At 37.1% G+C, this 144179-nt stretch overlaps 6 protein-coding genes, 3 long non-coding RNA genes and 1 pseudogene across 14 annotated transcripts; 6 read left to right on the plus strand and 4 right to left on the minus strand.

Moving 5' to 3' along the window:
- The first annotated feature begins 13542 nt into the window (after nucleotides 1-13542).
- On the plus strand, nucleotides 13543-43734 carry LOC114316254 (pentatricopeptide repeat-containing protein At4g35850, mitochondrial). Of its 4 annotated transcripts, none has more exons than XM_082922807.1 (14): nucleotides 13548-13725; nucleotides 13817-13952; nucleotides 15286-15448; nucleotides 16018-16170; nucleotides 29043-29108; nucleotides 29215-29312; nucleotides 29839-29956; nucleotides 30058-30267; nucleotides 30869-30945; nucleotides 34517-34610; nucleotides 41898-41963; nucleotides 42061-42138; nucleotides 42252-42353; nucleotides 43301-43734. In XM_082922807.1, exons 1-14 carry the CDS (start codon nucleotides 13617-13619, stop codon nucleotides 43403-43405), a joined length of 1575 nt encoding a protein of 524 aa, XP_082778933.1. In that variant the 5' UTR covers nucleotides 13548-13616; the 3' UTR covers nucleotides 43406-43734. The 4 variants fall into 4 exon arrangements, with proteins under 4 accessions (XP_082778935.1, XP_028118715.1, XP_082778933.1 ...); XM_082922808.1 differs by having other exon boundaries at nucleotides 13587-13725; nucleotides 13817-13972; XM_082922809.1 differs by lacking the exon at nucleotides 16018-16170 and having other exon boundaries at nucleotides 13543-13725; nucleotides 13817-13972.
- Nucleotides 31051-31275, plus strand: LOC145823221 (uncharacterized). Its single transcript, XR_014365506.1, has 2 exons — nucleotides 31051-31176; nucleotides 31219-31275. It is a non-coding gene; the product is annotated as an uncharacterized LOC145823221 (long non-coding RNA).
- Nucleotides 34097-34321, plus strand: LOC145823222 (uncharacterized). Its single transcript, XR_014365507.1, has 2 exons — nucleotides 34097-34222; nucleotides 34265-34321. It is a non-coding gene; the product is annotated as an uncharacterized LOC145823222 (long non-coding RNA).
- Nucleotides 35882-38062, minus strand: LOC114288589 (uncharacterized). Its single transcript, XM_028232107.2, has one exon. It carries the CDS (start codon nucleotides 37628-37630, stop codon nucleotides 36848-36850), a length of 783 nt encoding a protein of 260 aa, XP_028087908.2. The 5' UTR covers nucleotides 37631-38062; the 3' UTR covers nucleotides 35882-36847.
- Nucleotides 43735-47032: 3298 nt separating the features above from the next.
- Nucleotides 47033-54845, plus strand: LOC114316250 (RNA-binding (RRM/RBD/RNP motifs) family protein). Its single transcript, XM_082922811.1, has 8 exons — nucleotides 47033-47455; nucleotides 51496-51743; nucleotides 51938-52001; nucleotides 52258-52325; nucleotides 52647-52736; nucleotides 52830-52960; nucleotides 54272-54418; nucleotides 54509-54845. Exons 2-8 carry the CDS (start codon nucleotides 51497-51499, stop codon nucleotides 54524-54526), a joined length of 765 nt encoding a protein of 254 aa, XP_082778937.1. The 5' UTR covers nucleotides 47033-47455; nucleotide 51496; the 3' UTR covers nucleotides 54527-54845.
- Nucleotides 48113-49629, plus strand: LOC114273937 (uncharacterized). Its single transcript, XM_082924129.1, has 2 exons — nucleotides 48113-48236; nucleotides 49148-49629. Exons 1-2 carry the CDS (start codon nucleotides 48113-48115, stop codon nucleotides 49627-49629), a joined length of 606 nt encoding a protein of 201 aa, XP_082780255.1.
- An 87-nt stretch (nucleotides 54846-54932) lies between the features above and the next one.
- Nucleotides 54933-68158, minus strand: LOC114316251 (ras-related protein RABB1b). Its single transcript, XM_028262912.2, has 6 exons — nucleotides 67860-68158; nucleotides 67617-67756; nucleotides 63841-63923; nucleotides 56117-56321; nucleotides 55958-56026; nucleotides 54933-55340 (listed from the first exon to the last, which is right to left on the minus strand). Exons 1-6 carry the CDS (start codon nucleotides 67903-67905, stop codon nucleotides 55248-55250), a joined length of 636 nt encoding a protein of 211 aa, XP_028118713.2. The 5' UTR covers nucleotides 67906-68158; the 3' UTR covers nucleotides 54933-55247.
- Nucleotides 68159-70002: 1844 nt separating this feature from the next.
- On the minus strand, nucleotides 70003-73909 carry CYP724A1 (cytochrome P450, family 724, subfamily A, polypeptide 1). The gene is made up of 9 exons (XM_028262896.2): nucleotides 73281-73909; nucleotides 72866-73190; nucleotides 72566-72718; nucleotides 71902-72141; nucleotides 71450-71536; nucleotides 71266-71344; nucleotides 71042-71148; nucleotides 70580-70704; nucleotides 70003-70367 (listed from the first exon to the last, which is right to left on the minus strand). The coding sequence occupies exons 1-9, from the start codon at nucleotides 73499-73501 to the stop codon at nucleotides 70268-70270; spliced, it is 1437 nt and encodes a 478-aa protein (XP_028118697.2). The 5' UTR covers nucleotides 73502-73909; the 3' UTR covers nucleotides 70003-70267.
- Nucleotides 73910-83056: 9147 nt separating this feature from the next.
- Nucleotides 83057-85150, plus strand: LOC114316304 (putative protein phosphatase 2C 23 pseudogene; annotated as a pseudogene).
- A 1006-nt stretch (nucleotides 85151-86156) lies between these two features.
- On the minus strand, nucleotides 86157-89477 carry LOC145823223 (uncharacterized). Of its 3 annotated transcripts, none has more exons than XR_014365509.1 (4): nucleotides 89394-89477; nucleotides 87162-87513; nucleotides 86930-87080; nucleotides 86157-86833 (listed from the first exon to the last, which is right to left on the minus strand). It is a non-coding gene; the product is annotated as an uncharacterized LOC145823223 (long non-coding RNA). The 3 variants fall into 3 exon arrangements; XR_014365510.1 differs by lacking the exon at nucleotides 89394-89477 and adding an exon at nucleotides 89056-89163; XR_014365508.1 differs by lacking the exon at nucleotides 89394-89477 and having other exon boundaries at nucleotides 87162-88036.
- Between the last annotated feature and the right edge of the window lie 54702 nt (nucleotides 89478-144179).

Genomic DNA, 144179 nt, shown 5'->3' on the forward strand with positions numbered 1-144179 from the left:
TTCGAGTCCCATCTTCTTCCACAAGTCTCTCGTGCCTAGGCGGTTATGTGTGCCACGTTTTGTGCTAATCCGACGTCGTTTGGTGATTTTGGGGCGTTAACACCTCGAATTCTAAGTTTCTTAAGGAATTGATTTGCTTATAGTGAAGTTTGGCTCTAACTCCCAAACCAGGAACCTGATTCGAGTCTTGTCTTCTCTCACAAGTTTCTCATGCCTAGGTAGTCGTGTGTGCCAAGTTTCATGCTAATCTGACGTCGTTTGGTGATTTTGGGACGTTAACAACTCAAATTTTTAGTTTCTTAAGGAACTAGTTTGCCTAGAGTGAAATCCGACTCTAACTCCCAAACCGGGAACCCAATTCGAGTCCCATCTTCTCCCACAAGTCTCTCGTGCCTAGGCGGTCGTGTGCCCAAGTTTTGTGCTAATCCGATGTTGTTTAGTGATTTTGGGGCGTCAACACGTCGAATTCCAAGTTTCTTAAGGAATTAGTTTGCCTAGAGTGAAATCCGGCTGTAACTCCCAAATCAGGAACCCAATTCTAGTCTGTCTTCTCCCACAAGTCTTTCGTGCCTAAGCGGTCATGTGTTCCAAGTTTTGTGCTAATCCGACTCCGTTTGGTGATTTTAGGTGTTAACACCTCAAATTCTAAGTTTCTTAAGGAAATAGTTTGCCTAGAGTGAAATCCGGCTCTAACTTCCAATTTGGGAACCTGATTTGAGTCCCGTCTTCTCCCATAAGTCTATCATACATAGGCGGTCGTGCGTGCCAAATTTTGTACTAATACGATGTCGTTTGATGATTTTAGGGCGTCAACACCTCGAATTCTAAGTTTCTTAAGGAACTAATTTGCCTAAAGTGAAATTCGGCTTTAACTCCCAAACTGGGACCCGATTCAAGTCCCATCTTCTCCCACAAGTCTCTCGTGCCTAGACGGCTGTGTGTGCCAAGTTTCGTGCTAATCCGATGTCGTTTGGTGATTTTGGGGCGTCAATACCTCGAATTCTAAGTTTTTTATGGAACTAGTTTGCCTAGAGTGAAATATGGCTCTAACTCCCAAACCAGGAACCCGATTCGAGTCCTGTCCTCTTCCACAAGTCTCTCGTGCCTAGACGGTTGTGTGTGCCAAGTTCCATGCTAATCCGACGTCGTTTGGTGATTTTGGGACGTTAACACCTCGAATTTTAAGTTTCTTCAAGAACTAATTTGTCTAGAGTGAAATTCGGCTCTAACTCCCAAATCGGGAACCCGATTCGAATCCCGTCTTCTCCCACAAGTCTCTAGTGCTTAGGCGGTCGTGTGTGTCAAGTTTCGTGTTAATCCGACGTTGTTTGGTGTTTTTTGGAGCATCAACACCTTGAACTCTAAGTTTGTTAAGGAACTAGTTTGCTTAGAGTGAAATCCGATTCTAACTCCCAAATCAGGAACCCAATTCGAGTCCTGTCTTCTCTCATAAGTCTCTCCTGCCTAAGCGGTCGTGTGTGCCAAGTTTCCTGCTAATCTGACGCCGTTTGGTGATTTTGGGACGTCAACACCTCGAATTCTAAGTTTCTTAAGGAACTTATTGCCTAAAGTGAAATTCAGCTCTAACTCCCAAACTGGGAACCCGATTAAAGTCTCGTCTTCTCCCACAAGTCTCTTTGTGCATAGACGGTTGTGTGTGTCAAGTTTCGTGCTAATTCAACGCCGTTTAATGATTTTGGGGTGTCAACACCTCGAATTCTAAGTTTCTTAAGGAACTAGTTTGCCTAAAGTGAAATTCGGCTATAACTCCCAAACCGGGAACCGATTCGAGTCCCGTCTTCTCCCACAAGTCTCTCGTGTATAGGCGGTCGTGTGTGCCAAGTTTCATGTTAATCCGATGCCGTTTGGTGATTTTGAGGCGTCAACACCTCGAATTCTAAGTTTCTTAAGGAAATAGTTTACCTAGAGTGAAATCCGGCTCTAACTCCTAAACTGGGAACTCGATTCAAGTCCCGTCTTCTCTCAGAAGTCTCTCGTGCATAGGCGATCGTGTGTGCCAAGTTTCGTGCTAATCCGACGCCGTTTGGTGATTTTGGTGTATCAACACCTCGAATTTTAAATTTCTTAAGGAACTAGTTTGCCTAGAGTGAAATTCGGCTCTAACTTCCAAACTGGGAACCCAATTCGAGTCTCGTCTTCTCCCACAAGTCTCTCGTGCCTAGGCGATCGTGTGTGCCAAGTTTTGTGCTAATCTGACACCGTTTGGTTATTTTGGGAGCGTCAACACCTCGAATTCTAAGTTTCTTAAGGAACTAGTTTGCCTAAAGTGAAATCCGGTTCTAACTCCCAAACTGGGAACCCGATTTGAATCTTGTCTTCTCCCACAAGTCTCTCATGCCTAGGCGGACGTGTGTGCCAAGTTTCGTGCTAATCCGATGCCGTTTGGTGATTTTGGGGCATCAATACCTTGAATTCTAAGTTTCTTAAGGAACTAATTTGCCTAGAGTGAAATCCAGCTCTAACTCCCAAACCAGGAACCCGATTCGAATCTCGTCTTCTCGATTTTTACCTATGTTTGGATCTTTGATATTAGTCTCTAACCAACCCTTGCAAATGTCATTTATAAAAGATTGAGATTGTGTTTTTGGATCTTTGACTTGATGAAGGATTTGTGAAGGGAAAAGAAAAGGTAGGGAAAAGTGGAAAAAAAATAATCTTATATTTCTTTTTCTTTTTGTTTTATAAATTCCTTCGCAAATCCAATATCCAAACATACCCTAAAAGACAAAGAAGTTTATATGGGCCACATTCCCTTAATGGTCGTTCATACAGTTATTTTACTTGACAAAAAAAAGAGTAAAAAAATAGTGCAACTTGGATACAGCAAAATTTTGTAGTAGTATATATAGCAGTTTTGTTCTAATGTTCTAGGGAAAATGGAAAATAGAAACATAAGGTCTTCACATATTTGACATTCGTTGAACAACAAACTTTATCCTTGTTAATCACCAACCATGTCCAAAGTTAAAACAAAAATTATAAGTAGTTACTCACACTGTTGCCACATATATCTCTATACCTCTACATATGTACATATATATATAATAAATCACACAGATAGAGGTAAGGAACATGTATATAACTGCAAAAATGAACTGAGAAATAATTTGTTCCAAAAACATCACACTAGCATGCTCAAATAACCACAGAACCACATCCAAATATTTAGTTCAAGTAATGATATCACCAAATTCAACACCTATTTTTAACAAATAATATACAAATGGGCAGCAAAACAATTTGCTTACCAAAGATGTTCAACTTTAGAAACATGGTCATAATAATAGACAAACAATGTATTACAAAAGGAAAGATTCATTAGTTTTAATTAAGAGGTTTGAGAAGGTACTACAAAACATCAAAAAGTGATCTGAAGAATGAGTACAAGTGGCGGCAGATCCAACTAAATTTAAAAAAAAAAAAAAAAAAAATCAACTTTTATTGACTTTCATTATTGGTTCTCCTTTACCGCCTTAAAAAGCAAACTTGTCAAGCAATCAAAATAGAAAATTCAATCATTGATATTTGGTATAAAATAAATCTACAAAACAGAGGCTCAGAAAGAGTAGATGATTTGTGGCATGTCAATCATCCATCACTAGATTTCGCAGAAAGAAAAGAATATAGATAAGACAAAAAAATAGAACTAATCAGTCACTTTTGGAACCAAAAACAAAGATTCTTCCTTGTATGATGTATACAATAAGTAATGAAGAGGTAAACAAGATGTCCTTAAAGACTTCCTCAAAAACAAGACCTTAATTATCATACAATTGGTTAAAAAGTTGGAAACCAAAATGAAAAGCCAGTGACACAGTAGTAATGGCAATTGGGACTGCTCATGGGTGACTTAGTTGAACAAATAAATTAGATCATTTAACAATTACATAGTAGTGTGTGACGGCCCCGACCTCCGAACTAGTATATTATATCATTTTAATAAGTTTAATTGCATGATTGTGTGTTTAATTGTGTGATTACACATTTAATTTGTGATTATCTGTTGTTACATGGATTATCTATTCAAATTGACAACTTAGAGTCAAAAATTGAAAGCCTAGACAGCCTCAGAAACTGAAATTGACCAAGCCAATAGGCTAATTAGAATATTTAGAATTTTATGGTAACTTTAATTAAAAATTGATTTGGATCAAAATAATTAGAATAAACTGATTGAATTAATTAAAATTAAGCCTAGTTGACTAACCTTAATCATATGTGATTAGGCTAACTTAATCACACCATACAAATAGCTTTAAATAGCTTATGAGCTCATTTTGTACACACACTTAGCTGAGAATTGAGAGAGAGGAGAGAAGAGTTCAACATTTAGAGAGAGAAAGAGGAGATTTATAGAGAATTGGTGGAAGATTCAAAGATTGGAGCCATAATACACTTGAATTCACACATTAGGTATGTAATTCATTCTAAATTCTTGGAATCAAGTCATGTAAAAGTTGTATTCACCAAGGTTTCGAGTTCATTTGCATGGAATTGTTAAATAGAAGCTTCAATCACCTTGAATTTGGAAGTTAAGAGTTAAACATGTACATGCATGCATAATTTGAGTTACAATTCATGAAATTCATATATGCATGGCACAATTATACCTCAATTTGGAGAATCCTTCATGTTTTCATGCTCCTCATGTCACTTGATTATGTTTTGAAGAAATATACGCTCAATTTGAATTGAACTTATTTTATAATTTGAAATTAAAGTTTTTGATTAAGAATTTGCCATGGTTTCCAATAAATGGTTTCAAATTGGAAGTATTTTCATGTTATACAATGATTCTCCATGTTTTTGTACCAAAAACACAAGATTTGAAGCTTTGAATACCATGTTTGCACTTCAAACACAGTTCTGGAAATTCCAGAATTCGTGTTATCTGCGCGAGCGAGGGAATCCTCGCTTGAGCATAAAAATCGAGCTCTTAGAAGTTTTCTGAAATTTTGTAAGCTTGAGCGAGGACCCCATTTTTCTCAGTCTTCCACTCGAGCGTCCGTCGAGTGGAAATTTCATGTAACCAGTACTTTTGCAGACCGCTCGAGCGATAGAAGTTATGCTCGAGCAACCACCTTTGTTTTGAGCCCCTGCTCGAGTGTAGGAAGTGGCGCTTCAGCGGAGACTCTATTTTCAGCAAATTTTGAGAAACTGTTTTTAAGTACATTTTTGCATCCTCATGCCACTCCAAGTATTCTTAGGCACCATTTGGACTCATATAATCATAGAGTGAGTTAGAAACACATGAGTAGAATTGAATTAAAATGAATTAGTGTATCAACTATGCTTCTGTTATGTGTTTTGTTTAGGTGGACGTCCGAAGCTTAGTGACAACTCAAACCACTGTGAGTAGTAACTTTATAAAGATATGTTCAAGTAATATTATTTTCGAAATGTATTCGTGGCATCCATAGGACATAGGCCCATGCCTAGGGGTAACAATACCATGGCTATTGGTTGTAGGCCCTTGCCTAAGGGTAACAATACCACGACCATTAGGTGTAGGCCCTTGCCTGGGGGTAACAATACCAAGGCTATTGGATTACATAGAGATCTCTAGTGTTTAACCCTTCGTGGTCCATTGGTTCGACTCTTCGTGGTCCATAGGTTTGACCCTTCGTGGTCCATTGGCTTGACCCTTTGTGATCCATTGGTTTTACTCCACTATGATTGGAATGCTACTGTTCATGGGTGTACCACATATTTGATATTGAATGACGTCAATTATGAAATTTATTGGATATAAAGATTTGAAACAAGAATCTTGTCTAGCATGTTATCGAACTTCATTCACATAACATTTTTATTCTATTATTACTCACTGGGCTCTAGTTCACTATTTATTTATATATATATATAGGTGGGCAAGCTGAAACATCAAAGTTAGAAAGCCTCGAGTCTACCCGGGTCAACCCCTTTAAGGAGCTTCTAGGTGAAGTGATCATGCTCAGGAGGAGTCGTGCTAGTCGAACCCCCATTTTGTGTATTTTAATGGTTTTGTATTTGTGTATAATTGGGGTTGTATATTTGCAAGGCATGAATTTTGAACAATTGTGATAAATGTACTTTTGAATCAAAACTTTGCTTATTATAATAGTTCTCCTCATATACGCACAGCTCAATGGATAATTTCTACATTGTTTCAAATTTTCGCTAAGCCCCCATACTTTATATTAAGAGGTTTATTTGTACAAGAGGCCGTAGGTAATCTATGATTACTGGCCAGTCATGACGCTAAACCTATAGGGACGGGTTTGGGTCCTGACACAGTGTTTGGGTGGCCTAGTGCACTCTAATAAATAACCAAAGCTGTTCTCCCACCAAATACAGTGCATACACTTCACAGATTTGTCATTCATTGAACAACAAAACTACATCCTTTCTAATCACCAATCATGTCCAAAGTTAAAACAAAAATTATAAGTAGTTACTCACATAGCTGCCACATACATCTCTATACCTCTACATATGCACATAAATCACACAGATAAAGGTAGAGAACATGTATATAACTGCAAAAATGAACCCAGAAATAATTTGTTCAAAAAACATATATAATTATAAGATTGTGATTAAGCTCATAACTTAACCTTGAAGCAAAGCAAAATTTAAACATTCAGATAAGAGTCAAAATCAAATCATATAAAATCCATTCCATTTAAAAAAAATCAAGAGCTAGGGTTTTACCAAACAAAGATGAAAGATTCAGAGAATAGCAGAAATCAGTGAGCTGAAAATGGTGAGAAGGAGAGGCAAATAGAAGGAAAGGCTATATATGCTAAACTAAATTAAATAGGTTTAATTTTTTTTTTTTAAAACTTCAGCATCCCAATAAGCAATTCAACCAATCCAAACAAATTCAAAGCAGCTAATAATACCCAGATAGGAAGCATTATTATAATTAAAATTCTTCTTCTTGGTAACTCCACAACTACGCACAAAACAAAAATTAAAGCGAAAAAGAGAAATAAAAATGTGAAAATGGAAGGAAAATAGATGGTACCCAGGAAGCAGATTTTGAGAGAGAAGCGAAGGCGAAGTGGTGGTCGGGGTTGATGGAGAGCTTGGCATTGATGAAGAGGATGATGGATTGCTTGATGGAGTCGAGTCTGGTGATGGGTCGGCCATTAGGGCCTGTAACTTTCATACCAACCAGTGATTCGGAGTCTGAATCGATGCAGAAAAGTATATCTTCGCTTGAGTATCAACATGGTTGTAGTGTGTAGTGACCTTGTGGTGTATAACTCTGTCACTTTATTCGCCGTCGTACACGCTGCTTGATGCCGTCTCACGCTGTCGCTGCCATCACTCGACGCCGTCGTCTACTGCTGCTCATAGTCTTGAGAGAGAGAGGTAAGAAGAGATGGAGATTTTTGGTTCAAAAGATTAGGAATTTGAGATTGGGGATTTTTGGTTAAGTTTCATCGTCACAAATGAAAATTTAAACAATCAAACGGTGACGTTTAACTAATTTTTTTATTCGTGACAGGGGTTACCGTCGTTGAATACCTTTATTTGCGACGAGGGAGGTTGCCGTCGCAAAAAAAAAAAAAAAAAACTCATTTTTTTGCCAAAAACCTCTATGTCCATTTTGCTGCGAAATGAGAGCTAGGAAGAGAGAGAAACAGAAAAAGATAGAGAAATAAGAGATAATCAATAAGAGAGAGAGAGAGAGAGAGAGAGAGAACGAAAAGAGATAAACGAGAGATATAGAGAGAGACATAAAAAAAAGATGAGAGATGCGTAAAAGAGACAGAGAGAGATAGAGAAAAGAGATGAGTGAAAGAGATAGAGAAGAGAGATGCGTGAAAGAGAGAGAGAAAATAAATGATAGCAAGAGACATAGAGAGAAAGAGACAGAGAGAGAGAAACAAGATGAGCGAGAGATAGACAAAGAGAGAGAGAGAAAGAAAAAGAGAGCAAAAAGAGATGACACATGAGATATAGAGAGAGACATATATATATAGAGAGAGAGAGAAGAAAGATGAACAAGAGAGATAGGGAGCAAAGAGAGATGAGAAAGCTAGATAGAAGAGTGATGAGTGAGAGAGAGAGAGATGAGAGATAAAGAAAGAGAGAGAGAAAGAGAGAGAAGAGAGATGAGTGAGAGACACAGAGAGAGAGAGAGAAAGAGAGGCCCATTTCATTTTTTGACTTTTTCCTTTTTTGACAAGTGATTAAGAGAAATGAGAGATAAGCGATTGACAGAGAAGAAAGAGAGAGAGAGAGAGAGAGAGAGAGAGAGAGAGAGAGAGAGAGAAAGAGATCGATAAATCGAGAGGGAGAATGGTAAATCGAGAAGAGGGGAATGAGAGAATGGGTAACGCGAACACAATGTGGGAGAGAAAGAGAGAGAGAGAGAGAGAGAGATATAGAGAGAAAAGAGATGAACGAGAGATATAGAGAAAGGCACAAAAAGAGAGAGAAAAGTGATGAGCAAGAGAGACAGAGAGAGATGATAGAGATAGAGAAAATGGATGAGTGAGAGAGATAGAGAAGAGAGATTAGTGAGAGACATAAAGAGAAAGAGAGAAAGAGAGAGAGAGAGTGAGAGAGAGAGAGAAAGAGAGACAGAGAAACAAGATGAGCGAGAGAGAGAGAAAGAGAGCAAAAAGAGATGACACAAGAGATATAGAGAGAGACATATATAGAAATAGAGAGAGAGAGAGAGAGAGAGATGGAAGAAAGATGAGCACGAGAGATAGAGTGTGAAGAGAGATGAGAGAGCTAAATAGAATAGTGATGAGTGAGAGAGAGAGAGAGATGCAAGATGAACGAGAGACATAGAGAGAGAGAGAGAGAGAAAGAGGCCCATTTCATTTTTTGACTTTTTCCTTTTTTGACAAGTCATTAAGAGAAATGAGAGATGAGTGATTGAAAGAGAAGAGAAAGAGAAAGAAAAAGAAGAGATCGATAAATCAAGAGGGAGATCGGTAAATCGAGAAGAAGGGAATAAGAGAGTGAGCAACGCAAACACAGTGTGGGAGAGAGAGAGAGAAAGAGACAAACACAGACAGACAAACAAAGAGTAATGAATGAGAGAGAGAGAAAGAGAAAGAGAAATAGAAATAGAAGAGAGATGAGCGAGACAGAGAGACCGGAAGATGAAAAAATGTGTGAAAATAGAATGTTATATCAAAATAGTATCGTTTTTTCTTTTTTTTTTTGTGCGACGACATTTATTACCATCGTAAAAAACTCTTTTATCTGCGACTGCAGTTCATGCCGCCGCAAAAAAGAACTTTATTTGTGACAGCAGGGGTTACCATCGCAAAAAATGTGCATTATTTGCGATTGCAGTTGTTGCCGTCGCAAAAAGTTGTTTTTTTGTGACAGGAAGTGGTGCCATCGCTAAAAACCCATTTATTGGTGATGACAAGTGATACCGTCACAAAGAATCACTTTTTGCGACGATAAGTGGTGTCGTCACAAATGTTTCCGTGTTATATAGCCCCTTTTCTTGTAGTGATGTCAAGCTTTGTTCCCTGAAGGTACTGTGAGGACCCTTCCAAGAACCTATTCGGATCATTCTCCACTGGTGATTTACACACAAGGTATGCACCCCTCCAACTCTCACAATAGACCCTTTAGATTTGAAACTGCTTGGCTATGTCACCCCACTTTCTTTGATGTTGTTCATAAATTTTGGCATAATATGGAGTTTAAACTGCTTGAAGCCATTGATAACTTCACTATTAATGCTAAAACCTGGAACAAAGAAGTTTTTGGCAACATTTAAAAAAAAAAAGAGAAATCTTCTGGCTCGCATTAAAGGCATACAAAAAACCCAAGCCATCAATTTTTCGCATAATCTTCATCTTCTTGAGAAAGACCTTATTAAACATTTTAACATGACATTGTTTCAGATAGAAATTTTGTGGTAACAAAAATCTCATAATAAATGGCTTACCATGGGTGATAGCAATTCAAAAATTTTCCATATCTCCACTCTTACCAAGAGAAGAAAGTCTAAAATCTAGGCCTTAAAAGATGATAATGGTAATTAGATTTCCAGTAGTAATGAACTCAAAGCCCACATTTTGGATCACTTCACTAAACTCTTTAAACATGAAGAAACTCATCTTTTGGATAATTGGGTTAATATTGCTAGAACCAGAATCACTAGAGAAGATAATGCTAGTCTCTAAGCCCTTGTGACTAACACTGAAATCTGGAATGCCATTCGTAGCATTAAAGCCTTTAAAGCCCTTGGAAAGGATGGTCTTCAATCTGTTTTCTACCATAACAATTGAAACACTATTGGCAACTTTGTCTGTCATTTTATTAAGGATTGTTTCCACAATAAGACTATCCCCACTGAGATCAATGAAACCCAAATTGTTCTCATCCCTAAACTTCAGAACCCCGAGTCTTTAAAACAATTTCGCCCCATAAGCCTTTGTAATGTTACCTATAAAACCATTACTAAAATTATTGTCAACAGATTTAGACCTCTTCTTTTTGATCTCATCAGCCCTAACCAAAGTAGTTTTATCCCTGGGCGAACTACCACTGATAACATTATCATAACCCAAGAGATTCTCCACACCTTTAGAGGTAAAAAAGGTAAGACTGGGGGTATGGTCCTTAAAATTGATTTGGAAAAGGCCTATGATCGTATTTCCTAGGATTTTATCCACCACTCCCTTAAAGAACTTAATCTCAACCCTGAATGGATCACTCTCATCATGAATTGTGTGTCTAATGTCAATTATGCCATCACTTTGAATAGTGAGGCCTTACCCAGCATTAGTATGGGAAGAGGTCTCAAATAGGGAGATCCTTTATCGCCTTATTTATTTGTTCTTTACATGGAAAATCTGTCCAACATGATCAGAATTAAAACTGAAAATGGAGAATGGAAGGGCCTTCAAGCTTCTAAAGACAGCCTTCTCATTTCCCATTTGTTTTTTTGTTGACGACCTTATCTTATTTACTAGAGCTACTAGAAGAAACTGTGCTTGTATTTTGGATGTGCTATCTAAATTTTGTGATATGTTTGGACAAAAAATCAATTTTCAAAAATCCAAAATGTTATTTTCTTCTAATATTCCTAGAAGGGAAGCCACCTCTCTTAGCTTCCAATGTGGCATATTTTTCACCACTGACTTGGGTAAATACCTGGGCACCCCTCTCCTCCATAGCAAAATGTCCAAATCCCAGTTTCAAGAAATTCTTGACAAAATCGCACAAAGACTCTCTGGATGGAAAGCCAAAAACCTGTCCCTTGTAGGTAGAACAACCCTGATTAAGGCTATTACATTTGCTATGCCTAACCATCTTATGGACCAAATTGACAAACTGAATAGAAATTTCTTTTGGGGTAGTACTGAAGTCCATCTTGTGAACTGGCAGAAGGTTTGTAAAAGTAAGAAGCATGGGGGCTTAGGCATTAAACAAGCTAGAAAACAGAATTTTGCACTTGTCTCTAAGCTGGGATGGAAAACTGCCACTAATTCTAATAAGCTAAGGTGTGACGTTCTCAGAACTAAGCACCTCAAAACTCATTCTCTCTCCAACTGGCCCACTAAAAGAAAAGCCTTTCACACTTGGAAAGGCATTATTAGAAACAGAGATGTTTTGGATAAGAACATTAAATGGGATATTGGGACAGCGGAGCATATTTCACTATGGATTGACTGGTGGTATGGAGAACAACCCTTATGAATGACAACCCAAGGAGAACATACTGAAGCTCTAACCAAAGTCAGCTCCATTCTTGATGCTGAAGGAAACTGGGATTTAACCTCAATCCACAACCTTATATCCTAACAGAACAATGAGGCCATTCTTAGAGTCCATAGACCCAGGTGTGTGATTTATAATGACACATCTCATTGGAAAGGTTCCTCTAGTGGCAAGTACTCTACAACAGCAGCCTATCAAGCCATATCAAACCAAGCTACTGATGGAGTTAACTGGCAATGGATATGGAAGTTACAGGTACCTCACAAACTGAGGAGCTTTCTCTGGCTTGTCAGGCATGAAAGACTACTAACCAATCATATGAGGCTCATAAGGAATATTTCAAAAACAGATATCTGCCCTAGATGCCAAATATCTAGAGAAGATATGCACCATTTATTCAGAAGTTGTCCTAAAGCTAAAGTAATATGGTTGAACCTGAAGAACTCTACTTGGTAGCAGCACAACAGCAATATGACTTTACAGGATTGGATTAAAACCAATATCATCAGTAATGACCAAATTAATAATATTCAATGGTCTACAGTCTTCTTGATAGCTCTTTGGCTCATTTGGAAAGAGAGAAACAAAAAAGTGTCTGAAAATCTAACACATATTCCTAGCACCAGTGTTAACTTCATCCTACAAAAGGCAAAGGAAACTCATGAAGCCTTTCAAGCTATCCTGCATCCAAATTTTAAAGATCCTAAACTAATGTTCTAGTCTTGTCCTATTGTAGGTAAACTTAAGCTAAACACTAATGGATGTTCCAAGGGTGATCCTGACCAATTTGGATTTGGAGGACTGCTCAGAGATGAAGTAGGCACCTGGGTATGGGAATTCTATAGATACTTAGCCTCCGTTTGGGAAGTGAGTTGGCTTTTTGGCTTTTTTGACTATTTCGGCCCGAGCTAAAAAGCTTGGTTTGAGAAGGGCTTTTTGGCTTTTTTTATGAGAGAATAGTGTAATGATTATGGGTTGAATGCGATGCTTTGTTTTTTGTGGTTAAAACAGCCTATTTTGTCTTTTGCGACTAAAATAGCCACTTTAACCCTTCCCAAACAATGCCTTACTGCACCAGCTTCGAGGCTGAGATATGGGGCATATACAGAGGACTAACCATAAATCATGCAAAAAGGACTGGCCAACATCCAAATTGAAACTGATTCTCAGATAGTTATGGAACTCATTCAAGATGGCGCTGGCGAAAACTCACCATACAGGGCACTCATTGAAGATGCCAACTTCCTTCTAAGAAGATGTCAACTTCCTTCTAAGAATATGTCAATGCACTATTGAAACTATTCCCAAGGAAGCCAATCAAAGTGTAGATGCTATGGCTAACTTAGGAGCAAGCCAACAGGAGCACCTTATATTTTTGGAAGACCCACCTAGTTCTATCTTCTCTATGTTAACAGCTGAAATGATAAATGTTGGCTCAAGAAGGGATTCTGATATCCCATGATACTAGCTGTGTATTCTATTTTTAACTCTTCACTTGAATAAAAAAAAAAGTAAACAACTTATACCTTACATTCAAACAATCATATTCTATTGTCCTATATATGGCTTGGTATGAGGAGTAGTTATTTTAATAGTATTTTTTTTTTTATCTTTTTATTAAAATATGAGATAAAAAAATTAGTATGTTTAGAATAAATTTTTAATTTTTTATAAAAAAATGTGAAAAAAATAAAAAGAAAAAAAATATTTAACTTTTTAATATATATAGTTGGTTTTTTAATTTTTTTAATAATTTATTAACTTTTAAATTAAAATAATGGATTCAAAGCAAGACCTAAATATATTTGTAATAAATAAAATCGGGGCGGGTGCACAGAGTTGTTAGACCTCAACACTGTACGAAACGACACGTACACATCTTCTGAAACCCCCAAGGGTTTATGGGCAGTCGCACCAAAACAGAAGCGAAGACAATCAGGTGCTCTGCAAAAACCCTTTTTCAAACTCACGAATCCGCCATGTCCATGAAGCTCCTTCAAACCATCTCTGGCATGTTCTCAGTCTCACCTTTCAATCTAGAGAGAGAGAGAGAGAAAGTGAAAGTTTTTCTGATAATCTCTTTTCTCTTCTTCTTCTTCAGGGCATCACCGTTCACTGGTTCGAGCACTCGGAGTCCGCCATTTTGCAGCTTCGACTGAAGAGTACGCAAAGAGAAATTACGCTAACAATGATTCAGAGTACAACACCGTCATTGCCTCTCTCACTTCTCAACGAAGGTCTCTCTCTCCGATTTTAGGTCTATTACTCATATTTTTACTTAGATTTTGCTTCATTTGATATAGACTACTCCAAGGCGCCCCGTTTGTTTTGGGCTATAGAGAGGGTATACCAAGGTATTACCAAAGCCCCTGTTTGTTTGCAGAGAAAGGGTTGGGACTATTAGTCCCTTGGTATTGCTAATACCCTTGGAAGGGGGATTGGTAAGGAGGAGGTAGAGATGGTATTAGAAAATAGTGAGGGGATTAGAAATTTTTTTATTTTTTATATATTGGGAATTTTTTTTTAATATAAAGTTTAATTTTTTATATTTTTTTATTTGTTTTATTATTTTATATAAAAATAATTTAACAATTCCTCATTATTAATCCCCTCACTATTAATCCCCTCACTATCAATCCCCTCACTAATAATCCTCTCACTATTAATCCCCTCATTATCAATCCCCTCCATTCTATCTCCCAAAACAAACGGGCCCCAATGGCCTAACTCAAATTTGAGTAATTATTAGTAAAAATTTGGTAATTGGTAGGTACAATTGTAAATTTAGAAATTTGAGTTAAACTAAGAGAGTGGAGAAAGATTTTGAGCATTTCCTTCTCCCTTTCTCTCTTTGATTTAAGGTCTATAGATATATGTTTGTGTTGTATGCCATCTCTAGCCCTTAACTCATTTTTTACTCAGATTTAGCTTCATTTGATATAGAGTACTTCAATGGCCAACCTAAAATTTGAGTATAAATTAGTAAAAATTTGGAAAGTGGCACCATTTTATATTTAGAAATTTGAGTAAAGAAAAGGGCCTTTTTGATTTGGGTCAAAATTTGAGTACAACTCATTTTGGTATGAGTTTGAGTTTTGTTTGGATGGGGTGATTCAGTGAGAAATGATAAGAAATGACAAGAAATAAATTTTCTCATGTTTGATTTGTAAGTTAGTGAAAAATGGTGAGAATTGATGAGAAATGGTGAGAAAGAGATATCTCTTACTAAGCCTATTTCATTTTTTACTAAGTGGTGAGATTTGGTGAGAAACAAGTTGATTGGTTATAAAATATTTATAATGGCAAAATGAGTGACCCTTAAAATACAAAGGAAGAATAGGAAATCTCGCTCATATTTCTCTCTCACTTGCTTTGCTTTCTTACTCATTCAAACATGACGGTGGAAAAACACAATCATTTCTTTTCTTTTTCTCACCTTACAATCCAATGGATAGGGAGTGGAGAAAGATTTTGATCATTTTTACTCAAATTTGAATTTGATATGGATTAATGGTAAGGATTGGAGATGCCATATGACAGTTAGTTACTTCGCATTTATTTGTTATGTAGGCATTATTTGTTGAGAGATGTGTATGATGATATGATGCTGGATGGGGTTAAACCAGAGCGAGATACATTCCATTCACTGATTGCTGGGGCGATGAAAGGCGCTCGCTTGCAGGACGCTTTCTTCTTCCGAGATGAAATGAAAGCCATGGGTCTGGTTCCTGACGTATGTATAATTGTTTTTTTCCATTTCTATGATCACTTTGTTATTAATTAACATGTTCATTGAAATTTATATTTCTGTTTTTTACATATATGATATATCTATCGAGTGGAGCACAAAATTCTTTGTGTATTCTTGAGGTCTGAATAGTAACACCTTGCTGACTGCTGATTGAATTGCACTTGGTTTCAACCAGTTTTTAGTATTTGTTTCTTGTATATGACTTAGAAGATGAGTTTGGGTTTTTAAGCATAATAGATACTACAAATCCAAGGTTCTTTTTCTCTCTTCGGTTGAACCCTTTTTCTATTCTTGGTGCCCTTGGGTCAATTAATTTTGTTAAATGTGGAATAATGTTATTTGGAGATAGTGCAAGAGAATGCAAATCTAGAATAATTTTAGCATATAAAAAGAATTGGCTAATTAGAGCAACTCCAAGGAAAGAGGCATATTGATCCTGTTAACTATTTTAACTAATATCATCCAAATATTCTCCTCCAATGGGCTGGCTAAATGGCTTCCTATTTTCCCTCGTGTCTTCTCCGCTGGCTTCAATTGGAGAGTGATTGAAGGCTCTCCAAACTCGTCTCTCCCGCGAAATCGATCTGCTCTCCCGCGAAATCGATCTACTTCTTCAGCACGAAATCGATCTGCTCCTTCAACGCGAAATCGATCTTCTCCTTCAGCGTTGTCTGCAACTCCCTCCATCTGACCTCTTCCTCAAGGTATGGATCCTTCTATCTCTCTGTCTTCCCCTTCAATGCAACTCATTGACCCTCTCTCTCCAAGAAAAGCAATTTGCAACCCTAGAGGCTCCAATCTGACTAAAAATTCCGTATTTAATCTCATATTTATGCCGTATGGAGTATAGACAACTTGAATGCAATGCACATCTTCCTCTATATAATGTAAAGCATCAAAGTCCAGACCAAAATTATGCATCTGAATTTGAAACAATGTCAATATACTATTTACAACCGTCTGAAAGACCAACTTATCAAAGGCATCTGATTTAATGAAAGTAAAAAAACACCTCACAATGGGGACTGAATGCCTTTCCTTGAATATAGATGATATTTAGTTTATGAATTTTACTTTCAATGATCAGCAATCGGGACATGGAGATAAAATTAGTTTATGAATAAGGACCTACAAATCATTGGTCAGCGATTTCAATGTTTGTAGTTTATAAAATATAATCCCGTCAGTTTGTAATGGAATTGAAAGAAAAAAAAGGGAAAAAGAGAAACGTATTTGTTCGTTTAAAGGTGACAAATTAACAAAAGAGCTAGATGTTAGTGGATTTTTGTCTCTGTTTTGTTGCCACCTAGTTGGACACTTGTAATTAGTTCCATGTTTGCAAAAAGAATCATGTAAGGAAAAAAAATGAAGAGTTGTATCTTACCATTATATTCGGCGAAATAAAACTATGATAAAATCTAATGCTAATAGCACTCCTCAAATCAATTTGATTGTTCTGTGAAAAAGTTATTGTTAGTAGTTGAACTCCTCCATGACCCTGTTTCCCTAATACATAATCTTAATTTGTAGTAAATGAAGATATTCGTTTTATTGTTGAATCAGTGGTCCTGAAGATTTAAGTAGCTGAATACTAATGTTGAAAATTTAATGATGAGTTTGTCCATAGAGATTAAAATATAAATTGCTACTTAGTAACCATGTTTAGCATTCAATGATAAGTCAAGCATCTTTGACGGTGAATTTCAAATTCAAGTGGTAACTGGTTGTGCGTTATTAAAACACACATAATAAAACATTCATTTGAAAAACTGCTAACTCGAGCACTTAATTTAGTTGTCAAACATTTTCTTAGTGCCATACAATAGCTCTATAAGACTTGCAACAATATCACCCATAAATAGGTTTATGCGGGGGCTTGCTTGTGGTAAGACCATAGATTAAGGGTCTAGAGGGTGTGCGAAATTTATGGCATTTGCAGATAAATAGGTCTGAATTGGCTTGATTAGTGGGTGACAGGTTGCTGGACTGGATGTTAAGAAAATTGGTTGCAAGATTATTTAGTTGCTAAATTAATGGTCAAAGAGTAAGAAAAAAGGTTAGGTTTGCCAAACTAGGACATTGGGATGAAAAACTAAAGAAATTAATTGTTGGTTGAGATGGTGTAAAGATTAATTGTTAATCTCAGTGTGAAGAATTGGCTTTGCAAATTTGTCAAGGTACTAAACTTTGCTTGTGAATGATGATACGTTTTTATCATTGCATGACTTGTTAAACCAATGAAAATCAATTGAAGATGATGTCTTTATATATTCTGGCAATTTGACGTATGTGACATGTATATTGTGAAAATCTTGAAGGTTATATACCTTCTCTTTTGTTAACTTACAACCGACACATACTAGAGAAAATGTACATTATTTTAACATCTGATAGACAGAAGGATCTGATAACCTTCTTTTGAATAAGTCATTTGTTTGTGAAGAAGGGTTGATTGTCATAATTTTCTTCACCTTGAATAATATATATGACCCATGATAGGAACTGTATAAAACAAATGTCATATACAGTTGGTTGAGAGAAATTTGAGCACACATATCATCATTTCTGTTTAAACTTGAAGCATAGAAACTCATCATGGATGACTATAGACCGCCCGAACTCGCTCCGCGCGTCCCCCTTTCGGAGAGGGCGTGAATTGGGTTCTAGCTACTACAGTTCGGACTCCTGTCATGGTTCTGAATCGAATCTCACAAAGTGCAATGTAAGACTGATAAATCACCAAAGAGTCCACATCCGGCAAATCGTTTTGGAAAATCGATTTTAATCAAAAAGCGCCAAACATGGATTGCTTTGCCAGATTTCAGAGTTGCTACCTAAATATTTTTTTTTGGGGGGGTTGTTTGGGATGTCCTAAATAAGTGCACTTTTTGTCTTTTTGGACTAAAAGTTGAGGGAAAAAATATGGATGCTTGGGTTAACTTTTTGACTTTTTATGAAAAAATGTGTATTAAAAAATTATATAAATTAGTGTGTAGGAAAAAATTAGGATTGAGAGTTGTGCAGCTGTACTTTTTTGACTTTTGGTGAATAGTGATAACTTTTTAACTTTTTGAGTAACTTTTTGATTTTTTGACTTTTTTTTAACTTGCCAAACTTGGCCTTAGGAAACCCTGACTCGTGTCTAAGGCCACGTGTCCGTCATCACCAAAGTTGCCTCGGCTCGGGAACTTGGGTACGAGAGGAGAAGGTCCTGAAATGAGCACCTCTGCACGCCCAATCAAAGATCGGCCTCTACTAACGTGATTTGTTGTTCTTGAAAACACGTGTTCTTATTCCGGTTATTAATGTAGAATTACTATGTGATGCGCGCACCATACAAATATAGACTAAATCGTAAGAATTGGAACAAAACATCTCATGTTTGTTTTTCGAAAATGGTTTGAAAGTGCTACTTGCAAGTAGACTAAGACACGGATTTGCCACCCTCAAGTGGGCTTAGAAAACAATATGATTTTGCCACTCCGCAAAGTGGGCTTAAAACGCACATTTTGATGAATTGTTCCAATTCAAGCAATGAAGCCTTCATCCACAGACATTCATGCAGTTAATCAATTAAGCAATTAGGCTCATAGCAAGTATGCTATCATGACAGTCACTTACACACATGCAAGGATGCTAAAGCATAAACATTTACAATGTACTTCGAGCCAAAACAGAAGGTAGTTAGAAATCATGCATGATCCTAGTTATGTCAACAATGCCTAATGCAACATATGTAAAAATGAAACTAAAATAGGCTCGGCTATCTAAGATGACATATGAATGCTACACCTGATACATGTATTCAAATAGGAATTGAAATACAATGCAGTTTGAATGATGTGTCAAGCCCGGTGCATGCAATACGAATGAATGATGCACGCATGCAAACATAAGTATGCTAATTGAAATATGCCCTAAAACTAACCATCAAAAGCTGGTATATAAAAAGGAGAAAGACGTGGGGTTTGAAGACATTCACACACCCACGCATACTTATTACAACATTTGCCCTCTCAACGGAGGGTCCGAATAATAAGCTAACTAGTTACGCTAATTAAACTAATTATTACAAACCAAAGCTAATTAACTATTCTTAGTTAATTAATTATTACAAAACAAATCGATTAATTAAGCACATTAACTAATTAAGTACAAAACCGACGAATTAGCTAACTAAGTAAAGCAGCTAAAGCAGTTAAAAGAGATCCTCGGGGCGAGGGGTGCATGCATGCTCGATCGCCTCTCTCGGAAATCCATTGCTATGTCCAGAATTGCCTCTGTTTGCATTTGATTTGATCTTTGAAAAGTGCACTAACTTCCAGATTGCTTCTGCTCCAACATGGGGACCTCCTGGTGGGCTGTCAACCAGAAAAAGGGGCTGTCGACCAGAAAAACTGGTCGTAGACCAGAAAAACTGGTCGGTTGACCACCCATACTGGTCGGCTGACCAGTTGATTTGCCAAACTCTAGTTTTGCTGCAACAGAGAACAACAAGGGGCATAACAGTGTATTTGCAAGATATGTGTGCACAACCACTCTCCCTATCATTTCTCAAACTCAAGGGAGTGTGGTACTCGACTCTCGGGCCACCAACCGAGCATCGCAATGCACAATGGCCGAGAAGCCAAGTTTGCACAAGTCAATGTCAATGAATGCACAAATAACACATAAGGGCCTCCACCTCTATCATGCTTGATCAAGAGGGTCGGCGACCAAAAAAATGCTAAACGTTTCATCACTTTAAGTATGAAACGTGCGACATTCCTCATGTTTGGATTAACGTCCAATCCAAACACATGCAACGCAAACAAGATGATCAACCTTCAATGCTAAAGTGACATGCGCAAGACTCCATCATGTAAGCAATGCATGCGTGGCATGTTTAAAAGCTAAGGCATCAAAGCTAATGAAACATATTACACATGAGGCATGCACTATCAATCTCAAATGGTCAAACCAACCCCGGATAGAGGTCAAACATGCCAAAACAGTGGCTGAAATATGTTGAAAATGAAGCACCAAAAACTACAACAACATGCTCATGTATTGGCTCGCAAGCTAGGCATTAAACACAACTCTCAAACACAATAAAGGCATGAATTATATGAGAGTATGGCAAGGCTATATGCTCTGAAATAACATGTTAAATAGTGCCACACCATGCAAACATCACATGCACAACATGTTAAAAGCCCCGAAACTCAAAGCTAGTTAAGGCCCTTTACACTACAACCATATTAAGCAATGCTCAAATGACCCTAAACATTCAAAACAGATCTAAGGCAGGTCAAAATAGTGGCAAAAACATGCTAGACTTGTAGCATATATGGCAAGAACAATAAGCTCATGTATTGGCTCACGAACAAGGCATAAGGCTCAACTTTTCAAAAGCATTGAAAGGGTGATTTAAGTGGAGGCATGGCAAAGATATAGGGTGTGTTTGGTTTGTGTTTGTAAAGTAGTTTTTGAGATAAAAAGTACGAAAACTTGTTTGGTTTGCCTTTTTTCAGCAATAATTTTGGAAAATTGTTTTAGAGAAAGTTTTAAAAAAAGTGATTGATTTGATGTGTATGAGAGAGAGAGTGATTTTGGAAAGTAGGTAACCAAACAAAATTTTGAGATTTTTTTTGGAAAAATTTGTTTGGTTTGATTACTCTTGAAAATTTGTTTGTAGAGAATTTTTCTCAAATTTTTTTTTTGTGAAACAAACCAAATAAGGCCATAAGCTCTGAAATCACCTACCAAATGATGCCATATCATGCACACATCACAAATATAGCATGCTACGAGCCTCAAAACTCAAGCCTAGTGAGCGAGATTGCACTATGGCTATATAAAGCAAGCCTCTCATGACTTAAACCACTCAAAACAGAGTTCAAGTATGCTAAAATATGAGCAAAAACATACTGGAGTGTAATCAAAATAGGCTGGAATGATGAGCCAAAGTGGCAAGCATGTAAGGATAAATGGCAAGATTACACTACAAGTGCAAAAAGCATGCATAAGGTGACATAACCAGGCCAAAACAGAGTTATGCCATGCTGAAATAATGCCAAAAATAAGCTGAGAACAAGCCATCACATGCTAGAAAAACATGTTCAAACATGAGGCCATCAACACAAGCAACTAAGACACAAGGAGAGGGGATGACCCCCTCCTATTTTGGACCTCAAAACACACTTTCTACCACTGAAATTCCTTTGGAATTCAGTGGTTAAAAGGCCAAGAGAAGGTGATCGTAAAGGCCTTAAGAGATGGCATAAAGCAAAGCAAAATAAGTCACCAAAGGGGGTAGACCACCCCTAACTCAAACAAGGCCTTGAACAACCATTTTAAGCACTTGAAAATAGAACTTTTTACAGTTGAAATCTAAGCCAAAAGAAGCATGCAAAGATGGCTAAGTATGCAATCAAAACAAAACTTTAAAAGGGGGAATAGGACTCACCCTTGAAGAACAACAAGAACAGCCACTTCTGAGGCAAAACCAAGCCAAAATCACTCAAATGCAACCTCCAAGAACCTCAGCTCAAGAGTGAAGGTGTTTCACTAGGTGTTTAGTGTAAAAGTGTGAACAAAACTCACTTTAAGGCACAAAATAGCACAAATATGGAGAGAGAGGGAGAAATCAAGAGAGAGAGAGATATGTTTAGACCTAATCCAAATTTTTGAACCTTGAACAAGAGGGAGGAAGCTCCCTTATATAGAATTTCATGCCTCAAGCTTGTTAGACAAGCTAGAGGCTTGGTGCAATCCTTTTATACACGTGTATGAAGGATGCCTTCTGTGCCCAACAACTGGCAAGGAAAATATCTGCAGAAAGTGCAGAAAGGCCGCCGACTAGTTAAAGTGGTCGACCGACCACCTCCCCTAGTTGACCGACCACCAAAAGTGGTCCGACCACCAAAAGTGGTCTACAGGGAATAAAACTAGTCAGCAAGGGGGAAAGAGGGTCTACAGAGAGAGTAGAAGGTGGTGGCAGGCTGCCGACCACCTTAGGTGGTCTGTGGACCACCCACCCTAGTTGACCGAGCACCAAAAGTGGCTGGCAAGGAAGAAAAGTGGTCTACAGGGGGGGAAACTGGTCTACACCCCTGTTCCACCCTCCAGGCAAAGGGTAACAAGGTTTGGTTAAAAAACAAACCAAAAGGGAAGAAAGACAAGAGTCCGTAGGACAAGGCACTCAGTCGGAAGCTCCGAAAACTAGTCTACGGGCCACTACAAGTGGCCTATGAGAGGGAAAGGTAGCCTATGGCTACAAAAAGGGGCCTACAGGTCTTTGTTTCCCTTTAGGCAAAGACAGCAAGAGAAGAAAGTTAAGAGGTCCCGAGACAAGGCGCTCAGCCAAAGGCTCCGGAAACTCAAAACGAGCACAAACATGCACAATCACCGAGTGCACAGACGATGACGTCTGAGTCTTAAAGTCTGTTAAAAATGGGGTGTCTACAATGACGCACAATAGCATATTTTTATTTTTCCTTCCTTTACTTCTTTTTTTTTTTTTTTTTGAATTACTTATTTTTTGTTGGAAAACTTCCAGTAAAAAGATATGAAGTGTTATATTTATTGTTAAATATTGCTATTTCACTTTCTAAACGAACCTTTATCATGCAATCCAAAGATGTAGTATTAGTTTTATATTAGTTTGGAAATTTACTTAAATTGTAAAAGGCATGATTGTGTGCTTTGTAGAGCCTCTCTGATCATATGAGATTGATGAATTACCTTTGCTTTATGTCAGAGAGGGAAAGATTTTCAGTTCTAAAATGTTTCACCAATTCCATGTAGGAGAGTTTCTTTTGATAGAGAACCTCCCTTTCAGGTCTAGTTGATGGCATTTTAGACCCCTGTTGGGGGCAAGACACTTCTCACTTCAGGCATGCAGTTTGTTGTGAAACAGTATTTGCCTAAAAAGTCTGAATGCTTTATTTTCCAACTTGTTCTATTGATTTTTTTGTGAGATCTTATATTTGTGGCTTTGCCTTAATAATTAGGGGCACCATGTGTCACTTCAGGCATGCAGTTTGTTGTGAAACAGTATTTGCCTAAAAAGTCTGAATGCTTTATTTTCCAACTTGTTCTATTAATTTTTTTGTGAGATCTTATATTTGTGGCTTTGCCTTAATAATTAGGGGCACCATGTGTTTATAGGTAGTTTGGTTTTTAGCATTTCAATGTACCTCTAGCCTCTTTGTTTGGGTTAGTGCAAGAAATTTTGTTCATTCTACAGGTGTCTAGTCCCCACTAGTTCAATGGTTTGAGTATGTGATGCCAATATATTTTTTATTGTATTCGGTGACTGACACTGAAACATTATGGTTAAGAGTGCAAGAAAGATATCTGCATATGTAGCTTCGTTGGTATTGACTCCCATTATTGTGAGTGATCATGATTTCGTCTCTTATATGTGGTTGTAGACTAGAGCTATGCTTAATTGAGATGCCCCATATGTTGCTGTGTAGTATCGAGTCCCATCAGTTTATGTTTTTAATAGAATTTTGATTTTTACACATTGAAATATTTATAGTGAAAATTAGCATTATAAGATGTTATGTCTGCACACTTGTGCATACTTAAATATGGCATGGTTATATTACATTTTTGAAGATGTAGGTGATTTTGTTGATTCATATTCTTATATATATCCACTATTGTCATTCAATTAGTGAGGTAATTCCCATTAGCAAGGAAAAAATGCCTGAATTCATTTTTGCTGTCAGGTTTTCCTATTTTTTGATAGAATGTTATGAAAGTAACATGGAGTGTATATAGTTTTATAATATATAGGCTTGATAGAATAAGCTTGGAGTGTATATTAGTTTTATAATATATAGGCTTGATAGAATGTTAGCAGAATTAGAGCTCTTGTTATATATCATTAGAGAGTTGGTTGCAACTATCATTGAATCCTTTTTCATTGAATTTACATGATCTCCATTTATTTATTTAAAATTATCATTGAATCATTTTCAACAAAACAACTAGTGTTTTAATTTACATGATCTCCATTTATTAATTAATTTGCTTCCAACTGGGATTCTATTTCTCCAACCCAATATATGTTGCCATAATTTTCTTTACTTTGTCTATAGATGAATCAACAACAAAATGGTGCATATTTCACCAACTTGATGAATGATGGGACTGACTATGAAATAGATGAACCTTTTGACCAAGGGGATCAGTCTTCCCCAATCTCTCCTCAAATAGAAACCACCAAGAAATCATAACGAGGTGGCAACTTCACTACAGAAGAAGACAGTATGCTTATATCGGCATGGCTTAACATTAGTTTAGATCTAGTGCAAGGGAATGAACAAAAATCAAAGGCATATTGGCTAAGAGTGTGAGAGTGTTAGAAATAGTTTATTTATTTTGAAGTTTATTCCTAACTTTGCTATTTATGATTTTTTTTCTTATTTATTCATTGACCATCGTAAGGTTTTTGATTAGTTAATTTGTGTTCTTTCGGTTCTTAATTTGATAAATTACAATTATTGAAAAACTTCCTTTGTATTGTTTTTTTTTTTTTAAATTCTTTATTGTTTTCTTTTATTCTTCCCCTCCCTTCCCTTTCAAGATGGTTCCACCAAATTCATATGTTGAAATATATTCACATACTATAAATTTTATAATAAAAAAAAAATTAAATATTACTTAAAATTATTTTTTATAATATTTTTAAAACTAAAATTAAAAAATATTATTTTTAAAAATATTATCGCAAGTGTCACATTGGCAACCATATTAGAGAGTAGATGCATATGTGGCATTCTATGAAAAAGAGTAATATATATATGGCATTTTTTGTTTTGAAAATTGGTTAAATTAGTTTTAATGACTAGCTAAAATAAAGAGTATGGTTGAAACACACAATAGCTAAACTAATTAGGTAAAATAAAGAGTGTCATTTTTTTATACTTTGGCTAGTGAAAAATAAAGAGTGTGGTTGGAGATGCTCTTATAAGTTGAATATATTACTGAATTCTAGGTGTAACTTGAGGATTTTTTCTTTCTTCTTATTTTTTATTTAACTTTAAAATGGAAAGGAGAAAGAATAACCTCTTGGATGGGGAACAAATGCAACATGATGCAAACTTCAAGTCTGGTGTGGCATGAACCTTCCATTTGTTTATTTTCCTTATTATGCAATTTCGATGTGTAAGAAATAGATGTATTATTGATAGATATTTGTTATGTTTACAATGATTCCTATATATAGGAGAGGGTGAGTGTGTAGTAGGTGAGGAGTAGGTGAGGAGTAGGTGGAGAGTAGGTGAAGTGGGTGGAGTAGGTGTAGTGGTAGGTTTTGGTACATTTTAACAGCCCCCCGCAAACTCAAGGGGGATAGGAACTAACCAACTTGAGTTTGGAGAGACTAACAAAACAAGAAAATAGACGAATACATAAAATAAAAAAAGGATAGGAGACACTGTATGGTCGTGTCAGACCGTTGTAGAAGACTGTATGGGTATGGCAGACCGATGTAGAAGACAGTTTATGGGGTCATGTCGGACCGTTGTAGCAGATAATGTTGTGACAGTGACAGTTTATGGAGTCTTGCTGGACCCTTGTAGAAACTAATCGGAATCAATGTCGGGACAGTTTACAGAGTCTTGTCGGACCCATAAAGGAGCTAACCGGAATTAATGTCGGGACAGTTTATAGAGTCTTGTCGGACCCATGAAGGAGTTAACCGGAATTAATGTCGGGACAGTTTACAGAGTCTTGTCGGACCCTTAAAAAGTCGCACCCTCAAAAGGTGTGCCCAATCTATCAAAAGGCGTGCCATCAAAAGGCGTGCCCAATCCATAAAAAAGCATGCCAGATATGATGGCGAGGCACGTGAGTGCCTTGGCTGGCGCGCCCGTTTGTCGTCTGGCGTCAAGTGGCGCGCGATACGCGTGGCTGCCTCGGCTATTTAACCAAGACGGAGGCTGAGGCTAAGGTAGAAGCTGAGACAGAAAAACTGAGAGAAACCTCTGAAAAATTCTTCGTTTTGCTGAGAAAGATACTCTGTAACACTCTGTTGCCCAGAAAAATGGCTTCGTCTTCCCGCGGTCTGCTCACTCTCTTTCCCGACCTCAACGAGTCAACAAGAGAGATAACTGGTGCGGTGGCACTGGAACCTCAACCAAGCGCCCCGGAGTTTGCTCCGTTGAACTTTCCTATGCGGTCTGTGGAGCAAAGAATGGCAGTGCAGTCGGATGTGGAGGCCAATCAGTATACATTGAAGTCATGTGTGGAAACCATGACTGCGGTTACAAATTTGTCGAACCGGCTGCAGAGTAGGACAAATGAGGTGCAGCAGTTAAACGCCCAACTGGCTCTGCTCCAACGCATGTATAAGGACGCGCGAGCAGAGATAAGTGTGCTAAAGGCGGAAAATAAGGAGCTGAAGCGGAAGGCCACCGTGATGTTCCGATTTGGAGGTCCGCCATATGCTGCAGTGGAGGAGTATGGGGGAGTGAACGTGCTCGGTGGCGTGGGAAACACGGAGGCAACACCGTCAAGGGCCGCCCAGGACGGAGGCAAGAAGAAGAGAACGGCTGCAGAGTAGAGAAGAAAAATCCCGCCGGTGGAAATGGTTGTTTTTTTTTTTTTTTGTGTGTAAAAGTGTGATCGGGGTTGTTTCCTGAGATGAATAAAATATGGTTGGTTGTGCAAATTTGTAAATTGTTTGCAATGGTGTTTGGTATTTATTTTATTTTATTATTATTTTTTTATTTTTAAGAAGAATAATAGTAATAGTAATAAGAATAATAAAAAATGGATATCATGGAGTGGGCGGTGGTACAAAAATATGGTTTAGAAAAAAAAAAAAGAGAGAGGTGGTGGAATGATGGGTCAAAAAGTAGAATAAAAGAAAAAAAAGTGCACATGAATTGTGGATTCTGAGTGTGTGCATAATAATAATAAAATGAATGAGTGGAGAGAAGGTTTTATGTGTAAATACTGATGATGAAAAGTGAGAACCAACCCATGTGGGTGGAGGTGGTGTGTAGGGTATTTAAACACTTAATTAATATATAATGGAGAGATATGATATAGATATGGATAGATATATGTTAGTGGTGTCCAAACCCAATTCTGTGAGAGCTCCTCTTCCGATTCTGGCGGTGGCCACCGAAGAGAGAGAGCCCAAGGGCTTCGACAACAACTTGGTGGACCGTCTCCGCCTTGGGAGCTTGACCGACGACGGCCTCTCCATGAGAAAATTGCATCTTATATGGGTGCTGTGCGACGGCGGTGGTGATGCCGATCGAGGGAAAACGAGAGGCGGTGGAAGAGGATCAGTTTTCCGGCGATCTTCTTGTTCGAGATGGAATTGTTGAGCTCGAATTTGAGATTGGACTTGTGCTTGAGCTGCGATTAGGGCAAAGAGTCGTTCCGGGAGACAAGAACCGCAGACACCGATACTGCTACTGAGATCGATCATGGTGAATTTCTTGGCTCAGTTCCAGAGTATAAAGAATTCTTGTGATCACCTCGTAATTGCTGTTGAAGATGTGAGCGACTTGTGGCCGATTGTCAAAAATGGATTTGAAGAGCGTTTGCCATTCAAAAGAGCTTGTTTAAATAACAAGACACGAAATCCGGTGTTTCTGGAGAAACTGCCCGCGGAGTTTATATTGACAACGGATGCAAGACTTCGTAGAAGGTTTCTCTCAGGAGCAATCATTATTTTGGTTCCGAGAACCATATCCAGGTTCTGTTGTTCCTTCCATATTCGCCCTTCCTGTGACTATCCCTCAGCCTCAAGGCTATAACTGTAGCTTCGAGCGTCTGTCTCATCTCCCATGAACCGCAGAAACGCCATATAAACAGGAGCCATCCCAAGCTGAAAAGCTTCAAAAAATGGAGACAGAAATACTGACCAAAACAATTGAAGACCTGGTGTATAGGAGGGTTCATTGAATTGGTACAAACAGGGCATGCGAGAAGCTCCTTGACGCTCGTGGTGGGATGAAACGCAGAAGATACAACATTGTTGTGAGGCTTCGAAGAAGGAAACTGAGAGTGATGAAGATGAGGAAACAAAGAAAGAAGAGTTTCTGGTATGTATTTGTGGTATGTGTTGAAAAACTCCAGCGGGCAGCGAAGGCAAGGTTGCCGGCCGGCTGCCCGCCGAAAAGAAAGGAGTATAGGCCTAAATCTTATTGCTCTGATACCATGTAAGAAATAGATGTATTATTGATAGATATTTGTTATGTTTACAATGATTCCTATATATAGGAGAGGGTGAGTGTGTAGTAGGTGAGGAGTAGGTGGAGAGTAGGTGAAGTGGGTGGAGTAGGTGTAGTGGTAGGTTTTGGTACATTTTAACACGATGAGACAATTTAGCCTTCGGAAGAGAACAAAAAAGGACAATCATCTAGTGTTTCTCTAAAGTGAGCCAGCAGGGCAATTTTGTGAAGTTTGGCCAAAGTCCATTAGGTGTGCCAAAAAAATTATCCAAAGGTTCTCATATAGTTATTTTTAACTTTTTATGTTTCTGTTCAGTTTCAGTCGCATTTACCTATTTGAGTAACCCCTCTAAGTTTTAATGATCATACGGTGTTTATTTTTGTCATAGGCTGCTTTATACAACTTCTTAATTTCGACTTGTGGGAAATGCAAGAATTCTCAGCAGGCAATTCAGGTTTGGTTCTCCCTTAATTAGTTAAACCTTATTATATTTCTCTTTTATAATAAAATTAGCACTATGCATTTAATTGATATTTCTTTTGTTTTACTTTGAGTTGAAGATTTTTGAAGAAATGAGGAGATATGAAGTCAAACCTACTGGACAAACCTATATCTGTCTACTGAATTCATGTGCAGCTGCTGGACGATTAGATCGAGTGTATGCTATCAATTCCATGGTCTAAATATGTCCCTTTTGTTTTATTTTACCATGCTGGTATTTGTCGGATGAAGACCACATAGTCGAAGACAATTGTTAATTGGATCTCATGCATCATAACATGGGTGGATCTCTGACATGTTTACCATATGACGAAAACTGTGGTCGTTTTGATTGCTAGCTAATAATCTTGTGTGATAAATTTTTTTAATTATTTTTATCTGATTTGGATCTATATATCTTATTTTGGAGTTACTTATAGGCCTACCTCCATTATCATTTTAGATTTTTGTTTTTATAAACAAACTACTTTCAAATTCTCTACTCTATACAGGTTTATATTCTTAAGAGAGGTTCAAAGGTTTTTTTTTTTTGGTATGAGCTTATGATTGGCCTTCGTGAATGAAGCCTGATAATCCCTCCTTCAAGTTGTGTCCTACATATAATTTGGCTTGTGGACAGTGGATTTTCCCTACGTTTATCCCGTCTTAAATAGTAGCTAGATTGACCTATCTTGATATTACAGGTATGCAATTGTTCGTGATATGACTGCAGCTGGTCTTGGTTTAAACAAGTTTTGCTATGCTGGACTTATTGCTGCACATAAGAATAAGACTCCAATAACTGATGATACAGCCACCAAAGTAATTACCAATTTTATTTTTGTATATATATATTTTGTGTCCGTTAGATAATTATTTCTTTAGTTCCTAAATCATTTATTATTTTCCCCTTTCTGGAAAAGATTATCGAGCTTGTTGAGCAGTCCAAGGGGTGGTCTTCAGTTGAAGGATCAAGAGACAATGCTGAAAACTTTATGATGGGTATTTCTGAAGAAGAGTTATATAATACCCCCACTGCGGAATACGTTCATAGGCGTTCTGGATTCCTGCATAGGGAGTTAACTGTTTATCATGTTGCATTTCATGCCTGCGCAGACCTCAGAAATGTAGAGGTACCACCTCAAATTTTATGCTCTTGAATTGAGACTTTATTACATCATCACCAAATGATTTTTAGCCCAAACTAAGAAACCCCAAATGTGGGGACAAATGTAGGGCTAGAGTCCCAGATATAGTTTCCCTGTGCTTTCAATCTGTTCAGAAATATGTGGTGGCATGGCTCAACTAGATGCAGGAGATATGGGTAGACTGTGAAGCACCATGGTTCACTACCTTACTTAGAACCCCTTCCATGTTTGACTCTAGGATGACCCCTTTTATGCCGTTAGGTTGGGTTAACTTCATGCTTTGAAAGATAGCTGACCACTCCCCAACGTCACTGATACCATTTTGAAGTCTAGCACAGCATGTTCAAAGAATCAGATGAAATGGAAGAATCACATCTAGAAAATTGGCTGAGGATGCTGAATGTTTAATTTTTTGAACATTTGATTATCGAAATGGGACTTATTTTAAACTATCTATTGTAGCATTTGTTGTCTCCCTTTCTGATTTTAGATTTATAATTTGACGAAACAATCAAATCATCATTTTTGTTTTAATTTTTTCTCCATTAATTATGTGCTAACTTTTGATATTTGTTCATCATAATAGGTAATGGAAACACTTTTGGAATTGCTCAGAAGGGACAATAAAACTCCTGATGTCTTTATTCTGATCCAAGTTATGAGGTACATATTGTTAACCATTATTTTCAGCATTTTGATTATTATGTATCTGAAAGAAATAGATGTATTATTGATTGATTTTTATTGATATATTATATTACAATGATTCATGATTCCTATATATAGAAGAGGGTGAGTGTGTAGTAGGTAAGGAGTAGGTGAAGTGGAGGTGGTAGTGGTGTAGTGGGTTAGGTTTAGTGGAGTAGGTGAGGTGGTAGTGGTGTAGTGGGTTAGGTTTAGTGGAGTAGGTGAGGTGGTAGTAGTGTAGTGGGTTAGGTTTAGTGGAGTAGGTTTAAGTGGGTGAAGTAGGTAGAGAGTAGGTGGATTTTAACAGCCCCCGCAAACTCAAGGGGGATAGGAACTAACCAACTTGAGTTTGGAGAGAGTAACAAAACAAGAAAATACATAAAAATAAAAGAGGATAAGAGACACTGTATGGTCGTGTCAGACCATTGGTGAAGACACTGGATGGTGGTGTCATAACGTTGTAGAGGACACTGTATGGGGGTGTCATAACCATGTAGAGGACACTGTATGGTGGTGTCATAACGGTGTAGAGGACACTGGATGGCGGTGTCAGACCGATGTAGAAGACAGTTTATGGGGTCATGTCGGACCGTTGTAGCAGACACTGTGTGGTCGTGTCAGACCGATGTAGAAGACAGTTTATGGGGTCATGTCGGACCGATGTAGAAGACAGTTTACGGGGTCATGTCGGACCGTTGTAACAGACACTGTTGTGACAGTTGTTGTGACAGTTTACGGAGTCTTGCTGGACCCTTGTAGAAACTAACCGGAATCAATGTCGGGACAGTTTACAGAGTCTTGTCGGACCTTTGAAGAAGCTAACCGGAATCAATGTCGGGACAGTTTACAGAGTCTTGTCGGACCCTTAAAGGAGCTAACCGGAATCAATGTCGGGACAGTTTACAGAGTCTTGTCGGACCCTTAAAAAGTCGCACCCTCAAAAGGTGTGTCCAATCTTTCAAAAGGCGTGCCATCAAAAGGCTTGCCCAATCCATAAAAAGGCGTGCCATCAAAAGGCGCGCCCACTTCATCAAAAGACGTGCCCGACAGAAAGCGTCGAGCCATCAAAAGGGGCGCCTGACACGCGGCGATGCACGTGATTGACAGAGCGCGTGTCGGCCTCGTCGTCTCTGTCTTTATAAACCAAAGCGAAGTCTGAGGCTTTGAAGCATAACAAACCAGTTGAAACCTCTTCGTTCTCTGTAACATTCTGTAACCAACCCTTCTCTGAAACACTCAACAACCCAAAAACATGGCTTCTTCTTCCCGTTCAGCTACCCAGAACATAGTCTCTTCTTCCCGTGGTCTGCTCACTCTCTTTCCCGACCTCAACGAGTCAACAAAAGAGATAACTGGTGCGGTGGCCTGTGAACCTCAACCAAACACCTCTGGTTTTGCTCCGTTGAACTTTCCGATGCGGTCGGTGGAGCAAAAAATGGCAGTGCAAACGGATATTGAAGCTAATCAGTATACATTGAAGTCCTGTGTTGAAACTATGACTGCGGTCACAAACTTGTCGCACCGGCTGCAGAGTAGGACAAATGAGGTGCAGCAGTTAAACGCCCAACTGGCTCTGCTCCAACGCATGTATAAGGATGCGCGAGCAGAGATAAGTGTGCTAAAGGCGGAAAATAAGGAGCTGAAGCGGAAGGCCACCGTGATGTTCCGATTTGGAGGGCCGCCATATGCTGCAGTCGAGGAGCAGGGTGTAGTGATCGTGCCCAGTGGAGTGGGAAACACGGAGGCAGCACCGTCAAGGGCCGCTCAGGACGGAGGCAAGAAGAAGAGACCGGCGGCAGAGTAGAGAAGAAAATCCTGCCTGTGGATGTGGTTGTTTTGTTGTTTGTTTGTTTGTTTGTTTGTTCGTTTTTTTTTTTTTGATGTAAAATGGTGATCGGGGTGAGTCCCGATATGAATAAAATGAGTTTGGTGTGCATGATGAATGTTTTTTTTTTTTTTTTTTTTTTTTTTGAAAAAGTAAGGGAATCGAATAATAAAAAAAATATGGAGATAGTGATGAAATGATAAGCATGGTGATGATGAATATATAATAATGAATAAAAATAGAGCACCAATTAAGTTTTATAATAAAAAATAAGGCGGTGAATGGGTGTGATTAAAAAAGAAAAGTGAATTGGGTGTGCCCCTTTCTCTCTCTCTCTCTCTCCACGCGTAACTCACCGTTTTTGCCTCTCTTTCTGTATCAGCTTCACTTTGATCTTATTCTCTCTTACGGAAAAATGGTGAAGGAAACAGAGTACTAAAATTTGGGCGACGAAGAAGGCTCGGACCAAGCCAACATCAACCAGGAGTGGGTCCCAAGGACGAGCCGCAGAAGCCGACCAGAGCGGACCTCGCGGATATGGACGGTGAATCGGAGGAACTTGATAGGCCAGTAGATTAGAGCGGCAGTGACCATGAGACCCGGGTAGAGAGTGCCGCCGATGATGCGACCTAGAGGGTACCAGCTCTCGGAATCGAACCAGTTCCAGAACTCGTAAAAGCCCGTCTCGGTCAGGAACAGAGTGGTCCTGTAATTGAAGTAGGGATCGAACTCGTGGATCATGCTCTCGTAGCGGAGGACGCTGAAGAGACGACTGATGAAGGCGAGGACGTAGACGAGGCCGAGGATTGTGACTCGGATCAGGAGAGCCTGCTGAGAGTACGGCTTTGAGGTCAGGAGGGAATGTACCGTGGAGGTCTAGGCCTTCGAGAACGAGTCGCGAGACTCGGTTTTGGTGACACGAGACGCCATACCAAGAGCAAGGATCTGTGGATTGGTTCCATGTGTTGAGCTTGTTGAATGGGTCTGAAGCTCCTTTGAACTCTATTAATGGCTCTATGTCTGGGTTTGAAGCTTTGAGGAGAGAGAAATTGAGGAGTATGAGAGAGAAGAAAATATGGCTTCGTTATTGTTGGTCAGAAACCAGAGAGGGAGGATTTGGGCAATGATGGGAAGGTATGTGTAGAAAATAAGCGGAATAGGTTGAGGTCCGGCGGACGGCTAAGGTGAGGTTGCTGCCCGCCGGTGAAGCGAAAATATTAGGTTCTAAACCTGCTCTGATACCATGAAAGAAATAGATGTATTATTGATTGATTTTTATTGATATATTATATTACAATGATTCATGATTCCTATATATAGAAGAGGGTGAGTGTGTAGTAGGTAAGGAGTAGGTGAAGTGGAGGTGGTAGTGGTGTAGTGGGTTAGGTTTAGTGGAGTAGGTGAGGTGGTAGTGGTGTAGTGGGTTAGGTTTAGTGGAGTAGGTGAGGTGGTAGTAGTGTAGTGGGTTAGGTTTAGTGGAGTAGGTTTAAGTGGGTGAAGTAGGTAGAGAGTAGGTGGATTTTAACAGTATCTTTTATGCTTGCTTCTTTTCAAGAGTAGTTCGGTTGCTAATGTTTATTTGTGAACCTATGCTGTGTGCTCTATCTAGTGCTTTTGTTCTATGCTTCCTCTATGAAAGTTTTCTATATTTTCCTGTGAGTAATATGCTCATTCACTGGAAGAATACTGAACCTCATGAGTGTCAACGGCCATTTTCTGCAGGTGTTATCTACATTTTGGAGATATTGAACGTGGCCAGAAAATTTTTGAAGAATACATGAAATCAGGGAAGCAACCTATGGTGGAACTATATGTGGTGAGTTCTATATCCGATATGCCAACTTATAATTAATTGGCATTGCCCTGTGTTTGTGCAATTTGAGGATTATCAATGCACCTCTTTCACAGAGGCTGAATGTGCTATCGTATTGCTTTTGCATAGGAGCTGTAGAAATTTAATGTATAAAGAGAAATGATTGTATTATTGATTGATATAATGTTATATTGATATCTATTACAATGATTCATGATTCCTATATATAGAAGAGGGTGAGTGTGTAGTAGGTAAGGAGTAGGTGAAGTGGAGGTGGTAGTGGTGTAGTGGGTTAGGTTTAGTGGAGTAGGTGAGGTGGTAGTGGTGTAGTGGGTTAGGTTTAGTGGAGTAGGTTTAAGTGGGTGAAGTAGGTGGAGAGTAGGTGGATTTTAACAGCCCCCCGCAAACTCAAGGGGGATAGGAACTAACCAACTTGAGTTTGGAGAGAGTAACAAAACAAGAAAATACATAAAAATAAAAGAGGATAAGAGACACTGTGTGGTCGTGTTAGACCATTGGTGAAGACACTGGATGGTGGTGTCATAACGTTGTAGAGGACACTGTATGGGGGTGTCATAACGTTGTAGAGGACATTGTATGGTGGTGTCATAACGGTGTAGAGGACACTGGATGGCGGTGTCAGACCGATGTAGAAGACAGTTTATGGGGTCATGTCGGACCGTTGTAGCAGACAATGTTCTGACAGTTGTTGTGACAGTTTACGGAGTCTTGCTGGACCCTTGTAGAAACTAACCGGAATCAATGTCGGGACAGTTTACAGAGTCTTGTCGGACCCATGAAGGAGCTAACCGGAATCAATGTCGGGACAGTTTACAGAGTCTTGTCGGACCCTTGTAGAAACTAACCGGAATCAATGTCGGGACAGTTTACAGAGTCTTGTCGGACCCATGAAGGAGCTAACCGGAATCAATGTCGGGACAGTTTACAGAGTCTTGTCGGACCCCAAAAAAAGTCACACCCTCAAAAGGTGTGCCCAATCTTTCAAAAAGGCGTGCCATCAAAAGGCGTGCCCAATCCATAAAAAGGCGTGCCAGATATGATGGCGAGGCACGTGAGTGCCTTGGCTGGCGCGCCCGTTTGTCGTCTGGCGTCAAGTGGCGCGCGATACGCGTGGCTGCCTCGGCTATTTAACCAAGGTTGATGCTGAGGCTGAGGCAGACAAAAAAATTCTGAAAATCCTCTGAAAAAACTCTTCCTTTGCTGAGAGAAACTCTGTAATACTCTGTAACCAACCCGTCTCTGAAACACTCAGCAACATGGCCTCTTCTTCCCGTCCAGCGACCCAGAACATGGCCTCCTCTTCCCGGGGTCTGCTCACGCTCTTTCCAGAACTGAACGAGTCCACAAGAGAAATAACTGGTGCGGTGGCCAGTGAACCTCAACCAAACACCTCTGGTTTTGCTCCGTTGAACTTTCCGATGCGGTCGGTGGAGCAAAAAATGGCGGTGCAAACTGATATTGAGGCCAATCAGTATACTCTGAAGTCATGTGTGGAAACCATGACTGCGGTCACAAACTTGTCGCACCGGCTGCAGAGCAGGACAAATGAGGTGCAACAGTTAAACTCCCAGCTGGCTCTGCTCCAACGCATGTATAAGGATGCGCGAGAAGAGATAAGTGTGCTAAAGACAGAAAACAAGGAGCTGAAGCGGAAGGCCACCGTGATGTTCCGATTTGGAGGTCCACCATATGCTGTAGTGGAGGAGCAGGGAGGAGGAAACTTGCTTGGTGGTCTAGGAAGCACGGAGGCAACACCGTCAAGGGCCGTCCAGGACGGAGGCAAGAAGAAAAGACAGGCGGCAGAGTAGAGAAGAAAAATCCCGCCTGTGTATGTGGTTGTTTGGGTGTTTTTTTTTTTTTTTTTTTTTTATGTAAAATGGTGATCGGGGTGAGGCCCGACATGAATAAAATAAGGGAAGGTTTGGTGTGCAATTCTGCCTTTGTTTGTTTTTTTTTTTTTTTTGGTTGAAATAATAAGAATAATAATAATATATAAAATAAAGTGTTGTGCCACGTCTTGGGCAGATCAAATACTTTGGAAAAAAAAGTTGAAAGAAAAGTTGAAAAGATGAGAGGAGAATGGGACAAGCCCATGTGAGTGTGAGTGAAAGTGGGGTTTAAAGAAAGTGAGGTAGTGGGTTGATTAAAAAAAAGGATTGTGGGTTTGAAAGTGGAAAGATGAGAGAGAGAGAGAGAGAGAGAGAGTGAATTTGTTTGCTTTAACAAGATGACAAACTTGGGCACAAGTCTTCCACTGTGAGAATAAACCCATAAGTTCTCTTAAACATCTCCCGAAGACCACCATATTGTTTAACAGAAATGCCACATAGAACTAACACGTAGAATGCCCACATGGATGCCCACAAGAAGAAACACACAAGTGGTTTCCAAGAGAAACAAATTAGTTGCACTGGTTGATTTTTCAGTTCCTTCTGTTGACCTGTCAGTTCACAGGAATTCCTTTGCAGTAACAATTTCCTTGGGGGAGCATCTGGACCATAACCTAATAAAAGAATCACCAGTACAATCAGAATAGCAGGATAAAGGGACAAATGTGTTGCTATGACCCATCCAAAAGCTGCCAATGGAATTTGTCGTGTACAAGCTCCATAAAGTGACAGTATGATGACCAAATTTTCAATTGGAGAAGTAGACAAACCCACACAACTGACTATGGTAAAAGGATTCCATAAGTACACCAGAGCAGCCATATCCCCAGATGAAAGAATCTCTGAATTTTCCAACAGTCCAACAAGGCCTAGTGATTTCAATCTTTGAGAATATGCTTTTTGAAGATTCAGGCCAGTTGAACGAATAAGCATTGCAGTGACAAAATCTGCATAGGGAGACATCGAGGACTGTTTCAACCAGTAACCTTCAGCCAGGCGGCGGAGGGAGGTGAGAGGAGTGGAGACTTTGGGACGAGAGGACATGTCTTGTGTTCTTACATCTGAACACATACACGGCACCGAGACAGTTAGAACAGGTCGGCGGCAGCACATGTAGCTCGCATGAGCAGTGAATGAGAAGGATGATGGACGGACCAACGACGTATTGGGTAGGCGTCGTGGTCAGCAGTCAGACGCAGCAATATTGCAGGTGCTGGACACGAAGCATGCAAACCATGCGAGTTGGGATGGTCGGCGACGGTGCCTGGAGTTGCAGCAAGGCAATCTGTATCTGCAGTAGGCCGAAATGAAACACTGGTTGCGAGAAGAGTTGGCGTCAATTCGAGCTAGCAGTGGTTTGAGTTGCTGCAGTGGTTGGAGGTTTTGGTAGGTTTTAATTGGTTGAGGTCTGGCGGGCGGTTAAGGCAAAGTTGCCGCCCGCCAGAAGGCGAAGAGCACCAAGAGCTTAACCTTTCTCTGATACCATGTAGAAATTTAATGTATAAAGAGAAATGATTGTATTATTGATTGATATAATGTTATATTGATATCTATTACAATGATTCATGATTCCTATATGTAAGAATTTATGTATTATTGATTGATGTCTTGATTGATAGATTACAAGATTCATTAATTACAATTCCTATACAATCTATATATAGAAGAAAATGTGGTAGTAGGTGTAGTGGAGGTGATAGTGGGTTAGGTGAAGTGGAGTGTGTAGTGGAGTAGAGGTAGGTGAAGTGGAGTGTGTAGTGGAGTAGGTGAAGGTAATGTGGTAGTAGGTGTAGTGGAGGTGATAGTGGGTTAGGTGAAGTGGAGTGTGTAGTGGAGTAGAGGTAGGTGAAGTGGAGTGTGTAGTGGAGTAGGTGAAGGTAAAGATGGGAAATTCTAACAGCCCCCCGCAAACTCAAGGAGGAGAGAAACTAACCAACTTGAGTTTGGAGAGAGTAACAAAACAAGAAAATACATAAAAATAAAAAAGGATAGGAGACACTGTATGGTCGTGTCAGACCGTTGGTGAAGACACTGTATGGGGTGTCATAACGTTGTAGAGGACACTGTATGGTGGTGTCAGACCGATGTAGAAGACAGTTTATGGGGTCATGTCGGACCGTTGTAGAAGACAATGTTGTGACAGTTTACGGAGTCTTGCTGGACCCTTGTAGAAACTAACCGGAATCAATGTCGGGACAGTTTACAGAGTCTTGTCGGACCCATAAAGGAGCTAACCGGAATCAATGTCGGGACAGTTTACAGAGTCTTGTCGGACCCATAAAGGAGCTAACCGGAATCAATGTCGGGACAGTTTACAGAGTCTTGTCGGACACTTGTAAAAACTAACCGGAATCAATGTCGGGACAGTTTACAGAGTCTTGTCGGACACTTGTAAAAACTAACCGGAATCAATGTCGGGACAGTTTACAGAGTCTTGTCGGACTCTTAAAAAGTTGCACCATCAAAAGGCGTGCCCAATTCATCAAAAGGCGTGCCATCAAAAGGCGTGCCATCAAAAGGCGTGTCCACTTTGTCAAAAGATGTGCCATGAAAAGGCGTGCCAGTTTGTCGGGCGGCAAGAGGCGCGCGATACGCGTGGCTGCCTCGGCTATTTAACCAAGACGAAGGCTGAGGCTGAGGCATACCATTCTGAAACCTCTGAAACCAACCCTTCGCTGAAAAAACTCTGCCTCTGCGGAGAGAGAAACTGTGGAACACTTTGTTGCCATTCTGTCACCAACCCTTCCGAACATTACCAGTCTGAAATTGCTATTTCGCTGAAACACTTAGCAACCCAAAAACATGGCCTCTTCTTCCCGTCCAGCTACCCAGAACCTGCTCACGCTCTTTCCAGAACTGAACGAGCCCACAAGAGAAATAACTGGTGCGGTGGCCAGTGAACCTCAACCAAACACCTCTGGTTTTGCTCCATTGAACTTTCCGATGCGGTCGGTGGAGCAAAAAATGGCGGTGCAAACTGATATTGAGGCTAATCAGTATACTCTGAAGTCATGCGTGGAAACCATGACGGCGGTCACAAATTTGTCGAACCGGCTGCAGAGTAGGACAAATGAGGTGCAGCATTTAAATTCCCAGCTGGCTCTGCTCCAACGCATGTATAAGGATGCGCGAGCAGAGATAAGTGTGCTGAAAGCAGAAAATAAGGAGCTGAAGCGGAAGGCCACTGTGATGTTCCGATTTGGAGGTCCGCCGTATGCTGCAGTGGAGGAGTATGGAGGAGTGAACGTGCTCGGCGGCGTAGGAAACACGGAGGCAGCACCGTCAAGGGCCGCCCAGGACGGAGGAAAGAAGAAGAGATCTGCAGCAGAGTAGAGAAGAAAAATCCCACTGTGGGTGTTGGGTGTGTTATGGTGGTTTTTTTTTTTTTTTTTTTTTTTTTTTTTTTTTTTTCTCGTGTAAAATTATGATCGGGGTTGATCCTGACATGAATAAAATAAGTGTGTTTGGCAAACTCGAATGGTAGGTGTGGTAAGGCAGAAAAATCAACTGGAATGATTTTTTTTTTTTTTTTTTTTTTTTTTGTGAAAATAATAATAATAATAATAATAATAATAATAATAATATTAATATGGAAATCATGGAGTGGGCGGTGGTACAAAAATATTGTGTAGAAAAAAAGGGAGATGGTGGAAAAGAGAGGCCACTCATGTTATTAAAATAAATTAAGGAATTAAAAAAAGTGATATTGGTTTTGTTTTCAAAAAGATGGATTAAAATAAATATAAAAAAAGAAAAAGAAAGTGGAGACCATGATGAAAGGTGGGAACAAGTGTGCTGGTGCTGTGTTGTAATGGTCAGAAAGAGAGATAAGAAAATAAAATAAAATAAATTTCAAGGTGCTGTGTTGTAATGGCATTGAAATATCCACCATCATAAAGAGTATCAGTGGTGCTGCATATGTTTATGAGCATTATTTGAGGCCTTTCTTTCTTAACCCACAGCAGACTGTTAACGTCTAGTATGTCCCAAGGAAGAAGGACATCTTCAGTAAGCCAGATGACATTCTAACTGCTGCTGAGAAGTACATAGAAGAACATGGCCCGGAAGCATTTGAGAAGCTTGTTAGCAAGGATAGGGAAACCAAGTTCAGGAGTAGCAATTACACGTATTTTGATGAGGACCACAGCTATTGAGCCTTGTTTGGCTGAGGGAAACACCTTTTTTCCGCTGCTGTTAGGAGTATCTTTCCGGTGGAGAAGCTGCTATGGACTATTTGGGGAGAGTGATGTCGAAAGCCGGAGCCTTGGATCTCGCCACCGGCGTCGGCGGAAAGATCGAGAAAGACGATGTTCTCTCCGCTGTCCAGAAGTATGAGCAGTATCACGGCTACTATGATGCCGAGAGAGAATGAGATGTTATGAAGATATGATGAGGAGGTAGGTATGTAGTAGACAATTCTAGCGGACTAGGTTGAGGTCCGGCGGGCGGCCAAGGCGAGGTTGCCGCCCGCCGGTGAAGCGAAAAAATATTAAATTCTTAACCTTGCTCTGATACCATGTAAGAATTTATGTATTATTGATTGATGTCTTGATTGATAGATTACAAGATTCATTAATTACAATTCCTATACAATCTATATATAGAAGAAAATGTGGTAGTAGGTGTAGTGGAGGTGATAGTGGGTTAGGTGAAGTGGAGTGTGTAGTGGAGTAGAGGTAGGTGAAGTGGAGTGTGTAGTGGAGTAGGTGAAGGTAATGTGGTAGTAGGTGTAGTGGAGGTGATAGTGGGTTAGGTGAAGTGGAGTGTGTAGTGGAGTAGAGGTAGGTGAAGTGGAGTGTGTAGTGGAGTAGGTGAAGGTAAAGATGGGAAATTCTGGGTGAGTGTGTAGTAGGTAAGGAGTAGGTGAAGTGGAGGTGGTAGTGGTGTAGTGGGTTAGGTTTAGTGGAGTAGGTGAGGTGGTAGTGGTGTAGTGGGTTAGGTTTAGCGGAGTAGGTTTAAGTGGGTGAAGTAGGTGGAGAGTAGGTGGATTTTAACAGGAGCTATCATTGAAGCTTGTTTACAAATCAGATTTGGTTTTTAGAATTACAGAAAGCTCTCCCTAAACCTTTCCTGCCTTTAGAACGAACTTGCTTTTGTTGTTTAATAAGCTCAGTACATTGGCTGGATATGCATGTACCTGGAACCACTACCAATCTGCAAGTGCCTGTAAATAGAAATTATTAGTTACTCTTTAAAATGTCTTGCTGACTGCTCGTGTTGTGTTCCTTGACTTCATTTTTACTTATTTTATTATTTTGTAATGGATTGCACACTGTTTTCCCTTGAAAAAGCTATGTTTTTCTTTTATTGTTGTTATTTGGACTTCACACTTCATAAAAAACAAGATTTGGTGTATGGACTTTAACTTGCATGGCTGCAGACTCTCGCAGAGGGTGCAATGGTGGGGTATACTCCCAAGGGAATGCAACTTGCTCTTGAGACGCTGGTATGTTTGGGTTTGCTGTTGATTTGTTATGAACTACTCGATATTTTGATTATTTTTTTGATCTACACTCATGATATGATACCCCTGCCTTCTCCAGGAAAATATGACCTCGAGGGACTTTTTCTTGAGCCCAAAAATGGGAAATGATCTCCTGCTTGTAGCTGCCGGTGAAAAGGTAGTTTTTCAAAAGAAAACGCATTAATTTCTCGCGGTGCTATGTATTCAAACTTGTTTTTATTATCCCTAATAGGTTGGTCAGTTTATTTGAGATTTACATATTTATTGCAGACTGGTGGATATACCATGGCCAATTACGTATGGGACCTGATGCAAGCTCGTAAAATTATCCCTTCACTCCCTGCTGTTGAAGCATACTACAATGGCTTAAAAGTGAGTCTCCTTGCCTTATTAATAAACTTATTTTAATCTCGTCAATTTTCAATTTGTAATATACCGGAAAAGAAAACATCGTTCACAAGATTTTCAATTCAGCTAAATGCTTCTGTATCCACGGAGTGGGGATCTTTCTGGGAAATCAGTATCCTTAAGCATGTCTGAATAGGGATTTGGATAAGGTTGAGAACTTTATTTAGTATTTCATCATAGAATTAACATTTTTTCTAGTTGTGCATGAGGAGCACACAATAGGGCAAAGATGAGCATTAAGTTGGAACCCTTGTCAAGCCTGGGAAACTAAAGCTGGAGATGCTATTTGGGAAATGAGATATAATCACCAGAATTTTTTTAAGACAACTTAGAAATTAGGTGCTTAATTCTCGGTGGCAATCAAGGATGTATTTTTTATTTTGAAATCCATCATAGAGGGAGAAACTAAACCTATTCTTTTGCATGAAGGCCAGTCTTAGAACTAACATTCTATGAGGTGCACGCTTGTAGTCTCTGAAGGATGAGAATAACTATGTAGCATCTACATCGAGAATTCAAGTAATGTTTATGTTACGTCATTAGCCCAATCCTTTGTAGGAACTAACCGTAATATAACGAACTTGCAAACTGGATGTGTATATCATAAAGTGATTTATCGTTCCTGACCTTGCTTCACCGTAGTTATTTGAACAAGAATTTTGTGCCTTGGACGCACTCTCTGCACAAGCAACATGAATTGAACTCTAAATGGGAGGAACACATTTATTTGTCTTTGAAACTCTGAATGTGATTTAACAAAGTTTATGCTCTGCCTCCTAGGAATGTGGCGAAATTCTTAAATCAAATTGTACATTATGGAAAGTTTGTCCGTAAGTTGACATCTCGATTATTGACTGATTTGTCCATTTGTCTTTACATCACTGGTATTTTTTCTCTCTCTTTCTTTCCAGGAGCGTGATATACCTGAAGACGATCAACGACTGATCATAGTCACCCGAACTTACAACAATTTGCGCCAAAAAATAGGACCGGGACCTGGCCGTGGACAATCATAGTTGGAAAGAAAGTTGTCTGATGGCATGGCCCATCAATTCTTTTTCGGTTGTACCCTTCGTTTTGAACAGTTTATTACTCGAATAATTAATTGCTTGATAGATTTATGTATTAGTTTAATCTTGATTTTTTCAGAGATGATGTCTTATTATGAGTCAGGATTGTCAGTAGATCCAAGTTTATCCATCTTTGGTCCGGATATCGTATGCATCATGTTAGGAAAATGTTTTTGTATTACGTCAATTTATTCTAGGTGTAATTCTTATCACAAATAACTTTGAACTTACATTATACATTTTATTTTTAATAAATTTTCTAGATTTTTTTTTAAGTGTAAGTTTTCTCTTCAATTGATTGTTGTTAAGAGTTTCAAAAGCTGTCATTTAAGGTGCGGGGAATATATATATATATATATATATATATGTATTGTTTTTACACTTGTATTGAGATTATCAATTCCTTATTGAGTGGTCATTAATATTATCCTTAATTTTTTGAATCAAATTTGAAAAAAATATTAACGAGACAAATAGATGAATTTTTCTGACGTCTAAGCCCAACTAGCCTTAAATAATTTCTCGTAGTTGTACTTTTTATTTTTATTTTTGACTAACATATATATATGGGGATTTTTTTTTAAGGTTTTTTATATTAAGATTTTATAGTATAAAGGGCACTTAATATTTTCATAATGTCTAAGGTCTTTCAACATCAATTTAGAGAAATTTCGATCTAGAGAATTTTTCTAGACTTCTTAGAGAAATTCTCTCCAAACATTCAGAAAAAATTTAGACATTCAGAGAAAATTTAGATTGTCCAGAGGAAATTTAGACATCTAAAGAAAATTCAAATAGTGTAAAGAAAATTCACACAATCTAGGAAATTCTGCATTATTGTGGATTTTATAATTTTTCTTACAAATATCTTTTCATGGAAGGTTGCCATCAAAATTCTGTTTGCTAATTCCAATGCTCCTTGTAGGTTAAGTCAATAAGATGAGGTGGTTGACAGACAAGAAAGAGAATAAGTCATTGGGCGAGCTTGAACAAGAATTTCTTTAAGCACTGCAAGTAATAAAACAATTTTTTTTTTAGTTTGTTTTGTTTTTTTAAATACACAAATTTATTATGTCTTAGAATTATGCTCAGACTACGGTTCTACAGTGATTAAAATGCTTCTGATTGTCCTACTGATTATAGAATCAAAAGTATTATGCAGTGTTCTAGATTTTGGAAAAAAAGAGTAATGATCCAGAGAAAATTCACACATTCAGAGAAAATTCACAGTCTAGAGAAAATTTACAAGTCCAGAGAAAATTCACACATCTAGAGAAAATTTCCACAGTTCAGAGAAAAATCACATAGTCTAGAGAAAATTCAATCTGATTTCCTCACATACTCTACATGATTTGAACAACATAATTGATATTACTTTCATTTCTGTTCACCTTTCAATTAAAAAATCTGCAATATAAATTTAGGATCTTGGATGTCACATTTTTTGTAGATAATATGACATTCATCAAAGTAAATAAAGAAGTAGAAAGCTATTGGAATGAGAAAGCTTTGTACTTACATGCTATGTATATATTGAGAAAGTTGCCTTTTGTTTCTGCATGATTTGCAATCCTAGAACTCCAGCTGGACACATATGTCATCCGTACATTATGGAAAAAAAAGAGTAATGATCCAGAGAAAATTTACACAGTCCAGAGAAAATTTACACAGTCTAAAGAAAATCACACAGTCCAGAGAAAATTCAATATGATTTATTTGAATTAGCTAACTGCTCGTTTGAAGTACATTGTCTGCTGAGCCCAAATGTTTCATTAGCCAAAATCATATTACTTTGAACGTTTCCAAGTTGATGGGTGTTATGTAAGGTATCACTTTTACATATAGTATGATCAACATCATGAGGACTATCTTCTGTAACCCCATTATCACTGTTTATCAACCAAACTCGGCAGGAACTTGATTGTTCGGGTGAAGTACTTTCATCTCCATTTCTGGATGGATTTGATTTTTTGTTTTGTAGTAATGACAGTTGTACCACCAATTGGACTACCATTACTTTCTCCAACATTTGTAGCACCCCTTTGTGAAATATGATTCTTATCCTTTACGACATCTTCCATGTCCTCTGCCTCTTTAGGCCGAAAAGGAACCTTGAGCATCAGTTCCAAGAAGGTTTTCCAAATCTTCACGACTTTATTCAACTGTTCAGTCGTACAAACTTCACCACATGAATATTTGACTAGCTGGTACAGGTCTTCACGGATGTCCGAATCAGGATATTCAAATTCTATATGTGGAATGATAGTTCTTCTATTTATACCAAGTGTACCCAGCACAACATTAGCCTATATCTAGACTCCATTAAAGAGCTGGAACAGGAGGATTATGCTTGTTACGAAGGCATCCTCATCCGACTCAGATCATGGTGGTTCGCGGCTTAGATCGCGGTGGTGCGGCTTAGATCGCGACATTTCGACGACGGTGTAGCAGAGACAGAGGCGAAGGTGAAGTCGGCGGTATCGGAGATGAAGACCCAGAGAGGAAAAAGGAGTACAGAGAGAGGATCGGAGAGAAGAGAGAGTCAAATTTCTTTGATTTGATATACGGGTGTAAGTTTAGGGACCTTAGACATCAAAATATAATATTGTGGATCTCTTTCGTTACTAAAAATAAAAAAAGACCTTAGACTAATTTTCCCTATATATATATATATTTGAAAAATGAAAATGTTAAAATTCACTATATCAAAACTGCAAATTTAAGATTTTTAATCTTTAATGTTAATAACCCCTCAAAAGGTCCAAAATGAAATATTAGTCTTTTATTAATTGATGATTAATATTACTCGAATCTTTTTTTAGAATATGTAAAAAACAAGGATAAGATTATTAGAAAAAAGAAATTATCTAAAAAATGTAAAGAAAAAATAAATATCGTATGTAATGAAGTCAACATGTCACTTGTTTCTTATTTATGTTTTTTGCTTTTGAAAATGTTTATCATTTATGCTGAAACATGCTTTTATTAATCATTTACGTTGATAATAAAGAAAAATTAGGATTTTCCTTTTTTAAGAAGAAAATACAACAAGTGTCATATTTTATTTTGTAAAATATCACCAAGTCCTCAATAGAATTCAACAGTAATTAAGTTGGAAAACTAAGCTAAATTAAATCTATTAATTTGGGATAAATTACATTTACATCTCTAAAGATTTGGAAAAAAATATAATAAGTTTCACATTTTTTTAAATAATTACATTGAACTCCCATAAAGTTTAAATTTACATAATATTGAGGTGTTTTTCATTAGTACTTTATTAGTCAAATAGATTAAAAAAAAGAAGATATTGTTATCTTTTACTTTATTTACTTTTATGTCTTCACACTATTTGTATTAATTTTGGCTTCTTAAACCTTAGGTAAATTATAAATATACCTCTTAAAATTTATTTAAAATACAAAATTTCTCTTGTGATTTTAGAAATTATAAATTTTTTATTTAACAGAATTAAAAAAAAAATATTAACTAACCTTTTACACAATAATAAAATTACCTAAATTGTTAATTAAAATATATTTCTAACATTATTAAAAACTGTTAATTGAATTAGTGATTTATTAATAAAATAGGTCATTGGATATACGATTAGAAATATGAAGGGCGATGTGTCATTTTAAAACTACATGGAATAATATGTATTTTAAACAAATTTCATAAAGTGTATTTATAATAAATCTTCACCCAAAAAAAAAAAAAAAATTATCAATACAATTATATTAAATTTGTGAATTTCTTAATATTTTTTCAAAACCTCAGGGAGGTTAGTGTAATTTACTTATTTTTATGATAGAGTCAAAACACTTCCCCATTTCGCATCGCACGCCTCTTGTTCTTCTCTCCTTCTCAGATCGTCTTCGCTCCGCTCCACCGCTGCTGTGGACGCCGCGTAAAACTCCTTCTAGCGTCGGCCATCGACATCGCCACCGACTTCCCTCTACCAGGTCGTCTTCCTCGGTTGATCTACACAATCATGTAAGCCTCTTCCCTCCGCCGGTGGTCTGCTACCCGTGATTTGCAACCCATTGTTTGGAAACTATTAAATTGCAAATAGATCTGTTAATTTTCAGTTCCGTTTATGACATTACAAGTTTTATTTGGCTTTCTGACTACCATCTGCTACTCCTTTTGTTTTTTTGGGTAAACAGTTGTCCGATTGCCATGTTCTTACCCGCTGTGTGCTCTGTTTATTTATTTATTTATTTTTTACTACTTCTGCTGGCCTTATTTTGCTATGAAAAAAATTTACTAGAACTTTGTTACGGGTGCTCTTAATCTTGCGACATATGGAAACCCCTTTCAGATTTGCTTATTCTGCTTCTGAACAACAAAAACAATGAGTCATGAACTTGACAATGAGTCATTATGCTTGTGTACATGGTTGCATCTATGGACTACACCAAAAAAAAAAAAAAAATATGGCCTATTGGGTATTTATAGCCACCGAACTGCATTCCCAACCACAGGAAAAACATAGTTGCCTATTGTAGTTTTTCTTTTTTTGTAGATGGTGCAAATCAAATTTTATATACTTCTTTATTAATTTCACATTGATTAGATTCACAAATCTGTCTGTGTCTCCACCATTGAATGCTCTCCAAAGCTTTTCAATTTCCAGAGAGAGACAGAGAGATGGATACTCATATGAGGTTAATGTCATTGGGATGTCTTGTTCTTCTGTTGGGTTTTGTGAATGGATCATATGATTTAATTTCTCATAATGTGCTGAAAAAGATCAATGTAATAAACAAGGAAGGTCCATACGTAGGCATTGTACTGCCAAACAGCTTTGAGATGAGTCATCTTCTCCAATCTCTTGCCTTTGTCGTTGATCACAAGCTTACCTACTTGGATTGCCTGGAATTATATTTGATTATGTTGACCTCATAAAACTTTTACTTTGTGTGTTTTTGTTCTTGTTCTTGTTTTTGTTTTGTGGTTTATCACAAGCTTCAATACTTGGATTTTTTCCCCAGATGTTATATGATTATTTGGCCTCATGAAACTTTTACTTGGTGGTTTTTTTTTTTTTTCCAAAGGTTTAAGTTAGTTATCTTACATCCTGAAATTCTCCTCCTTATGTTATATCTCTTATTGAAGCTACCATGCCAAATGATATTGCAGTAATTTGATGAAGTTTGAAAAGTTTGGTTGACAAAGAGTGTGCTTTTTGTCTGCTTCCATTCTTTCTCCTTGTTATTCTACTTCTCTTTATTGCTGTCGGAAAACCCTCAAGAAGATATTTTTCCAGAAAAATAGCAGTTTATAATCCACCAAGTGTCATCCATTCTAAAAAAAAAAAAAATCATTGAAAGCCCATTATATGTCCTTTTGTCTTCACAAACTTTAAAACCATAAAAGACTATAAGGTCTAAACCATTTAAGAGATCAAAGACTACATCACTCATGTAATCTTAGTGTCTTCCTACATTATTGCAAGATTTAGTGCAGTTTGTAAATTTTGGGTATTCTTCTAATTTATGGGCCCTCTATCCTTCACATCCAACAGCGATTAGAATCAATTCTTAACTTCAAATTCCTTTCCAAAATTATATCTACAGCCCATGTTACTCCGGGTTCAACCAAAACATAGAATGTAACCCAACCAGTGCGTGGAAAAAAAGAAAAAACAAAGGTTACTAATTAAAATTGTTTAGACACACACAGGAAAGTATTACCTTGTTGATGTGGGGTACAAGAATCAGAAAGACTTTCTTGCACCGTTTAAGGGATGTCGGTATCACCAAGAACAGTTCCGTGTGACTGGACGAGCAAGCAACGCGAACGAAGTTTTTAACACGGTGCACTCCTCGTTAAGGAGTGCAATTGCACGTACATTCGGAGTGTGGAAAGCGTGCTGGGGTTTTCTACATAACATGCCTCGGTATGATTTCGGGAAAGTGCAAGTGCAATTGGTTGGGGCTTCAATGGCACTACATAATTTCATATGCCACAACTCAGACGAAGATGAAGCATTCAACATGGTTGCTAATGCGGAACATTTTATTTTTAGCGACATGCCCAACGCAGCGGGTGTTGGTGATGATGATGAGCTTGACCCGGCGGGTGATGATGATATAGAAATGAACGAATTTAGAAAATCCATTAGAAATGTGTTGTTGCAAAATCGCCATAAGCTACGGCTGTAATCAATCTTTATGAATAATATATACGGTTACATATGAGGGGTTGTTTTGGCCTAGTGAATTTTTATTTTTATTTTTATTTTTATGATGATTTATATATACAATTTTTTTTTTTTTATTTACATATGAGGAGTTACTTTTGTTCTAAAACCCATTTGGGAAGCTGGAAGCTGAATATCATAAGACAATGGCTTTTTTTTTTTTGTTTGAACGAATTTTTATACAATTTGTATTTTTATTTTTATGGAAGACATTTAAAGGTAAAAATGAAATATTTTGAATTTTTATTTTATTTTATTTTATTTAAAAAAAAAACAAAAAAACGTTGCATATCTGTGATATGTATGTCACAGTGTACAAGTTTCCCAGATGCACAAGCCATTTTATTCAATTAAGGAGCTAGACAATGAGAGTAAGTGAAATTCTGTAAATTGCAAATGGGAAGGGGGTATTTTAGTCATTTTACAGCATGCCATGATGATATGACAATATTAAAAATTATTAACTAAAAAAGTCAAAAAGTCATTTTTTACCATTTCCCAAATGACTTTGAAAAAGCAAAAAAGCTTGGTTAAAAGTCAAAAAGTTACTTTTAACCAACTTCCCAAAATAAGCTATATCGCTCTCTCCACGGCCGCGCAACCGCCACGTCTCCGCTGTCAACGACCACCAAAGATTACAGGTAATCATTACATACACAAACACACTGATGTATCTAAATATACACATATATAAATATATGCATGCGCGATTAAGCTTCAACACATATTCCTTTTTCTTTTCTTTTTTTAATTTTAATTTTAGGCCTTGTTTGGGGACTTACCTTTTTAGCCAAAAAGTCAAAAAGTTACCATTTTAGCCAAAAAGCCAAAAACTCATACCAAAAAGTCAAAGATTCTCTTTTCTCTCTACTTTTTGCACATCTTTTCGTAATTAGCCAAAAAGTCATCCCAAACATATAAGTTTTTTTTACCTACCTTTTTAGCCAAAAAGCTAAAAAGTTACTAAATTAGCCTGTTCCCAAACGAGGCCTTAATATATATATATATATATTTTTTTTTTTTGGGGTTTGTACGATCTTGGTGTTTTGTAGTTCGTAATTGACTATAAAAGCAATTATTTTCCTTTATTTTCTTTCTTTGTTTGCTATTTTTTACAAGAATTAATTTTATTTTATCAAATCATATGTTTTGAAAGTGTTTGATAAAAGGCCTGGCTGAACTGCAATTATTGCAATTGAAAGTCTAGGTTATAAATTGAATGAAAAAAAAATTTATTGTCAAATTATTGTAGTTTGAACAGCACAAATTGATTAACTCAGTGTTTGGGAGGCAACTCATTGAGGGTTAGATAGATCAATCTTTCACTTAGTATCACTGTCAAATTGATATGTTAAACTAGTGGACATTTGCAAGTAAACCCATCTCAACTGCCCAGGATGTAACAACTATGTGGGGTTGGCCAGATCAATCCACTTTCTTGATTTGGCTTTTGGAAGGAAACATGTAATTTAAATGGGTTCATGTGTCTTTGAATTTTATTTTCATATGTACTTGGCTTGATACTGGCTTTATGAGATTATATTGGTTTTGTTTCTCAGTTTTTATTTAGCTTTTGAGCCATATGCTTCAAAAGAAATCTTCTTTTTTTTTCTTTGGGTGCTGTGAATGCTTGCTTGGCCTACGTAAAATTCTAGATTTTTCTGTAATTGGCATCTCTTTTATGTTAATATATGAATTTGTACTTTTACAGTGTAGTTATTTGATACTTTTAAAGGTTAGTATCCTTATTGTTAGGCATCATTTTGTGGTTTTTTCAAAGGGCTTAGTGCAGTTGTTTGTTTTACTCATGTTGTTTGTATCAAATTAGAATGGTTGAGGTAGAGCTAGAGGCAAATAAAACCACTCTGCTAGAGGAAGCAAACCCGAAATCCAGCGATGAAAGGACAGAAAATAGGAAGAAGAAAAGGAAGAGACAGTTATTAAAGGAAGCTGCAATGGCCGACAAACGTGGGGTTTGCTACTTAAGTCGGATTCCTCCACACATGGATCCTTTGAAGCTACGACAGATTCTCTCTCAGTATGGAGAAATTCAAAGAATTTACCTTACACCTGAAGGTTCACACAAGTACCTTTTTTTTTTAAAAACCAAATGATGCAAACTTTGCAAGCGATCATCAATCATTTAATTGTTCATGTGTCTTTGTTGTACAACTTTTATTTTACATTTGAAGTCATACAGTATCATGTAGCTATCTTGTTTGTACTTTACCAATTGAAGTACTCAACTCCTCACATTAGTTTATGTACAGATCCTGTGGCTCAGGTGCATCGTAAACGAGCTGGTGGATTTCGAGGAGTAGAATTTTCGGAAGGGTTTGTGATTAACTTTCTTACTGGCTTAATGCTATATGCCGAACAGATCCAGTTTATTTAGTTTCATAGAGCATATAGTATGTTCGAACATACAATCAATACATTGACCTCCCCAAAAGATTATTTGTGAAGTGTTTTTTTACCAAGAGGAGAAATATTTTGACATTGTCTTTGCTTTTTTTGTTCTAGTTTTATATCAATGTGGCACATAGTTATTACGAATGTACAATCATATAATAGCCTTTGGTGTGTACAGGTGGGTTGAATTTTCTAAAAGAAGTATCGCCAAGAGGGTTGCAAAGATGTTAAATGGTGAACAAATAGGTATATTGTAGATTATTTTTTCATCTGAGCTTTATTAGCTTATTTTTTTCCTGAATTTTATACTTATGATGAATTTCTAGCTATTTTATTAAGTGAAACAGGCAAAGTGGGCTATGCTTGGGGTCTAAAATTGATTCTGTGTTGGCTCCTGTTTTTTGGTGCCTTGTGTCCTTTATTTTGTGAGCTTGATAACATTTTTTTGGGTTAAACATGCGAAGTGGTTGTAGGCTTGTAGCAAGTACATTATGCATTATGGAATGAAGTTCTTTTTTTTTTTCTTTTATTTTTTGGTTTCAATTTTTTTTTTTTGTTCATGTTTAGGTGGGAGGAAGAGGTCAGCGTTCTTTTATGATCTTTGGAATATCAAGTACTTGAGTAAATTCAAATGGGATGATCTTACTGAGGAGATTGGTATGGAGGTTTTTTACTCTTTTGGTGTTTTGTGGTGTGGTGTGGCACTTGAGCAGGTCATCATCTAAAGTTGAGATGTTTCTAACATTGCAGCTTACAAGAATGCTATTCGGGAGCAGAAAATGGCATTAGAAATTTCTGCTGCCAAGAGGGAGAGGGATTTCTATCTCTCTAAAGTTGATCAGTCTCGTGCTTTGATTTCTATAGAAGAAAGAATGAAGAAGGTAAAGACTAAATATATGGTTACCTATTTATCTGACAGTTACTTAACTAAGAAATCGCTCTGGTGCTTGATTCATGCATCCAAAGCAGTTGAGCAGACTGTGTGTGTAGTTTGGTTCATGTGGTTAGTTGGGTTAAGTGGCTTAATTCCAGCCAACTTAAATGCTTTCAGATAAGATCTCCTTATTTATGAAGTAAAAGTAAAACTTCTGGCAGCTAGTTGAAAATTCATAGTTATAGATTTCATCATTAGAACTTGATGCCCAGAGGACAGACAAAAGCTGGGGCTCAGCTTGATTAAAGTTATGAACCATAGTGTCTTTAGAGCATCTCTAGTTGAGCATAAATACGGACATGGTATTTGAATGAAAAGAGGGAGCAATTATTTTGTAGACATGAAATTAGAACTGGAAACAAACACACAAGATGTGTTCCAGTTACATAGAAAGGTATGCATAAGTGCTTTCGCATGCAAGAGATAAGCTAATGAAGTATCTTCCTTGATTGCCTACAAAGTATCTAGTTATATATAAAATTATCTTTTTTATTGTTATATTTTTATGTAATAAAAAATTTACCTTTTCTAAGCCACAAGTTTATACATGTTCCCTTCAGTTTGTCTTGTTGCAAACTTCTAATTGTTCATTGCTATTTGAAGTCTTCTTATTACTGGATGCATTTATTTCTATTTTATTTTTGTAAAATAAAGTTTAATGGAGAAATTTAGTATGATCTGGGATATTTAGACATGACAATGGTTATATCCTCTGGAAAAATCTGAAAAAGAAATAAGGGAGTTAGCTAACCATTTTCTTTGTAAACCTGTATACAGTTTTTGTGTCTTTACCTGGTTATTATTACAACCCTGTTGAATAATTGTGTTGTTTTGAACATCATAGCATCTTTTGTTGTCAAGTCACAACTTCACCACAGCTCACTGCATAAGAAATTCTGTTCAAAATTATCATTCATCTACAAATCACTGCCTAGGCATATGGTGAGAAAATGAGATCTGTCATTAAAATTTGTTATCAAAACCCGTGTTGAGTATGAGAATGGGGGTTTATAATTTTTCATTCATAATTTCAATATCTAGGTATACTTCGAGTCTACAAGGTAAAACAAGCCACCAAATTCACGGCAAATATGCCTTGGGCCTTGGTTTTGCAATTTGGTTGATTCTCATGATCTATTGAACAAAAATCTACTGTCCTGTGGCTTGCAGTTCTATATATATATATATATATATATTATTTTATTTTTCCTGGAATTTTTTTTGAATTCCATATGTTCTGTTTCATCTGATTCTGCAGAAGCGAAAGCTCCAACAAGAGTCAGGGATGACTTCTGAGCTACCACAAGAAAAACAGGCACCAAAGGTCATTCGGCAATTCCCACAAACAAAGCCAGTTAGTGCTGGACAAAGCAAGCCTAGGCTCTCAAGAGACATTCTGGCTGGAGTGAGTGTCTTTTTCTTTATAGCATTGTACTCTGTTTCTTTTACCCCTAAACAAAAATTTTAATTGAAGTTCTACCATATAACCCTGCAGGTGTTTGGTGGTTCTTGAAGTTTGATATTGAGGTCAAATTACCTCATGGTTTGATTTCTTTGCTTATTGGTTGCTTCTGTGAGAAAGATAATTGTTTATTTTATCTCTAGAACTTATATGTAGCTTGATTAGTCAATTGATAATTTACTTGTACCATCTGAATTATGAAACAACAATTTCTGAAAGGACAATGCAGTGCTTCAACTAGTTGTACTGTACAATTGATTAATGCACTGGAATCAATGATCATATATCACTGCAAAGGTCCATCCATATTTCGAAGTTGTTGCCAATATTTGGTAAAGCCAATTTTATGAGATAGAGGGTTCAAGATAAAGAAGCCGAAGTTTGTTTGTGTATTTGTGGATATTTTTCTGTCGGTTTACTATGAATCATTTCTCAATACCAAAACAAACAATACCAATGAGAGCATTTCTTTTTCATTTCTCAATACTAAAACATACACACATCAATAAAATTGATCAACTAGATACAGTATTACACAGCCATTACTGGACAATCTTCAAACACACGCAAGACAAATTCACCCCACTGAGTACAATTAATTCTGCGAACTGTGATGGTAAAATTGAATCAGTTGCAGGATGATCTGTACATTTCATCATATTCACCAGAAGTTGCAAGATAGTTGAAAGGCTCAATTCATTGAGGTGATGGACCAAGCAGACATAAAATGCACAAAGGGTAGGATACATAACAAATGTTGTTCTATTTCAGTTCAGCCGCAACATGCACCACTTTGAGCAACTGTTCCATCTCTTGAACCTGATGGACCTTGAGGGCGCCCATATCCAACCTTGATGCCAGACGACTGCAACAATTACCAATAAATAAATGAAAAACAAATAAATTTAGTAATGCAACATCAAAAATATATTTTTCGAACAATTATTAAGAAATCAGTTCAATTATTCAATTGATCCCAAAACCAGAATATATGGAGAATTGATCCGAAAGGGAAATCAAAGGTTTCACAAAGAATAAGAGAGAAGAAGAAAAGGGCTACAACTTTAACCCAAATGGTCATACCTTGTTCACTCAATAATATTCTCAAAGCTGACTACACATATTCATATAATGATCTATTTATAAGCGCTCAAGAAACCCTAACTAAAAGGTTACCAAAAACAAAATAAATACCAATTGAAAAATATTATCAAAACTAATTACTTATGCCCAAATGCTTCAACCAATTCCTTTCAATTCCCCATCAATAGGCCTAGGACATTTTACCTGATTACAGACTTCCAAATCATTGGACACCTCTACACCCAGAAGATGGGAGAAAAGTTGTTTTATTATGCACTTTGTAGATGTCGAAGGATAGACGTGTTTTCAAATAACAATTCTGGGCTCATAATGTGCAGTTATAGAACAGACCCGATGCTCAAATTTAACGTGCTGATAAGCGTATGATGCCTACTTTACCTCATTGGAGACGTCAAACACGCCTTCCTGGATCTTCTGAAGTATCTTTGCAGCAGTCCTTATAAAGGCCTGTAAGACATTCAGCTCAGCAGGAGCTTCCTTATAAACATAAGCATTATGAAGTGAGAGCCTAGTTTAAATTTAGGCAAGTAATTTTACCTCCTCAACATTTTGGGCAGTTCTTGCAGATGCCTCCAAGAATAAAAGCCCATTTTCCTTTGCAAATTGTTCCCCTTCCTCTTTGCTGATAGCCCTTCGGTGCGCAAGATCACATTTGTTCCCTATAAGCATGATTGTCATGTTGGGGTTTGCATGCTGCCGAGCATCTTCAAGCCAGCTTGCCAGATGATTAAATGTCTCTCTCCTGGGCAACAGATTAGAAATCATAATGGATTACATTAAAAATCTAGAAGTTTTAGGTCTATCGAAGGACACATACACAGAACAACCCTCGATATGCAGGCACAGAAGTATAATTCCTATTTTGGACAGATTATAGGAATGTACCCATACGTACACATAATAGCATACAGAGCTTTTCCTCAGATTGACAAGAAGTAAGTTGAATTCAACAAGAACCCGAAACATGTGGACAATCAATACTGCCCAGGTCCTCCATTAACCAAATATAGAAGCATAACTATGTATCTTTTACTTTATCTATTCTTGATACTTATTCAGTTGTGCAATTCGCAGATACAACAAATCAATGCTTATTCTAGGCTGGATGCACATTGCCTGGTGAGTAAATACCTTTTAAGGTCTTAGTTCCCATGTACCAAAACGTAACTTAAATTGTGTATGCGCAAGTAAATAAGGATAATTTATGGCAATTTACCCCTACTCATCTGTAATTTACTCAACAACACTAAATTCTTTTTTGGGAAACAAGTACTCCGACATATGAATGCTTGTTCCATCCTATTTCTGCATTGCCTGGTCTGGGACTACCTCCTTACGTCTAGATTCTTTAAGACCAAAAGAACCATCCATGCACTTGTATATGTTTCTGGGGGTCCTTCTGTGTGTGTGTGTGTGTGTGTGTGAGAGAGAGAGAGAGAGAGAGCAAGCATGGAGTGAGCAAGCAGAAAGATAATAGAAAACCAAAATCGAGAGAGAGAGAGAGAGAGAGAGAGAGAGAGAGAGAGAGAGAGAGAGATTGAGATTGAGATTCTATAGCGGGGGAGCTTCAGAGTTACGAATCGAACAGAAGCTTATTATCATTCAGGTGGATGATGAAACCAAAGAAGGTTTAGTGGAGATCATTGAGAGGAATCGACTCAGAAGTTACACTATGAAGATAGATTTGGGGAGTGTCTCTTGGGCAATACAAGCTTTGCAACAGGTTTGGGGTCAGCGCAGTGATCAATCTTTTTTCACCAAGTACACAAGTAGTTCAACAGTTTTTTGTCTTAAGAAATTCAGCAAGAAGGGCGTCTTTGTTGAGATGTCGAAATGGGAGGCTGGGGTAAAAAGAAGTAACATTATCATTCCGACAGGGGTTAATGGTCAGGGGTGGTTGGCAATGGCCAAGATGCTTGAACGAGTTATCCATGTAGACTCCAGGGTTAAGGATGATGAAAGAGAGATGAGGACTAAAGACAAGGGAGGACAACATTGAAGTAACCAAATTTTATTAAGGACTCGCAGAGGAAACACAGATGTGAACATGATTCTTCATCAGAAAACACGGGCAAACAGAGGAGCTTCATATGTAGATGTGCCTAAGTCTAAATTAGGTAGTTTGAGAGGCAGCAACTCTGTTTTGGAGATGCGCAAGGTGGTGGTATGCACCAGAACTGACTTCTTCAATGAGCGGGCACAGATTGAGAAGAAATTAAATCGATCGTTTAAAGCTTCAATTGTTCCAAGGCCTTCTCAATTAAACAAGGCTCTGCTTTTTGCAAAAAGCATTGAGGAGGCTGATTACTATGGTGCTCAAGGAGTGTGTTTCTTTGATAAGAGTATTGGAGTGAGGCTGGAAAATTGGTCAGAGGAGATGCACAGTTGTGTCAATGTCATCGCTTCAAATGGAGGCCGGGTCTCTGTCTGTGATTTGCCTTTTAATCTCTAGAATGACAGGGTTTTTGAATGGATTGGGTCGAAGTGTGGTGGTTTGATAGAGGTGGATCATAGAACCAGAACTTTCGAAAATCTCTTTGAGGCAAGATTGAAAGCCAGAGGCTATAGTAATGGGTTCTTACCTACAACTATTTGTGTTCAATTCGATGATATTTCTATTGTTCAATTGAAGGCTCTATCAGCCTGTCGGAAGACGGGAGGTTCATCGGCAATGGAGGTTTTCAGGCGACTTCAGTGTCGGGGAAAAGGAAGGTGAGGAGTCTCGGGGGACAGCCCCGATACGTAGCAAAATGGAGATGAGAAGGCAGTTGGGTGATTTGATCGAGGTGGGTGACGGTAATGGAGGAAGAGTAAGAGACGAAAGGAAGGGGCAGTCAGTATGGGGGCCTACATATTAATGGGCCTGGCCAAGGAGTGGGCTCAGCCCAAGATTTGTTTGTTTCAAGTAAGAATAACTCTGTTGGTGGACTGAAACTGTTAGGCCCAAATGTTATTCAAATTTACAAGGATAAGGGTCCAACTCGTAATGGGTTTCCAATTGATGCTATTATTCATGCCCAAGGGTTTCTCTTCCCAACCCAATGGAGGTTTCAGGGTTGGGTTCGGGTAGACAAGCAAATTAGGGTCTTTTGGCCAAACGGGTTACAGATTCTGAGTTAGTCGGAGATGAGGAACTTTGAAGATGCTCAGCGACTGAGGAGAGGAGTCGATTCCCACCCTGCGATGTATCACAACCAGACGATCGTGCTCTACAATTATTGTCGCTCATTCGTAGAGATTTGAATATAGAGGAAGCACAATTACGGTTGGCAGACATGGTTGACTGGTCAGAAGGGGATTTTTAGAGATCAAATGGGATGCCAGAAGAAGGGGCTGAGGATTTGATGGAGGTGGTCAGAAAAGCAGATTCGCAAGGTGGACGAGGGTCATTTTGAAATACATGAGGTATTGCAAAAATCTGGAGGTGTATGGATCATCTGAGAGTTCAGAGTCAAAATCTGAAGTGGAAATCAGTGAGGATGAGCAAGCCAATAATGAGTGGGACCTCAATAGTTTTTTTAATGCAGATTGTACTACTGAGGGAGAAGATATTGAAAAGGTTTTTGAATCTTTGAATTAGGTCAGTCCCTTCTTTAACCAAGATTTAACATTTTCATCTTCTCATAAGGAGGTACAAGCTATTCTAGACTCTTCTTTTCCTGGGGAAGGAGCTAGGGGTGGGGTTTCTTTGCTTCATCTGTCCAATTCTTTTTGACCTATTCGTGAAGTCTCATTAGTTGATATTGTTGTACAAGGGATTACTTCTGAAATCCCGAGGGCCACTGTGAATGAGTCTCTCATAGTGTTTGCATCCTTACATGTTATTATCTCTTAAGGTCAAGTGAATGACAATCAGGGTGGGGTCTTAGGTAATCATTTTGACAAGAGGGACCAGGTTTTTAGTGAAGGGAAGGAGGAAACGGAGCGATGGCTGAAGGAGTTGAGCAAGTATGAGCCTTGCCCAATTGAGAAGAATGAGGTACCTCATTTCATGCAATTACTTCAGGTCATGGGATTGTCACTAGTTAAAATTAAGGGCACATTTGGGCCATTTAGGATGCATAACAGGTCCACGAGGGAGAAAGTTGTTAGAAAGGAAGGTGAAAGTAGTAAAAAAGGGGTAAGGGAATTAAGAAATTTAAAAAGTTCAGTTAATTATGAGAGGAGACGAGAGGAGGTTAGGGGAGAAAATTTTTCCCTATGAAGATTATTAGTTGTAATGTGAGGGGTTTGGGTTCTCGAAAAAAGAGGAGTGTTATTAAGGATTTTCTAAGGAGTCATCAACCGGACATAGTTGTTTTTCAGGAATCTAAAGTAGAAGTGTGGGATAGGAGGTTCATGCAAAGTCTTTGTGGTGTTAGACATAGGAGATGGGCTTGTTTGCCTTCAGTTGGTAGATCGGGGAGAGTTTTGTTATTGTGGGATGAGAGAGTCGTTTCTGAGTGTGAAACTATAGTGGGGGGGTTTTCACTATCAGTTAGGTTTAGGAACCTTGACAATACAGAGTGGTGATTGACTGGGGTTTATGGACCTAACAGGCCTTCTAGGAGAAAGGATTTTTGGGAGGAGCTATATAGATTATTTGGATTGTGTTCACCAAATTGGTGTTTAGGGGGGGGGGGGGGGGGGGGATTTTAATTTAATTAGGAAGGTCTTAGAAAAACTTAATGGGATTGGAATGACTAGGGGGGTGAGGGACTTTGACTTGTTTATAAGAGAGTGTGAGCTGGTGGATCCTCCTTTGTGTGATACAAGATTTACATGGTCTAATCTTCAACAAAATTTGGTGTGCTGCAGACTGGATAGATTTTTATATTCCATGGAGTGGGAAGGGTTTTTTCCCAATTTAAAACAGAAATCGCTACCTAGATTAGTTTCAAACCACTGTCCTATTGCGATAGAAAGTTGTCCATAAAAAAGGGGACCGATGCCTTTTAGATTTGAGAACATGTGGTCGGAGCAAACATCTTTTAAACGAAATTTTGAGGAATGGTGGACCAATACTAGTTGTCATGGATGGGAAGGTTTTAAATATATGAGAAAGTTGAAGATGGTCAAGGAGAAGTTGAAATGCTAGAATAGGGAGGTTTTAGGGATTTTGGAGTCTTCAAAAAAGGAGGTGATGCGCATAATAGAAGAGTTAGATGCCTTGGAGTCGCAAGAGAGTTGAGTCATTTAGGAAGGAAAGATCTGAGTTGAGATTGAAATTGGAAGAGTTGACTTTTAAGGAGCAAATTTCTTGGGCTCAAAAAGCAAAGATCAAATGGTTGAAAGAAGGGGATGCTAATTCAAAAAAAATTCACAAGGTTATAGACGGGAAAATGAAGAAGAAGTTCATCAAAAGATTAGAAGTAAGCCCAGGGGTAGTGGAGGAAAGGAAAAATTAGTTTGTCAGTGGCATTTATGATTTTTATTCTAAGCTTTATTCGAAGGAAGAGGTGAATAGAATGGGGATTGAAGGACTTGAGTGAGGAACCATTGATCAGGCACTTGCAACATGACTTGAAAGTCCTTTTGATGAAACAGAAATTCCAGAGGCAGTCTTTGATTGTGAGAGGGACAAAGCTCCAGGTTCGGATGGTTTTTCCATGGCTATTTTTCAGGACTATTGGGAGGTGGTGAAAGAGGATTTGATTAAGAGTGTTTTTGGAATTTCATGAGTCAGTGGTTGTTAATTTGAGCTCAAATGCCACATTCATTTGTTTAATTCCTAAGAAAGTGAATGTTGTAAGAATTGGAGATTTTAGGCCTAACAGTTTGGTAACATCACTCTATAAGATTTTGGGGAAGGTTTTATCAAAACGACTAATGATGTCTTTAGGGGATACTGTGTCTAGGGCGCAAGGGACTTTTGTGAAAGGAAAACAATCTTAGATATCACCTTAGTGGCAAATGGAGTAATATAGAAGTTTAGGAAGGAAGAGACTTATTTTTAAGATAGATTTTGAGAAGGCATATGACCATGTAGATTGGCAGTTTTTAAATTTTGTAATGGACAAGAAGGGATATGGTGGGCGGAGGAGATCTTGGATTAGGGGATGTTTATCGACTTGCAATATGTCAGTTGTAATTAATGGTAAACCAGGGGATTGCTTTAGGGCTTCCCGGGGCTACGACAAGGGGACCCACCATCTCATTTTCTTTTTATTTTGGTGGCTGATGTATTGGTAAGGATGGTCGATAGAGCTAAAGAAACAGGTGATTTTGTGGCGTTGGAGGTGGGGAGGGATAAAGTTAGCAAGACACATTTACAATATGCAAATGATACCATATTTTTCTCTTTAGGGGATGAAAGTTGGATAGTTAATCTTTATTTGATTTTGAGATTTTTTGGGGTTATCTCAGGGCTTAAGAAGGTTAATTTGGGAAAAAGTAGTGTGGTGGGAATTAATATGCAAAAAGATCAGCTTCAGAACAGTAGGGCGACACTTTTAGGATGTGGTATAGAGTCACTTCCGTTTAAGTATTTGGGTCTTCCATTGGGGGGTAATCCTAGGAGTGAAGCTTTTTGAAATCCAGTGGTGGAAAGGATTGGCAAGAGATTGGAAGGGTGGAGTAAGGCTTTATTATCACATGGGGGTAGATACACTTTGGTTAAGGCTGTTTTGAGTGATATTTTTATTTATTATTTATCTTTGTTCAAGGTTTCAGTTAAGGTGGCAAGGTCACTAGAAATGTTGATGAGAGATTTTCTTTGGGAAGGCAAGGATGAGGGGAAAAAGGATCACTTGGTGAATTGGAATTTAGTGTTGCCACCTAAGGAGAAGGGGGGTTTGGCTATCGGTAATATTTTGGCTAGGAACATGGCCTTTCTTGGCAAGTGATTATGGAGATTTTCACTTGAGACTGATTCAATATGGCATTCGGTTATAAGAAGCAAATATGGGACTCATGACAATGGTAGGGATTCACAGGTGGTTTTGAGGGGTAACTGTTGTGCTCCTTGGAAGTCAATTTTTCAAATTTTCACATGTTGGTCTCGTCATCTTTTTGTAAAGATGGGCAATGGGGAACTTGTTCGATTTTGGAAGAATGTTTGAATGGGTCAATCATCTTTTGATGTTGATTTCCCACGTCTATATAGAGTAGCTCGATCTCATAATTCTTCAATTGCTTCTATGGCTTGTTCACTTTTGGCTCTAATTTCCTGAAATTTTGATTTTTCTAAGAATCTTAATGATAGGAAGGCTTCACAATTGACTTCTTTATTGTCCAGAATTGATTATTTTTCTTTATCCCCTCTTTTGGAGGATAAGAGGATTTGGGCTCTTCATTCGTCCGGAATATTTTCTTGTAAGTCTTTTTTTGATTACATCATTGACAATCCTCATGTTCCTTAGTTTCATTTTTGCAAAAAAGTTTGGAAGGCTTGTGCTTGCCTAAACGATAAAGGTGTTCATGTGGGCCTTGGTTCATGGAGGCATTTTGACAAATGATACATTACAAAAATGGAGACCTAATTGTTTTCTAAATCCTAAGTGGTGCATTCTGTGTTGTAAGAATGAGGAGTCCGTGGATCATTTATTCTTGCATTGCCCAATCGCTTTGAATTTATGGCATAGATTGTTTTCTTTGAGGAATGTTACGTAGGTAGCCCCAAAAGGGAGTACGCATATGCTCCTAGTTGATTTTTGCACATTTGGAGGGTCAAAGAGAGCCAAAATGCTATGGTTTTGTACCGTCTTCGCAACTTTTTGGGTTTTATGGATAGAGAGAAATGTGAGGTTGTTTGAAGATAAGTTCCAAGGAAGTGGGCTGTTTGTGGGATAATGTTTGTCACTTAACTTCTTTTTGGATGTCGGGGAGCTCTTTATTTGAGGGGGTCTCACTTTTTTTGTTAGCTAGAGATTGGTTGGCGGTGTGTCATCCTCGCTTGTTAGGAGTTTCATTTTTTATGTTCTCATTGTCCTTTTGTAAGAGGATGTCTCATCCTCGCTTACTTTTTTTGATTTATCAATAAAGTTTTTTTTGTTGTTGATCAAAAGAGAGAGAGAGAGAGAGAGAGAGAGGGAGAGAGAGGGAGGGAGAGGGCTGAAGATCAGTTATGCAAATGGAAACACTGTCCCAACTGCATGGGAGCAGGTTCATACTTGAATAAATCCTAATTTTATGACTTGGAATCATATGGGGATCAATACATTAATCAGAAGTTGGGAACACAATGTTCAGTCACACACATATAATTGTGTGTGCACGTGCACACAGGACCACAGGTGCACGCACAAACAGAGAGATGTTTGATCACAAACAAATGTGCATACCTGGTTATGTCATAAACCAGAAGGGCCCCAGCTGCTCCCCTGTAATACGATCTGGTGATGGATCTGAAAGACTCTTGCCCAGCCTGAAATAGAGGAAGGCTCTTAGCTTAGAACACAACGATACACAACACTACTATAAGAGCAGAGTAAACGGTGAATTGAAAGGTCAGAGCTACAATTTACTATCAAACAATAAAGAATCAAAATACTAACAAGAAGAATCTAGCAGGCAATATGAACAAAATGGACTCACAAATTAATAATCTCCACATCAATAGCAAAGAACAAATCAGGAGTCGGATGGTAAACTTAAAAAAAAAAAGAGAAGAGATACGTCTAGACTAGAATCAAATGCAAGATGCAAAATATACATGTAGAGCAGCCACCATTTTATGGTCTTGAGCTCACTGATATAATTACAGATTACTGGTTGTTTGATCATCAAAACAAGTCAGACAAGTAAGAGTGAAGGGCCAGTAAATCATTGCGCATGAAGATAGAGTAGAGCAAACGATATCTTTCAGAATTTACACATTTGGCAGGAAAAAATTCTTCCTCAAGTGTTCCTTTCTTTGAAGACTGAAACATTAGCCTGAAGATATCATGATTTTCATCAGAGAATCATATTATTATGTTATGCTTCAATTATCATTGTCTCAAAGACAACAAAACCAGAGACCAAGGTTGTTAAAATCGGGATCCTACGTTGGATCATTGGAGGTGTTTATAGGATCGGATCATAGAATCGGATCGAGGATCGTAAGATCCTACCGAAAAAGACAAAGTACATAATAATTTAATTTAAATAAATATTTCTTATAAAGTATACACAAAATGAACCTATATTCTATTAAAAAGAAGTGAATATATTGTGAAAAATATAATACTCCATGAAAAATGTACATATAATATTATGCAATAGAAAACCCGATGGTGAAAGTTATGTATTTTATCAAAAAAGAAGGTGAAGAAGAAGAAGAATTCTATAACAAAATACTTTACAATGTACAATAATGTATAAAAAGTGAAGAAAAAATATTTAACAAAATTGGAAATGAAAATAGATTAAGAATTCAAAAGAGTGGCTTAGTCGAATGATAAGGTTTGTCGTTAGCATCCCTAGTGGAACGGATTCGAGTCACAAAAATAATTTCTCCAGAAATTGGGATAAAGTTGCAATCATCTTACCCTTCTTAGACTTCGCTAAAGCTAAGTTTGTTTTTCCGACTATTTAATTTTCTTAAATTACCGCAATATTTGAATGTTTGTTTCCTAGTTTGTTTTTCTTAGTCTATTTGATTCAATACTACTTAATTTTTATTATTTATTTTGACGACATAAATTGGTATTTAGACAACAAACATAAAATTTATAACAAAATATGTCATACAATACAAAACAATGCTTATAAATTGGATCGGATTCGGATCGGGATTCCACGATCCTATAAGATCCCACTACTAGGATTGAAAGATCCTACCTATAAGGAGTTTTTTACATGATCCGGATCGATTGTACTCAAATGGATCGTAAGATCGTAGGATCGTAAGATTCGGATCGGGATTCTGATAACCATGCCAGAGACTTGAAGACTTAGAAGAGCGAACAAGAAAGTTAGGACCCTCTGATGTTGCTGTGAGAAATATATTGTGTATAGAATTAGGGAAGATTGTATTGTATATAGAATTAGGAAAGATTGAGGTGGTGTAACTATTTGGCTGTATTTCCTTTTTCGTATTTTCCTTTTTCCATCATAGGTTTAAGGTTATATAAACTGATGACCTCCTTGTAAAGATACACAATTGAATATACAGAAAACCATTCAGAAAACTCACATGGTATTAGAGCCAAAATCCTAGAAACTGTTGCTCTCTCTCAGTCGTGTGTTGTGGGTGATCTTCTCCTCCAATCGCGACATTGAAACAGGTTCTTGACTGATCTCTCTCTGGTTCACATCACGACATTAGTTCAGTTGCTGCTTCAATCCCTTAGTCGACGCCGTGCCTCGTCTTCGTTGATTGGAGTCGAGTCATCTGATCTTCTTGGTCGATCGACTTTGGTTCATGATCATCAGAAGCTTCTCTCTCTATCAACACGATCGTGTTCGCCTGAACTCTCTCGTTCGAACCTTGGTTCATGCGATCAAAGTGGTGCTGATTTGCCTCACTCGGTCAATCTCTGCTTTGCCTTACTTTGTTTGTATCTCTCTCTCTCTCTCTCTGAGTTCGTGGCTTTGACTCTCTCAGTATTGTTATTTGGGTCAAAACTCTTATTTACAGTTTGGCCTAATTGTTAGTCATTATTATATTTCCACATGTGAATCTTTGATTTATTATAATGACAGACACCAAAATCCAAGCAATTAGATGTAAACTCACCGGTGCCAATTATGCTTACTGGGCTAGTGTCATGAAGAATTTCCTTCTTGGTCAGAAAAAATGGGGCTATGTTTCTGATTTTGTTCCTCTGTCTGGCTTTTTGATTCTGGTGCCTCTCATCATATGACTCCTCACCTTTCCTTACTCCAAAACTGTATCTCCCCTCCCTTCCCTATTACTATTAATACTGCTAATGGGTTTGGTATGTCTGTCTTATCTGTTGGGTCTGTTTTACCTTCTGCCATGTCCGTTGTTACTATTCCCTCTGTTCTTTATGTTCCTCAACTGTCTATTAGCTTGCTTTCTATCAGTTAGCTTGATCATTTTGGTTTTGATATTATATTTTCTTCTTCTGTCTGTTGTATGCAGGATCTAGCTTCCAAAAAGCAGATTGGGATCAGCCGTAGAGTTGGAGATCTCTATGTGATGGAAAGTCTGCATCTTCCTCTGTCTTCCTCCCCCGTTGCACTTTTATCTTTTCAGTTAGATTCTCAGTCGAGTCAGTTTTATTTATGGCATTCTCGCTTAGGTCATTTGTCTGTTGACCACTTGCGGTCTTTAACTCAATCAGAATTGTTAGGTAAAATTTCTCCTAGTCAAATTAATGAGTGCCAAGCATGTAAACTTGCTAAAATGACAGCTTTACCTTTTAATAACAGTACTTCTATTTCTGCTTCCCTTTTTTTTCTTGTCCATACTGATGTCTAGGGACCTCCTCTTGTTCACACTAAAGGAATATATTTCTCACAGTTGCAACATCAGAACAAGGTATATACAACACAACAATGCTTATTTCTCCCTCACAATATTTTGGGCACGTCTTAACTAACCTAGGATACAATCCAATGCTGTTGAGAAAGAGTCCCTGAATACAATGGAGAGCAAGATTGACACCAGCAAGGGCCCAAGTTAGTCACGCCTGCAACTCAAGGATTGGATATGGCCGACTTGAGTATATCAAATGACCCAGAAGCATTGAGTCATTGTCCTCACTTTGGGTTTGGGAACTTGAAGAGGCCCTTGTTCTTTCTTTTCAAAAAAATTTAAGTGCAAAAAGATTAAAGCCTTGTTTGGAAACCTTAATTTTTATCCAAAAACCAAAACCACTACAAATTGTCAAATCATTCTCTAGTTTTTTTCTGTACAAGCAAAAAATCACTAAACAAGCCAATTTCCAGATAGATACACTTGCTAGTATCACTCTTTTTAACTTTACCAATCTTGAAGCTTTATCTCAAAAATGTAATACCAACATGGAAAACAGTAAATTCAACATCCAGAATTGCCAAATAACAACCAGATTAAGTAATAAATTAAGGAACAGTAACATGAATTGAAGGGTAAACAAGTTCAATTGAAAGCAGAGAAGGTATGTATACTAGCTAGTAGAGAAATTACAGTGTCCCAAATCTGAAGCTTAATTGGTCTGCCATCAATGGTGACCATGCGAGCACCAAACTCGACTCCAATAGTGAGATCGTGAACTGGTTGGAACCTCTTGTCGGTGAATTGCAACAACAAACATGATTTTCCCACACCTGCACACAAATACCACAATTTTCAAGACCGAACAAATACCCAAGTGAAATTAGGGAAATGGGTTTCGATCGAAAGACGAGAAAATCGAGAAACTGTTCGAACCTGTGTCTCCGATGATTATGTACTTGAATAGATAGTCGTATGACATTTCAGCTACAATGGCGATGAAGAACAAGATACACACTGTTTCTAGAGAGAGACAGAGACACGCTTATTTAAGATTGTTTTGAGAGGAAAAATTATTAGCTGGTTCAGGGACAGAGCTACGATGTGGAGCTGGACCATTACAATTGGTTATGCCTGTCCTGGTCAAGGTATTATAGTCATTTCGTTAGACTAGTGATTTTACTAAAATTGGTACATTTCTATGGGCTCCTCTAGTTTTTGAGCCGATTAGAGCCGATTGTTTGTTTGTTGGTTATGCCTGTCCTATTAGAGAACCGATTGGTCTTGCACTTAGGATTCGTTTGGGAAGAATTAAAATGAGTTTTTTTAACTATTTTAGTTATAAAAGACAAAATAAGTTATTTTAATCACAAAAAATAAAATATCACATCTAATCCATAATCATTACACTCTTCTCTCATAAAAAAAGTCAAAAAAGTCAAAAAGTCCTTCCCAAATCAAACTTTTTAGCCCAAATTAAAATAGTTAAAAAAGTCAAAAAGCTAAAAAGTCAACCCACTTCCCAAACGGAGGCTTAGACTACTGAATAACTTCTCCTTGGAGACATTTAGAAGAAACATTAGATAATGGCCCGTTTTGTCTAACTGTTAAAACAATTTATAGATTATACCTTAACAGATTATAAATTATGACTTTAATAAGAAGTTATTAATTTGTTTGGTGTAACTGTTGGATTATAGATTTAAGTTGCTGAGTAGTGTTTGTTAAATAAGCTGTGAAATAGCTCTTTCAATTAATTTTTATTTTTTGTTTGTCTACATTTCTCATAAAAAATAATAATAATAATCTATAGTCCATTTGAGTCTTTTTCTATTTTTAAAAAAATAAAAAATAAAAAATAAAAAAAATTAAGAGTATAACCATAAATTAACATATTCACAGCAGAAGCTGATAATCAGAAGTAAGGGGTGAGCAGCTTTTCAGAATCAGTTTTTTTGAGTTAAAATAAGCTGTTAGAATCAGAAGTTGTTTGAAATAAGTTTAACCAAACAGTCCAAAATAACTTTTTTAAAGCTAAAAGTCATAAATTGACTCTAAAAAACTGAAACAAGACATAATTGTAAACCAATTTTAAATAATAATGTAATTAATCGGATGGAATGAACAAAATATAATTATATTGTACATGAGAAGTTGCAAATGGTTGTAAATAAATGGGAACTTTTCATAAAATTACAAAATTACACTCTTCTATTACCTTCATTCTCTGCAAGGTTGTATTGTTGTCGACATTCCTCTCTAACAACAGTGTCAAGATATCTTTCCCTACCCCTCTCCTATCTTGTTGCAATCACTCCAACCTCTCATTCCCTTTTTTTCGATCACTTCACTCCAACACCTCTTTTGACCTTCCAACCTAACCTTGTTGCCCTCTCTCTCTCTCTCTCTCTCTCTCTCTCTCTCTCTCTCTCTCTCTCTCTCTCTCTCTCTATATATATATATATATATATAACTCATTCGTTTTCCCTTTTGCCTCACGAGTAATGTTAGGGATTATGAAAAAAATATCAAGAAAATGATTATGAAAGATTCTCCACTTTTAGATTACACATATAATAAAACACCACACACTAATCAAATGATGAAAAATCTTCATGATACATTTCACGATATTTATTTCATGATCCCTAATATTACTCTTGCCTCACCTCACCAACCCGATCCCTCGTCCACAAACCCTTTCCCCTGACTTCCAGTGCTATAATTTTTTTCTTTGTTCTCTGTCTTAATCTTTTTTTGCCTTTATTCGTTCACTCATTTACATATTTTAGAAAATCAATTGAATTTTTTTCAACCACAAATAGAACAATCTAAAAAGGGTGTACAATCTAAAAATTCTCCCAATTGATAGTTAAATATGGGATTGTCTTAGAGAAAAAATAAATTTAGATTATCTCAAATATTCCTGGAACCAATGCACTTGTTCCCTACATTATTAAAGGAATATTGCCAATCCATTGTCGTTAAAAATATATAAAATACTTAAATTCCCATCTTTTTTTGTTCATCTTCTCTCTTTTTCCAACAATTATGCATTTAATAGTCTAAGAAATTAATATTTTAATTTTTAAGACAAAGGGTAATATTATTAAATAAGAAGAGGTACAAAATATTAACTCTAAGGCAGGCAGAGTAAGAAGCCACCAAGTGATCACATCCCTCCATACCTATACTATCCATTTATTTCTAACTTTCTACTCTACAGAACATAACTAAAGCTACATATATTGTAAGAAACCGGAGGGAAACCGGAGGGCAAGTTTCTAGACATCCCAATTGACCACTTCCCAACGTGTTGCTGATATACTTTCTCTCAATTTGCTTCACGTTCTGTTCTCTATTGGCTCTATCTTCAGCAGCAGATCTCTATTAAAATCCAGATACGGGCAAGAAATTGGAGATTCATCGACTTTTGTTTTCCACCTAAGACAAGAAATGCATAACCCAACAAAAATTAGATGCTAGTGTTAATCATATGAGATCGACTAGGTCTTTCTTTTATTTTCTTGTCTTATATTGTATTTTATATATATATATATATATATATATAATAGAGTCGCTTATTTACACACAAAAAACAATTAAGAAGATGTATTATTATTATTATTATTATTATTATTATTTATTTTTCTTACCTATAATTAAGGACAAGATGATGGAGGAATAATGCAGTCTCCACCTTAGCAAGATCAGTCCCTGGACAGAGCCGCAATCCACCACCAAAAGGCGACACTTTTTTGGAAATTGCTTGATCTGAATCCTATCAAGATTTAAATGTAGAAGAATTAAAACAAAAGAATATAAAGTAATTTATAAAGTAATTGAGTTATCTCAAGCTTAGTTAATTATCTTACTTGTATTAAGTATGAAGTGATCAAATTTATAGAAAATCATTAAAAGAGATGGTGCTATTCACTACAATATCTCAAATCCATACTACTAAAAGTTATATGCATAATTATAATGATTAAAAAGCATCTGGTGGTTTTTTTATTTTTTTTATTTTTTTAAAATTTTTAATTTTAAAAAATGAAAAGTTCCCAATTCAGTCTAATCATCTTGTATAAATTTTTTGATTTGTGCAGAAAAGTACATACAGCCCATCTTGAAGGATCAAACTGTGAAGGATTATTATGAAGGGATGGATCAAGATGTGGTGAACTCAGGATCGGAAGCACCTTCCATCCTGCAGGAATGAGAAATTCTGCCACAAAAAAACCAGCTCAACATTAGAGGGATGTTATTATAATTTATATATATATATATATAAGCAATTCCAAAAAAAAAAAAAAAAAAAACAAACTAGCTCGATGTTAAAAACCTTTGAATTCGACATCTTGAAGGGCTTTTCTATGCACAAATTTAACTAAATTCCCACATCGTAGAGATTCAGATATGACCTACGTGATTTTGTTATGTTAGTTGCATTTATAAAAAATGAAGAAGTACAAAAGAGGAAAAAAAGAAAAAGAAGAAACGGTAAAATGAGACTAATGAGATGTTACATTGGAGGTGAACTCCATTTCCTTGTAATCTTCCAAACTCAGTGGTTCTCCATCCTTTTTTCTTCTCCTTAGAGCTTGGTGTTCTTCCTGAATAGTAGTTATCAAAATACCTTTTAATTCGCATGTTTATTTTGTATAATAAATACTTTTCAGAAAATATTATTCTTATAGAATTCTCTACTAGAATGATATGGCAGTGACATCTTTGAATGAGACACAGATGTGAAACAAAAGTGTGAGGGCCATACGTGGAATCTACATTTGCCTCACATTTGTGTCTCACATGGAAATATTTTATGTATTTAGATTTTCTCTACCAAATGTGTCGATACAATCTTAAGTAAGAGAGTTATGTATGATTTTATAATTGAATTATGTACACGTAAATAATTATATGGTGGGGGAGGGAGTTGGGGACAAGGATCCAGTGGTGATGATGGTCGGAAGATTACCTTCAACTGTTGAAGAACAGAAGGTGACTGGGCAATAAAGTAGACTACTAGGCCCAAAAGCCCTGAGGTTGTTTCATAACCTGCTAGCAAAATGTCCAATGCAACACTCACTCTCTCCTCATCACTCAAGTTTCCTTTCTGCATAATCTCATCCAAGAAATCTCCTTTCACATGCCCCACCTCCCTCTTTTCCCTCTCTTTTATTATCTCTTTCAAAGTGGATGATAGCCTTGCTCTTGCCTGAGAACATGTAGCCAGTCAGTTTAACAATTTGCATTCCCATAAATGTTATAAAATGCACAATAAGTCTAAGAAACCAGTTACAGAATTGAAGCAAAAAATGTATATGATCAAATATATATTTTTTTAGAAGGGGATTTCACTAATAAATCCTGTAAAATGTTGTACATTCATAACAAAATTGTGTAAATACATCCACAGTTTAACGCAATGATGCTACGTGTACAAAAAAATGTCCATTTCTATGATTTTTTTTTCCTGTACTAGCATTACTAGTTTTCACATGTCAGACTCTGTTGAGTTGCTTGAAACGGCTGTGACAGTAAACAAACAAGTCTGTGTTTGATCTTGTAATCAATTTATGTGTTCATAGCAGAATTTTATAAATGCATCCACAGTTTTTCCTTCTAAATATATATCATACCTTGACAGCCTTAGCATAAGGAGTCCCTGGGACATATACTGGGATGGATACAAACCCTTTCATGAAAGTAAGGAAGTCTTCAAGTATTTTTGGGGCTAAGGGGTCTTCTGGCTCAATATCCAACACATACTTCAACATCACATACAATGTAAACTGTATTCGTTCATAAAAAATTTAAAAAAAAAGAAAAAAAAAAAAGAAAAGAAAAAAAAAAAGCAGGAATTAGAGACATTGCACGTTAACAGAAAAATGAAAATTAATTACAGAATCAGACACAAAACTTTAATACGAAGTCTTCACCTTTTTAGCTTCTTTGTAGAAGGTAACTTCTTGATGAGCCTTCCATGACTCCATTACTGAGGTAGACAACTTCTCTACATAATGCAGGAAGTCGGGTTTCGTTCGTGACACACTGATGAAGCTGACAGCAATGCTTCTCAGCTTTCTGTGGAGATCGCCGGAGACGAGCATTATTGATAGCTTCCCAAGGATGTCAAGGACAGGCTTGGGATAGCTGCTCTGGAATAGCTTCCCTTCATTCTGAAGAATGAAGGTATTGAGCTCATGATCGCAAGAAACTATTGTTGGTGATCCAAAAAGATGAGATTTGAAAACTTTCCCATATCTGAAAATAAAAAATTGATAATCCTAAGCTGTCATATAAAAATATAAATTCAAATGCAAAAAAAAAAAAAAAAAGGGTTTGCTGAATCACCTAGAGCAATGTTTTTCTAAAAAGGTACCCATAGAGGTGGATTTATGAGGCCTTAGATAGCCTAAAGTCTCTCCAAGAAAGGGCCATCCCATGCTTCCATTAGGTATATTTGAGGGTTGTACATGTTGTTTGGCAAAAAGGTACCAAAAAATAGGAAAAACCAGAGCTAGTACTCCTCCTAACAAGAGGGTTAGTGCTACTACTGAAAAAACTCCAATCATGTTGCCAAACAAAAACTTTGCTATAAGAAGGGATATATAGGTTTGGTTTGTCACAACCTAGAGAAGAAAAAAGACTAGTTTTGGTTGCTTTAGCAATTGTGTCAATTTGCTTTGCCCTTATGGTTGTTATATATATATATATGGAAGCAATTATTGCATACCCAGAAAGTTATTGCTATGGTAGTATCCTTAGATAGTGTCGTTTATATATTTATATTGGTGTTTGAGAGTGAATATGAGATATTGATTGGTTAAAGGTAGAAACTTAGCACCTAATAGCTCTTTGTCATAGAATAATGATTCATCTTTTAATTTTACTCCCCCAATTTCATTAATTTTACTCTCCCAATTTCATTCCTAATGATGAGAGGAAGAAGAGTGTGAAACCACTTTATATATGGGTGGGTCACGTCATTAGAAAAGTGTGAAATCACTTTATATAAGGGTGGGTCACGTCATTAAAAGTAGAATTAGGGAGACAATTAAAGAGATGTAGTATTATAAGAAAAATTTCAAATTACAGAAAACTTAGGGGACGACTTGTGTCCTGGTCCTTAAGAGGTTTGCAGAGTTCATTATACGTCCAACTCTAATAATTTAAATAGTTTATTTTATAAGATTAATTATTCATAAAAAAATTTATATTGATTTGATAATTTGTTTTAAAAAAATAAATAAAAACTGTGATTTTCAGAATAGACTGCCTATTTTTTTTAGAATAAAAGACAATTTCAGTATTTAAAATATATTTTTCCTTGTTATTTTAATCTCTTAAGTTTTAATTTTGACCCTAAAAGTTGTCAATTTGAGTAAAATTGGTCTAATTCTAAATAGCTGTTTAAATTGTTAATGGAATAATTATAAATTTCAATTATGGTCCCCAAAGTATATGTTTTGTGTTATTTTGGTCCCTAAAGTATCAATTTGATCAATTTTGTCCTTCAATATTGCAAGGTTATGTTTTATTTTCTTCATAAATATTTCAGGACCAAATTGACAAAATTAAAAACTTTAGGGATCAACGTAACACCAACACATACTTTAGGATCACGTGTATTATTACCATTCTGTTTACTATTTAGAAGCCCCGTTTAGAATTGGACCAAATTGACTCAAACTACAAAATTTTAGGACGAAATTAAGGATTAAAAATAACAAGAAACACATACTTTAAGTATTATAAATTTATTTTATTCTCTCTCTTTTTTTATTTATAATAACTATGTTAAAATCATGTTACTATAATTATTAGATTAATATAATTTTTTTAATGAATAATTTGCACACAACTTTACAAAATGACTAATTTAAATAATTAAAGGCTAATACTTACGAGTGTCTTGATGCACTTATTAAAGTATATTAATAATTGTATTAATTGATCTTTATTTCATTAACTTTCTATTTTTAACTTGTGCATTTTAATTAGATGCATTTAATGTTTGGTTATTTTATGAAGAAGAATGCTAGAGATTTCAAAAGTTATGATAGAAATTTTATAGAATTTTTGGAATCTAACATTTTTGTTTTATTAACTTTTGAATATATATACAATATTTTGTAATTAATACTTTACATTTTATATACATAAAACTTATAATTGATTAACATTTAGGATAAATTACTAATAAGTTCTAATAGTTGGATTTAATTCTTATCAAGTCTTATCGAAAATAAGTCTAGTAGAAGCATCGCTAAAAATAATTTTTTTGACGATTTTTTGCATGTCACTAAAAATTAACAATTAGTAATTTTTTGTCACGATTTTTATAAATTATCGCTAAAACTTACGATTAGTGACTTTTCCTATGTTAAAATTTTCAAACTGTTACTGAAAATTAAAAATTAGTAACTTTTTTGTGACGATTTTTTTAAATTGTCGCTAAAATTTATAATTAGTGATTTTTTTGTGACAATTTTCAAACTGTTGTTAAAAATTTACAATTAGTAACATTTTTTCAATAGTGTTGGATAAAAAAACCTTGCTTGGTTAGGTTTTTCAAAAAACACTTTTCAGAAAATTCTACTTTCTTATTTTCTGTGTTTTTTTGTTTTTACTAATTTTTTTTAATATTTTAAGCAATTTTTTTTTTTACTTTTTAGACATACCTAACATAAATATACCTAAAAAGTAAAAAATTTGTGAAATTTTTTTTAAAAAATTCACTAAATATCAAAAATATAAAAAAAAATACGAGAATTCAGTACATTGTTTATATTTTTATGTATTTATTAATTTTTTTTACTTTTTAGATACATCTAAGTAAGGTGTATCTAAAAAAGTAAAAAAATGTTTAAAATTTAAAAAATATTCACTAAAAACAAAAAAATACGAAAATAAAAAAACTCAATTTTCAAAAAACTTAAACTAAACACAGTGATTAATTCTCACATGACCTATTGTACAATGGGATAAGCTCCATTCCATATCTCATCTCTCCATACCTCTTCATACTCTTCTTGTAGGTTTCAATCCAATCTCACATCGATAATCCGCACCATCTATCTCGTAAACCCCGCAATAAATATTATCTATGTAAAAAATAAACTTTTTAAAAAAATTATAAATACAAAAAAAATTATATTTTGTTAATAAAATGAATGGTAAATATAATTAAATTTAGACCATATACTTTACAAAATAAAATGTAATTTATTCTCACGTCTATAATTATTTGATGAAGTTAATTTTTTATATGAATAATTTTTATTATGAAATTTATAAAATAAATAATTTAAATTATCAATATGAGTCTAAATTAAAACTCATAAAAGAGGACAGTGTAAAAAGAATAAGGTTTAAAAGAGAATTTAGGCGTTGGACAAAAGTGTACACGTAAGCCAACATGACTCATAATTAAAATGATACTCACGGTAAACCTCACGATGAACTGGACCAATCCAATTTCATAAGGGATTGGAGACGATCCCAAAAATTATCATAAAAGTGGCATTTGTTTGATTTGACTTTGAGGGATAAATTTTTAAAAAATATTTTAAGAAAAGAGTTTAGAAATTTTTATAATTTGTTTAATTGTATATTTTGAAAATAGTTTTAGAGTTTAAAATTTTAAAATAATTTGATATTTTGTTGTAATTGAGTAGATGTATGTGAGAGAAAAAATGATTGAAAAGAAGAGGAAAAAAAAATAATTAATTGATATGTAAAAAAAAAAATGATTTTAAAAATTTTTTGAAAAAAAATTACAAATCAATCAAAATTTCCGAATTTTTTTTTATCAAAATCAAACCAAAGGCCGAACTTCCCTCTGATTGTACTGAAGCAAGTCCAATTCAAATTTTTTGACAAAAATTGTGTTGACCACGGTGTCCCGCTATTGTGGGGCCAAGCAATAATTACTTGGAGAAGGATTTTTTAAAATTAGCATTTTATTTGTTAGTTTGAAAATTAAAAAGTTATTAAAAAATTAAAATATTAATAATTTATATTAAAAAATTAAATATTTTATTTTTTCTCTATTTTTTATATATATTTTTTTGTAAAAAATTAAAAATTTATCTTAAACATACTAATTTTTTTAACATTATATTTTAGCTAAAAAATTAAAAAATTACTTAAAAAGTATGTTCTCAAACAAGGCCTAAAAGTCATCTTGATATGTGTTTGTTTTCTAAAGGGGCGTTTGGGAAGTAGCTTTTTTGGCTTTTTTTAGTTAAAATAGCACTAAAAGACAAAGTGGGTGCTTGGGAAGTGGATTTTTTTGTAGGCTTTTTTAGTTGTAGGATATTATTGGAGAAATTTTTTTTTGTATTCGAGAAGATAGTTGGATTATTTTATGGTTGGATGTGTTATTTGTGAGAGAAAAAATAAAATGATTATGGGGTTTGATGTGATATTTTGTTTGGATTTACTTTTTTTAGTTTTGTAAAACATTTGTTTTGTAGTGAAAAAAAATAAAAAAAAAAACTCAAAAATCAAATTCCCAAACACTCCCAAAGGGGTTTTTTGGGAAGTACCAAAAAAAGTCAACTTTTAACTTTTTACCTATTTTGGGTCATATCACCTCACATTTTTTACTCACAAAAAGACAAAATAGATTAAAAAAAATCAAAAAATCAATTTTTTACCAACTTTTCAAAACACTCCAAAATAGGATAAAATAGCCAATAAGACAAAATGTCACATCAAACTTCTAATCATTTCACTTTTTCTCTTATAAATATCACATCTAACTACAAAAAAATTCAACTATCTTTCCAAACACAAATTTTAGTCTCTTAAAATAGCTAAAAACTAAAATAGTCTACTAAAATAACAACTTCCCAAACACCCTTGTACAACATCATACACATTGGATTCTTTTGAAAAGTAGTCACTTTCTAATTTTTAACTTATTTTAGATTATATCATCTCTCACATTTTTTATATAATTTTTTTAAAAAAAATCAAAAAAATAATAATAAAAAAATCAACATTTAACCATATTTCAAAACAACCCATTATGTACATACTTGTAACCGAATCATTTATTGCTCCAATTCTTCTATAAGCCCAATTGTTCGGAGACTCTAGATTTTTTAATTATTGCTTTTTAATTATTCGGAGATTTTAAAATTTTTAATTATTGTCAATTATTTATTGTTTAGAGATTTCAAGGTAACGTTTGGTTTGATTTTCAAATCATAATTTGGATAAGAAAATTTTAATTTTTTTTTTTCAAAACTCATAACTAAACAAAATTTTCAAAACTCAATTCAAATATTTTTTTCAAAACCCATAGCCAAACTTTTTCAAAATTTTATTTAAAAAAAATTTCAATTTTTTTATTATTTTGTTCTTTAAAATTATTTTTTTTTAAATTTTTTTTATTATTTTTATTTTGAAGAAAAATATTTTTATTTATTTTTTCAAAAAAAAATATTTTGTTACTTTTTTTAAGTATTGGCTAAATAATTTGTTATGATTTAGATATATATGGGCGATTTAAAATTTTTTAAAATTTAAAAATATTAAATATTTAAAATAAAATCAAAAAATATTTAAAAAATAAAGTAAAATATTTAAAATAAATAATAAACCCAAAACCATTTCAAAATACAATTTTTTTTTTTCAAAACTCATAATTAAACAAATTTTCTCTTTTCAAATTTCATTTCAAAACTTATCTTTCAAAATAGAATTTAAAACTCAAATCTCATTTCAAAAACTAAATTAAACGGAGCCTAAAATTTTCAATTATTGTCTTCTTAATTGTTCGGAATTTTTTTGTTGTTGTTGTTAATAACTAAGTTTTTACAGCCCAAACAAATCTTTAAAATAAAACGTTGTCAAATCCCCACAGTTCATCCATTGGGTCAAATCCTTGGAGTTAGTGGACCTCCATTTTTGTAAAAATGATGGAATTTGGCAAAATTTTCACATTCAAATTATCCATTTTACAGAGGCTTCAAAATGTACCAATTAATCAATATGTAATATGAGCTTGTTTTTGTGTTTAGAACCCTACCCGACTGGCGCTTCAAGTCGCTGTACTTGCGCAACCTAAGGGTATACAACAGTTTTTTATTATCTAATATCTATAGGCAAAGATGAATTTTTTTTTTTCATATCAAAATTTAGGGTATGGAGCGACGGTTATAGTATAATATAACATGTAAAAAAGATGTGCAACTAGTTCTTCTGTTTTTCCATTCACCTCATACATTATTTTGATACCTACCCAACTGGTTCAACTTATCACAGGGAAAGTGTGGATGAAGAAAAGTTCATCAAAAACTCTTTTAAATAGGATAATGCTGTATAAACAGAATTTGTAAAGAAAAGCTTTATACATAATGATACATATCTTGTTTATATTTATGGGCATATTACACTCTTAAGCCTCGTTTGGGAACATGTTTTTTTAGTAACTTTTTGGCTTTTTGGTTAAAATATGATGTAAAAAAAACTAGTATGTTTGGGATGACTTTTTAATTTTTTACGAAAAGATGTGTAAAAAATAGAGAGAAAAAGAAATCTTTGACTTTTTGGTATAAATTGTTGACTTTTTAATTTTTTAGTGACTTTTTGACTTGCCAAACGAGGCCTAGTCCTTGTAGTTCTCTCTTGCATCAATTTGAGTTTTATAGTTCTAATTATATCAATTTCACTATTCTCAAAGTAATTAAGGGGTTGACATCTAATTTGAAATGATTTATTCCTTTTTTGAATGAGTTATTTTATCCTTGTTTTGTATTCAATTTCTTAACAAATATTATTAATTGGATAAAATCGACACAAAGTGAAGAATTAAAGGGGTAAAATTAATAAATTTGGAACTACAATCCCCGACTTCAAACAAGAAGCTTATTACAAGGATCACCGGTATAATTTGTTCTATATTTATTTATTATAAGTTAAAAAAAATCTATCACTATAGTCCATAACTACAAAAATGTTATTCATATGTAAGACTCACAATTGGGCTCGAAGGTTCGCCACTTGTACCCTAGACTGGTCGAGTTGAATAAAGCTTGGGTTGGATTTGGGAGTTTGAAGTCTGGCTTGTTTGTTGGCCCTGCCTACAAGCCTACGCGTCGGCTTGATTTGTGAATCTAACACAAAATATGAAGAGAAAAAAAATAAAAAATAAAAAATATAGAGCTTAATCTTGGCTCGGCTTGCTGGACACTCTCATTGGCCTACTTACAAACCCGTCTAGGCCAAGCCCATCGGATAAGGTTGCAGCCGGACCTAAACCATAAAAAAAACCCATTTTACTTACCCTGCGAGCAAGTTTGGGCATCATCTTCACGACTTGACCTAGTTTATATATATATATAAATATTTTGAACGCATGACTTGACCTAGTTTGACAGGTCTATTTAACTTTTTTTAGTAAAAATATTTTATATATTTAACAATTTTCTTTTAAAATGACCATCAATATTAGAACAACCTCAATATATTTTGTATGCTTGTTTTGAAAGCTCACCGACCTAGCCCTTATATTAACAAGTCAATCGATTTGAATTCTTTTATATAAATATTTTATAAATTTAACATTTGCTTTTTTAAAAATGGCCATGAATGTTGGAACAACCTCAATCTATTTTGTATGCTTGTTTTGAAAGCTCACCTACCCCCTCTCCACACAAAAAAGCCTCTCCCTCTAAGTTTGCCTCTCAAATGTTCCCACAAATTCTTCAACCTTACGTGCACAAGTTGATCAAACTAGTCATGAAAGACTTAAACTCAAATATATTAAAAAAAATGAATATTGGTTCCTTAAAGGAGAGCATTAAGGAAACAAACTTGGTTAAAATTCTACTATAGTATACAAAGCAATGGAGAACAAAAGTTTCAAAAGCTTTGATTAGATTCATTTGCTTTATGTGGTGTTGATGTAGATGTTTGAAATGAAATTCCGACCAATACTGTAACCATCATCCCAGCTTCCACCACTACTCATTTATATTTTTTTTTTTGACTTTTATCGTGAAGTCCACAAATTGGAATTCACACCCTTAATCAGAATTAGTGAGAGTCTAAACACAAATGAGAATAACAAATAAATAAACAAGAATATAAAGGTTCATGTGGTTAGGTTAATCGTCACTATGGTTTCACAATAAAACTATAATACAATACAAGGATGTGTCAAAATAAGACAAACTTATGAAATATCAAAAATACGTTTATTCCACCTGAAATTTCACAATAATTTTTTTTTGTTTTTTAAATATTTATTCCTCATCTCAAATGTATTTTTAATCACACAATATCAGTTATTGAGAGAGATTCTTATATTTTGAGAATTTTTACATGTGTATGATTAAATATTTATTTAAGACAAAAAGTAAATTTTGAAAATAAAAAATCTCTGAAACATAAATAGTAAAGGCATGGTGCACGTGCAGTGCAATGTAGTTGTGATCGACAATTACTCAATTAAAGAGATAAAATGGCTGGCCTCTAGAAGATTGATTTTAGCTAGCTGGATATCAATTTACAACAATGCAATCATTTCCTCCAAACCCATTTCAAAAATTCTCTGTTTTATTTATTTTTTGCTCTTTGTTTCCTTTGAATATGTGCATGTATTTGATGCCAATAATAGCAAGCTTATGTGATGCTAATGGAGTCAAATTTTAAGTAATTATTCTACACAGCTCAAAGAGAGGACTTGAGCAATTAATAGCTAGGGTTGATTTCATACATGGTTTAATCTCAAAATTTAGTTTAAGTTATTAATATTCTGATTATGTCGGCTGTCTTGATAGATTATTCATTCTCTTAAAAATAGTTGCATACATAAAATAAACATAAAGAGAGAGGTTAGGCAGAATTGATTGGTTCATGAGTTTGACTATATATGAGGTGTTATGAACAAAATGACTAGCATGAAGCAACAATTATTTTATATGATATTGAATACACTGTTTGATCAAAAACGCTAGCTCTATATATGTATAGGATAAATTAAACTTACTTTCTATAAGATATAAAAAATATATAGAGCAAATCCTATTACCATAACACGGTCATGTGATAAAAAATGATATTATCATCTTTCATATACTGAAATATATATTTTTGCACTCCGTATGCACACACCATTATCATTCCTTTCATTTGTTTTATCACTACAAAAAATCAGTTTAATCAAAATTGAGAAAATTATTGTAATTTTCAAATGAGTCTGGACCCTCTCTAATTGGAGGCTAGTGTTGGGCTTCATGGGTCAAACCATGTGCTGATGATCCAAGCTACTTATCTTATAGTGTCATTCAAGCCGATTATTTATGAAAAAAATTAAATTTATCGAGCAACTTTAGCCATGTGATTGATTCACATTTAACTCTAAAAAATAAACAATTCATCCTCAAAATCATACTTATGTCATATAATTATGATTGCCCAATCGACTTTATTTCTTACACCGGTCATCTGTTTAGAGGGCCTACAAAATGTTTGCACCATTAAGGTGAGGCCGGGGCTGGACTCATGAAACCAACAACACCCTCCAATTAGAATGCTCAATGGAAAAGACTCATGACTATTTTTTGTTCAAATTGCAATATATATATATATATATATATATATTCTTATTTAATTTTATATGCTAATATGTATAAATGAGGAGATAGATATAAAAAAAGGAGGTCCCCGCCATTGCCCGTGGGGGTTGGGTTGGGGTTCACATCACACGAGACAATATTCTTTTTGAAATCATTATTATTTCTTCTTTTCTTTAAAGGCGTATTGCACGTTTGGTGCATACAAAATCATGATCATTCTTGTCTCTTTTATGGGCCTGTTTTTTTTGGGGATGAACTTTTTTTTGGGGATGAGCTTGAGAGTTATCACTTATTACAACTCTATAGTTAGATTAGATAGGCCTTTTGGTTTTACAAAAGAAAAAAAAAAAAAAAAAAGCCACTGAATGCGGGTACTCATTTTCTTATGCATTTTTCCACTAATATATACCTTCCATTTATTTCAGCATTAAACAAATTTTCTTTTTGAAATAACTGTTTTTCATATTTAGTTGTGTATTTAGAACTAATTAATGTATTAGTGATTGTATTGTTAGTAGTAGAGTAGAGGTGGAGATGATAGGGGTGATGGTGGTAGAGTGGTGGGGGAGGTTTCTTGGTCATGGTAACGGCGTAGTAAAAGTGGCGATGGTGGTGTTGGCATAGTGTAGGTTGTGGGTTGGTGGGATGGCAGGGTGGTGGTGGTGGTGGTGGTGGTGGTGGTGGTGGTGGTGGTGGTAGTGGTGGTGTGTCGGTATTGGTTGCAGTGATAGTAGTGGAATTGTGAGGTGATGATAATAGTGATAGTGTGGTGATATTGGTAAGATTTTAAGTTTGCATATTATTTTCTACTTTCGCCCAAATAAATTTGTGACCATGAAAAACATTTTCCAAATGCGTCATAACACTTAAACAAAGCATCATTTATATTTTCAAAAGTAATATAGGTGTAGAATTAAAATGAATGAAACTTTTTTAGTTTAATTTATGTTTATCTCATTAAATATTTTGTGTCCGATACATTAAAATTTTAAACCCAATTAATCAGCCCGACTCACCTGTTTAGAAGCTTTTATATGCGCAAATAGGTATAATCTTTCAAAATTCAATTTAACTGAAAATTATAGTCAACATGTTTGGTTTCACTATTTTGAGTTATTTTTTTAAAAAAATGATTTGAAAATTATGTTTTAAAAATGGATGTGTTTGGTGTTTCAAAAAATGCATTATTGTAATTTCAAATTTCCCTCCACAATTGAAGAGGGAGGGATGCTTCTAGAATACATATAACAAAAAAATAAAAATAAAATTTTTCACATCAACACTAGTTTCATATTTGTATTAGGTATGTATGTATAAGGTAAGTCCGAAAAAAGAGTTTAGTAGAAGTAATAGGAGTAAAGTAATAGACTTTAATGGTACCTCGCATTTACTAAGATCACGTAAAGAATAAAATTGAAAAAATAATCCGAAACAGAGATTTTGAACAACCAAATAGCAACTCTAAAATTTTAAAAAAGTAGGTCTGCAAAAAGAGAAATCACATAGGTAGAGTGAGTCCCCTCAATTAGGGGAAATTACAAAAAAAAATCCAAGGTTTAGCGCCTTTTTCAAATTAAACCCCAGGTTTCAAATTGTAACAATTTGTATCCCACCATTCCACCCTTGTTTCAATCCGATCCACCCGTTCATCTCCATCTCTATTAGTTAATGAAAGAATGATTTGGGTACCAAAATTGCCCTAATCTTCACGATTTAGGGCAAAAGACACTACTTCATTTTCCAGTCTGTCTCTCTTCCTTCAAAGTCCACTTCGAAGACACCACCACCACCACTTTTCGATTGATCTCCGACACCTCCGTTAGTGCCAACACTTCCACCCCTCTCTCAACAGCCTTGGCCGATCTCTATAGCTACAACTCCATCGATCGAGCCTCCGCTTTCAAGAGCTCCACCTCTTTTGCTTCCATTTCTCTCCAACCCATTCCCCAAAATTCCATGAGCTCAGGTCTTTTGCTGTCCAATTCCTGGGAAATTCCAAGTTCGGGCCAGATGGAGAGGGGGTTCATGTCGGGACCTCTCGATCGTGGAATTTTCTCGAGGCCTCTTGAAAAGGGTAGCAACGATCATTTCTAGAGGAGCTACTCTCATGGGGGTTTTGCTTTTTGACCCAGATCGAGAAAATGGTCATTGATTCGAGTCCTGCAGAGAGCGATATCGAAGACGATTTCACGAGGACAAAATTTGATTGTTGTGCCGATTAAAGGGGTTGTTTATGTGAAAGAACAAGATTGGATTATTGGGTGTGAGAAGCAAAATGAGTTGACAATCAACAGTGTGAATCTGAGCACTGATGGTAGTTTAGATGATGATGATTCAATGGGAAGTCAGAATCTTCAATGGGCACAAGGAAAGGCCGGTGAGGATCCAGTTCATGTCGTCATTTCGGAGGAACATGGATGGGTTTTCGTTGGAATTTACGATGGGTTTAACGGTCTTGATGCACCTGATTATCTTCTCTCCAATCTCTACTCTGTTGTTCATAAGGAGCTCAAGGGTTTGTTGTGGGATGACAAGTTTGAGTCCTCCAATCCGAATTCATCTGTTCCATCCGAAAACTCAAATTCAGAAAATGGAGGGGTGTCTTTTGCCCTAAATCGTAAAAATTAGGACAATTTTGGCGCCCAAATCAGTCTTCCGTCAACTGATAGAGACGGAGATGGACAGGGGGATCGGATTAAAACATGGGTGAAATGATAGGGTACAAATTGTCACAATTGGAAACTTGGGGTTTAATTTGAAAAAGGCGCTAAACCTTGGAGAATTTTTTGTAATTTCCCCCCTCAATTATAACTCATTTTCGAGCTACCTAATGTTTAAAAAGCAAATCTATGGGTGACACAAAGTCTCTTCCACTAATAAGCAGATAGGATTTTGCATGGAAAATGTCATGTTAGCCACGCATGCATGGTAAATGAAAATTTGTGATTAAAATACTCTTCAATTTTTGCATCTTAAATGTAATAACCAAACATGGCCTTGTGTACAAACAAAACTGAGTAAAAACGAAAAAAAAAAAAAAATAACCTTTCTAGTTTCACTCACCAAAGGACCAGTTGTGTACAATAAAATTGACAATAACTCAAGGCAAACATAGGAAGTTGAGTGCCTCCTACTCCAAAATGGAGGTCTACCAAGTATATTCTGTAATGAATCTTATTCAAAGAAATTGAAAATATATATCTCACAAACCGAAGTAATAAAGAATGAATTTACCAGGTAACTCAACTGCTCTAGTCTGTGTATAAACAAGAACTCCCAAGTCAGACCATCACAATCTATACAATGAAGAAAGAGTGCACTTTGTCAATCTTCAAACCAAAAAAAACTCAAAAACAAACTAACTGGGCTTCTCTGTTCTCATCATGGATCAAGAAAACCCAATAGAATTGCAAAACCTAGCTACAACCTCATATTCGGTAATGAATCTTATTCAAAGAAAGTGAAAAAATATATCTCACAGGTCAAACTCATACCCTCCTATACAAGGGTATCGCGTAACAAAGGATAAAGAAACGCCATTAGGTTGCGGCCAACACCACACAATTTGTACAAGTATCCAATCTCATTAGAAATATAGATAAATTGCTCCTGGGCATTCACAGCATCAACTAGCTTGAATCAATCAGGTAAAGTGGGATTCAAGGAAAAACATTTACATGTCAAACAACAAATTTCAGAGATTCGTGTACATTAAATGATCTTTGCACAAAGTCTTCCTCATGCCATACATAGATCCAAAACTCATGGTTGCAACCTTGTTGGTTTCCATGTCACGACAACAAAAGTTATCCACCAGTTGAGGAGTTGATGACCCCCCCAACAAAATTCATGGTTGCAATCTTTACAAACTATACAGTCAGAACATCTATATACTAGAAGATATACAAATATATATATATATATATATATTTATATATATAAAATAAAAATCGAAAGGCAGTAATACCCACGTGGCACAGAACCTAACAAGACCCCGTAATCATATAAAAGAAAACTGTCATATTTCACCTTGAAGGGATTCTAATGTACTTCAAAAGAATGCTCCTTTAGCCTTGGTACTAAAATGTCATTGTTACTGGTCTGATCAGAAGCAAATTTGCTAATTTAGTAAAACTTTGTAGTTGACATTTATAGGCATTACCACCCTTCAGAAGAACCAATAAGTAAACAGTGATGCTGAAAAGGCTTAAAATTGGTTGAAGCTTTGTTAAGCTTCCGCTATCCTGGGAGCTTTCTTGTATTTTCAACTGCTTCAACGTAGTAATGCAATCTCCAAAGTGTTACATTATCCTACAATAGATCCATTAGAAATTACTAAGATTAGTTTAGTTGAAGGTAGACAACCTAATACTCATTCACAGTACAAAGAATGTGCTTTCCACTTGCCTCTTTTTCCAGATCAACATGTATCTCATCAGAAGAATATTTTCCTGATGGCTTATTATGTTGAATGATTTCCACAACATGATCAAGATTTCTTGGAGGCAGCTTCTGAATTGGTTTTTGAATCTGTTGCTTCTCGGAAAGAGTCATCAACCTGTAAATTAGAAATGAGATCCTTAGCCTCACAGTTTTTAAGGTAAGTTTAAACGAAAGGTACCAGAAGTACTCTACATACATTCATCACATCTAGTCATGCCAATGGCTCTTACAAACCCCGCATGAGAAGATGTTGTTTCCGTGTTTTGGATCCATGACCCCCGAGTTGCAATTGAAAATCATTACCCCTACCTAGCCCAACACACCAAAGTGGGGCTTGGGTTGGTTTGACTTGACCCAAGTTGCAGCCATACATCTAAAAACCATATTTTGCCATAAATTTTTTACTCCAACTTCTCTCAAATGTATTCAATCCCACTGCTGTCATTTTCTTTCCATTCATCCATCTCAATCTCCAAAATCAGTAATGTTAAAAAAATGCAAACATTCATTGAACCAAAAGCGTAAAGGAGCCAGGTGCAGATACTTCACTGCAAAATTATCATTCCAAATTAAGTAAACCTTCAACACAATACCCATTATCTAAAACTGTTCTTGCAAATGCAGGGTGCTGGGAGGGGAAGATGACTACATACAGACCTAAACTTTCAAATTATTCGCACAATGTGACTACACTCAAACTCAAAATCTGCATTCTTATGCTTGACAGCCCACACTTTTACAACTGCACCAACTGATGGCCCTTCTCTTGAATGTATAGCCTATGCTCAATAATGAACCTTGTACTATAAACAATGTATTGTTTTAACATTCGGCAAAAGAATTTATTTTCTTTGCTTGATAACTAAAAACATATCAGAAAAAGGTTCAATAAAAAAAGCTCTAATTATCAAAACTTTATATATCAAGTGCTGCCCAACTATATTTAATGATTAGTAAAGAAACTTCTTAATCCATCCTTTGAGGTTCAAGCATGTTTTTAACCAGTTTAAAGTATACATATTCCTTCTTGTGTTCACTAGGCTGCACTGCGCCCAAAAAAAAAAAAAAAAATATATATATATATATATTTTATTGCAGGCTAGAAACCATAAATTCATCAACCAATGATCTGCCCCAATTATCAAGAACCACTATATAGATTGTTTTTGTTATTCTATTCTTCCACTAGAGACTAGCATGTTCATATCAACTAATTACCCAACCCAACAAATTTTCAGGTCTAAAACCCAGACAAACTTCAAAGAACAGACAGAGAAACAACACCCAGCATTTACTCGAAAACTATTACAAGGCGGAAAAAGAAGTGAGAGCATTCAAGTAGCCTTCCCTAGCTCACTGATAACACTGACATGCTTCGGATCAAACAAGGAAAACCCCTATTTTTGGGAGTAATCTTGAGACCAAATAGTAAAGCTATGAAGCATGGATACATATAAACGGGATACAGATAAGGCGATATGACAAATCTTAAAAAATAGGATAAATTACAAATACAGCTCTGAAGTTCGCTTAAAATACAGATTGTCCCTTGATTTGAAAAATTATAAATATCCCATTGTCAAAAAAATTTTATTTAACAGAATTAACTAAAAAAATAAAATTCATAATTGTTCTCTCATACAATAATAAAATTACCTAAATTATTAATTAAAATACATTTCTAACATCATTAAAAATTATTAATTTACTTTATGATTTATTAATAAAAGAGATGATTTGTTATGAAATTAAAAATTTCGTGGGTGGAATGTAATTTTCAAAATCACAGAAGTGATTCGTATTTTAATCAAATTTTAGGAGTGTATTCGTATTTTATGTTAAAAAATAAGATACAGGTACGACTATGATGCATTGAAAAATAAAATCTGTACTAAGATATAAAACCTCTGTGAGCCCCCAAATGGCCAACATAATCAGTAATTACATTTCTTGAAGAATAGAAATGGAAACTTGAACAGTGAAACCAATCGAACTATCTCAAATCAACAGTTTCAAATACATTTCAAAAGATCAAACAATTGGTAAACGATTATAAACTAAGAAATTCAACAAAACATTCACGAACATACAATGAAGAAGAAGAATTAACGAACTTCTGAATATGGATTGTTTAGGGTTTCGATTCTTTGGGCGGACCTCACTTCAATATCCCCTTTGCTTGTCTAGGCGTAGTAATTTCAAACAAATTCACATAAAAGTAGGATAAATTGCATATAGCGTCCTTTATTTTACATAAAATTATTTTTTACTCTCTATTTTTTACAATTTTTTTTTTTTGATAATCAAATTGCAACTTTACCTATTCATAAATCTCCATTTAAATAAATTCCTACAATTAAAATGTGAGAAAACAAAAAGGAGAAAGAGAAGAAACAAAAGAGGGACATGAAAGAGCTTCTGCACATACCTAGAAGAGAAAAAGAGAGAAAAGAACCAAGAGAGGCCGAAAAGCTTAATGACTTGACACCCAAAAAAAAAAAAATTTTAACACTTTTATTGTTAACATACATTTTAACATCTTTATTATAACACCCGTACATATTAAATTAACAAATTTTAACCCTCAAAATTAAGAGCTGTGATTGAGGCCTCCAAATTGAGGCTCGAAATTGCCTCAAATGTAATTTTTTTTTTCCCTGGATTAATACATTACAAAAAAAATAAATAAAAATAATAATAATAATAACAAGCAAAGCATCAACTCAAAAAAAAAAAAAAAAAAAAAAAAGGGAAATTCGAGCCAAATTTGAGCCAAAAATTTGAGGCCTCAATCTTTTTCCCAAAATTAATTTTCCAAAAATGATTTAGAGCTCTAAAAAATGAGCTCTAAATCCATCACTAGTGTGTTGGCAGTAAGGTCCAGTGATAGACTGTGTCTTTTTTTTTTTTTTTTTTTTTTCCTCCATGCCAGCTCATTAAAGCTGGCATTAAAGCTGCTGGATTAGAGCTCTCCAGCAGTGCTCTTAATTTTCACCGTAATCTTGAATTCTAATGCTACAAAATCATGGTGAGCATTAAGGAAGTCATCGGTGTGTATAGTCTATAATATTATATTTAGTTGAGGTAGTTTGTTGAGAGATTTAATAAGAGATTTAATAAAAAAAAAAAAAAAAAAAAGTGAAATATAAATAAAATATACTTAAATTTTATTTAATTTTAAATTTTTTTTTCTCTTTCCAAATCTCTCACTAAATCTCTCAATCAAATACAACGTAAATAACTATTAAAATCATTTTTACGATGCACTTGAAAGTTTCATAACCATTGGGTATAATTATGGGGGTGTTTGTTTCAGCATTTCATAGTCAACTTATGACTTTTAACTTTGAAAAAATTATTTTGGACTGTTTGGTTAAACTTATTTCAAACAGCTTCTGATTCTAACAGCTTATTTTAACTCAAAAAAAAGTTGATTCTAAGAAGCTGCTCACCCCTTGCTTCTGATTATCAACTTCTGCTGTGGACATGTTAATTTATGGTTATACTCGTAAATTTTTTTATTTTTTTATTTTTTTAAAAATAAAAAAAAGACTCAAATGGACTATAGATTATTATTATTATTTTTTATGAGAAATGTAGACAAACAAAAAATAAAAATTAATTGAAAAAGCTATTTCACAGCTTATTTAACAAACACTACTCAGCAATTTAAATCTATAATCCAACAGTTACATCAAACAGATTAACAACTTCTGATTAAAGTCATAATCTATAATCTGTTAAGATATAATTTATAAGCTGTTTTAACAGCTACACCAAACGATGCCTATATGTGGGCATGAGTCAGGCCGAATCGGATTTAAGTTAAGCTTACATTATATATTATATGGATTAATTTTTCTTACATGGTCGCTATTCGCTAGCACAAACTTGATCTTTTTTGTTAGACTATGAACTTGGTTAGAAACTTCTGTCTTCAAATTGTAAATTGATATGAGAATTTTGAAACACGAGATAGAAGGGTGAACTCAGGATTTGTTGATTGGGTGAGCTAATATTAATGTAAAATTATATGATATATTTTAAGTACAACCACATAAAAAAAAAGAGAATTTAATAATATAATCTAGATTAATATATAAATTTATTGATTAGAAACAATCTAACTAAGTTGTGTTCGACGAGTTTTTAAATATTCGAATTCATCGATTACAGAATATAGATCAAATTTCAAAAAGCATGAAAAACAATATGTTTTATCCTTTGAAGAAGAATAATCTAACTAAGAAAATTGTTTAAATCAAATATGTTGAAATCAGCGATTCTATTTTCCAAATAAGGACCCAGGATACTCAAGTTTAGGTTGATAAGGCCCCAAGTTCACATTAGCTCGTCTAACCTCATTCTATTGATTAACCAGATATTCACAAATTTGCAAGCGTAAACCAAGATCCCTTTCAATAACAATTGAATCAAATTTGCTTGGTTTATTTGCTTGAGGTATGGAAGGCGGTTGCACATTAGAAAATGAGGTTTCAACAACATTGGATGTTATACTACTAGACTTCTGTTTTGATTGATAGAATGAGAAGGTGATTTTTCTTTTTTTGAGTGTGGAGGTTCAATTATTTATAACCTAAAAATTTTTTTAAAAAAATTTAACTCTATTTAATATTAAACCAGAGTATATTCGCAGTAATTTTAAATATTGGAGTTTTTATATGCATCCTCAATAATTTTTATTTAAGCTTTCATTATTTTTATATATGTCCAAAAAAATTCCTTCAAAGTTCAAAAACTAAGAGCAATATAGAACATTGAACAAGGCAGCATCATAAAAAAACTGAGAGCAATATAATATTTGTTGCATAAAAACAAAATTTCAAAACTATTGTTAATCAAATCTATTCTCAATCAACGAAATAAAATAATCGATTAATTATACTTACCAAAAATGTTAGGAAAGTGAAGCTGCTGTAGGCTGCTGGAGATGATGGAGAGGGCCGTTGCCTATCTATTGGAAGATGTGGAGATTGTTTTGGAAGATTTATTTTTTAAACAAATACAAACCTATTAGGCTGCCTATCTATTTTTTTGAGTAAGTATTGAGCTAGTATTGGGCAGCCTATCTAAAAAACAAACAAAAAAAACTATTGGCCCTTATTTGGAGTGGGGTTGAACTGGGAAAAAAAATTTCTATAAATTTTTTAAATTTTGGACTGGACTACAGCCACCTATACCCAACCCTAAGTCCGACCTTTACGCGATATAATCCTATGATTTAGAGTTAATTCAAATATGAGAACATAAAAATTTACGACAATGTATCTTATGCTTAACTCCTGCTTTTGATTTTTTGATCCATCTTTAACGTCATAAACTCTGGATTAAAGAAATAGAAGCAAGGAACCAAATCTTTTTTTTTTTTTTTTCTTTCACTTTTTTGTTTTAAAACCCATTAAAATAAATAAATAAATAAATAAATAAAAGAAGAAAGAAGAAAGAAGGTTGTCAATGATATAACATGGGAAAAAGGGTATAAATTATTACGGAAGCAAAGCATGGCATAGCAATCTTTCACAAGATTTTTGTTGCTGACATTCCAAGAAAAACATAAAGGAACCAAATTGATTATAGTAAAATTTCTCTATGGGATCATTTGTTGCCAACTCCAAACATATATTCTTGCTTCAAATGGACCAAAAGTATAACATATATGCTTTTTTCATATGTATTTGTTGATAAAATGGTCATAAGTAGGTAAACACAAATGATGGACGAAAAGAATTATACAAAAATAGATTGTTTCTATATAATATCTTTTAAAATGATGTGATAGTAATATTTTTGAAATTATGATCAATATTAGTGAGTATTTTGATCTAAAATGAAATAATCATATATAAAAGACACATCATATATATATATATGTAAATAGTGTTTTTCTTTTCTTATGTAACACATTTTAAAGTTTTATTTTTTTTTCTTCTAAAAAAGACACATCAGTATGCCTTTTTCATTTACATATAAAGTTTTACATAAATTCAATTTCAATTATAATAACCAATTTTATATGAACTATATTTGAGTAATATTTATTTTTCATATATATAATTATAATTTAAATATTATGATATTTGAAAAAAAATTTATCTTGATATACAAATAAATAAGTAAATAGAACTTATACATCTACCAAATTTGTTTAGTCCGAATTCGCCTGAATGAGTCTTTTCCCACAAAGAGACTCACTCATGCATCGCACAGATCAAATTAATTTTATTTTATATTTTATATTTTTTGTCTATCTTATTGATATCTTAATATTAATTTACATTTAATTTTTTTATTTAACATTAAATTATTTATTACAAAATATTTATATTTAATTTAAATTTTATATGCTTATATACAATATGCACTACAAAAAAAATTATTTTTTGCGACGGTAAAATGGCTTTTTGCGATAGCAAGTGGGGGTCGCAACAAAGGGGGTTGCAAAAGGGTTGTGCCGTCGCCTTTGTTTTTGCGACGGGAAAATGCCTTTTTTGCGACGGCAAATCTCTGTCGCCAATAATGAATGAAAATCTGAGTTTTTGCGACGGCACAGTATTGCCGTCGCTAAAAGGGTTTTTTGCGAAGGCAAAAATACCGTCGCTAAAAGTGAATTTGAGACGGCAAAAATACCGTAGCTAAAAGCGTTACATTTCAAAAAAATTGCTTTTTTGCGACGTTAAACTGCCGTCGCTATAGGTATAAGGCGTTTCATAAACGTCACTGATACTTATAGTGGCGTTTTGAACAAAAACGCCACCTTTTTACTTAATTTCATAATTTAATTAATATAAAATATGCTCTTAGCTGGTTATTTACATTCCATTCACAAAAAAATCATAACAGAAAATAAAAATAAAAATAAAAATTGATAAAACCATCAAATTCAATATTTTACAAAGAACAATTAAACTGTACATGTTCATAAAAGCATATTTAAATTATAAAATTCACCCCAATCCTAAAAAAAATAAAATAAAATCTGAAATTCACCAATCAGCACACTTGCATATTTAAATGCTCTTACAAAAAATAAAAAATTTCCAACAAGATTTCAATTTTGGGCCTATTTCAAAAATCAAGCTACAAATTCCTTCTAGAATCAGATCTTTCCCTCCGCAAAATTTATCCTTTTGACCTACAAATAAATAGATAACAGTTGCAAATTATGATCTTTTTGAAGAAAATCTAAAACAAAGCAATAAATACCATCAAAATCATGAAGAGATAAAAGCTAATACATAAATCCCCATGATAATAAGAACATGTATAGTAAGATTTTAAGGTCAGTTTCATCAATCAACGTTTAGATAATCAAACACTAAAACACAATTATAGTACATTGCAAATGCTGTCAAGTACTTATTGTCATTTGGTATTCCAGTCATAAATTAAGCAAATCACATGTACTTATTGTAAAACAAATCAAAAAAAAAAAGGTAAAATTTATTTATATTGCCTAGATGGAGTTGGGGAGCAACTAATAAGGATAGGCACATATCATATTATTTTCTTGGTTATTATTATTGGATAGAATAGGCACGTATCTTCTCAATTACAGGTGCTAGGCACATTGGACACTTTACTCTTCCTTGGACCAGATTGTCTGCGCATTTTGAACACGTGCACATGTGCCCACATCTGTGACAATATGGTATACAGAAGAGAGTTACGTAGAATTTTATCCAATATGCCTCTAATCTATATCAAGAAGTCATATAGATTTGTTAATTTTATACCTGTACAGTAAAGAATCTATACTAGTGTCATATAGATTTGTTAATTTTATACCTTTACGATTCACGATTCGATTCGATTCGATTCGCAATTCGGTACAAGGTCATTTCGATTCACGATACAAATCTCGATTTGACAATTAAGGTTGCGTCCATAAAAGGAGGTGCTTAGAAGTGAATGAGTAATCTTAAGGTCACAAAAATAAGTTTCAAATGCAGATATTCTACACACTTCAAGAATTTTATTCAGCAAATATAACCAAGTCCACCAAACATATGTATGAGTGAACAAAACGAACACCAGTAAACAGATGTTAATGAAATAATAGAAATAAAATGGATGATCACATGAAAAATTATAACTTATATTTTCTTGGCATTCCTATGATCAAGGTTTGTTACAAATCTTTAAAACCTGGTCCATGCAAATAGGAAATGGTGCATCACAAAGGAATTTTGGCAAATGAAAAGAAAAAAAAAACACAGGAATAGCAGGGATAAAGAAAGAGGGTACATAAATTCTAGTAAGCAGAGAAGGAAATCACTATCTCACCTTATCATTTTGGCAGCACCAAAACCAAGAGTGTCATGGAACAAATCTTTCATGAATTTCTGTTTTACAAGCAGCTGAAGTTGAGGGTTGTTATAAATTGCTGGAAGATAAGCCTCACCAGAGCCATCCTTGTGTTTGTCCCACAAAGCAGTAAATTTTTTATGGAATAAATTCCAAGTCTCGTCAATTGTCCTCAAGATCCAATCTTTATATGCATGCAGAACAACATGCATTTAATCATAAAGCACGATAGTGGAGTAACCATTAATATCAATGTTAAGTTTAATATGGTGAAACACCTATAAAAGCATGCAAGCACACTTGCATATACACAGACCACTGACACAGTTTCTCAATGAGAAAAATAAAAGGAAAAACCATACAAGGATTGCAAGTTATCCTTTTCCATTACACAGCAAAAACAAATGAGCAGTGACTTCTTGACAAGGAATTACCTAAATGAGGTATCTTCAAGCAAAAGTGATCTACTAAAAAATCAACAAAATGATATAACCATACTTCCTCTTTCTGCAAAATGTTTAATCATGCAAGTCTTGCATCTTATCTTAGGTCATATTCCATTGATCATTAAAGCTGAGAATACTTCATTTCAGGACATGTGAACATTGGAATCATTTTTGTAGTAAAAAAAGCTTATGCGCGTAGGTCATTGGAAGCTAAGAGTCTTATAGCCCAAAAACGGGAATAGTGGTTTTAGTAGTTCCTTAATACCTTATTACTAATCTATTTATAGTCAAGAAAGCCTTTCACCTGGCTAACACACAAAAAAGCACCAGCTGGGAAAAAGGATGAAACACCGATGCAAGGTACATGAGAGTTATTTGTGGCCAAAAAGAAATCAAAATATAATTACGGAATTTCTGTATATTAATGTGCAACACAAAAGAGAAGGTTTAAGAATTACTAAACATGAGACTATATAATGACACTTACACATCCAAACAAAACATCTGGATCTGATTGAATATTGAGTGATCAAGGAATATAAGGGAAAATACCGCATGAAGCAGATTAAACTTTTTTATACTTGAGGAAATGCATCTCTTACCTGGATCTTTTCCAATATGGTACACAAAGAGCAATATCAACAGGGTAGACCAGCAAATTTCTTCAAGTACAAGAAGCTAGGTAGACAAGTTAGTCACATCCACCTACTAGACTCATTAGTCACCTTTGCTTTGATAGGTGTATTTTCTATATTTTTTTGAAAAGAAAATTCATTCATTTCTTTATTCCCCATTAACCAAAAAGGAGATGGGTCAATGATTAGGAACTTGGGGGAAGTCAGGCTGATCAGGTTTCTCCATTCAAGAAATCATAAAGAAAAAAAGAAAAAAAAAAAAAAGTGCAGTGACAGACCAGAGGGCAATGAAAAGTTCCAGATCTATTACACTTGATGAACAAGAGAAGCCCCAAACCAAATCACTATTTGTCCAAAAAGGAAAGTATGATAATACGATGAGTTAAATGGCGAATAAGAAAAAAAACAAGAAAATGACATCTTTTATAGAGACAAAAGCATACAGATAAGAACCCAACTACATACAAAATGCATGCTTAAAGCATATTGTGCATTTCTCTTTGGACAGAACTAGATTTCACAAAGTATAAACCCCAAAGTAAACGTGAACAATTAAAGAAGGCATACTGTGCATTTATCTCAAGGACGTACTTCTCTTGCAATTGAGATGGACTTCAATGTCTTTCTTTAATATCACAAAAAATAAAATAAAACAAAATAAAAACTCTATTAATGCTCAGAATATCATAAGGTCCATTAACAAATGAATTCTAGTAGCCAGCACATGGCATATTTCTCCATCCAAAAATATAAAAAAATATTTTAAATTCCCCAAAACAAATGCAATAAATAGAATATAGGATCCAAGAATGAAGACTCTTACCTATAACCCTCTTCAAATGCACTTAAAGCACCTGCACAATTACCACCAGAATCCAAAACGTCTCCAATATTAATCTTCGCTAATGCTTGCCCCTGATTCACTACCAAACTACCAGTTCAGAATAATAATATATGAAGTATAGAAATAACATAATAACATAAAGTTGCATATTCATGTACAGAGCACCAATATTTGTGAAACAGACAAAGTCATAGCTATTAAAAGGACGTTTTAAAACCATGTATTCCAAAATCCCTAAGACTTATCGGACGATTTGGAAGAGAGAAGATCAAGCTTGCCTTCAGCCATGAGATTGTCGATGAGTCAGGGAGTTTGGTGAGAAGATCGAGAGCAGGGGAAATGAGTGATTAGGGGTGGAGGAAACAGAGCAGCGAGAGAGCAATACACACAGAGCAGAGCTTGTAGAGATATGAGTGAATGAGATTCGAGATTTGAGAGATTCCAAGGGTTTCGAAGCTTTTTGCAGTACACTCGGAGAGAGAGAGAGAGATAGCGAGAGCGAGAAGGGTGAAGGTGAAGAGAAAGGTGAGGGTTTTAGGGATTTTGGGTTGGTTTGGGTTTGAGATTAGGAATTTTTTTTGGGAGGGGGCGAGAATGGAAAAAAAATAAAGTGGGGAGCGGGAATGGAAAAAAATAAAGGGGCGAGAATGAAAAATAAAAATAAAAAGGAGCGGCAGATTAAATAAATTTATTTTTTTGTTAATATATATATATTTTTTGTAGTTAATGAATTTTTTTTTTAATTTTTTTTTTAGTTACTAAGATTGAAAATTTATTTGTTTCATTTTTATTTTAATGAAAAAAAATATTATTATTTTTTATTTTGTAGAAGTAGGGGTAATATATATTTTAATGAAAAATATTTTCCACTAAAATAAAAGTTAATTTTCTGTAGTCAATGAAAAATATTTTTCTACGGCCTATTTTTTTTTATTACTAAAAATCATGAACTAATTTTTTGTGGTAGAGGAAAAGGAGCGGCAGCAGTAGTGAAGGTGGTGGATAAGAGATGATGGTGGTGGTGGTGGTGATGGTGATGGCGAAAGAAATTAGTGGTGAAGTTGTGGTAGTGGTAGTGTAAATGGAGTGGCAGGGGTGAAAGAGAGGTAATGGTGGTAGTAATGGCAGTAGTGGTAGTGGTGGTAGTGGAGTGGTGGCGATAGTAGTAGTAATGGTAGTCGTAGAGGTGAAGTGGCGACAGTAGAAGTAATGGTGGTGGTGGAATGGTGTTTGCAGTAGTGGTGAAGGTGGTAGAGGAGATGGGTGGTAAGAGAGAGAAATGAGTGAGAGACAGATAGGGGAGAGAAAGAGAGAGAGACAGAGTGATGAGCGATAGAGAGACAAAGTGGTCGCTAAAAGTGCATTTTCTTGTAGTGGATCGATATTTTTCTACGGCCCATTTTTTTTTTTGGTAATTAAAAATCATGAACTAATTTTTTGTGGTAGAGGAGAGGGAGTGGCAGTAGTGGTGAAGGTGGTGGATAAGAGATGATGGTGGTGGTGGTGGTGGTGGTGATGGCGAAGGAGATTAGTGGTGAAGTTGTGGTAGTGGTAGAATAGATAGAGTGGCAGGGGTGAAAGAAAGGTAATGGTAGTAGTAATGGCAGTAGTGGTAGTGGTGGTAGTGGAGTGGTGGCAATGGTAGTAGTAATGGTAGTCGTAGAGATGAAGTTGGTAAAAGAGATGAGTGGTGAGAGAGAGAGAGATGAGTGAGAGACAGATAGAGGAAAGAAAGAGAGAGAGAGAGAGACAGAGACAGAGTGATGAGCGAGAGAGAGACAAAGTGGTCGCTAAAAGTGCATTTTTTTGTAGTGAAGAGCTCAGTAAATAGAGAAGAGATGAGGGAGAGAGTGAGCAACGTGAACACAATGGGGGAGAGAGACAAACAGACAGACAGACACATAGAGAGAAAAAGAGAGAAACAAAAGAGTGAGAGACAAACAAATAGACACAGAGAGAGAAAGAAAGAGAGAAGAGTGATAAGTGAGAGAGAGATAAAGAGGGAAAGAGATATAGAGAGACAGAAAGACAAAGAGAGAAAGAGATAGAGAGAGACATATAGAAAAATAGAGAGAAACAAGAGATGAGAGAGACATATAGAAAGAGAGCGAAAAGAGATGAACGAGAGAGAGAATAGAAAAATAGAGAGATAGAGAGATGAGAGATGAGCGAGAGAGACAGAGAGAGAAAAAAGAGATGATCGAGAGAGACAGAGAGAGAAAAGAGATGAGAGAGATAGAGAGAAGAGAGATGAGCGAGAGAGACATAGAGAGAAAACAAATGAGAGAGATAGAAAGAAGAAAGATGAACGAAAGACACACAGACAGACAGACAAACAGACAGATAGACAAACAGACAGAGAAATAAGAGTGATGAGTGAAAGAGAGAAAGAGAAGAGTGGTAGTAGTTGAATGGCATTTGCAGTAGTGGTAAATGTGGCAGAGAAGATGGGTGGTGAGAGAGAGAGATGAATGAGAGACGAATAGAGAAAAGAGATAGAGAGACAGAGAAAGAGACAGAGTGATGAACGAGAAAGAGACAAAGTGGTCGCTAAAAATGTATTTTCTTGTAGTGGATCGATAAATCGAAAGGGAGCTCAATAAATAAAGAAGGCAGATAATTCAAAACTTAATTCAAATCAATTTTTTAAATATTTTAAATATTTTAATATTTTAAAATTTTGTAAGAGACAGATAAAGAAGAGAGATAGAGAGAGAGAGAGAGAGACAGAGATAGAGTGATGAGCGAGAGAGAGAGAGAGACAAAGTGGTTGCTAAAAGTGTATTTTCTTATAGTGGATCGATAAATCGAGAAGGAGCTCGATAAATAAAGAAGATGAGAGTAAGAGAGTGAGCAAGACAAACATAGTGAGGGAGAAATAGACAAATAGACAAGTAGACAGAGAGAGAGAGAGAGAAGAGTGATAAGTGAGAGAGAGACAAGGAGAGAGAGATAGATAGAAAAAGAGATAGAGATAGAGATGGAGAGATAGAAAAAGAGAGAGAAACAAGAGATAAGCGAGAGATAGACAAAAAGAAAGAGAAATAGAGCGAAAAGAGATGAGCGAGAGAGAGACACAGAAAGAGAAGAGAAATGAGCGAGAGAGATAGAAAGATAAGAGAGAGAGAGAAAAAAGAAATGAGAGAGATAGAGAGAAGAGAGATAGGCGAGAGACACAGAGAGAATGAGAGAGAGAAACAGGCAGACATAGAAAGAAGAGTGATAAGTGAAAGAGATAAAGAGAAGAGAGAGAGACAGAGACAAAGAGACGGGAAGATAAAAAAATGAATGAAAAGAGAAATGGTATATCAAAAGAGTAAGACGACATTGTTTTTTTTAATTTTTTTTTGCGATAGAAAAATACCGTTGAATTTATTCAAACCATTTTGTGACTGTATATATATGAAGCTATCTCAAAATCACAATCACTATGCTAGGTTAGAGTTTTCCAAAAACTCTTTTGAGAAAATTAAACTTTCTTGTTTTCTGTGTTATATTGTTTTTACTGAATTTTTTTAATATTTTAAGTATCTTTTAAAATTTTTAGACACACCTAACGTAAATACACCTAAAAATTAAAAAAATTGTAAAAAAAATCTTTTAAAAATTCACTAAATATCAAAAATACAATAATTCAATATATATTTTTATATTTTTATGTATTTATTAATTTTTAAAAATATTTTTTCATAATTTTTTTATTTTGTAGATACATCTAAGTAAGGTACATCTAAAAAAAAATATTTAAAATTTTAAAAATATTCACTAAAAAAAAAACACGAAAGCCATTTTTTGCGACGGCAGAAAATGCCGTCTCAAAAAAGCAGAGTATTTGCGACGGCACCACTTGCTGTCTCAAAAAATCAGAGCATTTGCGACGACACTATTTGCCATTTCAAAAAATGAGAGTATTTGCGACGGTATTTAATGCTGTCGCAAATACTCTGCTTTTTGAGACGGCAAATGGTGCCGTTGCAAATACTCTGCTTTTTTGAGACGGCATTTTCTGCCGTCGCAAAAAGTGACTTTTTGAGACGGCAAGTGTGCTGTCGCAAATAGTTCCGTCTCATATACCCAATTTTCTTGTAGTGATGTATGAATAATTCAAGAATAATATTAAAGAAAAAATCAATACTCTACATAATTAACTAGTAATTAACCTGTGCGATGAACAGACTAAACATATTTGTTTTAAAATATATTTTTTTATAAAATTTAGTTTAATTATTTGTATTTTGAATATATAAAATATTTAAAATAATCATTTAATTGGAGAAAAAAGAAGCAATAATTTCAAATTTATATAATTATTCTTATTATTTATTTTAATAATTTTAGTTCTATCGTTCCATAAAAGTGTTACTTAAATCAACACATATACAAATTTTAAGTAAATTATTTATGTGTATTTTAATAATTTTAGCTTTATCGTGTTACAAAAATGTAACTTACATAAATATATAATAAATTTCATAAAAATAAATATTTTTAATATTTTATTTTTTTTAAAAAAAAAGTAAAAACAGCAGAATAAAATTAATTGGTAAAATATTTTTTAGTGTGTATAATTCTATTAAGTTTTATTTATGGGTAATTAGATTAGAAGTCTTTTAAATATTAAATTTTAGAAAGAATTTTAGTAAGGGTACTGATTTGGAATTTTAATATAAAAAAAAGAAAAAGAAAAAAGGGAGATGCCCTACATAGGAGAGAGGGAGAGAAAAAAAAAAAAGAAGTTAAAGGTAAACTGCATTTTATTTATTTATTTTGATAATTTCAGTCCTATCATTTTATAAAAATTTTATTTAAATTAACACATATAATAATTTTAAATAAATTATTTGTGTATATTTTAATAATTTTAACTCTATTTTACTGTGAAAAATATAAATTAAATAAATATATATAATAATTTTAAATTATAACAAAAAAAATATTCATTTGATAATTTTTTCGGGCTACAAAAATATAACTTAAATAAATTATTAATTCTAACTTGATATTAGAAATAATTGTTATAAAATTAAAAGTGTTTCTAATTATTTAAGAAATTCAATATAATTAATATTATAAATAAGATAGACATAGAAATAAGAAATCTGTTACCCAAAAGAAAACCTAAAAGGGGGGTGAATTAGGTTTTTACAAATAAAAATAGTAATAGACTAATAAAAATTATGACTAGCACAATTATAGAGAAGTAGTTCGGAAATACTCTTCGGATCTTGGGAGACGCTGGTGATCCTCAGCTAGTCACCTGAAAAGATACAAACACTCCGGTCGGGGGTGCCAGAATTAGCACTCCGACGAACAAGTTAGTTCATATACTCAGGGTAGCTTCTTTACTAAGTTTTGTCAAGTGATTTTTACATACCTTTCTATAACCGTTGTTCCTGTATTTATACATGTTCTTTTTGATCCTCGGGGCCAGGGCCTACTTTTTAATCATTGTCCTTCCATCTATTCGGCACTAAGGACTTACACTTATTCGGCACATATATTATATTCGGCTCCCCACTCTCGTAGGATATAGCCGATTAATATCAGTCTTCCAATGGTACGCACCATCTGATTTTTCCCATGTATTCGGCCCCCACAATTGCCCCCCGAACTCCCCATTGACGGAAGTTAATCGGCGTGTTTGGTCTTGAATTGGAAAGGTTAAAATAGGTTAGGCGGCTTCGCGTACCCCAATATAGATGTCAGGATGCGCACACCTTTTCGTTCATCATTACGCTTTCCCGCCTCAATCGTGCGTCTCGCATTTATTGTGATTTGAAATTTCAGTCCTTTCGAATGCACAGTTCGTCGAGTATTCGAGACTCTTGGACGGCCAGCAGATATCCCTTCTCTGACTCGCATTCTCCGTCTACCCTCGTCTCCCTTGCTCCTCGTAAGTCTTCTTCTCCTTTCTTTGCAATCTTACTTTTTGTTTATTATTTTCATTTTGGTGAACCTTTTATTCCCCGTGAAAATGGCCAAACACTTGAAAGACCTCCTTTCTGAGGGTCGTGTCTCCGGATTCCGACGACACTTTTCCATCCCCGACGATGTTCATCTATCTCTAGTGATGGACAACACTCTGGATATGGAGAGAGAAAATCAAAATTTAATCGTCTTTCCTCTCCTATCCATTGCAGAGGGCGGGGTCCGTTTTCTCCTACATCCATTCCTTAGGGCCGTCCTCCGCTATTGGGGTCTGATTCCTTCTCAGCCCAACGTGAACTTTTTTCGAATCGTAATGGGGATCGTAGAGTTGAACCGGCGCCTCAGGATCGACCTTGGGATTCCAGCCATTCGGCACTGCTATGCTTTAGCCAAATCTTCTAGTCACTTGGGCAGTACTTTCTTAGGGCCAAGGATACTGACCATCATTTGGTAACCATGCTCGCCAGTTCTGGCAAGCGTATGGATGACGTAATGGTCAATATCCGAGGGAACTGGGAATTTGGCGAAGGCGAGGATCGCCTAGACCCTATTCCTAGACGGAGGGGTGAACCAGGTTGCCGTGTGTCTCCTTGTGTTTTACTGAACTTTTCTTTTACTCGACTTTCCCCCTGTGTCTAACCCTTTGCCTTTGCAAGCAGTAATTTAAAGAACATTCTGGTTTCTACCGACGACGCAGTCCTTGCGCAGGTTGCAACTGCACTCGGATACTTCGGCCATCCAAATTTACAGAAGCAAGGGATGGCGGCCCACATACTTCTTCGATACGAGCCTACTTACATTACTTTTTCGACCGCTGACAATATTCCAATTCCATCCGGCGATCGACAGCTTGCGGCTCTTATCTTCCCTAGCTTTAAGAGTCTCAGACAAGTTGGTCTCGAAGCCTCTGACTCGAGGCAAGACGTCGAGCCGGTGGTAGAGGTAGTTGCCGAACCAGATAGAGAGTTCACTGAGGAGGCCGAAGAGGTTGACGAGGCCCTAAACTCGGTGTTTGAGGCAGCTAGACATAGTCAGCCTACCTCGCTGTCCACTTCGGGTCGGGCGGAGTTTTCTTTTGGAGATTTTTGGAGGTTTAGGAGACATACCCGGCGATTTTTTTGAAGGTATGGCTGGGAAAAGCCTCACGCAAATGGCTCGAAAGAAAAATGCTGAGCGTATGGCCGCCCGAAAAAAGGCCGAGATCGCCTGTTCTGGACCTGCCTTGGTTGAGTCTTCCGAGCCTGTTATTGAAGAGCTGGCTAAGATCGTTGTGACCGAAATGGCGAAAAAGGTTGAACAACCGGTCATTGATGAACGGTTGATTCCGAAAGAGCGGGGCAAGAAGCGTAGCGCCGAAAGAGAGGCCAGTTCAGAAGATAGTCCTGCCGACAAAAGGCCTCGCTTAGAAGAATCAGACGTGGTTGTTCCTTTTATTGTTCAGTCAAAGATCAGAGACACGCCGATTCCGTCTGACGCATCAATCATTACCAACCCGGCGGTAGCCTTGAGCCTGGCAGCGTCAGTCTCCCTACCAGCTGATAAGGCATCCTTTCATGCCGTGCCGGATTTGGTGGCCATAGCCCTATCTGCGTAGTCGGCCCTTTTGGTAGGTGAACTTTGACTTGTTTTGATTTTGGTTGCCTATGGCATCTAACAATCCCAACTCGTTTTGCAGACGGTCAGCAGGATCGCCGACTTGGGCCGCCACCTACACGATGCCCTTGAGAGGATTGACCGTTTGCAGTCAGAAGTGGGTGATCAAAAGAGCGGGGCCGAGTTTGAGATGATGAGGGCCGCTATGGAGACTGCGCGAGCCGAAGCCAAAGTGGAAAGGGCTCGGGCTGCCGATCAGCACCATTCTGATGTCGAAGATAGGGCGAACGGGAGCAAAAAATCACTTAGGATAGCCGAGGAGGCGCTTAACAGGATGGAGACTGAGTTAGCAGAGTTGAAGGCAGCCAAGGAAAAGGCAGAATCTGAGGCTTCTGCCGCATTCGAGGCGGGAAAAGGCGTCGCCTTCAAAGAATACGTATATGAAGTCCCCAAGTTTGAGAATCGGGAGTTCAAACACGGGTGGCCCAAGGCCCTTGATGCCGCTAGGGTTACATTGGCCTTGCCAATTCCTTATGAGCAGGTGGACGTTGAGCCACTTGAGTCTGACCCCGAGGATTGATCTAGGAGTCATTCGAATTTTATGAAATAATTTCCCTTTTAATGTGTTTTTTTGTTTTTAGGACTTTTGTTGGTTCCGAGTAGTTTTCATGTATAAATTGGCTACTGTCTACGCTCAATTTAATAATGAAAATTATCTTCTTGTTTTACTACTAATGCGCAGTTTGTGATGTTATGTTGGTGTAGAATGTTTGCCTTTCACTACTTTAGTTAGAATGATTATTCTGTTGACTTTTCTATGATTGAATATCATGGCAATCTCATCATTTGTATGTCGAATAGTTCGTTGGTATTATGCTGAAATGATTTATGGGCCGGCTGGGGCATTTAATCCGAATAGATTGATTAATCTGCCCTTGCCCCAGGCGGTGCATGATTATTCGGGCGCCGGAGGAGGCGAACTTGGTTTTGTTGTCGATTCATGGGCCGGCTGGGGCACCTAAGCCGAATAGATTGATTAATCTATTACGCCCTTGCCCCAGGCGGGGCATGATCATTCTGAAGTCGATTCATGAGCTGGCTGGGGCACCTAAGCCGAATAGATTGATTAATCTATTACGCCCTTGCCCCAGGCGGGGCATGATCATTCTGAAGTCGATTCATGAGCCGACTGGGGCACTTAAGCTGAATATATTGATAAATCTATCACGCCCTTGCCCCAGGCGATGCATGATCATTCGAGCGCCGGAGGAGGCGAACTTAGTTTTGTTGTCGATTCATGAGCCGACTGGGGCACCTAAGCTGAATAGGTTGATTAATCTATCACGCTGTTGCCCCAGGCGGGGCATGATCATTCGGGCGCCAACGGGTCTATCTAGTCGGCGCTGGGCGATTGTGGTTTTCACAATTAATGAAATTGCCTCGAGGGTGCTGCCTCTGTAAAGGATAAATGATTAAGGGTACAACTTTTATGAACACAATAAACAATTGACTCCAAATTTTGAAGGTATCGTGTGAATGTCGAACAGACTTTTCTTTAACAGCAGAGGGGAAGCGAGGACGCTAACTGAGCTGGGTGGAGACATGCATCGAGGTGGTGACCCTTCGCGCACAGGAAGTAGGAGTTCTAGGGATCGAAAGAGGCGTCAATCTCCTCGACATCGAAGTAGGTCGCCTAGGCGGGACAAGCAGTCGCAAGGCAGATCTTCTCAACCTCGAGTCGAGAAGGGATCTGACTTGAATCCGTGCCCATTAAGCTTTGCGGTATTTGTGGGGAATAGACCCATGACAGAGGCGGACTCGATCGTTTGGGACCCAAATGTAGCGGTCGAGTTTGCTTGACAAATTTTTCCTCATAAGGTTCAGCAATCGATGGTAGGTCGTCAGGACTACGAAGTATTTCGCGAAGGCATTCACGGGACGGTGAAGGGGCTCTACACTACCTATGAAATTGGCATGCGGTTGCGTGCTGCCCGCCGAGAGATGGAGAAGAAAGAAGAACGTATTCGAAGCTTGGAGGCTCGCGCGGAGGTGGCTGAGCGCGAGTTAAGGAAGACCAAGGCGGCCCAGGCATAACCTGCCAGACACGAAAACCCAATCGTAGAAGAAAGGCTTACCAGTCGGCTCATCAGTTCCGCGCTTGCCGATCGTGAGACGGCGAGTATGTTCGCAATGGAGAAAGCGAAGGGGAGGGCCTATGAGAAAGGTTTTCATGACGGTCGAAAAGTTAGAATCACAAAGACCAAGGAAAAACTTGCCGAAGAAGTTTGCCGATGTGAAAATCGTGGATTTAGACATGGTTGGATCAAGGCATCTCAAGCCGCAGAAGCTCTTCGAGCATCGGGCATTGATTCAGCATCGTCACTCTACTACAGTAAACATTTTCCATTTTCTGCTTTTGAAGTCGAGAAGAGTGAGGATGAAGGTAATGCCGTACAAGTATACTTATTGTAAGGTTGAAACGCAAATTGCGTTCAAAACTATGTAATATATTGCTTGTTTTATCGAATAAAAAACGTTCTATGATAAATATTTTGTTGCAGTTCGTATTTGGTATGTATGCGTTTCGTTTTACTGTATATGTTTGAATGAATGTATAAACATTGATCGGCAGGGTCGACCCATACGTGATAGCCGTTTATTCCTGAATGAGGCTATTGTAACTTGAGGAAGCCGAAAGCCAGTGGGTACAGTGGCTGCGGCAAATTCAACTCAGCTCGGGGCCTAGATTTTCGGCCAGTGCACGTGCTTCAAAAAGTCGTTTGGATAACTACGCCGTGGCGAATGTCAACCGACGTTTTTCTCATGGAGTTTAGTGTTAGTGAAATCGCCTCGGGATTGGGGCCTCGAGATCGCTACCAGTATTGAAAATAAAAAGAGTGGGCGCTTCGCACAGATAAACAATCACTCATGTGTGGTGGGATAAGTGGGGATGTTAGTTAGAGAGATTGGAGTTTAGCCAATCTTGGTGTTGCCATGGAGCGCGATAGAGGACCCATCCGTATGGGAAGTAGGGCGTCCAAAAGTTGGCATAAATCTTCAAGTCGTCGAAGGAGATCACCTCGAAAGGAAAGGCAACGACCGTTGGGGGTTTTTTTTTTTTTTTTTTTTTTTTTTATCTTTCCTTGTCCTGGATCTTTGCCTTGACATTGTCAATGGTATCAGGGGAGGACTTGGGCACGGTTGGCTCAAGGCATTGCAAGTCGCGGAAGACTTCTGGATGACGGGAGTTGATTCGGCGCTACCGCTTTACCAATGCGTCTTCTCCCTTTTTTAGCTTTTAAGTTTGGAAATGGGTATTGTAATGCTCAAATGCAAGTTGCGTTTATGTAATAACTGTGCAATTAAATAAAAATTGTAATGCTCAAATGCGGATTGCGTTTATGTAACAACTGTTTGATCGAATAAAAAGCTTTATTTCGAACATTTGCGTCTTATTCTAAATTTTTTATATGCTTAGTTAAGCACCTTATTTGTGATGTTGGCGGGTTTTGTTTCGTTCATGCCAAAGGGTACTCCGAATCCGGAGGCTAAATCGGCACTTAAGTGTCATGCACCAAAGAGGGCTCCGAATCTGGAGACTTAGTTTGGCCATTCGTGATATCCACGAAGGGCGCTCCGAATCCGGAGTCTTAGTTCGGCCAATCGTGATATCCACAAAGGGCGCTCCAAATTCGGAGACTTTAATCGGCCCTAAGGTGTCATGCACCCAAGGGGGCTCCGAATCCGGAGACTTAGTCGGCCCTAAGGTGTCATTCACCCAAGGGGGCTCCGAATCCGGAGACTTAGTTTGGCCAATCGTGATATCCACGAAGGGCGCTCCGAATCCGGAGTCTTAGTTTGGCCAATCGTGATATCCACAAAGGGCGCTCTGAATTCGGAGGCTTTAATCGGCCCTAAGGTGTCATGCACCCAAGGGGGATCCGAATCCGGAGACTTAGTTTGGCCAATCGGGATATTCACGAAGGGCGCTCCGAATCCGGAGACTTTAATCGGCCCTAAGGTGCCATGCACCCAAGGGGGCTTCGAATCTGGAGACTTAGTCGGCCCTAAGGTGTCGTGCACCCAAGGGGGCTTCGAATCCGGATTTGTTTGGCCAATCACGATATCCACGAAGGGTGCTTCGAATTCGGAGACTTAGGCGGCCCTAAGGTGTCTTGCACCCAATGGGGCTCCGAATCCGGAGACTTAGTTTGGCTAATCGGGATATCCACTAAGGGCGCTCTGAATCCGGAGACTTTAATCGGCCCTAAGGTGCCATGCACCCAAGGGGGCTCCGAATCAGGAGACTTAGTCAGCCCTAAGGTGTCCTGCATCCAAGGGGGCTCCGAATCCGGAGACTTAGTCGGCCCTAAGGTGTCGTGCACCCAAGGGGGCTTCGAATTCGGAGACTTAGCTTGGCCAATCGTGATATCCACGAAGGGTGCTCTGAATCCGGAGACTTTAATCGGCCCTAAGGTGTCGTGCACCCAAGGGGGCTCCGAATCCGGAGACTTTGTTTGGCCAATCGTGATATCCACGAAGGGTGCTCCGAATTCGGAGACTTTAATCGGCCCTAAGGTGTCATGCACCCAAGGGGGCTCCGAATCCGGAGACTTAGTCGGCCCTAAGGTGTCATGCACCCAAGGGGGCTCCAAATCCAGAGACTTAGTTTGGCCAATCGGGATATCCACGAAAGGCGCTCCGAATTCGGAGACTTTAATCGGCCCTAAGGTGTCGTGCACCCAAGGGGGCTCCGAATCCAGAGACTTGGTTTGGCCAATCGTGATATCCACGAAGGGCGCTCTGAATCCGGAGACTTTAATCGGCCCTAAGGTGTCATGCACCCAATAGGGCTCCGAATCCGGAGACTTGGTTTGGCCAATCGTGATATCCACGAAGGGCGCTCCGAATCCGGAGACTTTAATCGGCCCTAAGGTGTCATGCACCCAAGGGGGCTCCGAATCCGAAGACTTTAATCGGCCCTAAGGTGTCGTGCACCTAAGGGAGCTTTGAGAAATGAATGGAGCCACGAAGAAATATGGTTTGCATTGCAGAAGTGATATATATACAAGTATCAAAGCCCACAGGTCGGGTCAGTGATAGGGTTTTCATTAAATCTCTGCTTGTGCTGGTTGGGAGGAGCCACGGATCTCTTCAATGCCATGGGCTGTCGGGAAGCGCACAAGCTGATGATAAGTGCTTGGTACGGCCTTCATAATATGTATCCAGGTTCGCCCCATGATGACATTATACGGCGAAGGGAGTTTTACGACCAGGAATTCTACTTCGACTATTTTGGAGCTGCTCGAATAGGTAGTATGATCTTCCCTAACGGGTATTCAGGATTCATATTAAAGTCGAACAATGGGTGAGGCGCCGGAGACAGATCTAACTCGTTGAGGCCGAGTTTGATGAAAGTTTGGTAATACATAACCTCTGAAGTACTCCCTGGGTCTATGAGAATGCGTTCAATGGTGAACCAATTTATGCGTAATTTAATGACCAACGGATCGATGTGGGAAGTTGTTGTGCCGCTAAGATCGGAGTCATTGTAAGTAATTGTCGGAGCTTCTTTGGGCCATTCAGTCGGAATACGTTGCTTTTGGGGGATTGGATGTGATTGAATTGTGTGCACTGTTGGGGGTGCAGACAGGCTGTAGATTATATGGATCACACCAAGTGGAGGTGAGTCCTGCCTCAAGGCCAGTGCCGTGGTTGGCTTTCCCTTTCTCACGTACTGTTGCAGTCGGCCGTCTTGCACCAGTTCTTCCAGGTGATCTTTTAATGCGTAACAATTCTCCGTTTCGTAATCGTGATCTTTGTGATATTCGCACCGCCTATCCCTTTTTCGCATGTCGGGCGGCCCCATCATCTTTGACGGCCATTTGAAGAATGGAAACTGTTGGACTTTGGTCATTATTGCAGCGATTGGTTCTGACAACTCTGTGTACTTCTTGTCGGCACGTCTCGAAGGCCTGTTGTCGACTTGCAATTGTTCATTCATCCGGTAGCAGCATTGATCGCTTGATCGGCGAGTATCTCGCCTTTTGTCTCGTTTAGCGCGTTACCGAGGCTCTGGGATCGGAGGTGGCGCGAAACTTATTGGTTGAGCAATTTCAGGGGGGGCCGTTTTGTTGGACATTTGGTCGGCTTTTATTCTCAAGGCATCATCTTCCACTTTGCAATACTCTTCAACTTTCTTCATCAACGCCCAAACTGTTTTGGGGGGTCTTCTGGTCAGGAACTGCGATGAGGACTGTCAGGATGCAGTCCCATTTTGAAGGCAGTGATGGCCATGGAGTCGTTGCAAGCGTCGTCGATGAGGTTGAAGCACTCCCAATAGCACGCCGAATACGCTCTAAGCGTTTCTCCTGACTGAATCTGCATAGCCCAGAGAGAGTCGGCCTGTTTCAGCTGCACCTCGTTGGTGATGAACCTGGCCCTGAAAGATTTCTGCAATTGACGGAAGCTTTTGATCGAGGCCGGCTCCAACTTGTAATACCACCTGACAGCTAATGGCCCCAGGCTGCTGGGGAATATTCGGCAACATGAGAGCTTCGTTGTCTGCATGCAATGTCATGGCCTGCTTGTAGTGACAGATATGATCAGTGAGGTCTAATTTTCCACCGTAGAGAGTGAATGACGGAGCTTTGAACTTCTTGGGCAGGTTCGCCCTTGCAATCCGTCGGACAAAAGGATTGTGCTGGTCCTCTTCATCTGAACTGCTCCTCCTGCGCTTGTTCCTTGTATGTAGACTCTTTTCGGAGGAGCTGGAAGTTTCAGATCGTCCCTTCTTGTTGAGCTCCGTGGTTAATGAGTTGGAGTCACTATCGGTATCCTTTGGTCGGGCTCGAGGTCGTTGTCCACTAGCCCTCGGAGGTCGTTCGGGATCTTGGCACATGGCTTCTCTCGATTTTGTGACTTCAAGGGCCAAATCTTGACGGAGACGTTCATTTTCAGCGATCATGTTCTCCAGCCTTTGTTCATTTTGCTTTGCTTGTTCGATGATCGCCTGCATTGTCTCTTGCGCTGAGGTCGTTGGTAAGTCGAAGTTCAAGGCGCATTTTGCAGCGATGGTTTCTTTTCCGAGCATATTTGCTGGAGTGAGGTCATCTCCCTGTGCGGTCTTGTCAATGGCTACCGGAGGATCTTCAGTCACGCCTGCCATGGATGTATTTGAGTATTCCCACAGATGGCGCCAATTGTGCAGAAGTAGTTCGGAAATACTCTTCGGATCCTGGGAAACGCTGGTGATCCTCAGCTAGTCACCTGAAAAGATACAAACACTCCGGTTGGGGGTGCCGGAATTAGCACTCCGACGGACAAGTTAGTTCAGATACTCAGGGTAGCTTCTTTACTAAGTTTTGTCAAGTGATTTTTACATACCTTTCTATAACCGTTGTTCCTGTATTTATACCTGTTCTTTTTTATCCTCAGGGCCAGGGCCTACTTTTTAATCATTGTCCTTTCATCTATTCGGCACTAAGGACTTACACTTATTCGGCACATATATTATATTTGGCTCCCCACTCTCGTAGGATATAGCCGATTAATATCAGTCTTCCAATGGTACGTACCATCTGATTTTTCCCATGTATTCGGCCCCCACAACAATAGGTAAATATAATTAATGAAATAAAAATAATTAAAACAAGTATTCTAACAACTATATCAGTTAATGATTTTAGCACAGTGAAAATGTGAAATATAGCTATGGCAATTTAAATAAAATAAAAAGAAAAGGGAAAGAGAAGCAAACAAATTTATAGTGGTACGGGTTCAACTCGGCCTACGTCCACTCCTCAAGTTTCACTTGAGATTTTCCACTATACTCTAATTTCTCAGGGTGATAGCAACATTTTCACAGATTGAGCAATCCTCTACAGATCTTACACAGACTTTCTAAGTCAAGAACGCTGAGTGTACTACACTCTTACAAGGTTGAAAAGAATGTGTTTTTACTTTCACAGAAAACTACAAAAATTATCTCTAAAAGATAAATATAAAAATGAAGCTCTGATTTTTCTGTAAACCTCGCACAGGAAAGATGGGCTTAAAGTTATACGTCTCAATGTATAATTTTTGAAAGAGGATATAAATAAAAATTGCGGAACACTTCTCAGAGAATTTTTCAGAGAATAGATGTGAGTGATTATAGATCAAAGAATATTTTCTAATTTTTTTGTAACTTGTTTATATTAGAGACTTTGGTATATATAATGAAACTTATAACTGTTTATAGTCGTTGTATTCATTTGAATATCTTCCACTTGAACCTTTTGGCCTGCTGCTGTGCTGGGCTGTTTGAATCTTTCTTTTGGGCTGTTTGAACCTCTGGTTGAGCATTATTTTTGGATTGAAATGAACTCCTGATTTAAGTAAATATTAAATACATTCAAACAATATTTAGGATAAAAGTTTAGGTGAGAAATAATGAGATAAAATAAATTTTGATTCTATTTTTCTCTTTTAAATAAATCATCAAAATAAATCTTGAATTCTATTAAAATATAATTAAATAAATCATCAAAATAATTTTTGAATTCTATTTTTCTTTTTCAAATAAATTAAAATATAATTAAATAAATCATCAAAATAAATTTTGGATTATATTTTTCTCTTTCAAATAAATTAAAACATAATCAAATAAATCATCAAAATAAATAAGTCTAACAATCTCCCCATTTTTTATGATGGCACACAATGATGTTTTGATTTGATTTGGGAGTAAGAAAGGCTCCCCCTCAAGTCATGCTCCCTGAATTCATTTCTAAATACATAAGTTAGCACATGTGTAATAAATAAGTTTTAATCAACAACATGATATAAGATTAAGATATCAAACAATAAATATATAACATTAGATTAGTTTGAAAATAACATCATAATACATAACATCATAATATATAACATCATAATACATAACATCATAATGTTCTCCCCTTGCAACATTATCAAAAGGAAATCATGGCTCAGAATCGGGAGGTGGAGGATAAAAATGATAGTGATAAATGGCATCAAAAACAGATAATCAAAACAGATATATATACATATATATATATATGATTCACCCACCTCTCTCTTTTTCGCCGAAAATCGCGTCGGACACGCGGCCTCGCTTTTGCATCAGTCGACCGACAAAAGCGAGGTGGGTCAATTAACTGCCTTGGCTCTCTCTCCCTCTTATCTTCTTCTCTTCCGTCTTCTTCATTTTAATCACTCGCTTCTCCTTTTTCTCTCATTCGCTTGCATCTCTTTCTACGTCGTCTTGAGAGAGATAAAGCAGAAAAACTGAGTAGAGCAGAAAGTCTGCCAAAAACGGCCCTCCTTTCGATTACATCTCTCTTGTCAACCACATGACCTCGCCTCGTCCCCTCACTCTTTTTCCCGACCTGAATGACCCCTCAAGCGTTGTTGGGCCGAGTGCCCCGACGCCTACTCTTCCCAACCTTCCTATGATGTCGATTGAGCAAATAATGGCAGCGCAATTAGATATTAAAGCCCATTATTTCACACTGACGTCCTGTATGGAGACGGTGACTGCAGTCACAAAATTGGCTCATCGACTGCAGAACAAAACGAGTGAGCTCCACTAGGTCAACACCTAACTCTCTCTGCTCTTGCGCATATACAAGGATGCGTGAACAGAGATTTGCACACTGAAGGCCGAAAATAAAGAGCTTAAACGGAAAACCACCTTCATGGCCCGATTTGGAGCAACGTCGTTCTTGGCTTTTGATAGTCGGCGGAGAGTTCTCGCTCTCGATGAAAGCACGGGGGCAGGGACGTCAATGGTCGCCCAAGGTGATAAAAAGAAGAAGAGAGCGGTGGAAAAGACGAGTAAGTGAGGTCGGCCAATGGCGGGCAAAATGAAGGGAATTTTTTTTTTATATAAATATGTATATTGTGATTTGTGTTTGTTTTTATGTTTAATGTAATCACTTGAAGATGAAATTAAATTGTAGAAAATAATAAATAAAAATTAATCCTCAGGGCAAAACAACAAAATAATAATAATAATAATAATAATGAAAAGAAAAGAATAAAATAATAATAAAGGAAATGAAGCCTATTAGTAAAATAAAAAAATAAATAAAAAATAAAAGATATTAAGCCTAATAGCAATAAAAATAAATAAATTAAAATAAAATAATACCAGCAGAAATTATACTTAATGTGACGTCGGTGTTGCTGAAAGGGTAATGAAAAAAAAAATACCATGAAGGTTTTAAAGAAAATCAATGTATGCAAAGTTAATTTTATATCAAGATGCAGAACCCAAAAAAAAAATTACACAGTTGAGAATAGCAAACTGTTAAGGATAATAAATGTATGAAGGATTTCAGAGCATTCAACTGATACAAATGTTTCCATATCAATATAGCAATACACATATATCATTTTAACAAAAATTCAAGTTTCACAGTCATAACAAAACTTTTTAAGTAGAAATCGACATTCCAAGCTCACCATGAATAAAGTTGAAGCGATCCTCGTTTAGGGATTTTGTGAAAATATCCACCAATTGCTTGTCGGTGTTTACAAATTCAAGTACAATATCCCATTTTTGAATATGATCTCTTAAAAAATGATGTCGAATTTCAATATGTTTTGTTCGTGAGTGTTGAACCGGATTTTTGCTTAAATTGATGGCACTAATATTATCACATTTAATAGGGATATGATCATAATGCAAATCAAAGTCCTCTAATTGTTGTTTCATCTAAAGTATTTGGGCACAACAACTTCCGGAAACTATATATTCAGCTTCGACCGTTGATAAAGCAACAGAATTTTACTTTTTGCTAAACCAAGATACTAATGAGTTACCAAGAAAGTGACAAGTGTCACTGGTGCTTTTTCTATCAAGTTTGCATCCGGCAAAGTTGGCATCCGAGTAACTAATTAAATCAAATGCAACACCTCTAGGATAAAATAGTCCCAAATTTTGAGTGCCAGCAAGATATCTATAAATTCTTTTAACAGCACTGAGATATGATTCCTTAGGATTTGATTGATATCTAGCACACATACAAACACTAAACATAATATCGGGTCTATTTGCAGTTAAATAAAGAAGTGAGCCGATCATACCTCGATATTTTGTTTGATCAATGGACTTACCTTTTTTATCCTTGTCTAGCTTAATGGATGTGCTCATAGGTGTTCCAGTTATTTTTGAGTCATACATACCAAACTTTTTGAGTAGTTCTTTTGTGTACTTAACTTGACTGATAAAAATTCCTTCATTACATTGTTTGATTTGAAGTCTAAGGAAATAATTTAGCTCCCCCATCATGCCCATCTCAAACTCACCTTCCATATACTTAGCAAATTCTTTACACAAGGTTTCATTAGTATCACAAAATATAATGTCCTCCAATTATATTTGCACAATAAGTAAATCATCATTTTTAGTTTTAACAAAAAAATGTTGTGTTAATCGTTCCTCTAGAAAAATTATTTTCAATCAAAAATTTACTTAATCGTTCATATCATGCACGAGGTGCTTGTTTCAAACCATATAAAGCTTTTGATAGTTTAAAAACATGAATTGGAAAAGCATGATCTTCAACACTTGAGGGTTGTTTAATATAAACTTCCTCATTTATAAAACCATTAAGAAAGACACTTTTTACATCCATTTGACAAAGTGTGAAATCTCTAAAACATGCAAATGCAAATAACATGCGAATGGCTTCTAATCTAGCAACTGGAGCAAAGGTTTCATCGAAATCAATACTTTCTTCTTGATTGTATCCTTGTGCAACAAGTCTAGCCTTGTTTCTTTTAATTGTGCCGGATTTATCAAGCTTGTTTCGAAAGATCCATTTGGTATCGATGATCTTTAGGTTTTGACACAAGTTCCCACACTTTGTTTCTCTCAAATTGGTTAAGCTCTTCATGCATAACTATCATCCAATGTTCATCAAATTCAACTTATTGAAAGTTTTTAGGTTCAATCTGTGAGAGAAAGGCCAAGTTACTACAAATGTTTCTAAGTGAAGAGCAAGTTTCAATACCTTTTGTACGGTCACCTAGGATTAAATCCTTAGGGTGATTATGAACAAATTTTCATTCTCTTGGCAAATCATCATTGTTTCCTCCTTCTTCTTGAGGTGGGAGAATAGGTTGTTCAATCTCTTTGTTCAACTTACATGGTTAGTTCTCTTCTTTGTATATACTTGAATCTTCCACATTTGGTTCTAAATCTATATTATCACTAACAATTTACTTTTGAGCAGAGATGTTAGTTTCATAAAATGTCACATGCATAGATTCTTCCACAACAAGAGTTTTTTTTATTAAAAACACAATAATCTTTGCTAGTTAAGAAATAGCCAAGAAAAATTGCTTCATCAGATTTTGAATCAAATTTACCTAAGTTATCCTTACCATTATTATGCACAAAACATTTACAACCAAAAACATGCAAGTGGCTAATGTTGGGCTTTCTATCATGCCAAAGTTCATAAGGAGTCTTTTTTAGAATAGGTCTAATTAATGCACGATTTAAAATATAGCATGCACTGTGAACGGCTTCGGCCCAAAAATATTTAGGAAGATTATTTTCGCAAAGTATTGTTCTACTCATCTCTTGTAAAGTTCTATTCATCCATTCTACTACACCATTTTGTTGAGGGGTTCTAGGTGCTGAAAAATTATGTCCAGTGCCATGCTCATCACAAAACAATTCAAATTTCTCATTTTTAAGTTCTCTACCATGGTCGGTTCGAATATTAGTAATAAGAACGTCTTTTTCATTTTGAATTCTATGACAGAGTTTTGTAAAAGAAGAAAATGTTTCATCTTTGTGTGCTAAAAACATAACCCATGTAAATCTTGAATAATCATCAACAATAATAAGACAATAATGTTTACCACCTAAATTAGATGTCTTTGAGGGACCAAATAAATTCATATGCAGTAGTTGTAAAGGTTTAATTGTGGAAATGTGAGATTTTGATTTAAACGATGGTTTAGTTTGTTTTCCTTGTTGAAAAGTACTACAAAGATGATCTTTTTCAAATTTAATTTTTTGAAGTTCAATGACCAAATCCTTTCTAAAAAATTTAGCACTTCAATCCATATGAGCATGACCAAGTTTTCTATGCCATAACCAACTATTTTCATTATTAACATATAGACATTTAACATCACTAACATAGAGATCATTGAGATGAAAAACATAAACATTATCGTGACGATTACCAACGAATAAAACTTTATGATCATTTATGCTTTCAATTGTGCAATGTGATTTATCAAAAATAACTCAATTACTTTTATCACATAATTGACTAATACTAAGTAAATTATACTTAAGTCCATCAACAAGTAAAATATTTTCAATAGAAGAATTAGGAGACATACCGATACTACCAATACCGACGATTTTTCCTTTCTTGTTGTCTCCAAAAGTAAAAAAGCCTCCATCTTTGGATGACAGCGTAGTAAAGAAGAATTTATCTCCGGTCATGTGTCTGGAACATCCACTATCAAGGTACCACTTCTCTTCTTTAGTTTTGGATTTAAAGCAAACCTATAAGATGACAATCAAGTGTTGGTTTTTGGTACCCCTAGTTTCTTGGATCCTTCTTGTTAGTTTTGTTAAATCCCTTAACAATTCAAATCTTTTTAATTCTCATGTTTATATTATTTTTGAATGGACAAGAAGATATATAATGACCTTTCTTTCTACAATAATGACAAGTAATATAAAGGTGAGTCATGAGAGGTGCCTTTTCAAAAATTATATTGAGATTCTTTTGTTTTTAATAGGGTCATATCCAATGCTCATTTTATCGAAAACACATCTTTGATTTCCAAGAAGCATGTTGAGATTATTTCTACATTTTACAAGATTTTCAAGTGGCTTTGTTAAATCATTAATATTGTTTTTTAAAGTAGTTTTCTCATTAGAGATAGTATCAAAATCATTTTTCAAAACAAAATTTTCTTTCTTTAATTCTTCTACATTAATAGATAAAGATGCAATAGATTTCTTCAACACATTATTTTTGGCACAAACTTTTCTAAATTCATCTTGTAGTTCATGGAATGCACTTTCAAGTTCTTTATAAAGAGTAGTTACCTTATCTTGAGTAAAGTCTTCATCTTCAAGAGTCATCAGACATAAGTTGGCTACTTCATTTTCAATTTCATCATTTGAGCTTTCATCTTCACTTTCTTCCCAAGCTGCTACCATGACCTTTCTGTTTCTTTTGTAGTTTTTTCTATGATTCTTCAATTTTGGACGATCCATCTTCATATATTCAGGATTTTTGCACTCATAACAAATAATAGGCTCTTTCTTGTTATCCTTGTTGTATTCTTTCTTAAAAGGTTTTCTTCCTCCATAATTGTTTTTCTTGAAGTGCTTTTTGAGATTTCTACTAAACATGGCATGGGTTTCATCCTCACTGGAATTTTCATATTCTTTTTCATTTAATGAGGCTTTGAATGCAATTCCACTTTTCTTTTTGTTTTCAACATCCTTATATCTTTTCATGGTGATCTCATGAGTCATAAGGGAACCCATAAGCTCATCCAATCCAAGTGTTGAGATATTTTTGACTTCTATAATGGCTGTGACCTTTGCTTCCTAATTCTTTGGTAAACACCTAAGAATTTTTCTCACCAACTCACTGTTAGTATAAGTTTTGCCAAGAGATTTCAAAGAGTTTACAATTTTAGTAAATCTAGTAAATATACTTGAAATAGATTCATCAGAGTTCATTTTAAACAGTTCATAACTATGAACAAGCATATCAATACGAGATTTCTTCACTTGGTTTGTACTTTCATACGTTACCTCAAGTTTGTCCCAAGTTTCTTTTGCTGAATCACAACTTGAAATTCTATTATACTCCTTAGAGTCTAATCCACAAATAAGAGTGAGTTTGGCTTTAGCATCGGCTTGCAATAATTTATGATCTCTCTCATCACATTCATCTTCAGTTTTAGGTACATTAATATTGTCTACTAATTTGGTAGGAATTTTTGAACCTTTGGTGACAATAACTCACATGGCATAATCAGTGGCTTGTAGGTATAGGGTCACCTTATCCTTCCAATGACTATGGTTGTTCCGTCAAACAATGGTGGCCTATTTGCGGCTTGTCCTTCAGCTAAGGTTGCTATGGATTGAAACTCCCAGATAGTTAAATCTAAAACAAGAGTCTAGGTTCTGATACCAATTGTTACCCAAAAGACAACCTAAGAAAGGGTGGTAAATTAGGTTTTTGCAAATAAAAATAATAATACCCTAATAAAAATTATAACTAGCATAATAGATAAATATAGTCAATGAAACAAAAATAATTAAAACAAGTGTTCTAACAACTATGTCAGTTAATGATTTTAGCACAGTGAAAATGTGAAATATAGCTATGTCAATTTAAATAAAATAAAGAGATAAGGGAAAGAGAGGCAAACAAATTTATAGTGGTTCGGTTTCAACTCGGCCTATGTCCACTCCTCAAGTTTCACTTAAGACTTTCCATTATACTCTAGCTTCTCAGGGTGCTAGTAACTTTTTCACAGATGGAACAATCCTCTACAGATTTTACACAGACTTTTTAAGTTAAGAACACTGAGTGTACTACACTCTTACAAGGTTGAAAATAAGGTGTTTTTGTTTTCACAGAAAGTTACAAGAATTATCTCTAAAAGATAAATATAAAAATGAAACTCTGATTTTTCTGTAAACCTCACACAGGAAAGATGGGCTTAAAGCTATACGTCTCAGTGTATAATTTCTGAAAGAGAATGTAAACAAAAATTGAAGAACACTTCTCGGAGAATTTTTCAGAGAATAGATGTGAGTAATTATAGATCAAAGAATATTTTCTGATTTTTTTGTAACTTGTTTACATTAGAGCTTTTGGTATATATAATGAAACTTATAGCCATTGTATTCATAGTCGTTTATAACCGTTGTATTCATTTGAATATCTTCCACTCCATCATTACTAATTTAAATATCTTCCACTTGAACCTTTTGGCCTACTGCTGTGCCGAACTGTTTGAACCTTTGTTTTGGGTTGTTTGAACCTCTGGTTTGGGCATTATTTTTGAGTTGAAATGAACTCCTGATTTAAGCAAATATTAAATACATTCAAATAATATTTAGGATAAAAGTTTAGGTCAGAAATAATGGGACAAAATAAATTTTGATTCTATTTTTCTCTTTCAAATAAATCATCAAAATAAATTTTAAATTCTATTAAAACATAATTAAATAAATCATCAAAATAAATTTTGGATTCTATTTTTCTTTTTCAAATAAACTAAAATATAATTAAATAAATCACCAAAATAAATATTGGATTCTATTTTTCTTTTTCAAATAAATTAAAACATAATTAAATAAATCATCAAAATAAATAAGTCTAACAAAATCATTTTAATATTTTATTTAAAAAAAAAAAGTGAAAAAAGTATAATAAAATTAATTGGTAAAGTACTTTAGTATTTATATTTCTATTAGGTTTAGTTTATAGGTAATTTAGGTTAAGTAGAAAATTTTTAAATATTAAATTTTAGAATTTTTTTTTGTTGATAAAATAATATATTGAGTGGCATTTTAATAAAAATGGGAAAAAATGAGAGATATGCCACGTAAGAGGGAGAAAAATTAAGAGCAAACACTACTTTTAATAATATATATATGATTTATGTATTTTCTTCTTAATCTGATCACAACATAATTATATTTAATCTTTTAAATAAATTTTGTCTAATTCAATTTCTAAATATTTTTATTTTCCAAATATAAATAAAAATTAAATTAAATAATTAGAATCACTTTTAATTTTATATTAATAATTCTCTTCCTAATTTAACTATTATTTTTCATATCAAAATGAGTGTTTATTTTATTATCTTATAGTTTAATATATATCATATAAAATTATTGTATGATAATTATACTTTTATAGTACTATAGAACTAAAATTATCAAAATAAACTAATAATTTAATTAAATTTATTATATATAAGTATTCAAGTAACATTTTTATAGAACGATAAGGCTAAGATTATTAAAATAAATAATTAAATTAAAATTAAAATTTTATTTTAAACTTGGTAAATTTGCAATTTATGATTTTTAGTAAATTTGATTAACACAAATGAGGATTTGATTTCAGGCTGAGAATACATTTTTTTTTTTTGAACTTTGAAAGAAATTATTTTTATAAGCCTTTTACATAGGATCACATACATAGTAACAAAAATTTTCATCAGCCATTAACAAATTTATTTGTATTTGACTTTCAATGATTAAATTTTTTTTACACAAAGTATTAAGACTCAAAATCAATTTTTTAATTTTAAAAATAAATTATTGTGCATCACACATCACCTACTAATTTTATATAATGATTATGTATAAAAAAAAAAAGTTGACATTGTATAACTTATTTTAAATAAAAGAACCTCAAAATTAACACGATTCTATTCCCTCTGTCCCAAAATAATAGTCTCTTTTAGGAAATTCAATTTTTTTGGTAGTATAATTATTAGACTTTAAAAAAAATTGATTTTCAAAATTACTTTTTCATAGTACAATTTTTGGAAAATATTAACTGTTATAATTTTATTTTTTGTATTGTTAATGAATTTAAAATAAGGGCAAAATAGAAAATTAATACTATTTTAGTCCTTAATTTTTGAAAAGGGACTAATATTTTAAGATAATAAAAAATAAAATAAGAAACTAATATCTTAAAACGAATGAAATATGTACGACGCTTTTGTTACGTGTGTCTAATCTTTATCATATTGTCACATTATTTTCCTTGTTCATGTGTCTAAGCTTTATTATATTCTAACTGTACAGGGAGCAAATATTAAGGCAAGCCCGTACTCCTTTCTTCCAAGCTCCTGTCTGTCCGATCGACCTGCGAGCATAACAGCAGTGAGCTTGTCACGCCCCAAAATTTGGACAATTAAATATTAAATTAGGACTAAACCCCAATCAATATTCCATCATCCAAATCCTAGGGGTGAAACAAAAAAAAACTAAAACGCCAACTAAACCATCCACCATAATCTCATTACTAACAAATACCTCAACATTAACTGCCAACAACTAGCCCAAACAACTTAAATAAAGTACGGTTACAAACCATTCTAAATTATTCCAATACTAAAGTCATAAAGAAAATAATAAATACATAGACTAATATCAATCCTAAGCTCAATAAAACAAAAGAAGTCCAAACGGCAGGTCCAACACTATCGTAAATCCAAGTCACCACCGTAGCCCCAACTAATCCTGTAAATGAAGCTCAGCTGCGCTCAAACAAAACGCACCCGAGTTGCCAAGAGATAAAACGGGTCAGTATACAGGTATACTGGTATGAGTACAAGATTCAACACCCACGTGTCCACCAGACACAAACAAAAATTCGTTAATTCTTATTACTGGACAAGACAAGTAGTTTCAACCGCTCCGAGACGAATGGGTAGTTTTTCGAGACACGGTGGCATTTAGTTTCTTGTCCGTACACAACGAAATATAAATTTATTATAAAATAAACAAAATAAAAATAGAAATATGGTGGGTCAGCCCTGCATAAAAAGTTAGTAAGACCCACCATCCTGCAAAACAAATAAAGTTAGTATAATTTAATCATAAGTAACTTGTTGAAACAAATATAAAATTACACCGTTTCATACTTAAATAATTCGAATTGATCAAAACTCAAAGAACAAAAGTTGTACAGAATCAAATTTTCTAAAAGACAACGTGAACGAATTTAACAGAAACTGAACAGGTTAAGAGAAAAGCTTGATCTAAAAATCTAGACGGAATTCAATCGAAAAATATGAAGCTGAAAACGAACAAAGACTGCCATAAGATGATTTTTTCCGAAAAAGTTTAAAACATGAAAAGTGTGCAAAATAATGTTTTACTTCAGTTTACGCGAAACCAATAAAAATGAACTCGTTTCATGGGTTAAAACAGCCTATAAAATCTACATTACCAAAGTGAATCAAACCGACAATAACCAAAGTCATCCGATTATAAGTTCTAATCGATCTTTTTAATAAAAAGCTACAACACAAGAGTTGTCCAAAATCACGTATACATGCTTCTGCTCAAATTTCATAATTTATCAAGATCGTTTACTATTTTTTTTTTTATCATATACATAACAGTACCATACTAATAAATTCATAACTAAATTCTTTGTTCCTCAACTCCACCACTTCGGCTCTTCCCTTTCAGCTTACACATATATCCCATGTGCCTCCCGTATACCTAACACCGCTCCGAAGCCAAACTTGCACGAGGATATCGTTCCGAGTTTGACTCACACTCCTCGGATGGTTAACATATACGTACGCGCGCAAATCAAAGCACTCGTCTACTCATGAGAACGAGGCAACAACATATATATACACAACATCTCACACATGAGAATAAACATAACAATGCCGAGCCTAAGGCATTCATATAAATCTCATAATCCTCACTTTTTTTTATACACTCTTTCTCCCCATCACTCAAATAAAACAACAATCCATGGAGTCATGGTAGAGTATAAGGAATTTATCTATAGGTTCATAATTAATTTTAATTTCATATGACCATGAGTGTAATTACAACTATAAAATAAATCCATATAAAAATCATAAACATGGCATACACAACTAATCCAAATAAGTAAAATCAATCCTTCATTTACATACAAATACAAAATCAATCCAACATCAAATAAAAATAAATAAATAAAAACAACGAATCAATCCATCCTCTAACCAATATCTATGGATTCTAAGTTTATTTTAATTTTATATAATCATGAGTGTGATTACAATCATAAAATCAATCCATATAAAAAAAAACCTAAACCTTGCATGCAACTAATTAAAATAATTAAAATCAATCAATCATCTAAAAATCCTAAACCTAACATAAACAACCAATCGAAACAATTAAAATCAATCAATCATCTATAAACCCTAAACCTTACTTACACAACTAAACAAAATGATTAAAATTAATCAATCATCTAAAAACCCTAAACTTTACGTACATAACTAATCAAAGTAATTAAAATCAATCAATTATCTAAGAACCCTAAACTTTACGTACACCACTAGTCAAAATAATTAAAATCAATCTATCATCTTTGTGTAAATACAAAATCAAACTAATATCAAATAAATAAATAAAAACAAAGAATTAAATATAAATCAAGGGAAGTGAGTTTTGTATTCACAATTATTTTTGAAGATCAAAGAATCACTCAAAGAATTAATAAAGTCACCCAAAATAAACCTTAAACCTTGCATACCCAACTACTGCAAATAATTAAAATCAATCAATCATCCAAAAACTCTAAACCTTACATACACGTCTAATCAAAATAATTAAAAATTAGTCAATCATTTAAAAATTCTAAACCTTACATATCCAACTAATTAAAATAATTACAATCAATTAATTATCTAAAATCTTAGACCTTACATATACATCTAATCAACATAATTAAAATTAATCAATCATCTAAAAATCCTAAACCTTGCATATACATCTAATCAACAAAATTAAAATTAATCAATCATCTAAAAAATCCCAAACCTTGCATACCCAACTAATTAAAATTATTACAATCTATTAATCATCTAAAAATCCTAAACCTTACATATACGTCTAATCAACATAATTAAAATTAATCAATCATCTAAAAATCCTAAACCTTACATACCCAACTAATTAAAATTATTACAATCAATTAATCATCTAAAAATCCTAAACCTTACATATACGTCTAATCAACATAATTAAAATTAATCAATCATCTAAAAAAAATCTCAAACCTTACATACCCAACTAATTAAAATTATTACAATCAATTAATCATCTAAAAATCCTAAACCTTACATATACGTCTAATCAACATAATTAAAATTAATCAATCATCTAAAAAATCCCAAACCTTACTTACCCAACTAATTAAAATTATTACAATCAATTAATCATCTAAAAACCTTAAACCTTACATATACGTCTAATCAACATAATTAAAATTAATCAATCATCTAAAAATCCTAAACCTTACATATACATCTAATCAACATAATTAAAATTAATCAATGATCTAAAAAAATCATAAACCTTACATACCCAATTAATCAAAACAATTAAAATCAATCTGTCATCTTCATATCAATACAAAAATCAAATCAATATTAAATAAATACAAATAAATAAATATAACGAATCAAATATAAATAAAGAAAAGTGAATTTTGTACTGACAATATTTTATTAAAGATCAAAGAAATATTTGAAAGATTAATGGGGCCACCAAAACAAAACCCTAAACCTAATCTTTTTCTTCCTTTCTCCCCTCTTCACGCCACACACATAATGTTTTGGTCTCTCTCTCACTCTCTCTCGCGGTGCCGCACACAGCACAACCCTTCTCTTTTTTTTTCTCTGTTTTCTTCTAATTCCCTTATAACCTAATTGACTGCATATTATATATATATATAAACCTAAATCTCATACATAACAACCTAATAAACTATTATATAATATTATACAACAAATTATAATATATAAATATAAATATACGATAATATATATATATATAACAAATATAAATACACCTCTTTTTTATGTGTAAATGAATATATAAATATAAAGATTCTAATTAATTATATATAATTAAATACCACATTAAACTAATTAAATATCACATTAAATTAACTAAACAACACATTAAATTCTCATGTAACGATACAATTAATAAAGCCAAAAATAAAATAAGATAATAATAACCATAATAATAGAACAAAATAATGACTTAAGAAAATTAGGGTCGCTACAATATACACACCTTAAAAGAATCTCGTCCCGAGATTCGATCAGAAAGAATAGTAAAGAAAAAGCTCCAGGTGCAATTCCCGACACTAAGTTAATGCACAATTCTACTACCCGTCGGGGTGAAGGCCTAAGTGTCTCCTGAAATGTACCTTCAAACTCACATACCACATCTATCTCACTAATATTCTGCTTAGAGATTTCTACCGAGTACAGAAGACTTGTCCTCACTAACACTCTTCTACCGCTATAAGTGTGGATAAGCCATGACCTGCTTGTAATATCTATATTTATAGTCCTTCTAGCACCATCTAGAGTTACAAAATGCTTTCGCAGGCAATCCGTACCCAAAATAATTACAAACCCCGCAAGCCCTAACATAATTAAGTCTGCATACAAGGCTCTACCCGCAAAATCAATCTCAAAATTGTCACGACCCAAACCCGGCCCTATGGGTTTAGCACCGTAACCGGCTAGTAATCCGAGATTACCGAAGGCCTGCAGAACAGTAATATAGTAAAACAGAGTACAGGGCCTGGCGGAAGCCAATACAGTAAATAAATAGTGTCCATTGAGCTGTGACAGTCTGTATGCCAAAAAGATTTTCCATGCATTCATACATAAACAGTACAGAACAGTATGTACAATACTTATATCCATTCAAACTAGGGACTTAACCCTACATAACAGTACAGAAAACATTCCGTCTGTACAAAATTTACAGTCACACAGTACAGGGACCTAATCCCTTGATAACAGTACAGTAACACTCGGTCTATACAGAACAGTAAAACAGTACAGAAGGGGGAAAGCAAACAAAACACCCCCAAGCCATAGCATGGCAACTCGGAACCTCGCAGTGAGACACGAGGGCTGGCTTGACAAAACTGGAGTTACCCTGACGCTCCTAGCTCCGATCTGGTGCCTGTACACCTACATATATATATGAGCAGTGAGCTAAAGCCCAGTGAATAACATAAAGCGTAAAGGGGTTTTGAATGAATGTCCTTACAGTAATGAAAACAGTTCAATTCAATCAGTATTTCAGTTGTTCAGTACAATAAACAGTCATATGTGGTACATCCATTAGTATAACAGTAACAGTAGGTCTTAAAAGACCGAACAGTAATGATGGCCATCGGTCAGTAAACAGTAGTGGTTCCACGAGGGAACCGACAGAGATCTCTGTAACAGTAACAGTAACAGTAAACAGTAGGTACTAAGGATGCCACAGTACAGTTCAGAAATAAAGGACATACATTCATTCAATAATACCAGTTCAGTAAACAGTTCAGTTCAGTATTCAGAAGATATCGGTTGAACATATCTTTACACAATTGTTACTCACAGAGTTCTGGGCTACAGTATGCTAGAGCGTGTCTCCCCAGTTGCCAACCCTACACAGTTCACAGGTTGAACACACACTAAGCTACACAGTTGGGAAATATCATAACTTAATCCCTAATTTGCCTTGGTGTGTTCTACAACGATATCCTCATCTAAATGTCTTAAACTAGGCCTAAGAATGCCTAGGATGGGATGAGGATGCAAAAATACACTTAGAAAACATTTTGCAAAGTTTGCTGTAAATAGGAGCCTCGCTCGAGCGAGACTTTCTTCGCTCGAGCGGAAGTCCAAAATCAAAGGCTTCGCTCGAGCGAGGAATCCTTCGCTCGAGCGGTCTGCAAAACAGTAAAAGTACTGGATGCTGAGATTTTACGCGCGATGGTCGCTCGATGGTCGCTCGAGCGGAGCCCTGGACAAAGGTGCTCGCTCGAGCGGAGAACCCTTCGCTCGAGCGAGGAAGCCAAATCTGGAATTTCCAGATCTGCCTCCCAAGCTCAAACCAAGCATTCTACCACTCCAAACTCGACCTCTTGGGCCCAAATTCTGGAAAACATCATTAAATTCAATGTATAACAAGTTTCAAAGCTCAATTTATGAATTCAAGCCCCAAAGGTGAGTCAATTAAAAACACATTCAAACCCATTTTCAAGAACAACATTCAAACATGTCATGTATGAGCTTCAAACCAAATTAAAGCTCCAAAGCTTGCTCAAATGAGCTCATTTCTTTTCAAAACCAGATGAAAACATGGTCTATAACAACAATATGAGCATGCATGTACTAATGTCCATGTAATTAACCTCAAAATGCAATAATACTAACATGCATGCAAGAGATGAGCTTCAATCCAACATGTATGCACCAAAACATGGCTTAACTCTACAATTAAAGCATGAATTGTGCAAGAATGAACTCAAGAACAACAACAAGAAGATGAATGTCCTACCTTAGTCTTGTATTCAAGGTCTAGGAGCTCAAAGTAGCAATCACACTTCAATTCTCAAACAATTCCAAGCAATTCAAGATGAAAACCAACTCCTCAAGTCTCTCTCTCTCTAAGGTCGGTTGAGGCAAGAAGAGGAGAAGAAATGTTTGGTTTGATCACATACGTGGAGTGTAAAAGGCTCAAGAGGTGTGATGTGGTGGCCACTAAGTGGCGGAACGGTAATTAAGTCCAACTCTTCAATTAGCTTATTTAATCTAATTTAATCATACCTAATCAATTTTCAGATAATTATACCATAAAATCACATTAAATATGAGGGTCACGGAACATCAATCGGTTTCTAGTTCGGCCGCCGATAAGGCCTTCAATTAGCAGTTTAAACATATAAACATGAACAGATAATCAGACAATCAAACAGATAGAATGCAATTAACTAACATATACTCAGTCAATTCAGTTTCAATTTCAGTCAGTCAGTTCAGTATTTCATTCAGTTCGATTATCAGTCAGTTATCAGTCATTATCAGTTTCGTTTAACAGTAATCGGTGATTATCGGTAATCGGTCAGTCATTAATCAGTAAACAGTATGAGGGTTGTTACAAAAATTTTTACACATCCCATAAAGAGTAACTGCCCCTCCTAAAGGGGTTTCAACACAAATAGGTCTAGACAAATGAGATAGTTACAATACGTTCTCTTTTTACAAACTGCCTAAATATGAAACAATGAGAGACACCAGTATCAAAAAGTACTCTAATCAGTTCTTAAAAAAAATTAAAGGTACTTTCCAGCCATCACCTTCAAGTTAAACACATAAGAAGAATTCGTTCTTAAATACTTAGAATAAACTCAATCACAAAACTGAACCAGCTAACCCATGTTTCCACAATCCAAGGATCACCTAAACTCTCACAAGTCTAGGGTAACCTAGGGCTCTGATACCAAACTGTCACGCACCAAAATTTGGATAATTAAATATTAAATTAGGACTAAACCCCAATCAATATTCCATCATCCAAATCCTAGGGGTGAAACAAAAAAAAAAACTAAAACGCCAACTAAACCATCCACCATAATCTCATTACTAACAAATACCTCAACATTAACTGCCAACAACTAGTTCAAACAACTTAAATAAAGTACGGTTACAAACCATTCTAAATTATTCCAATACTAAAGTCATAAAGAAAATAATAAATACATAGACTAATATCAATCCTAAGCTCAATAAAACAAAAGAAGTCCAAATGGCAGGTCCAACACTATCGTAAATCCAAGTCACCACCGTAGCCCCAACTAATCCTGCAAATGAAGCTCAGCTGCGCTCAAACAGAACGCACCCGAGTTGCCAAGAGACAAAACGGGTCAGTATACAGGTATACTGGTATGAGTATAAGATTCAACACCCACGTGTCCACCAGACACAAACAAAAATTCGTTAAATTCTTATTACAGGACAAGACAAGTAGTTCCAACCGCACCGAGACGAATGGGTAGTTTCTCGAGACACGGTGGCATTTAGTTTCTTGTCCGTACACAACGAAATATAAATTTATTATAAAATAAACAAAATAGAAATAAAAATATGGTGGGTCAGCCCTGCATAAAAAGTTAGTAAGACCCACCATCCTGCAAAACAAATAAAGTTAGTATAATTTAATCATAAGTAGCTTGTTGAAACAAATATAAAATTATACCGTTTCATACTTAAATAATTCGAATTGATCAAAACTCAAAGAACGAAAGTTGTACAGAATCAAATTTTCTAAAAGACAGCGTGAACGAATTTAACAGAAACTGAACAGGTTAAGAGAAAAGCTTGATCTAAAAATCTAGACGGAATTCAATCGAAAAATGTGAAGCTGAAAACGAACAAAGACTGTCATAAGATGATTTTTTCCGAAAACGTTTAAAACATGAAAAGTGTGCAGAATAATGTTTTACTTCAGTTTACGCGAAACCAATAAAAATGAACTCGTTTCATGGGTTAAAACAGCCTACAAAATCTGCATTACCAAAGTGAATCAAACCGACAATAACCAAAGTCATCCGATTATAAGTTCTAATCGATCTTTTTAATAAAAAGCTACAACACAAGAGTTGTCCAAAATCACGTATACATGCTTCTGCTCAAATTTCATAATTTATCAAGATCGTTTACTATTTTTTTTTATCATATACATAACAGTACCATACTAATAAATTCATAACTAAATTCTTTGTTCCTTAACTCCACCACTTCGGCTCTTCCCTTTCGGCTTACACATATATCCCATGTGCCTCCCGTATACCTAACACCGCTCCAAAGCCAAACTTGCACGAGGATATCGTTCCGAGTTTGACTCACACTCCTCGGATGGTTAGCATATACGTACGCGCGCAAATCAAAACACTCGTCTACTCATGAGAACGAGGCAACAACATATATATACACAACATCTCACACATGAGAATAAACATAACAATGCCGAGCCTAAGGCATTCAAATAAAGCTCATAATCCTCACTTTTTTTTATACACTCTTTCTCCCCATCACTCAAATAAAACAACAATCCATGGAGTCATGGTAGAGTATAAGGAATTTATCTATAGGTTCATAATTAATTTTAATTTCATATGACCATGAGTGTAATTACAACTATAAAATAAATCCATATAAAAATCATAAACATGGCATACACAACTAATCCAAATAAGTAAAATCAATCCTTCATTTACATGCAAATACAAAATCAATCCAACATCAAATAAAAATAAATAAATAAAAACAACGAATCAATCCATCCTCTAACCAATATCTATGGATTCTAAGTTTATTTTAATTTTATATAATCATGAGTGTGATTACAATCATAAAATCAATCCATATAAAAAAAAACCTAAACCTTGCATGCAACTAATTAAAATAATTAAAATCAATCAATCATCTAAAAATCCTAAACCTTACATAAACAACCAATCGAAACAATTAAAATCAATCAATCATCTATAAACCCTAAACCTTACTTACACAACTAAACAAAATGATTAAAATTAATCAATCATCTAAAAACTCTAAACTTTACCTACACAACTAATCAAAGTAATTAAAATCAATCAATTATCTATGAACCCTAAACTTTACGTACACCACTAGTCAAAATAATTAAAATCAATCTATCATCTTTGTGTAAATACAAAATCAAACTAATATCAAATAAATAAATAAAAACAAAGAATTAAATATAAATCAAGGGAAGTGGGTTTTATGCTCATAATTATTTTTGAAGATCAAAGAATCACTCAAAGAATAAAGTCACCCAAAATAAACCTTAAACCTTGCATACCCAACTAGTGCAAATAATTAAAATCAATCAATCATCCAAAAACTCTAAACCTTACATACACGTCTAATCAAAATAATTAAAAATTAGTCAATCATTTAAAAATTCTAAACCTTACATATCCAACTAATTAAAATAATTACAATCAATTAATTATCTAAAATCTTAGACCTTACATATACATCTAATCAACATAATTAAAATTAATCAATCATCTAAAAATCCTAAACCTTACATATACATCTAATCAACATAATTAAAATTAATCAATCATCTAAAAAATCCCAAACCTTACATACCCAACTAATTAAAATTATTACAATCTATTAATCATCTAAAAATCCTAAACCTTACATATACGTCTAATCAACATAATTAAAATTAATCAATCATCGACAAATCCTAAACCTTACATACCCAACTAATTAAAATTATTACAATCAATTAATCATCTAAAAATCCTAAACCTTACATATACGTCTAATCAACATAATTAAAATTAATCAATCATCGACAAATCCTAAACCTTACATACCCAACTAATTAAAATTATTACAATCAATTAATCATCTAAAAATCCTAAACCTTACATATACGTCTAATCAACATAATTAAAATTAATCAATCATCTAAAAAAAATCCCAAACCTTACATACCCAACTGTACGGGGAGCAAATATTCCGGCAAGCCCGTACTCCTTTCTTCCAAGCTCCGTTTATGTCCGATCACCTGCGCGCAAAGAATGGTGAGCTACCCGGCGGTGTGTGGCCGGAAAAACCCTCCGACGATCAAGTTAGCACACACCTTAGGATAGAGAGAAAGAGAGAGAGGGAGGTGTTTTTGTGTAAGAAAATTCTTACAAAGTGTTCATCCGTCGCGTATGGGGGGCGCAGACATGCTTATATACCCTCTGTGCCCCATATCTACTCCCAGTCATCTCCTGACACGTGGCTCCGCTATCCCATCTGTCAGCATAGACCTTGCTGAACATCACCTAATCTCAACTGCCTACCTTCACAGCTGGAGCTCGGCAGCCGAGCTGCTCTATCCGTCGCCATGCCGGGCCGTGCTTCATATCCAAGCACTTCACTGGCTAAGCCCAAGGAGGACCGGGCTAGGCGGCATCTCGGCAAAGCCTAGCCCGAGGCTCCTCCTGAGGTCGGCCTTTCTGCCGGTCAAATAGTTACCTCGGCTGGCCATGCCTTTCCTGGCGCCGGTCACTCAGCTTGTCCGGTTTCGGCCATCCATTGATCGAGCAGCTCGGTCAAACCGAGCACTGCCTTGCCGGGCAATTTCTTTACGGTCTGGGGCGGCACATATTTAGCCCAAGTTCTGCCCGGCCCAAGTTCTGGCAGCCCATCTCTGGGCGGATAGTCGGTCATCTCGGCCCCATGCATCGTTGGGCTCTCAACCTGCTCGGCCGTTACCTCGGCCCAACTCCAGATCATAAATCACCCTCTCAATTGCCCCTTAATTCCGTCCGCGAAAGCGTGACTGGGATTACTCACTTCGACCGAGATAACATTTCTCCGGCCTCCAAGATGCCAAAGGGCGACCGAGCTAGTTAACATAACTGCCTACAAACTTGCCCGGTTATACTCCTCGGCTGACATCTGTTCCTTCGAAAGTAGCTCGGTTGGCTCTTCGACTCTTCAACCCGTCGCTTCAGTCCTGACGTCGCCATAAATGGGAACATGTGGCGGGTTGCCATTGGTCATCGAGCATCCAACCCGCCGTTTTTGCCAGAATTTTGAATTTGGGCGGACTCCCTCCTGCCTATACATATAAGACCCCCCAAACTCCAACTCCTCCTACTGCCACTTCGATATACGACCTCAGAGCTCTAGCATTCTTGACTTGGCCTCTTCTGCCATTCTTCGTGTTTGAGGGATCAGATCCTGCCCTTCACTGGTAAGTCCTTCTACCCCTATTTTGTTGCTATTTTCTTTCAAATTACACACATTAGGGTACAAAAACGTAGCTCTTAGGGCATAGGCCATAGAATCCGTCCCAAACCTCCCACTGTTCTTGGTGTTCTTCATCTTCATGAAGAACACTGAAGAACTGGGGCGAACCGGGCTCCTGGTCCTCTTTTGATCCAAAAAACCAGCCTAACCGAGCAAATAACAAGTTCGTCCCAACCCCAGCAAAAACCGAGATAATAAGGGGGCTTGGTCGCTCAACCGGGCTAACATCTGGTCTGCTTGGGCGACCGGGTTCCTTAGTTAGAATAGATAACCGAGGTGATTTGGCACTCTTAATGACCGAGCTAAAGTCCAGCTCCTCTTGCGCGACCGCGCTCACGCTTACACTTGCCATCCTTTTCCTGCAGAGTCCAAGGGGACAACTGTCATTCCTGAGGCTCTCAGGACCGAGCAGCAACCAATTACAGTGCCAAACCCCTCAGCCGTGATACTAAGCCGGCCACAAATGGGGAAATTCCGCTTCCTAGTGGATACTCCGGCCGCGCTAGCCGCTTTCAGAGAGGAGTACGGCATCCCGGCCGACGTCCATCTCGAGCTGGCAGAAGAGGAGACAACACCTTGGGGCAGACTAGACCAATGCCCCTTTACCGTGCTCTCAATTGTCGATGGGGGCCTTCGTTTCCCGCTCAACCCACTCATAACCGAGTTCCTCCGCCGTACCGGGCTGGCACCCACACAAGTGTCCACCAATACTTATAGAATAATCAACGGCGTTCACGAATTGAACAATCGGCTAGGCATCAACTTAGGTCTAGCCGAGATATTGAGGCAATACACCATGGGCCACACCGGGGACGGCCTAGCTTATTACTTGAAGATAAGGCCGGGCAAGGAAAAAATTGTAACCGGCACCCCGAATAAAGATCTTCACGACGATGATTTTTTCTGGGTGTCGGGCAATTACGAAACAGCCGAGGTGCCGGGCTGGTTTATAAACAAGGACTTCGGTTCTTCATGTAAGCCACTCAAATTTGCTCGGTCAGGCTAACTCTTTACTCTGTAACTAACCGGTTTTCCTGTTTCTTTTGCAGCAATCCAAGCCTTGCAAGCCAACTATCAATTTCCCAACGTTGAGGCAATTCGGACCGTGCTTCGGTATTCACACCAAGATTGCAACGATTTACTCGGCTACACCCCGACCTACAGGTATTCTGCTCCGCGCTGGAGTAGAGTAACTGACTTCCTCCGAGCTCCTTCGCCACCTCCAGATCCTACCCTTCTAGACGTCCCCTTGATCCGTTTGACAGAAGAACAGGAAATGGCTAAGAGAAGCCGCATAAAAAACCTTCTCACCGCAACCTCGACCGAGATACCGAGCGTTGTCACCCGCTCCCCGGCTGGTGGTCAATCAAGTGCAGCCGTGGTAGCCCTTGCTTCTCCAGCCGCCGGGCAGTCTGGCAGAGAGGTGCGCCGGGCTGGAAAAAGACCACGGGCAGATCCCTCTGCCGAGCTCGTCGCCGAGCTGACAACTGAACATCCCTCTGAAACTCCTGTTCCCGTGCCAGCCTGGCGTCCACAGCTGAAGCACCGGGGACAAGACATCCCGGCGACGGCTTCGATCAAGGCCGACAAAGAACATTTGCTCGCCTTCGATCTCTCCAAAGCATTTCTTCTACCGGGCGACGTGGTCGGCAGCGACCACGTCCCTGACACTCGGCTGGTAAAATCCTCAGTGAAATCCATGGCCAGGGTAAGTCGATGTTCCTCTGAAAATTTCACAAGTGTTTGCCCGGTTCCTTTTGCTAATCAACTTTGCTTTTTGCAGGCCATTCAAAAACAACACCTGGTTTTGGAGCGCATCCACAGACTTAGGCAAAAGGCCAACGACACAGCCAGCCAGGTCGAGAGCCTTCAAGCCGAGCTCGGCCGGGCTAAGTCTTCCCTTGAAATGGCCAACTCCGATAATAACAGACTGCTCGGCCAGCTGGATGCGGCCGAGAAAAAATGGGATAAGCTCCAGACCGAGGTGGACACTCTGAAAAAGTCGAAGAAGAAAGCTTGCCGGGCTGCCAACAATGCCGGTTTTAACGAGGCCGAGCAGAGCTACAAAAAGCAAGTCTTTGCAACACAAGACATCTACTTCAAGGCCGGCTGGAAGTCCGCCTGCGAACACCTCGGCCAGGGCTCTGACACCGACGTATTTGCCAACCCTCCTCCAGCTTCGCTACCGGTCTACCTCGTGCCTTATGCAAACGACGTCTTCAGCGCTTTACAAGCTGAGGCCGAGGAAGGACTTGAAGAAAGAGACGGGGAGACAGATTCTGAGGCAGAAGAGGCCGAGGTGCAAGAGCAGCCCGGCAATGAGGAGCCCGGCGCCCAAGACACCAGTCCAACCATTAACCTTGATGCCGGCGAGGACGAATTCACCAATCTATCCCCCTTAGTTTAGTTTTCTTTTCTTTTTTGTATTTTTGCTTTCAACGCTTCCGATGTAACCGGGCTCTGTCCCCACCTTTTGTATTGATTTTCTTGTCAATGAAAAATTCGAATTTTGCCAAGTGTTTGCACGGTTGTAATCAATTCCATCTTCAGCAAAATATCTCGGTATAAATCATTGTTTGAACAGAACACCTCGTCAACCGGAATTCATAACTCGGTTGAAGTACTTAAGTAGAACAAAACAAATTTATAAAACGAAATAACCAGCCCGGTTGGTAATAATAAAGTTGAACAAATCATCAACACTTCCAACCGGATTAGATCATCTCGGTTGGGAATCCAAAGTTGGCCGACACACCAACTCTTCCAGCCGGAGTACATCATCTCGGTTAGGAATCCGAAGTTGGATAAAACACCAACTCTTCCAACCGGAGTACATCATCTCGGTTGGGAATGCGAAGTTGGACAAAACACCAACTCTTCCAACCGGAGTACATCATCTCGATCCTTAACATTAAAACAACAGTCCAAGTGCTAAAGCAAAATTACTTCTATAAATTGACAAAAAGAATTACATGCTGTGGTGCAAGCCAAAAAATTTCTTTGCACAAGAAAAGAAAGCAAAAGCTTAAAAATAATACAGTTTCAAGTTGGCCGCATTCCATGGCCGGGGTATTGCTCTTCCCTCTAAATCCTTCAAGTGGTAAGCCCCCTTGCCCGCCAGACCGGTGATCTTGTAGGGTCCTTCCCAATTTGCCCCTAGTTTGCCTTCTCCTGGCACCAGGGTGTTGCCCATAATCTTCCTCAAAACCCAATCACCAACTTTGAACGGTCTGGGGTGCACCGTCTTGTTATACTTCTTTGAGAGCTCTTGTTGGTAGGCGGCCACATGGATGAGGGCCTTCTCCCGACGCTCTTCCACTAGGTCCAGCTCCAAGGCAATAGCCTCGGCGTTCAGCTCGGGCTCAAAACTCTCGCTTCTAAGGGTGGGCATTCCAACTTCCAAAGGTATGACCGCCTCCATGCCGTAAGCCAAAGCAAATGGAGTTTCCCCGGTAGATCGCCGCGGGGTTGTTCGGTATGCCCACAGGACGCTGGGTAATTCCTCAGCCCATTTTCCCTTTGCCTTTTCCAGCCGTTTCTTCAACCCATCTAGTATAGTCTTGTTTGATGCCTCGGCTTGACCATTGGACTGCGGGTAAGCCGGGGTGGAATTGTAGAATTCTATCTTCAAATCTTCACAAAATCCTCTGAATAGGCGACCGTCAAACTGGGTGCCGTTGTCAAAGATCAGGATCTTGGGGACGCCAAACCGCGTGACCACATTCTGCCAGACAAACCGCTTCACGTCTTTCTCTTTGATGGTTGCCAAGGGCTCAACTTCAACCCATTTCGTGAAGTAATCTGTGGCCGCGATGAAGAATTTCCGGTTGCCCGGTGCTGCTGGCAGTGGTCCCACTATGTCTAGCCCCCACATGGCGAAGGGCCAAGGATTGGTGAGGGGAAGAAGTTCCCTAGTAGGCTGATGGATCTGATGGGCGAATTTCTGGCATTTTTCGCACTTGCGGACGTACTTTTGTGCGTCGGCCTGCATGCACGGCCACCAGTAACCCTGCGAAATAGCTCGGTAGGCCAAGGATCTGCCCCCTATGTGGCTGCCACAAATGCCCTTGTGAATTTCGTACAAGAAGGCCTCCACACTATTTGGGTGTACGCACTTTAAATAAGGACCAATGAAGGACTTTTTATACAACGCGCCAGATGGAGAGAGCGAAAACCGCTCTGACTTCACCCGGATTTTGTGTGCTTCTTTCTTGTCCGTTGGAAGAGTCCGGTCTCTGAGGAACAAAATCAAGGGGTCCATCCAGGAAGGACCTAGCGCGGCGCAGAGTACATCCGTCTGCCCGGCATTTTCAATGCTCGGCCGCGGAAGAAAGTCGATCAACAAGGGGTTTGGAGACGTACTATCTACCATGGAAGCGAGGCCCGCCAGTTCATCAGCTCGGCTGTTTTCTTCCCGGCCAATCTGTTGGACTCTGATTGCCTCAAACTGCTTGATATGTTCTCTGACCAGAGCCTGGTACTTCGCCATCCTGTCGTCCTTTGCTTCATAAATCCCAGAGACTTGGTTAACCACAAGCTGGGAGTCACTGTACACGAGGAGCTCGGCAGCCTTCATTTGAATTGCGCTCTTGAGCTCGGCGAGAAGTGCCTTGTACTCAGCCTCGTTGTTAGATGCTGGGAAGCCAAGCGTGATGGAATGTTCAATGGTTAGGCCATCCGGGGAGATAAGAACGATACCTAGGCCTGCACCATGACGGTTGGACGCTCCATCAACAAAAAGTTTCCACATTTCCCCCACAAAAAGCTTCCAGCAGTCGGATGGGTCCTGAGAGTTGTGAAGGGCAACGGGATCACAATTGCTCGGCTGGGCGGTTTCAAGTTCTGTGTTGATAGGTTCCAATTCAGTGCCCCTTGGTGATTCGGCACCGGACTCAGCAAGTTGTTCTGTAATGCTCAAGTCCGTAGGCGAATCATCAGGTTGGAGTGTGAAGCCGGCCGCAGGTTCTGAGCTATGTGGATCCATTCCTACCCCCTTGATGATTCGGCACCGGACTCAGCGAGTTGATCTGTAATGCTCAAGTCCGTAGGCGAATCATCAGGTTCTGAGTGGTGTGGTTCAATTTCTTCCCCCCTTGGTGATGCGGGACCGGACAGAGTGGATGGGTTGGTAATACACAACTCCGTCATCGCATCACCGGGTGGTATAACCGTGCAAACTGAGGGTGCTTCACTGGTGCGCGCAAACTCCGCGTCGCTACTCCCAACAACTCGTTGTATCTCGGATGGTCTTGCGTGCACCTCATCATCTGCCACGGTAATATCGACCGGGCACACCGGATGAATGCTAGGCGAGAACTCGGCGACGAAGTCGGCTAAAGTCTGAGCTTTGATAGCAGTGCGCGGCTGGAACTTCACCTCAAACTGTCCCAACTCCACCGCCCACTTAAGAATTCGGCCTGAGAAGTCCGCCTGTTCAAACAAGGCCTTGAGGGGGAACTCGGTCAGTACGACGATGGTATGGGCGTGAAAATAATGCGCCAACTTCCTTGAAGCCATCATCAATGCCAAGGCAAGCTTTTCCAGCGGCAAATATCTCGTCTCAGCCGGCAGCAAGGTCTTGCTGACATAAAAAATTGGGAAGTGCTTGATTCCTTCAGCGCGGACTAGCACCGCACTGACCGCGTGCTGGGAGACGGCAAGGTAAAGATAAAGTTCTTCTCCTGGCTTTGGTGTAACCAACAGTGGCGGAGTAGACAGATATTCCTTGAGCTCGGCCAAAGCTCGGTCACACTCTGCGTCCCACGAGAACTTTGACTTCAATGCTTGAAAGAAAGGGCGGCAACGATCTGATGACCGGCTTATAAACCGATTAAGCGCGGCGGCCATCCCGGCCAGATGTTGTACGTCCTTAGCCGAGCTAGGCTGCTTCAATTCTTGCACGGCTCTGATCTGAGTAGGGTCTGCTTCGATGCCTCGGTTTGTGACTAAGAATCCCAAAAATTTTCCGGATCCCACGCCAAAGGCACACTTTGACGCATTCAAACGTAGCTTGTGCTTCTTTAGAATGGCAAACATCTCGGCTAAGTCGGACAAATGGTTTGCTTCCAGTCGGCTCTTTACCACCATATCATCGATGTAAGCCTCCATTGTCCGGCCAAGCAAAGGAGCAAACATTTTGGTCACCATCCTCTGAAAGGTTGCCCCGGCATTCTTCAAACCAAAAGGCATGACTCGGTAGCAGAAGAGTCCCCTTGGAGTCGTGAAAGAGGTGATCTCTCGGTCAGGCCCATGCATGGCGATCTGGTGGTAGTTGCGGTAGGCATCCAGGAAACTGAGCCTATTATGTCCAGCCGTCAAGTTCACGAGCTAATCAATTCGCGGCAAAGGGAAACTATCTTTGGGACAAGCTCGGTTGACCGTCTTATAGTCGACACAAACTCGCCACTTTCCATTCTTCTTCGGCACCACAACTGTGTTGGAAATCCACCGAGGGTAGTGCACTTCCTGGATTGCTCGTGCCTCAAGCAGGTTCTTCACCTCCTCCACAACTACCTCGGCGTGATGCAGTGCCGATCTCCTTGTTCGCTGGATGACTGGCTTTGCTCCAGGGAAGATGTTGAGGTGATGACAGATAAAACTTGGATCAAGGCCAGGCATGTCGTAAGGCGACCATGCGAAGACTTCGATGTTGGCCACCAAAAACTCAACCATCTCGGTTCTCTCTATGGCCGTGAGACTTGAGCCGAGCAAGAAGAACTTGTCCGGCTGTTCTGTATCAATTCGCACCTCAACCAATTCCTCAACTGCCTTGTCTTCGGCCTCGGTGCCCACATCATCCAAGACACCCAGGTCCTCCGGTCCCTCAATCATTTGAACGAATCCTTTGGCAGCCCGACTCCCGTTGACCGCGACGAAGCACTGCTTGGACATGACCTGATCGCCCCAAATCTCCTCGATTACCCCCATAGCCGAGGGGAATCTCATTACTTGGTGAAAAGTTGATGCCACGGCTTGCATGGCGTGTAGCCATCCCCTTCCAAGGATAAGGTTGTACGTCGAAGGCACTTGCAGCACCCAAAACTCAACTTGTTTGACCACGGATCCCGCTTTGACCGGCAGGATAATCTTTCCCAAAGGCCGCTCTGGTTGCGAGTTGAATCCGACCAGTGGCGAAGTTGCCGGAGCCAAGTCTGTCTCCCGGAGTTTAAGCTGCTTGAATGCATCATAGTACATGATCTCAACCGAGCTTCCCTGATCGATCAAGATCCGCTTAACATCAAAGTCCTTGACGCGTAGTGTTACTACTAGGGCATCGTTGTGCAGCGTCTGGATACGCTCTAGATCCTTTGAGGTGAAACTAATCACGTCTTTTTCTTCAGTCTTCCCCCTTTTGATGGCAGGCTGTACCGACAAAACTTCCTTCATATGCTCTGCCTTTTTTATCATGCCCCGGAGTTCGCAGACACGCTCCGGTTCCACGATGCCGTGGATGACATTAATAACTCCTTGTGGTGGTGCGTCTCGGTCATCCTGTCCCCTGGGATCGACCGGAGCCTGATTCGGCTTCACGCCGCCATCAATGTAAAGGTCTAGATGCCCGGCCGCAACCAGCTCTTCCAAGTGTTGCCGCAAAGGCAAACAATCCTCAGTCCGGTGGCCTCTCTCCCGGTGAAACGTGCAACGATACCACGGATTATAGCCCTTTTGTCCATCGCCTAACTTAGCAGGAAACCGGACATACTCCTCGTCTCAGATTTCACTAAGTATGCGATAGATTGGAATCTTGAAGACCGTGGTTATGCCAGTCCTTGCCTTCAACCTTCTGTTTGCGTCCGCTACGTCATCTCGGGGGTAGTCATCCCGGTCATTTCGACGTCCTCTACCCCGGCTCTTACGATTCGAACCACGGTCCGATTCCTCTGCTCGGTCACCTGAGCGGCTGGACTCCTGCCCAACTGCGTTCACTTTGCCTGCTGTCTTCTTGTCTGTCGCTACCGGAGTGGCCTTCACGGTAGAGGCTGACGCATCATCCTCTACTCGGATGTGCTCATTGATGCGCTGCATGAGCTGGCCCATGGAGGTCGGCTGGTGCATGGTAAGCGAGTCCCGCAGTCTATGTCCGACCGGGAGACCACGCTTGTATTGTGTGATTGCAAGGTTGACCGGGCAGTCCAAGATCTCGTTGAAGGTTTCCCAATACCTTGAGTTGTATACCTTCAGTGTGTCGCTCGGTTCCATCTTGACACTTAGCAAATGATCAACTTCCTTTGGTGTCTTTGTGTTGGTTTTGAAGCGTGTAACAAACGCCTCGGCCAACTGATGCCACCTCTGTATGCTCCCTTCCGGCAACCTCTCGAACTACTTTAAGCCCAGCTCGCCCAAACTTGACGGGAAGATTAGGCACATAAGTTCGTCATTGCGCCTATGTCCGGCCATAACCTGTCGGAAGTGGCTCACATGCATGTATGGATCGATTTTTCCGTCGTAAAGTGTGAACTTAGGCTGGTGGAAGCCTGCCGGAAGAGGTGTTGTTTCTATATCCAGGGAAAAAGGGGCGGCACTCAGCCTAGCCAAGTCCATATCTTCAAAGAGTGGCACTACTTGGCGGGGTGGAGGCATTCCGACCTCCTCGCTGGCGTGAACCCCGTATGAAAGCCGCTGGAAAGCAGGTATTCTCTGGGCCTCGCGCCGACGAGCCAGCTCCTTTAAGACCGCCCGTAAATCCTCTGACCGAGCAGAGTAAGAGTACCTCGACGTCGTCTCCGGACGTGAGGGTTTATAGGTGCTGTCTTGCGCGCTAGACTTCTCTGCACCCGTGTCGGAATCACCAACCTGGTAACTTCTGGTAATGGATACGGACTGAGTACGTTGCTGACTCTGACCGCCTGAACGGCGGGACGGGGTGCGCTCACTGTGGTCTCCCACTCCAACTACACCCTTCCTTTTGACATGCCTTTTGAGATCCTCCATCTACGCCGCCATTCGCCGGATGACAGCATCTTGATCTCTCAACTTACTTTCCAGTCGCCTGGCGTGTGAGTCTCTCCTCCGCCGGTGACCATCTGGACTCTGCGAATGTCCGTGACTTCTTCCCCGCTTGTCCCGCGCGTCTCCTGACTGTCCTCCGGTGGGCGTCCCCAAGTCCGCCATTGGATGGATGGCGAGAGGGCCTTCTCTCCTTCGGGTGAACTCCGAGGTAGCTCCATTTATGGTAGACAACGGAAACTCATCGTTGTTCGCCATGGACGGCGATAAGATGAACCTGGAAGACAAGGTTTTGTCTGTCAAGCTTCCCACAGACGGCGCCAATTGTACGGGGAGCAAATATTCCGGCAAGCCCGTACTCATTTCTTCCAAGCTCCGTTTATGTCCGATCACCTGCGCGCAAAGAATGGTGAGCTACCCGGCGGTGTGTGGTCGAAAAAACCCTCCGACAATCAAGTTAGCACACACCTTAGGATAGAGAGAGAGAGAGAGAGGGAGGTGTTTTTGTGTAAGAAAATCCTTACAAAGTGTTCATCCGTCGCGTATGGGGGGCGCAGACATGCTTATATACCCTCTGTGCCCCATATCTACTCCCAGTCATCTCCTGACACGTGGCTCCGCTATCCTATCTGTCAGCATAGACCTTGCTGAACATCACCTAATCTCAACTGCCTGCCTTCACAGCTGGAGCTCGGCAGCCGAGCTGCTCTATCCGTCGCCATGCCGGGCCGTGCTTCATATCCAAGCACTTCACTGGCTAAGCCCAAGGAGGACCGGGCTAGGCGGCATCTCGGCAAAGCCTAGCCCGAGGCTCCTCCTGAGGTCGGCCTTTCTGCCGGTCAAACAGTTACCTCGGCTGGCCATGCCTTTCCTGGCGCCGGTCACTCAGCTTGTCCGGCTTCGGCCATCCATTGATCGAGCAGCTCGGTCAAACCGAGCACTGCCTTGCCGGGCAGTTTCTTTACGGTCTGGGGCGGCACACATTCAGCCCAAGTTCTGCCCGGCCCAAGTTCTGGCAGCCCATCTCTGGGCGGATAGTCGGTCATCTCGGCCCCATGCACCGTTGG

This window comes from Camellia sinensis, chromosome 4 (assembly GCF_055761805.1).
Source record: "Camellia sinensis isolate YWXY chromosome 4, ASM5576180v1, whole genome shotgun sequence".
Classification (NCBI taxonomy): Eukaryota; Viridiplantae; Streptophyta; class Magnoliopsida; order Ericales; family Theaceae; genus Camellia; species Camellia sinensis.

What these genes read in the sequence shown, in the direction of transcription:
- CYP724A1 (XM_028262896.2), bottom strand. Translation starts at nt 73,501, where the DNA reads ATGATTGGAGTTTTTTCAGTAGTAGCACTAACCCTCTTGTTAGGAGGA. An exon ending in TCAAGATGTCGAATTCAAAG is followed by an intron (nt 71,149 to 71,265) that starts GTTTTTAACATC and finishes TTTTTGTGGCAG; the next exon opens with AATTTCTCATTCCTGCAGGA. An exon ending in TTGATCCTTCAAGATGGGCT is followed by an intron (nt 70,705 to 71,041) that starts GTATGTACTTTT and finishes AAATCTTGATAG; the next exon opens with GATTCAGATCAAGCAATTTC.
- LOC114316251 (XM_028262912.2), bottom strand. Translation starts at nt 67,905, where the DNA reads ATGTCATACGACTATCTATTCAAGTACATAATCATCGGAGACACAG. An exon ending in CATAATCATCGGAGACACAG is followed by an intron (nt 67,757 to 67,859) that starts GTTCGAACAGTT and finishes ATTTGTGTGCAG; the next exon opens with GTGTGGGAAAATCATGTTTG. An exon ending in CTGCCCAAAATGTTGAGGAG is followed by an intron (nt 56,027 to 56,116) that starts GTAAAATTACTT and finishes AATGTCTTACAG; the next exon opens with GCCTTTATAAGGACTGCTGC.
- LOC114316250 (XM_082922811.1), top strand. Translation starts at nt 51,497, where the DNA reads ATGGTTGAGGTAGAGCTAGAGGCAAATAAAACCACTCTGCTAGAGGAA. An exon ending in GTTAAATGGTGAACAAATAG is followed by an intron (nt 52,326 to 52,646) that starts GTATATTGTAGA and finishes GTTCATGTTTAG; the next exon opens with GTGGGAGGAAGAGGTCAGCG. An exon ending in TAGAAGAAAGAATGAAGAAG is followed by an intron (nt 52,961 to 54,271) that starts GTAAAGACTAAA and finishes CTGATTCTGCAG; the next exon opens with AAGCGAAAGCTCCAACAAGA.
- LOC114273937 (XM_082924129.1), top strand. Translation starts at nt 48,113, where the DNA reads ATGGATACTCATATGAGGTTAATGTCATTGGGATGTCTTGTTCTTCTG. An exon ending in CAATGTAATAAACAAGGAAG is followed by an intron (nt 48,237 to 49,147) that starts GTCCATACGTAG and finishes AGACACACACAG; the next exon opens with GAAAGTATTACCTTGTTGAT.
- LOC114316254 (XM_082922807.1), top strand. Translation starts at nt 13,617, where the DNA reads ATGGGCAGTCGCACCAAAACAGAAGCGAAGACAATCAGGTGCTCTGCA. An exon ending in CTGATGATACAGCCACCAAA is followed by an intron (nt 29,957 to 30,057) that starts GTAATTACCAAT and finishes TTTCTGGAAAAG; the next exon opens with ATTATCGAGCTTGTTGAGCA. An exon ending in ATTCTGATCCAAGTTATGAG is followed by an intron (nt 30,946 to 34,516) that starts GTACATATTGTT and finishes CATTTTCTGCAG; the next exon opens with GTGTTATCTACATTTTGGAG.
- LOC114288589 (XM_028232107.2), bottom strand. Translation starts at nt 37,630, where the DNA reads ATGTGCTGCCGCCGACCTGTTCTAACTGTCTCGGTGCCGTGTATGTGT.